Source organism: Capricornis sumatraensis, chromosome 9 (assembly GCF_032405125.1).
Source record: "Capricornis sumatraensis isolate serow.1 chromosome 9, serow.2, whole genome shotgun sequence".
Lineage (NCBI taxonomy): Eukaryota > Metazoa > Chordata > Mammalia > Artiodactyla > Bovidae > Capricornis > Capricornis sumatraensis.
Window position 1 is genome coordinate 22,037,278 of NC_091077.1, and position 143,288 is coordinate 22,180,565.

A 143,288-nucleotide genomic window follows, 5' to 3' on the forward strand; every position below is an offset into this window, starting at 1 on the left:
AGTCCATGGGATCACTAAGAGTCGGACATGACTGAGCGACTTCACTTTCACTTTTCACTTTCATGCATTGGAGAAGGAAATGGCAACCCACTCCAGTGTTCTTGCCTGGAGAATCCCAGAGAGAGGGGAGCCTGGTGGGCTGCTGTCTATGGAGTCACACAGAGTTGGACACGACTGAAGTGATTTAGCAGCAGCAGTAGGCACTTCCATAGAAACCAAAACACACTGTCAAGACTCCATACTCTAAACACAATTTACCATGGGTTTCTTTGGTGCTTTTTGTCACAGAGTGGTCTGATAACTGGAACAGAAAAACAAGACAAACTGCTTAACTTGCCAGAGTCACTTTGGTTTGCCTGTGGGTAGTTTAGGCAGTTCCCTGCACGATGGAGGCCTTCATCTGTGACTGATGTTGTGGCTTTTTATGTGTCCTGGCAGTGTTTCCCTCAAGAGCAGGTGGGGAGGTGGGGCAGGCCAAATGATGACCTTAGAAAAACATGCATCCGCCTCCGGAAGATGATGCTTTTGGTGTGCAGTATGAAGTGAAAAGAAAAACAAAAAAACAAAAACAAAAACAGCCTAGGAGCCTCTCCCTTGTTAAAGGGCGATGATGCTTGACTCTCTAACCGCAAAGTAGACCTGAATCTGCTTCTGCATAAGAAATATGTCTAGGAGATTGGGGGCAGGGAAATGAGAAGAAAAGACACTCAGAGATAAAGTCAAATCCTTGTTACTTTTTATAGGTGTTACCCGCGGAAACAGGGAGGTGCCAGGAGGTGAGGGCTAGCCTGGAGTCTTGGTGATTTCCCAAGGTCTAGATTTGGTCCTTGACCTTGTGGGATCAAAACTTTCATTTTTTCAGTGTTCCAGCTTTGATTAAAAATCAGCGAAGTATAAAATCAGAATGCAAACTTAGTGATTTCATTAACTATTTGCTAGACCCTTATGTTAAGTACATTACATATATTGCCTCATCTAATCCTCTCTTCAGTCATGTGGTACCTTGTGATCTTTTTTCATTTGGGGAAAAATGATGAAGGAAATCCCCAAGATCCCACAGTTAGGGTGTATATAAATGGTAGAATCAGGGTTCAAATAAAGGTCATCTGATTCCAAAATCTGGAGCCTAACTGTTCCTGTGAGAAGCAAAACTGTCTAGAGAACTGGACTCTAGAGTTTTCCTAATGAATGCATTATCTTCTCATAAGTGTGCAATTTGGAGCCTAATCATTAGAAAGTGGGTTCGCGAGCTTGACAGAAAATCGGAAGAGTGAATTATCTGCCTTAAATGTTTAATGATAACAGCCTTGGGTAGCCTGGTATGTCTTCTTCCACACCAAAGGTCAAATGACCTGCTGGAAGGACTGGGCACTCATTCCTGCTGTCCTGGCTGGCCCTTCTCCTTGGGATGGTGCCCGATCGACCCTCAAATTTTATTTATGCTTCATGGGCTGCTCCTTCTCAGATGTACACATTCCTTTTTTAGATAAAATAAGGCCTTACTGAATAACAGTATTGGTAGGCCTTTTAGGTCCTGGAGTCTTCCTTTCTTTTTATGGAAGTGTATCTTTGCTCTGATTGACTTGACTTATAATCTAATTGTGTGTTCCAACTCTTTGGGGGTAACTCGCTTTATTTTCTTACCCTCCTTGACCTTCTAAATCTAAAATATTATGCAATAGCAAGTTCTGTAATAAGCACTTTATCCAAGCCTGCAGTGCTCATCAGTGAAGACCCAAAAATCCAAGTCCAAGGTGAGAGCTCAGAAATTTTATCATGGTCAGAGAGTAGGAATGGAAGTGGGGATGGAGATAATGCAGTGTAGCTAGCTGCTGCTGCTAAGTCGCTTCAGTTGTGTCCGACTCTGTGCGACCCTGCAGATGGCAGCCCTCCAGGCTCCACCATCCCTGGGATTCTCCAGGCAAGAACACTGGAGTGGGTTGCCATTTCCTTCTCCAATGCATGAAAGTGAATTCGCTCAGTCATGTCCGACTCTTGGTGACCCCATGGACTGCAGCCTACCAGGCTCCTCCGTCCATGGGATTTTCCAGGCAAGAGTACTGGAGTGGGGTGCCATTGCTTTCTCCATATGTAGCTAGAGAATGATATAAATGGAAATAGATGGTTAGAAAAGAAAACACCTGGTGTGTGATTCAAATAAAGAGTGAAAAAATTTTTTTTAATCTTTTAGATACTTCAGTCATTCAAAAAGTGTTTTGTGGCAACTACAAAATGCAGCCACTCTGCTAATCCTAGGGATTCAATAATGAGTGAAAATAGACAGTCTCTGCCCTCAGGAAACACAGTTTAGTGATATAGTCAGACAATCAAATGGTCAGTCAATTATAGAATACTGTCCTAAATGTTACAAAGGGAATTTGATTCTATGAGTAGGATTTGAACTTCCCTAGGGGGAGGGAGAGAATCAGAGAAGTTTGCTTAGATGAAGGGTTGTTTGAACTGGGAAGAAGAATGAGGATTAGTTAACTGTAAAGGGGGATACGGTTGGAGAAGAGATAATCAGTGAAAGAAAGCATGTGCAAAGGTCCCAAGGCAGGAAAGAACCAACCTGGTGCATATGAACCATTATCTATCTGATACCCCAAAGGGTCAACTGAGCAGTTAGGAGAACCCAAGTCCCAGGAGGCTGGAGAGCAAGGCAGAAGCCATATCGAGTAGAGCCTTGAAGGTCATGCTAAGGACTTAGGTCTTTATCCCATGAGCACTGATGTTGTTTACGCAAGGAGTTATATCATCAGACTTGTGTTTTGGAAAGATTGTCTGCTGTGTGGTGAATGGATTGAAAGATGGTCACCAGTTGGGAGCAAGATGATGGTGGTAGTGGCAGAGGAGATGGAGAGCAATAGACAGATGTGAGACCGGTTTAGGAGATAAAATGGTCTAGGAATATACCAATGGATTGGGTCACAGAGATAAGAGAGAAGGAGACACCAGGCATGATTCTCAGGTTGCTTAATTGAATGAATGATTCTGGCAGCCATGTAAGTATTCAGCTCTCTCTTCAAGAGCCCCTTCTAGGGCTTCCCTGGTGGCTCAGTGGTAAGGAATCTGCTTGCCAGTGCAGGAGACATGGGTTTGATCCCTGATCCAGGAAGATCCCACATTCTGCGGAGCAACTCAGCCTGTGCTCTAGAACCCAGGACCCGCAAATATACTGAGCCCACGTGCCTCAACTACTGAAGCTGGGTGCCCTAGAGCCTGTGCTTCCCAGGAAGAGAAGCCACTGCAGTGAGAGTAGCTCCCACCCTCTGTAACTAAAGAAGAGCCCTCTCAACAACAAAGACCCAGCACATTAAAAAAAAAAAAAAGAAAGCCCCCTTCTACGAAAAACACAGCTGTGAGCCTGCAACCGCTGCACCTTCAGATCCACTGCAGTGTTCACACAAGGCCTCACACTCTGCTTGCTACCAGTCAATGAACCATCACAGGGCAGGTTCCAGAGCCAGGTCATTTCTGCCCAAGGTGGGACTCCAACAACAAATCTGTATTCCGGGACTTCCTGTAAGTGTGGCCAACACTTTCCCAGAACTGCTTTGCAGTCTGAGGCTCTTTCTACCTAGTCCTCCTTCCTTCCCTCTCTTCTTTCATAAGGCGACGTACCTGCATCGCCATCTGAGTCTCTCTGCCTTTTCTTGCTCCTTCTCATCTTAACCCTTCATGAGCACTTTCCCCATTAAGCTCACATGTTTAATTCCATCTTGCCATCTGTTCTAGGACTCAAACTGACCCAACAATGCCCTTCACTGAGCTGGAGAGTCTGGAAAAGGACCCTATTTTGGAGGACTTTGGTTCTGCCCACATTGGGTGAGGTGTCAGATGGGCAGGGGACCTCTCTATCCGCTTTCCCATTCATAAGATATATTCTGTTCTACTGTTAAACTATCAGCTGTGTCCTCTGTGTGAGCTGGTATCTTCTTTATAAAATGTTTGTTCCATGGATAATCTCCGAACCTCAGTTTAGAACTCAGTCCTGTAACTTTGGTCTCTACAGAAATATGACCAACCAACAGCAAAAATATCTTTCAACGTTCTTGAGGAGAAGGCAAGAATCAAAAAATAGAAAGAAGTGAGCAATTATTCTTGAACAATCTAAGGTAAATTATTTTTCTTTAGGTGACCCTGGTTTTCTGGGAAAAAGAAGTCTTTTTAAGAAGTGTTCCCAAAGGGAAAGACATATATTTGGCAGTACAGATGGAAATCTCTGTCATTCTGTGTGAAAAATAAGTTAGCACACCAAAAGTCACTCTTGCTCTGATATCTTTCTCCCTGAGCAAGTTTCCCTTCGAGAGCTTGGTGGCATAGGATGACCTGGCCATTGAGAATGCCTGTTGGAGTGAATCACCTGTGAGAGGGCAGAGCTCTTTAGGTCCAACACCGGCTTATCCTACTGAAGCAGGCGTGAATACAAATCATGACTACTACTGCACTTTCTCAAAGGACAAACAATTCCTTCACTAATCCCAGACCCAAGAAAATCCATACCCGTCTCACTGTGACGTGTGGAGGCTGACAGTAGGTGAGTTTACGTGTTTTGTTACCTAGCTTTTGAGAAGCCCAGATTCCATTAGTCTGCTTGGACTAAAAAGAAAAAGAAGTCTGTGGGAAATATACGTATTTCTTGAAATATATTTTCCTGAGAGGTCTGTCCCTCATTAAGGAATGAATGAGTAAAAGTATTTGTTGAAAAACAACCAAATGTACTTTAGGGTTAGAAGATCTGTCTTTTTCTCCCAAAGGTAGTTATAATTCCCTTCATGAAACCAAACAGAAAATAAAGATTAACTATTTGTAGACTCAAAAATTACATTGGAGGGAGGAGAAATAGCAATATTGTTATCAACACAAATTTAGTTCTGCTATGTACTTTACATGCATGATCCAATTGAATCCTTATAAAAACCTAATGAGACAGGTTAAAATAGACCACCTATTCAATAACTGAGGAAACTGAGTCTCAGAACGGTTAAGTGAGTTGCTCAAACTTACAGGAAGTGGAGAAGCCTCTTTTGGATCTCAGGGACCACATATCTGCTCTGGTGTGTACACTTAGCTGTAGCTGTAGTGCCTCCCAGGAGAGGATGTGCTTTGAAGTAAACCTTGAACATGGGTGGAATTAGGATAATCAGAGATGAAGGAGAACAATGTATATATGAAGGCAGGTGTGACAAAAAGAAATGTAAAACTGAAAGTGCATCATATCAGGAGTTGAAATGCATTAAAATTTGTGAAGGCTTGGGAGTGGGTAGGAGGAATTCAAAAAATACTGAAAAATACACAGAGGAAAATAATCCATCCTCATTTTCATCTTGCACATTTACTTCCGGTTTTGTTTTTTAACTAGAGCTACTTGAAAATGTATACATGCTCATTATAAGAAATATAAACACTATAGCAAATACAACAATAAATGTGTTAAAAGCTCCAGAAGTCCTTCTCTCTAAAAAGTATTACTACTAATATTAGGAACATATTATTAGGTAGTTTTCCACTTATTCATAGAGAAGGACGAATGGACAGTACCGTTTTCATTTGTACTTTTCTTGTTAGGAGAGAGGTACAGAAGCTTCTCATAGGTGTAAAAGTTATCTCTAGGAGCTTCCCAAGTGGCACTAGTGGTAAAGAACCTGCCTGCCAATGCAGAAGACATGAGAGACTTAAATTTGATCCCGGGTCGGAAGATCCCCTATAGAAATGGCAACCCACTCCAGTATTCTTGCCTGGAGAATCTCATGGACAGAAAAGTCTGGCAGGCTACAGTCCACAGTGTTGCAAAGAGTCAGACACAGCTGAAGCAACTTAGCACACACTGGTGCCACAGTGGTCAAGAATCTGCCTGCCAATGCAGCTCTGAGCCCTGATCCGGGAAGACCCCACATGTCACGGAGCAACGAAGCCTGTGAACCACAGCTACTGAGCCTGTGCTCTAGAGCCCAGGAGCTGCAGTTACCGAAGCCTCAGGGCCCTCAGGCCGGTGCTCTGCCACAAGAGAGGCCACCACAATGAGAAGCCTGGGCCCTGCAGCTAGAGCGAAGCCTGACAGCATTGAAGACCCAGTACAGCCGAAAAATAAAAGTAAATGCCATCTGTATGTCAATACAGATTGTTTTTGTTTCTTGAGCAATTTTCTATTGGGGTTGTTATTTCTTATTTTTTATTCTATTATTGTAGTAGATCTTTCTATACTAGGTAAATTAGCTCTTTGTTATATGAGGTGCAGACATCCTGGAGAGTGAAGTCAAGTGAGTCTTAGGAAGCATTTCTATGAACAAAGATAGTGGAGGGGATGGAATTCCAGCTGAGCTATTTCAAATCCTAAAAGATGATGCTGTGAAAGTGCTGCACTCAATATGCCAGCAAATCTGGAAAACTCAGCAGTGACCACAGGACTGGAAAAGGTCAGTTTTCATTCCAATCCCAAAGAAAGGCAATGCTAAAGAAGGTTCAAACTACTGTCTACTTGCGCTCATTTCACATACTAGCAAGGTAATGCTCAAAATCCTTCAAGCTAGGTTTCAGCAGTATGTGAACCAAGAAATTCCAGATTTACAAGCTGGATTAGAAAAGGCAAAGGAACCAGAGATCAAACTGCCAACATCTGTTGGATTGTAGAGTAGCAAGGGAATTCCAGAAAAGCATCTGCTTCATTGATACGCTAAAGCCTTGACTATGTGGATCACAGTAAACTGGGGAAAATTCTTAAAGAGATGAGAATGCCAAACCACTTTACCTGTCTCCTGAGAAACCAGTGTGCAGGACAAGAAGCAGCAAGAAGTTTGAACTGGACATGAAACAACAGACTGGTTCAAAACTGGGAAGGGAATATGTCAAGGCTGTATATTGTCACCCTGCCTATTTAAGTTTATGCAGAGTACATCATTCGAAATGCCAGGCTGGATGAATCACAAGCTAGAATCAGGATTGCTGGGAGAAGTATCAACAACCTCAGATATGCAGATGATACCACGCTCAGATTTTGCAGATGACAAAAAGTAAAGAGGAGCTAAAGAGCCTGTTGGTGAAGGTGAAAGAGGAGAGTGAAAAAGCTGGCTTAAAACTCAGCATTCAAAAAACTATGATCAGAGCATCTCTTCCCATCATTTCATGGCAAAGAGATGGGGAAAAAGTGGAACCAGGAGCAGATTTTATTTTCTTGGGCTCCAAAATCACTGTGGGTGGTGACTGCAGCCATGAAATTAAAAGATGTTTGCTGCTTGGAAGAAAAGCTATGACAAACCTAAACAGTGTATTAAAAAGCAGAGACATCATTTTGCTGACAAAGGTCCATATAGTCAAAGCTATGGTTTTTCCAGTAGTCATGTACAGATGTGAGAGTTGGACCATAAAGAAGGCTGAGTGCTGAAGAATTGATGTTTTCAAATTGTGGTGCTGCAGAAGACTCTTGAGAGCCTCCTGGACTGTAAGGAGATCACACCAGTCAATCCTAAAGGAAATCAACCCTGAATATTCATTGGAAGCACTGATGCTGAAGCTGAAGCTCCAATAGCTCCAACAGCTTTGGACACCTGTTCCAAAGAACTGACTCACTGGAAAAGACCCTGATGCTGGGAAAGATTGAAGGTGGGAGGAGAAGGGGACAACAGAGAATGAGATGGTTGGGTGGCATCACCGACTCAATGGACATGAGTGAGCAAGCTCCAGTAGTTGGTGATGGACAGGGAAGCCTGGTATGCTGCAGTCCATGGGGTCGCAAAGAGCTGGACACGACTGAGCAACTGAACTGAATTAATTCATTGGAAGGGCTGATGCTGAAGCTGAAGCTCCAATACTTTGGCCACCTGATGTGGAGAGCCGACTCACAGGAAAAGTCCCTGATGCTGGGAAAGATTGAGGGCAGGAGGAGAAGGAAATGACAGAGAATGAGATGGTTGGATGGCATCACTACCTCAGTTGACATTAGTTTGAGCAAACTCCAGCAGACAGGGAAGGACAGGGAAGGAAGGACTGGCGTGCTGCAGTCTATGTGGTTGCAAAGAGTCAGATATGACTTAGTGACTGAACAACAACAGAATATGAGTTGCAAATGGATTCCTTTAGCAATGGGCTGGATTTAATTGTTAAATAAATTCCTTCAAAAAGGATTTATGGGTACTTTATTGCTTGAATTTCATATTTGAGAATGTTTATTTCCATTATACTTGAACAATTATTTTAAAATTAATTATTGTGGTAAGATATATATAACATAAAATTTACCATTTTAACCATTTTTGAGTGTACAATTCGGTGGCATTGAGTACATTCAAATTGTTGTGCAGTCAACATCACCATTCATCTCCAGAATGGTGATGGTGTTTTTCTCATCTCAAGCTGAAACTATTTACCATTAAATAGTATTTTCCATTACCTCTTCCTCCTCAGCCCATGGTCGCCATTATTCTGATTTTGTCTCTATTAATTTGACTATTCTAGGTACCTAATATAAATGAATTCATATAGTATTTGTCCTTTGGTATCTGCTTTATTTCACTTAACAGTGTTTTTATGGCTCATCCATGCTATAGCATGTCTCATAATTCCAGTCCTTCTTAAGGCTGAATAGTATTTCATTGTGTATACATACCACAGTTTGCTTATCCACCCATCTGTTAATGGAAACTTGGGTTGTTTCCACTTTTTGTCTATTGTAAATAAGGCTGCTATAAATATAATTGTATAAATATGTTTAACTGTGTGCTTTCAATTTGTTAGGGCTTATACCTAGAAGTGGGCTTCCCTTGTGGCTCAGCTGGTAAAGAATCCACCTGCAATGTGGGAGACCTGGGTTCAATCCCTGGGTTGGAAGGATCCTCTGGAGAAGGGAATGCCTACCTACTCCCGTATTCTGGCCTGGAAAATTCCGTGGACTGTATAGTCCATAGGGTTGCAAAGAGTCAGACGTGACTGAGTGACTTTCACTCTCACTTTCATACCTAGAAGTAGAGTTTCTGGATCATATGGTAATTTTTTTTTTTTTTTGAGGAATGGCCATGCTGTTTTCCATAGTAGCTGTACTATTTTATATTCCCACTAGCAATGCACAAGGGTTCCAGTTTCCCCACATCCTCACCAATGCTTAATATTTTCTGTTTTGTTTTTAATAACAGCCATCCTATTGGGTGTGAAGTGGTATCTTACTGTGGTTTTGATTTGCATTTCCCTAATGCAAATCTTTTCATGTGCTAATACATGTTTCATGCCTAACACATCTTTTCATGTGCTTATTGGCCATTTGTATATCTTGTTTGAAGAAATGTCTCTTCAAATCCTTTGCCCATTAAAAATTTTTTTTAATTGTTGAGTTGTCGGAGTTCCTTATATATTTTGAATATTAACCCCTTATTAGATATATGATTTGCAAACATTTTTTTTCCCATTCTGTAGGTTGCCTTTTTATCTCTTGGTAATCTCCTATACCAAGGACAAAATATTGGGCAATACACAAAATTTACCCTCCCCAACTTGATTGAAATATAATCAACATACAACAAAAGTTTTTCATTTTGATGAAGTCCAACTTCTCTATTCTTTTGTTGCCCATACCATCAAATGTCAAGCTTCCCTGCTGACTCAGTGGTAAAGAATCCACCTGTCAGTGCAGGAGACCTGGGTTCAATCCCTGGGTCGGGAAGATCCCCTGGAGAAGGAAATGGTACCAGACTACCACTCTGGTACTCTTGCCTGGAAAATCCCATGGGCGGAGAAGCCTGGTAGGCTACAGTCCATGGGGGTAGCAAAGAGTCTGACATGACTGAGCGACTTCACTTCACTAAGTAACCCTACCGGCCAATGCAGGAGAGGCAAGAGACACATGCTTAATCACCGGGTTGGGAAGATCCCCTGGAGTAGGAAATCACAACCCACTCCAGTATCCCTGCCTGGAAAATCCCATGGACAGAGGAGCCTGGTGGACTACACAGTCCATGAGGTCGCCGAGAATTGGACACAACTGAGCACACACCACACCACACACACACACACACACACACACACACACACACACGTACGTACTCACGCACACATCCAGTTTTGGAAGCACCATTGTTGAAAAGACTGTCCTTCCCCCATTCAATGGTCTTGCCATCTTTTAAGACAATCCTTTGACTATGTATGTGAACCTTTGTTTCGGGGCTCTCTGTTCTGTTTCATTGTCTATGTGTCTGTCTTTCTGCCAGTACCACCGTGTTCTCATTACTGTCAGTTCAGCTCAGTTCAGTCCCTCAGTCGTGTCCGACTCTGCAACCCCATGAATCGCAGCACACCAGGCCTCCCTGTCCATCACCAACTCCCGCAGTTCACCCAAACTCAAAAACCTTCTTGATGAAAGTGAAAGAGGAGAGTGAAAAAGTTGGCTTAAAGCTCAACATTTAGAAAACGAAGATCATGGCATCTGGTCCCATCACTTCATGGGAAATAGATGGGGAAACAGTAGAAGCAGTGTCAGACTTTATTTTTTTGGGCTCCAAAATCACTGCAGATGGTGACTGCAGCCATGAAATTAAAAGACGATTACTCCTTGGAGGAAAAGTTATGACCAACCTAGATAGTATATTCAAAAGCAGAGACATTACTTTGCTGACTATGGTCCATCTAGTCAAGGCTATGGTTTTTCCTGTGGTCATGTATGGATGTGAGAGTTGGACTGTGAAGAAGGCTGAGCGCCGAAGAATTGATGTGTTTGAACTGTAATGTTGGAGAAGACTCTTGAGAGTACCTTGGACTGCAAGGAGATCCAACCAGTCCATTCTGAAGGAGATCAACCCTGGGATTTCTTTGGAAGGAATGATGCTAAAGCTGAAGCTCCAGTACTTTGGACACTTCATGAGAAGAGTTGAATCATTGGAAAAGACTCTGATGCTGGGAGAGATTGGGGACAGGAGGAGAAGGGGATGACCCAGGATGAGATGGCTGGATGGCGTCATGGACTCGATGGACGTGAGTCTGAGTGAACTCCGGGAGATGGTGATGGACAGGGAGGCCTGGCGTGCTGCGATTCATGGGGTCGCAAAGAGTCAGACATGACTGAGCGACTGAACTGAACTGAACTGAGACAATATTGATAATTTGTGTGTTTGCAGGAATTTGTCCAGTTCGTCTAGCTTGTCTAATTTGTTTGCAAATGATTATTTGTAGTCCTCTCTTATTGGTAGTGATCACCTCACTCTCATTAACACGGTCTTTTATATTTATTAGCTAGTTCCAGTTTATCTGTATTCTTTATGCTTTCACATGTTTTTGTGTTAGTGTTGTTCATTTCATTTCAACCCAAAGGACTCCCTTTAGCATTTCTCATAGAACAGGTCTCACTTCTCTTTTTTTGACCATGCCTGGCAACATGCAGGATCTTAGTTCCCCAACCAGGGGTCAAACCCACGTCCCCTGCGCTGGAACCACAAGGGAAGTCCCAAGCAGGTCTCACTTTTTTCAGAGAGATTAGCCTGGTTGTCCATCTTCTCCATTTCATCCATTTGTTTTCTATGGTAGTTGCCAAAAATCTTTGAACAGAGAAATAGAGACCTTCACCCAGTTTGCTATTTGTCAGATGTGGGAGTAAGTAGAGACTGTTTCAGGTGTTGATGACTTTTTACTCATAGTATGGCTGAAGAGTTGAGGGGCAATGTTAGAATCTTCTACTTCTTTCCTTCCACCAGTTTCTAAAGTGTATTAAGTTATGCTGCTTTCTTGTTCGGTTCATTCTGGTGAAAAAAAAAAAAACTCATAGGTTTTTACATTTTAATGCTCTTTTTGTTTCATCTAGGGGAAGGCAATTCTAAGATGACATTTCTTTCTTTTTTTTCAGAACTATTTTGTTCATAATCAAAGGCTACATGATTAAGAATAAAATAGTTCTGGAGGCTCAGTAGACGAGCCTGGGAAATACTAATACTGCTGCATGCATTCAGCAAACTCTCCTTGATGTACAAGGTGTATTTCCACACCTTCCCTATGCATCCATGAAAAGAGTTTCTCATATGAGACTCCTGGGGTGAAGAGTCAGTCTGGTTCTTGGTCCTTGGCTGTTGCTTTCTTTCTGGTCCAGCAGAGAGATGATGTCCCAGTGTCTCTGGCAGCCTCTTGCACACCTGTGCTTAAAATGAAAAGAAAGTGAAAGTGAAGTCGCTCAGTTGTGTCTGACTGTTTGTGACCCAGTGGACTGTAGCCCACCAAGCTCCTCCATCCATGGGATTGTCCAGGCAAGAATACTGGAGTGGGTTGCCATTTCCTTCTCCAGGGGATCTTCCCGACCCAGGGATCGAACCCAGGTCTCCTGCATTGCAGGCAGATGCTTTAACCTCTGAGCCACTAGGGAAGTGCTTAAAATGAGGCCCCTTCTTCCCAAGGTGAGACCTTCTGGGGTGGGTCTGCCTGAGACTCCAGGTAGCTATAATTTCTGCTGAGAAACCTCTGATGTATCATCCTGGGCATCCTTTCTCAATCTCATAAGACTTTTATGAGACTCAAATGAAAATACAGATGTATTTTTCCAAAGTGTTTTTATAGCAATGGCATATAACATAAGGTATTGTTAATGCTGAATTGCATCATGCCTCTTTCTGTCACCTTAAAAAGTCCTATAGGTGGGGAACACATGTACACTCATGGCTGATTCATGTCAATGTATGGCAAAACCCACTACAATATTGTAATTAGCCTCCAATTAAAATAAATATTTAAAAAGTCCTTTAGGAAAATAAGTGACAAACACCCAGGGGAAAGATTTCTTGTGCTACTTACCACCTGACAGAGAAGACCCTCTGCCCAACATGTTCACCATCATTATTCTAGATGTTAAGCAGACTAATTCTGTTTGGTAAATGCTAGGCTTCTGGACAGAGGAGGCAATGGCACCCCACTCCAGTACTCTTGCCTGGAAAATCCCATGGATGGAGGAGCCTGGTGGGCTACAGTCCATGGGGTCGCTAAGAGTCGGACACGACTGAGCGACGTCACTTTCACTTTTCACGTTTGTGCATTGGACAAGGAATGGCAACCCACTCACATCTTGCCTTGAGAATCCCAGGGACCGAGGAGCCAGGTGGGGTGCTGTCTGTGGGGTCACACAGAGTCGGACATGACTGAAGCAACTTAGCAGCAGCAACAGCAGCAGCAGGCTTCTGGAATTCAGAAGAGTGTTTAGGGAAGTCTGGAGGCAGGAATGATTTGCCAAGAATAGGAAAATATTATAGGGTACACTCCTGTTATCACTTTGATCTGTGGTAGAAAACTTTTTATTATTTTTAATATCTGAATTATTCCTCCACTTCCTTTGCTCTTTCTTATTTCTATGGGCTTCCCTGTGGCTCAGATGGTAAAGAATCTGCCTACAATGCGGGAGACCTGGGTTCAATCCCTGAGTCCAGAAGATCCCCAGGAGAGGGGAATGGCAACCCACTCCAGTATTCTTGCCAAAGAGTTGAACGTGACTGAGCAACTGAGCACACACACACACACAACTGCAAAGAGGCACTGGTCTTATGCTCCACTTGCAGGGGAACCCAAGCTACGACGTTGGTGCAAGAATTCTGGCTGAGTCCTTAGTCAATAGAGTGAGGGTCTCTAATACACGGGGATTAAATCTTAGCTTTAGAGACTAATTATAGACTTCGGTTAGAATTAGTCCAAGCTGACACAGAGGACATTTCATGCAAAGATGTCCTCAATAAAAAACAGAAATTGTATGGACCTAACAGAAGCAGAAGATATTAAGAAGAGGTGGCAAGAATACACAGCCAAGTACTGTACAAAAAAGATCTTCACAACCCAGATAATCACGATGGTGTGATCACTCACCTAGAGCCAGACATCCTGGAATGTGAAGTCAAGTGGGCCTTAGGAAGCATCACTACAAACAAAGCTAGTGGAGGTGATGGAATTCCAGTTGAGCTATTTCAAATCCTGAATGATGATGCTGTGAAAGTGCTGCACTCAATATACCAGAAAATTTGGAAAACTCAGCAGTGGCCACAGGACTGGAAAAGGTCAGTTTTCATTTCAATCCCAAAGAAAGGCAATGCCAAAGAATGCTCAAACTACCGCACAATTGCACTCATCTCACACGCTAGTAAAGTAATGCTCAAAATTCTCCAAGCCAGGCTTCAGCAATACGTGAACCGTGAACTTCCAGATGTTCAAGCTGATTTTAGAAAAGGCAGAAGAACCAGAGATCAAACTGCCAACATCCGCTGGATCATGGAAGAAGCAAGAGAGTTCCAGAAAAACATCTATGTCTGCTTTATTGACTATGCCAAAGCCTTTGACTGTGTGGATCACAATAAACTGTGGAAAATTCTGAAAGAGATGGGAATACCAGACCACCTGACCTGCCTCTTGAGAACTCTATATGCAGATCAGGAAGCAACAGTTAGAACTGGACATGGAACAACAGACTGGTTCCAAACAGGAAAAGGAGTACGTCAAGGCTGTATATTGTCACCCTGCTTATTTAACTTATATGCAGAGTACATCATGAGAAACGCTGGGCTGGAAGAAGCACAAGCTGGAATCAAGATTGTGGGAGAAATATCAATAACCTCAGATATGCAGATGACACCACCCTTATGGCAGAAAGTGAAGAGGAGCTAAAAAGCCTCCTGATTAGAGTGAAAGAGGAGAGTGAAAAAGTTGGCCTAAATCTCAACATTTAGAAAACTAAGATCATGGCATCTGGTCCCATCACTTCATGGGAAATAGATGGGGAAACAGTAGAAACAGTGTCAGACTTTACTTTTTGGGCTCTAAAATCACTGCAGATAGTGACTGCAGCCATGAAATTAAAAGACACTTACTCCTTGGAAGGAAAGTTATGACCAACCTCACTTCAGTTCAGTTCAGTCATTTAGTTGTGTCCAACTCTTTGCTACCCCATGAACTGCAGCACACCAGGCCTCCTTGTCCATCACCAACTCCCGGAGATCACTCAAACTCATGTCCATCGAGTCGGTGATGCCATTCAGCCACATCATCCTCTGTTGTCCCCTTCTCCTGCTGCCCCCAATCCCTCCCAGCATCAGAGTCTTTTCCGATGAGTCAACTCTTCGCATGAGGTGGCCAAAGTACTGGAGTTTCAGCTTTAGCATCATTCCTTCCAATGAACACCCAGAACTGATCTCCTTTAGAATGGACTGGTTGGATCTCCTTCCAATCCAAGGGACTCTCAAGAGTCTTCTCCAACACCACAGTTCAAAAGCATCAATTTTTGGCGCTCAGCTTTCTTCACAGTCCAACTCTCACATCCATACATGACCACTGGAAAAACCATAGCCTTGACTAGATGGACCTTTGTTGGCAAAGTAATGTCTCTGGTTTTTAATAGCCTGTCTATGTTGGTTATAACTTTCCTTCCAAGGAATAAGTGTCTTTTAATTTCATGGCTGCAATCACCATCTGCAGTAATTTTAGAGCCCCCCAAAATAAAGTCTGACACTGTTTCTACTGTTTCCCCATCTATTTCCCATGAAGTGATGGGACCAGATGCCATGATCTTCGTTTTCTAAATGTTGAGCTTTAAGCCAACTTTTTCACTCTCGTCTTTCACTCTAATCAAGAGGCTCTTTAGTTCCTCTTCACTTTCTGCCATAAGGGTGGTGTCATCTGCATATCTGAGGTTATTGATATTTCTCCCACAATCTTGATTCCAGCTTGTGCTTCTTCTAGCCCAGCGTTTCTCATGATGTACTCTGCATGTAAGTTAAATAAGCAGGGTGACAATATACAGCCTTGACGTACTCCTTTTCCTGTTTGGAACCAGTCTGTTGTTCCATGTCCAGTTCTAACTGTTGCTTCCTGATCTGCATATAGAGTTCTCAAGAGGCAGGTCAGGTGGTCTGGTATTCCCATCTCTTTCAGAATTTTCCACAGTTTATTGTGATCCACACAGTCAAAGGCTTTGGCATAGTCAATAAAGCAGACATAGATGTTTTTCTGGAACTCTCTTGCTTCTTCCATGATCCAGCGGATGTTGGCAGTTTGATCTCTGGTTCTTCTGCCTTTTCTAAAATCAGCTTGAACATCTGGAAGTTCACGGTTCACGTATTGCTGAAGCCTGGCTTGGAGAATTTTGAGCATTACTTTACTAGCGTGTGAGATGAGTGCAATTGTGCGGTAGTTTGAGCATTCTTTGGCATTGCCTTTCTTTGGGATTGAAATGAAAACTGACCTTTTCCAGTCCTGTGGCCACTGCTGAGTTTTCCAAATTTTCTGGTATATTGAGTGCAGCACTTTCACAGCATCATCATTCAGGATTTGAAATAGCTCAACTGGAATTCCATCACCTCCACTAGCTTTGTTTGTAGTGATGCTTCCTAAGGCCCACTTGACTTCACATTCCAGGATGTCTGGCTCTAGGTGAGTGATCACACCATCGTGATTATCTGGGTTGTGAAGATCTTTTTTGTACAGTACTTGGCTGTGTATTCTTGCCACCTCTTCTTAATATCTTCTGCTTCTGTTAGGTCCATACCATTTCTGTCCTTTATCAAGCCATCTTTGCATGAAATATTCCCTTGCTATTTCTAATTTTCTCGAAGAGATCTCTAGTCTTTCCCATTCTGTTGTTTTCCTCTATTTCTTTGCAATGATTGCTGAGGAAGGCTTTCTTATCTCTCCTTGCTACTCTTCGGAACTCTGCATTCAGATGGGTATATCTTTCCTTTTCTCCTTGCTTTTCGCTTCTCTTCTTTTCACAGCTATCTGTAAGGCCTCCCCAGACAGCCATTTTACTTTTTTGCATTTCTTTTCCATGGGGATGGTCTTGATCCCTGTCTCCTGTACAATGTCACGAACCTCCGTCCATAGTTCATCAGGCACTCTGTCTATCAGATCTATTCCTTTAAATCTATTTCTCACTTCCACTGTGTAATCATAAGGGATTTTATTTAGGTCATACCTGAATGGTCTAGTGGTTTTCCCTACTTTCTTCAATTTAAGTCTGAATTTGGCAATAAGGAGTTCATGATCTGAGCCACAGTCAGCTCCCAGTCTTGTTTTTGTTGACTGTATAGAGTTTCTTCATCTTTGGCTGCAAAGAATATAATCAATCTGATTTCGGTGTTGACCATCTGGTGATGTCCATGTGTAGAGTCTTCTCTTGTGGTGTTGGAAGAGGGTGTTTGCTATGACCATTGTGTTCTCTTGGCAAAACTCTATTAGCCTTTGCCCTGCTTCATTCTGTATTCCAAGGCCAATTTGCCTGTTACCCCAGGTATCTCTTGGCTTCCTACTTTTGCATTCCAGTCCCCTATAATGAAAAGGACATCTTTTTTGGGTGTTAGTTCTAAAAGGTCTTGTAGGTCTTCACAGAACCATTCAACTTCAGCTTCTTCAGTGTTACTGGTTGGGGCATAGACTTGGATTACTGCGATATTTAATGGTTTGCCTTGGAAACGAACAGACATCATTCTGTCGTTTTTGAGATTCCATCCAAGTACTGCATTTAGGAGTCTTTTATTGACCATGATGGCTACTCCATTTCTTCTAAGGGATTCCTGCCCGCAGTAGTAGATATAATGGTCATCTGAGTTAAATTCACCCATTCCAGTCCATTTTAGTTTGCTGATTCCTAGAATGTTGACCTTCACTCTTGCCATCTCCTGTTTGACTACTTCCAATTTGCCTTGATTCACGGACCTAACATTCCAGGTTCCTATGCAGTATTGCTCTTTATAGCATTGGACCTTTGCTTCTATCAGTCACATCCACAACTGGGTATTGTTTTTGCTTTGGCTCCATCCCTTCTTTTTTTCTGGAGTTATTTCTCCACTGATCTCCAGTAGCATATTGGGCACCTACCGACCTAGGGAGTTCCTCTTTCAGTATCCTATCATTTTGCCTTTTCATACTGCTCATGAGGTTTTCAAGGCAAGAATACTGAAGTGGTTTGCCATTCCCTTCTCCAGTGGACCACATTCCGTCAGACCTCTCCACCATGACCAACCTAGATAGCATATTAAAAAGCAGAGACATTACTTTGCCAACAAAGGTCTGTCTAGTCAAGGCTATGGTTTTTCCAGTGGTCATGTATGGATGTGAGAGTTGGACTGTGAAGAAAGTTGAGCACTGAAGAATTGATGATTTTGAACTGTGGTGTTGGAGAAGACTCTTGAGAGTCCCTTGGACTGCAAGGAGATCCAACCAGTCCATTCTGAAGGAGATCAGTCCTGGGTGTTCATTGGAAGGAATGATGCTAAAGCTGAAACTCCAATACTTTGGCCACTTCACGCCAAGAGTTGACTCATCGGAAAAGACTCTGATGCTGGGAGGGATTGGGGGCAGGAGGAGAAGGGGATGACAGAGGATGAGATGGCTGGATGGCATCACTGACTCGAAGGACATGAGTTTGAGTAAACTCCAGGAGTTGGTGATGTCCTGCGATTCATGGGGTCGCAAAGAGTCGGACACGACTGAGCGACTTACCTGACTGAACCAACTGACACAGAGAAAAGTCATGTGAAGGTGTGGTATGACTTACCAGACTGTGAAAATAAAATTTGTGGGCAGTTATTATTTTAAAAAATCATTTATTAAAACATCTTCATTTCCCAAGGCACTTCAGTAGCTTTCACAAAAATACTTTTTTTTTTTTAAACCCGGTGAAGCATATGCTCTCGGAGTACCATGGTAACATATTCAGAAAAGAGAAGACAATTTTACATTGAACACAGAGTATCTATCTCCCAGTGTTAAACCACTGAAGCGAGCAACTCTGAAAGACTGTGAGCACAACTTAACTTTCTTCTTTGTAATTTTTTCCCCATGATTAAGTATCACAAAAGGAACACATACAATGACATCATTTTTGGCACTCAGAAAAGTGCTAGTATAGCTAAGGCTGGCGAGGCCTTGCAGAGGTGGCAACTGCAAACCGTTGCCAGGGTGATTCTGAGATGAAACGAACAAACCACGAAACAAAAGACAAAACCAGGAGGCTGAGGAACCAGCCTTTCCTAAGTCTATTCTGAAGGGCAAATAACTTAAGGAGAAAAAAGACATAACAACAACCAACCAACAAGTAAAACACAAACAATCAAAATCCACATTATAGTTTTGGGAGAAGAGACAAGTTTGCTTGTCTCTTTCACTGATTTACTTCCTTCAAACCATGTTAGAAACCATAGTAGCTAGGAGACCTGATTCACACAGCAGTGGAAAACACGTATAGTAGCTTCGGTGATGCATCTCTGTGGGCCCAGACAAGCCCAGTGCTTCGATCAGATGTAAACAAGTCTACCCAGTAGTCTGTCTGAGTGGCCTAAGTGCTCATGCGTCAAAGCACTTGTCTATGTTCTGTATCTGCTCAGTTTCCTCCATGTTAAATTCTTCTAGCTTTCCCCAGACCTGTGTTCTCCTGCCCTGGGGAAGCAACAATATCCTTTGTAACTGAGAAAGTATGAGAAACCAAACTTCCTGTGAAATTACTTCTCTTCCTCTAAAGGGCACCATTAGAGGGGAACGGGGAAAAGATGTTTCACAGGGTGGGGGTTGGGGAGGGGAGGGCTAGACCCTCAGGTCTATCAGAGGCCTTTTTAGGCAGTCTGAAATTAAAATGTAAATTTAACAAATGCTTCTCCTATTTTTTCCCGATCCTACTGGTTCCAGTTAGTGGTTAACTTCTTGGGAAGTGCCAAGTCCATCATTGTAATGGTTAGGATTTATCCAAAGTTGTCCATCAGTAGCCAGAGTCCCTGGAGAAAGGTAGTGTCTAGGACCATAAGCAGCTGAGTTTGGGTGTCCATCCATGAGCAAGGCAGACACAGCATCCATAGAATCAACAGCAAAGACCTTTGCCACTGAAGGACCAGTGTCTGCACAAGCCACTTCTGACAAGAAAGTCTTTCCTCTTCACTTTCTCACTGGAGGTTGTGTTAGAAGGATGTGCTTTTAAGGACTGTGGGACTTTCTTCACCATCCTTTAACATCCTTGTGTGGCTTGGAGTCTGCCTGTATTTTATTCTATAAAGACAAGTCAAACAAAAGTTAGTAACAAATCTTAGAAAGATTATCTACCAGTCTCAAACCAACCCCACCCCCGCCACTGCCATAGCTGAGGTTATTTCACTAAAGGGGGGAAAAAAAAAGCATATAGCAGATTCTGAAAGATTTCTCCTTGTCTCTGTACTGTCCCAGAGTTGCTGTTGCTGTGGAGAGGTGCATGAGGACCTGGCGGTCTGGGTCCAGCCAGAAAGAACAGGCGGTAAGCACCTGGACACGTCCGATCCTCTTACGGCTCAACTAGTCCACGGCATTTCTGAGTCCGTGGGGAACTCTCTGCCAGGCCCAGATCTAGCGCATTAACTTTGTGAAGAAGGAGGCCGCCTTACCCTTTGACCCTTAGCATCTGGTCAATGGTATCCGGGAGTGGAGTGCCAAAGGTCTCTGGGAGGAACAAGGTGAGGATGGCTGTCAGGATGGTCAGACTCCCCATGAGAATGTAGGGCAGGAAGCGGTCGTAGGCACCTGTGGCAAAGCAGACAGAGTCCCAAGCTGAGGATGCAATTGGACGTGGTCTCTCCCCCTCCTCTCATGTCTCTGGGACTCTAATGGGTATCACCTGGCTTCTCAGCCTTGGCATCTCCCAGTCTGAGCTGCCATATTGGAATGTGGCACCTAGGCAGATCACAGAACCCAGAGTTGGCACAAACCAGCAGTACCTTGGTGCAGGGGAAGGGTGTAGACTGGAAAGATGGGGCTGGGCCATTTCTATTTGTATTTGCTTTCCTTTTTTTTTTTTGACTACACCCTGTGGCATGCAGGATCTCAGTTCCCCGACCAGGGATCGAATCCATGCCCTCTGCAGTGGAACTGCAGAGTCTTAACCACTGGGCTGCCAGGGAAGTCCCTCCATTCCTATTTCCTAATGCTGGGTTTCCAAGGAACTCGAGGTACTTATCCAGGGACAGGAATAACTCCTCCACCTCTCCAGATGTGTCACAACCCACTTGATTTGTCTTCAGGCCAGGTCAGGAGGTGTTTCTGCTTGTCAGATCTCTGCAGCATGTTCACAAAGTGCTCCCAAGGTGGGGCCACCCCTTCCCAGAGATGTGCCAGCTAGGAATGTGCAGGGGCACTGCAGCTGCTGTGAGGAAATAATTCTGAGAAAGATAAAACTGGGGCCTTGTCACATAAAATGCCATAACGCAGATCTTTGCACAGTGTAAAACTGCTGCGTTGAGTGCTTTAAGTTACAGAGGTTCTCTGTTCATCAGATCTCTTCAGTGGACATCTTTCCCTTCCTATTCCTTTTAAATTCCAAAAAGGGATTTCCCCAATTAAGTACACTGGCTCCCTAGACACGCTGCAATTTCTTAGGACTGGGGAATTATGTTCTCAGGCGGAAGGCCTAGGAAGGCTAAAACAGGCACAAGCCCTCCACTCTTGTCAATTTCTAGCTTGTTTATAAGTTGTTTTCCACATGACTGCTTCCACCACAGTGCGCCTCAATAGGAACCTTCTCCAGGCACAGATCCAGTCTTGGCTGTGTGTACACTTGTTTTCCTGTTGAGCAGTCCCCAGGCCACATTACAGCCAATCAGTGCTTCCACCCCACCCCTCCCATGTGTGCTCTGCCCCGAGGGACTTACCAAGGTAAACGAAGTAGGGAGACAGGATGCTGCCCAGGCGGGATGCTGTGGAGCTGACTCCCACGCCCATGTTCCTGACCACTGTGGGGTACAGCTCGGCCGTGTACACGTAGACCATGGAAAAGGCAGCTGTGACTCCAAACTTACCCACCATCACCAGGACTGTAGCCAAGTAATACAGCTCTGGGGAGGCAAAGGGAGGCTGGTAGGAGGAGGCAACAACCCAAGGTACACTGCTGCTGAGAGTGGGTGGTTTTTTTTTTTTTTTTTGCCTGAAACAGACATATTTTCTCTCTTTCTTTCTGGGAAGGGTTGGGCAGGGAAGTTTCTATAACTTCCTATTGTGGGATAAGGGGCTTATGTCCCTCCAAGTTGCTTACTGAGAGGAGGCTGGGACTGGCAGCTGTGTGAGGACATTCTCCTCAGCCTAGAGATCACCAGAGTGAGCCCCTCAATAATCCAAAGGAAACTTGCTCCCCAGTCACAAAGCCACTGAAGACATGGAACCCCCTGCTGCCAGCACTGTGGAATCATCTAAGGGTCTGTGTATAAATGGGGAGTTCAATCATAACTCACTTCATGTTTTCACTCTACAAACACCTCACAGACCAGCAGACATTAACGAATGGCGCTCTGATCTCCCCTGCTGGCTGTGCCAATGCAGAGATGCTGCGAGTACCCTGTGGGTCGCCCTGAGCTCTGGTGTGAGCCTCCACATACACCCCTGGGCTCCCGGCCACACTATGCAGAGTGTTGCCAGCCTCAGGGACCCAGAGGTCCCCCGATCCATAACAACTCGGGCTACCACCACGGACATGAGGGTCCATAAACAGTTTTGTGAGCTTTCAAAGACTTCATGCCCTTCTGTAGGATACAAAGACGGTTTTACAAATAAACCCCTGCGGCTGGCCTGTGAGAACCGTGCTGCGGACTGATCCTCCCATTTCCCTCCCCTCACCTCTTACCAAACAGTCCAGGCTCATTACCTCCTCAAGGTCTTGGCCTTTGCTTTTTTTTGGCCTGAAATGTTCTGCTTCTAGACTTTTTCCTGGGTTTCTCCATCATTTCATCTGTTGCCACTCAACTGTCCCCTCTTCAGGGACACTGTCTATGACCACTCTATCTAAACTAGCTCTCCAATGTCCTTCATTGTCTTTATAAAAGGTAACACTGTCTGTACTATACTAAGCATTTTATTTACTGGTTCATTGTCTGTCTTCCCAACTGGAACGTGAGCTCCAGGAAGACCTGGGGCCCTGCCCAGCTAGTTTACTTCTGCTCCTTAGCCCCAAGCACAGTGCCTCCCCCACAGTAAACACTGCGCAGCTGCTTATTGAATGAATAAATGACAAAGACGGGGCCAGGTTGAAAAGACACAGGGATGGCTCTCTTCCCTCCCCCTCACTCTGCAAAAACCAACATGCACACATTAACCTGGGTAGAAGAGTACCATCAACTGCCAGCCCCACTTGGCTGCTGTCCCTCCTGCCCCCAAAGCCAGGCCATGATGACTGTCTGGTCCTGGGAGATACTTTCTCCTGATTTGTTGAACAAGAACACAGATAAGCAGGCAAGCTCTAACGGCATCACTTCATGCTCTTTACTAACTGGGTGAGACAGTGTGGTAGAAACTGAGTGACTCAGTGGATATCTCAGACTGCAGACACGTATGGGACTTACCTGCGGGCACGAGCTGCACAAAGAGAAGAACGCTGCCACCTAGGAAGAGGGCAGTGGCCATGGAGTATCGTCGGGGCAGGTGCCGCAGCAGCAGCCAGGCCAACACATACGCTGGGACTTCAACCACGGCCGAAAGGAAGCAGTTCAAATAGACGTCCCCATGCAAGTTAGGGGTGTCAAGGGAGAGCCCGAAGTAGCCCACTGATATGGTCAGCCTGAAACAGAGTGCCGAGGAAAGCTGGAGAAGCAGCATCCAGGTGCCTCCCTACCTGGGCGACTTTTAAAATATCATTACTGCAGGAAATTCAAACCTATCCTCACCAGGAGGGCAGCAGATTTAACCTTGAGTCCTGTTTGTTAGAAACAAAGATAACTTCCCCCAGACCAGGGTACCTTTTGGATCAGAGTACCTTCAAAGCATTCCAAAGTGTCCCAGCAAAGACATATAATTCAGATAGATTTCCTGTGTTGGAAAAAAAACCAAGACCTAACAACCTGTCAACAGGCCTTTTGACTTTACAAATCCTAAGTTGTGTGTACTCAGCAGTGTCTGACAGAGGAGCTCCTCTGTCCATGGGATTCTCCAGGCAAGAATATTAGAATGGGTTGCTATGCCCTCCTCCAGGGGAACTTCCTGATCCAGGGATTGAACCAGCCTTCTGCATCTTCTTCTTCTCCTGCGTCTTCTCCTGCCTGGACTGGCAGGCAGATTCTTTGCCACCGAGCCCCCCAGGAATCCTAAGCTGAAGCACTCAGAAAAGCTTACCTCTCTACTCTCCGAACCTCCCAGATCCAGCAAATGCAGAAGGAGCTCAGGAATGAGTAAAGAGGCAGCTATTAAGTGGGGTGTGGTAAGATTGGTGACCTAACATGAAGGAACAGTCACTGGTCAAATATTTAGAGAAAGATCCCTGGCAGACCTCTGGAGCGATGAGCCAAGAGACTGGTCAGAAGCAGTTGATCCCAACCCCACCAGACTTGTGAGGAGGAAAGGGAGCTCCCAGGGGGCCATCTGAGTGCCTGTCTCCAGCAGACATTCCCTCTGTTGACGGTCAGCACTTTTTGGCACACCAGACCAACATGAATCAGATTTTTTCTAACTCATCAGCAGGTTGAAGCCACAGCTGCCATAACCAGGGAAGAGGGCTCAAACAGGAGTCCCTGGGAAATCCAGAGCAGGTGGAAAGCCTGGGTGAACCTCAGGACGGGTGACTCACTGCAGGCTGGCAAGTCTGTGGTGCAGGCTGAATGCTGGTTTTGTTTGAGGCCAACTCAGGGGCGGTGTGCTGCCGAGGGATCCCGGGCCATTCCTTGGAAATGGGTGACGCACAGTACCCCCCAGGGAGCAACCCAGCTGGTTGCCAAGGTTTGTTGACTCCAGCAATAAGGACTCTGAGATGTAGCCTGCCTTCCTCCCCCACTGCAGGCTCAGGGGTCTGTAATCCCAAGGGTCTGGCCACTGAGCAAACACTCTCTAGGCACTCAGATGTGTTCCTTCTTTCTGATAAGTCACAAATCCCTGCCTGACACACTTGGGGAGATGCCATGTGAGAAGGAACTTGAAGAGGACATGCGGGCCATGGCTCTGCCTCCAGGACAGTCTCCAAACATTCCAGAGGGAAGACTTCCTGCTTCCACATTTCCAGAATGTACATAGCAGCCTCTGTAACCGAAAGGACGTGGAGTCTTCACTTAGAACTTCTTAAAGCCCTCAGCAGTCCTCCTCCGTCACCGTCTGAGGCGCTGTCGACAGGAACAACTAAACTGGGGACCCAACATGAGCAGCTCTTCACCTTATGACCCGGAGGGATCCCCAAAGATCCCGTATTTTCCTCAAGAGCCCCCACAACAGTTTTTGTACTCCTCTTCTGAAATTCCATTAAGAACCAGGACATGCCCACTTCTTTAATTGCAAGGCACATCTGTGCCACTTTCTGATGACACAGGCTTTCAATTCTGGTCTGAGACATGTCTACAAATGTGAAGCCTGAGAGCTACTGCCAGAAGCTGCGTCTGGAGGCCCCGGGTAGGTCTCACTTACGCACCACAGAATTATGGACATGACGGTGATCATCCGGATGTTCCGGGTTCGAACCAGATCCAGGATGCTGTGGGACTGCTGCTTCTTGGAGCTTAGGTCTTGTAGCTGTGGGCAACAGGACAAGGGTATGGGAGGGAGAGAGGGTTGGAGACTTAGAGACCCCAGAACAGACTCGAAACCCTGGCATCTTAGCTTTCTGTGTCTCTGACTTGGGGAGTGGTTCGTGTTTCTTGCTTGAAAAGAAGAGTAGGTACAGAGGCTGTTCTTGGGCTGCAGAAGGCTTCACCAGGCCTTGTCGATAACAAATTAGTGAACAAGAAAGAGGAGTAAAAGTAAGTGACCAGCCTGTAACGCAATGCAGCCAAGGAGGAGGCCTACGCTGATTGCTCTCTCTTAGCACCATCCCGAACCCCGTCAATGGCCACATTCCAGGGAGGCCTCTGAGCATTCCTTCCCAAGCCTGGCTCCCAGCCTTCTGGGTCAGAGAGAGAAACTGGCTGTGTAGTTTATTGATATGATATTTTTTTTAAAGAATTAATGTTTTTTGGTCCTCCTACCATGTAGTTACTGGTCTACTTCCAAGGAAAAAAAAAATTTCAGATAGAAAAACAGGAAAATTGACCTTGGCTTCACCCAGTGTAACTTCCTATGAAACTTGGCACAGCCAAGGACATTAATAAACCACACGTCTAAACACACTGATGTTGCTTTCTTAAGCAAACCCAGCTTTGGAGTCTGTTTTTCCTGAGTTAGCAGTTCAACAAAAGGTCAACTTTTGACCTAACTGATCCCCTGAAATAGCCTCATTCCTATAAAAATGCCAGTGGATTCATGGGTTCACCAGACTGACCTCTGCAAAGCTACCAAGGCTACCTAACTCAGAAGCCTTCCCTGCCATCTACCCCTTACTGAACTCTGACCAAGTCCTTTCTAGGACATCCGAGTAGGAGCTGGTGCTGGGCCACTTCTTAACTGTGAGGCTGGCAGGGCTGTCAGTGGCCAGCGGCTTCTTTGCCTCCTCTAGTAACTGGTCTCTCTTTCCCAAGCCTAAACTCTGCATTGGAAGTCAGACTGGCTCGAACGCGCCTTTGCACCCAGCAATATGCTCCTGTCTCTCTTTCCCAAGCCTAAACTCTGCATTGGAAGTCAGACTGGCTCGAATGTGCCTTTGTACCCAGCAATATGCTCCTGCTGGCTCTTTTCACAGCCAGGCCCTTGTCTTTGTCAGAGCAGAGACATACTCCAGAACCCCATCAGCCAGCAATGACATCTAAGCTCTTCTGGGAGCCATGGGACTGAGGAAAACTGCTCGTTACAGACAGGGTGGAAACACAGGGAACAGGAAAGAGAAGCAAGACCCAGGAATCAGGCAGAGCCAGGAAATTACTCACTGGACGGGAGAACAGGGTTTGCAGGAAGGTGTGAGGTTGGGGGAGGGCAGATGTCGAAAAGGACCTGGCTCTAAGACGATGCTCAACCACTCCCCACTGGTAGGCGGAAGGAGACAGGACAGTTTTAACTCCAAATCTATTTTTGTTTCATATTTTAGGCAGTGCATTTTTTTTTTTTAATTAGAAACTGCCCAAGGTATAGGAAACAATGATTTCCCAGAATGCCAACTTCATGGAAGACCTATTACACATAAAGAGTTTTTATTATGAAAAGTAATGGTTTAACTGTATGATCACCTAAAAGAGAAGATGTCTACAAAGTATAAAAATCTAAAATCCACAGGAAAGGTAAAGGAATTGAGGCAGCTGGCACCTTCTCAATTTCTGAATTTTAACAGGACCTGCCTTGGGGGCAGCTGGGGCTTGGGCATAGAGAGGGCTGGGCTGCTGTGTAAAGGGAGGGCTTTGGGGCTGTGTGATGCTGCCCTAAAATTGTGGTCACCGGGACCCTCCCACCAGCCCCTGCATGGTGCTCACCTCACTGGAGTCAAAGATGGTTGAAGGTGGAATGATCCCATTGGTTTTGGCAGCCCTACGGATGATCACCTCTGCCTCCTGAAATCGTCCCTGAGAGATGAGCCATCGAGGGGACTCAGGGATGAACCTGGAAGTACAAGAAGCAATCTCACTGAGCCTTCTGTCCCTCAGACCAGGTGGAGCACATGTGGAGGTGGGAAATGGGGTTTCAGAACCAGAGCGAGGTTTGAGGAATGTTTGATACTTCCAAGCCAGAAGCTAAGAGATGCACTGTGCTACAGCCAGTAAGTGTGAGTCTCTGATTACACTGGAGTACACAGAATTTACAGGGGCCGACACACCCTGATGGGTGGGATTCCTCCCTGGCTGGCCACCTCCCATGTCTGAGGAGTGGTGGTGCCACCTGCTGGACACTAAGTAGATAGGCGTAACGTGGGTTCCTGCAGCCCGGCTTCTGTCATGGGCTGAGCTGGGGCGGGGGGGCCACACCTCACCTTGCTGTACTCCCCTGCTTGTTCCTGGCATCCCCAGAAGCTTTTCCACTGGCCTCTGACAGCCTCGTTTATTGTCATCCCTCCCTCCTTGATTTTTCCACTTGACTCTCTATAGGGCACTTGGGTGGATCTTATTTTCTACCTCACCAGGTGGCCCCTGCCCTTGGGTCATAACCAGGACTCATCTGTGTCTTCTGTGCCCTGTATCTTCTCCCACTATCCTCTGCAATGTTCTCACATCCACGTGGGCCAGGGACCTCACCATCCCTACCTGCAACGTGGGATTCCCGCCTCAGCTGCATTCTCTCTCTTCGTATGGAATAGCCTTCTCTCTGCTTGTCCAGCTCTATCTTGGAGGCTAAGATGGAGCCTGGCTTCCTCCATCCTGCTACCTGGAGGACTCTCACTTACAACGTGCTACCTCTTCTCTCAGTCCTGTGGCCTGAGGCTGTAGCAGCACGCAACCAGAGCCAGGGCCTAAGCTGTCTTGTCCTGCGGTCTGACAGCTTCCTGGAGGTCATGCTAGACTATCGTCTCGCAGCTACTGCTTTTTCCTCTGTCTACACTCCGATCAACCCAGCACAGGGCTGAGAACAAGTCTGTTGATTTCCTGAAGTTGTTTTGTTTTTGGCTTTTCTGTGGATGGAAAAACATTCTGAAAGAACTTAGGATGTGTGGGTTGCTGCTGCCCCCTAGTGAAAGCCAGACAGAAGACACCCTGCTGGTGTCTTCTACAGCCTCATGCCACAGGACCGAAAGAAGAGGAAGCACATTGTAAGTGAGAGTCCTCCAGGTGCCAGGCACAGGGCACACTCACCACCACAGCGCTGCACACAGCACCCCCGGCACCGTCAGCGCCAGCAGCAGCATCCGCCAGTCTCTGATGAAGTAAGCAAACAGTGGCAGCAGCATGTAGCCAAATGCATAAAATATGCACACGCCTAACGTAGAGAATATAATACGAACTGACTTGCCAAGAATTTCTGTTCCTGTTCAAAACAAGGGAGGAGTCGAGTTAGTATTTTAATTCTGGTCATTTCCTTATTCATCTTCTCTTGTGTAATTTTCAACATACAGATAAGGGATCAGGCAGAATTATCTCAAAAGTTTCCAAGCCTTTGGGAGGGACAGGGTTCTGACCACCTGCCGCCATCACTTCCTGAAACCCTATGCTAAAGATGCCATGTGGGGCCTCAAATTTAAATCTTCACTGAGGAAGGGTTCATTAAAGGAGAAGTTGCTATTATAGCCACAAGTGCTGACTATTGCACTTTTAAGAAAAAATTTTCTATTAAATGTGAAGAGAAACAAATAATCCTTTCAACGATCAACCCAAGGAACCTAATGACCCAAAAGCTAGAGTTAGGGTCCTGTGAAACTGGCAGCTTCTCAGTGAGAGCAGGCCAAACCCTTGCACTGTGGATTATGAATTAAAACCGTGAAGGTCTCGTGACTAAAGCCCACCCCCATCAAGTCATTCTTTTTTAAAAAAGATTTTTAAACAAATGTGGACCATTTTTAAAGTCTTCATTGAATTTTTTACAACATTGCTTCTGTTTTGGGTTTTGTTTTGTTTTGCCCATAGGCATGTGGCATCTTAGCTTCACAACCAGGAATTGAACTCTCACCCCCTGCATTGGAAGGCAAACTCTTAACCACTGGACCACCAAGGATGTCCCTCAATTCATTTTTGCCAGTCAATTTCACTAGCCACTGTGTGTTTCGGAAGAGGCAGTTTTCTTCCTTGGTGAGCCTGCCAATCATAGCCCTTGGTCCTCATGTCATGCCTTCCTCTTTCCTTAGCTACCCCAGCCCTGGGAAATGGCAGGCCCTATTTTTAACAGAAGATGTTTAGGTGAATTCTAGCAAAATGGCCATCAAGTACTAATGAGACCAAGGTGCCACACGTTGGGGGCCAGAGAAGAACTGGAAATCGGCAGTTAGGCTATCGTGCTGCTGGGGACACAAGGCTGGGTGGGCACTTGGAGGACTCCCTTTCCATGCCTCCTAATTGGGTCCACCAACGATCCCTGGTTGGCATTGGCAGAGACCACCTCCCCGAAGGGACATCACAGCTGTCCCCAGAAAGTGGGTGGTGGGATGATGGTGAAACACAGAATCAAGTACTCAACTCCAAACTGATGGCCATACCCAGGACAAATGCTGCCACATAGTTGGAGATCTGGCCCATGCCTACAAGGAAAAACAGCACGGTAAACATCTCAAAGTTCTTCGAGAAGATCTGCAGGAAGCTGAAGCCTGTCTGCATGCCCATCGTCACAAACAGCACGTTCTTCCGACCAAACCTGGGAAGGAAAGGAGAGTGGCAGAGAACCAGCTGGGAGAAGGCAGCAGAAACGGGCCCCCCAAGGGGGGCTTTCCCCGGGGTCATTCAGGGAGGGGTTGCGGACAGTGCTGCCAGGGCACTTGGTGTGGGGGCCGTCCTGGTCTCTCGGTCCCTAGGCTGTTACCAGTGCACAGCCTGGGCACCAGCGTTGACCAAAAGGCAGTGCCAGAGTTAACACAAGGATCACAAGGGACTGAAACACATTCATTATATTTAAGTTCATACATTCATAATTAATATTTTGAAAGAGTTGGTTTACTTTGGAGGATAATGGAGAAACAATTCATTATAGATGAAAACTGTTTAAATAAAGGGGAAGACATTTGTCCTGACTTTTCTATATAAACTATATGAATAGTACCTAGTAACAGATGAGGGAAAGTATCATTTCATAAAAGTATTCCAACTATTAAATGAAACCAAAGTGATAAAATTAGAACATCATCCTTTTACAACTCCCAGTGAATGAACAGATATGGGCATCATGTTTCAGTGACTGCTAACATCATAAAAAGAGACACTTGAATGTTGTATGACTCCTACAGTCTTGCCAAAGGGGCTGGATCTGAATCTGACGAAGTCTCTGGATCTAGCTGCAATTTGCAAGAAATGCAGAGAGAAAAGGAATACGTTCAATTGCACTGTATACCCTCAGCAAAATTCAGACTGGAAAATTCAAGTAGAATAGCCCAGGCAAAGAAAAGGATGGAGAACCCCTAGGTTAAAGCAGACTAACAGACATGTAAAAATTTTTAAGTGAGCAAGACTAAACTTGTGTTTAAGGACGCACATTTGGATCATAAAACTACCAAAAACCCACAGGGAAGTGATCATTATAAGTCAAGCTAGTGTTTACTGATAGGTGAGGGAGGCTATTGTCCTTGGGATGGGACAGATGAGTGGGGCTTCCTGGTGGCCAGCAAAGTTCTATTTCTTGACTTGGTATTTATATGGTTATTTCCCTGAAATAATTCATTAAACCTCATTTGTTCTGTGTGGTTTTCTATATCTATGTTCAATTTAAAATGTTTTAAAATGTTGTGTTTTTTGGATTTGTTTCATTTCAAAGGCAGTGCTACAGCAAGTAGGAACAAGTCAACCTAGTTCATTCAACCTAGAAGATTCAGCTTGAGTCTGGCCAGGGCTAGCAGACACCCATTTTCATTCAATGAATATTTATTTGAACATCTATTATATACTAGTCACTATAAATGTATTTGAATAAGAAAAAAAGACACTGATTCTGCCCTCAGGGAGAGTATAGTGTGTAGCTGGTGAGACAGACAGTGGTCATATTTTAATCACTCTGCTCAGTGTACAATCACACACTGAAACAAGAGTGCTGAAGGATCAAGCATCCTGACCCACAAGGGACCCAACGAAGGAACCTATCCTGACTGCAGGTAGAGGCTGGGGACTTGGGCATTCAGGGGAGGTCTCCCTGAAGATGGGGCACCAAGATCAGACCCAAACGTAAAGCAGTTGTTGACAAGAGGGAGTAGGGGAGAGTGACCAAGCTTTTGATGATATATATTCACAGTACAGTGGGGGAGGTCAACATTAATCCTATGATAACATCTTTTATTTTATTTCTGATAGGCAATGTGAAGCCAAGGCACAAGGAACCAGTGTAATAATGTAAACCAGACACCCTGAGGAGGTCACCTGTGTGGTCAAGGAAGGCTGTGGCATGGGGGTGGGGGTCCGGGAATGTTTTACTGTGACTATGAGAAGAGCATGTGTAACTGTGGTTGGAGGGGCAAGATGAACACACGCGAGGGACAGCTGGTCAGGAGGAGACTGCAGAGGGTGCCAGGGGGCCAGACTGTACACAGCCTTCAGCCACGGTAAAGAGTTTGGTGCTTCTCCTCATTACAACAGGGTTTTGTTGTTTTTGATGATACTGGCATCTAGTAAATAGAGGCCAGAGATGTTCTGAACATCTGAAAATACCCACGATAGTCTCCCACAACAAAGCAGTCTCTGGGACAAAATGTCAACAGTGCCGAGCTTGAGCAACCCTAGCCTAAAACGAGACTCCCCTGCCTTGTTCTGTAACAATCGTGCCCTGCGTGTCAACCAAGGGGTGGGGCCTCCCTACCCTGCTCTCCCCTCCCAAGGGCTCCCTGGAGAGTAGTGAAGAGGACAACTCCGGGAGCCCTTCCATTGCAACAATCCTTGGCAATCTGGGTTTGGGGCTCAAAACAGTCACTTTTTAAAAGAAACATTTTTCTATTTTTATTCTTTGATATTATATTTATGTGTACACAGCACATTTGTAAAATACAGAAAAACACAGAGAAGAAAATAAAAATCAGTTATATTCTCTCACAGCCACTAGCATTTTTTTTCTTTATTTTTCTAAATTGAAGTATAGCCAGTTTACAATGTTGGGCTAATTTCTGCTGTACAGCAAAGTGACTCAATTATACACATATAGACATTCTTTTTTCCTCTTCTTTTCCATTACGGTTTATCCCAGGAGATTGGATATCGTTTCTTGTGCTATACAGTATTCAACAGGATATTGCTGTTTATGCATTCGAAACAGAATAGTTTGCATCTACCAACCCCAACCTCCCAGTCCATCTCTCCCCACCTCCCTCCCCCTTGGCAACCGCAGCTTTGTTCTCTGTCTGTGAGTCTGTTACTGTTTTGCAGATAGGTTCATTTGTGTCATATTTTAGATTCCACATATAAGTGATATTGTATGGTATTTGTCTTTCCTTTTCTGACTTATCATTTAACGTGATAATATCTAGTTTCATCCATGATGCTGCAAATGGCATTGTTTCGTTCTTTTTTATGGCTGAGTAGAATTCCATTGTACACATGCGCCACACTGCCTTTATTCATTCACCTGCCGATGAACATTTAGGCTGTTTCCATGTCTCTGCTATCGTGAACAGGGCTACTATGAACACGGGGGTGTACGTACCTTTTTGAATTACGGTTTTATCCAGGAGTGGGCTTGTTGGTCATGTGGTAGTTCTATTTTTAGCTTTCTGAGAAACCTCCACACTGTTCTCCATAGTGGCTGCATCAACTTACATTCCTACCAACAACGTGGGAGGGTTCCCTTTTCTCCACACCCCCTCCAGCATTTCTTTTTTTTTTTTTGCTTTCCCAGCATTTGTTATTTGTAGACTTTTTAATGATGGCCTTCTGACTGGTATGAGGTGATACTTGTCACTGTAGTTTTGATTTGCAAGAGAGGCTCACTTTTAAAATCTGTCAACAAAAGGTTAAACACACACATGTCCACAAAAATAAAAAATATCAGCTACTTCTTCCCTAGGGTTGTGCCTCCCTTATAATTCTGCACCTAAAGGTAACTCAGTGACATCAGATAAAAGGCTTTGGCAACCCAGGATTATTTTATTGCTCTTGACTTTTAGGCTTATTCATATTCCTGAAAGGAGTCCTATAAAAAGTTACTGTTGATATCACAGACAACACTGTTGGCATGAATGCACTGCTCTAAGGCAATCTGTTAGGCTTAGGTTTTTGACCTGGCTCACTTAGGAGAAAACTGTCCACCCCGCAGAGCCTTGGGGCCGCCCAAGGGGCTGCAGACAAGCTTGAGGGGTGGTACAAGGAGCTAAAGGCAGATGCCACACCCAGAACAGCCACATTTTTGGCTATTTCATTTACTGGACTTAAAGGATCCTACTTAAAAGAAGAAGTCTGGTAGCAAAACAACTTTTTTAAAGGTTTGAGAAGCACTGTACTAGCCCTTCTGAAGAATAAGGTAGTCTTCACCACAGTCACTAACTTTGTTTCTATTGTTTCCTTGGGAGCAGATCTTTTGAAAGTTAAACACTTGCCTCAGATCATCACGGTGTTACACGGTCATCAGGCTCCGAAGCTGACCCACAATGATCTACCTATTCTACGACACAGCTGACCAGAGAAATGCACTGGGTTTCAACTCTGAAACTGGGGTACTTCCTTCTAGCTTTTCACATCAAGGTAATTACTCTGAGTCTCAGCTGCCACCCCACCCTGTGAGGAGGAACTCCCACTTCCGCTCCAGGGAGGCCTCTAAGCTCAGTCCACGGATGCCCTCCTCTCACTCTACACTGTTCCCATCCACTTTCCGGGCTTTGATGAGGGTTCTGTGAACTGACAATTCCCAAATGTCTTTCTCTAGCCCAAACCTCTCACGGAGCACCCTATCCATACATCCAGCTCCATACTCAATTACTCCTATGAGACCCGAAGTCTCATAGTCACCCTGAATTAAGTATGTTCAAATGGAACTCAATATCTTCTCCTACAAACTTCATCCTCTTCCACAGGGCTTTGTCTTCGGGAAGGGCATCACCATCCACACAGTTGTGCAGGCCAGGAGTCTCCCTCCCCTCACTTCTTGTGCGCACAGAGCTAAGTCCTGCTGGGTTTACCTGCTTCCACTCCTCTCTGTGTTTACCGCCTTCAGCCTAGTCCAAGTCACCTTCATTTCCTGTATAAATTATTGTGATAACCTCTCACTTGGTCTTTCTGCCATCCCTCTTCCTTCCTTTCAATCCTTTCTCCACCAAGTTATCAAACAACTTTTTTAAAAAAATGCAAATCTGATGACATCACACTCTCAAAAGCTCCCCCCTGCTATGTGCTAAGCTCAGCCTATTCTTCTGCTTGGGACCCAGCCTGCCTCACTGCTGTGTCTCTATTCCACTCTCCACACCACCCCAGAGCACTGTCTCCAAGCTTCTACAGTGTACCATGCCTTTTCTTGAGTCTAGGCTTAAGCACTCTCAGCTTTCCTGCACAGAACACTCTTTCCTCTCTCCATCCCTTTAGCTGGCTAATGCCTACTCATTTTTCAACCCTTAGCACATGGTTCATCATCTCAGGCCTCCTCTGTCATACCCTCTCTGAGTACCTTGTACTTCTCTGTATCACCTACCATCACAAAGGGTAATAAGTACTTCCCTCAATTCGTTGTTTAATACATTCTGCCTTGCTAGAAGGCAAGTTCTAGAAGAGTGGGCACCTGGAATAGTAGTTCACAGGAAACAGAGGATCTGGACTCTCTGGGCCCTAATCCTAGCTCTGCCACTTGCCAGCTATGTGACTCTGGGCAAGTCATTTAATTCCTCTGGGCTTCATTTCTCCCATCTGTAAAATGAGAATAATACTACTTCCTGTATCATAGGGTTACAAAGATTAAATTATTTGTTGTTTCTTTGTACAGTACTTGTAAGAGTGAATGGCACATGTTAGAAGCTCCGCATGTATGTATGTATTTATCTGTGACTGTGCTGTGCAGCTTATCAGATCTTAGTTCCCTGCCCCGACTAGGAACTGAACCTGTGACCTTGGCAATGAAAGTGCAGAGCCCTAACCATTGGGGAATTCTCAGATGCTCTGTGTTTATTAAGTAAATGTAAGTAACTAACCGATGTTTGCTGTAGGTTACGAGTTCTCTTGGGTCCGGTAGCTGAGTCATAGAGTAAGTGTATATTCACCTTCAGTAAATACTGCTATGCTCTAAGTGTATTTATAAAGGATAAACAGGGGAAAAAAAAGCTTCATTTAAATATGTATTTAAGTATGTAAATGTTGAGATATCTTAGTTCCCCGCCCCCAGTAGGAACTGAACCTGTGAGCTTGGGAATGAAAGCACGGAGTCCTAACCACTGGATTACCAAGGAATTCTCAGATCCTCTATGTTTATTAAATAAATGTAAGTGACTAACTGATACTTGCTGCTAGGTTAAGAGTCTGGGGAAGCAAAGGCCTTTCCCCTAAAGGAGCAAGTTTCTCAGGCTCATCTAGTCAGTGGTCACAGCCTAAGCATTAACTCTTTAATGCTTACAGGTGACTGTGGGAATTTGTCCTTTTCAAAAATCACTAGATTACACACTGGAAAAGACGAATCTAGTGAAAAATGCACATATTTCTTTTGAGGAAAGACTTCTCAGGTAAAGATATTAATCCATAGATGCAATATGCCCAAACATCCCTCTGCATGAAAGCTACAGGGTAAAATGGCTGTGTTCTCAAAGCAGGATGACATCCTCAGCTTGAACCTCTCTATGAGAGACTCCCCCTGCTGGGAGGATGCTGGGACTCCTCTCCACTAGGTGATCCACTGTGGCCAAGGACCTTGCTGAAGGCTATTCTCCTTGCCACAGGCTTTTCTCACAGACCCTGAAGTCCTGAGATAGAAAGACACAATATCATGAACGCCTCTTTGAATATTGTGGCAACTCTAGAACTTTCTCCAGAAAAATGCTCGCATACAATCTCTAAAATTTTGTAGGTAATCTCCAGAGGAGAGGAACTCCCTAAGGCCCAGACCTTGAGTCAAGAGCCCTGGAATTATACAAATCACCTGCGTATGGGTTGAAAGAGCACACTTCCTGATTGCTGTGAAGTACCATAACCACAAGCCTGTTAGTTAACTGCAATCAGCCCTGTGGACATTAGAGTTCTGCCCATCACACTGCCATTGGCTAGTGAGACCTCCTCTTACCTTGAGGAAAGAGTGATGGTTTTTGGGAACACAGATCCAACTGTCTAAGGAATGCCCTAAGTCAAGGCTATGGTTTTTTCAGTAGTCATGTATGGATGTGAGAGTTGGACTATAAAGAAAGCTGAGTGCTGAAGAATTGATGCTTTTGAACTGTGGTATTGGAGAAGACTCTTGAGAGTCCCTTGGACTGCAAGGAGATCCAACCAGTCCATCCTAGAGGAGATCAGTCTTGGGTGTTCATGGGAAGGACTGATGTTGAAGCTGAAACTCCAGTACTTTGGCCACCTGATGTGAAGAGCTGACTCATTGGAAAAGACCCTGATGCTGGGAAAGATTGAGGGCAAGAGGAGGAGGGGACAACAGAGGATGAGATGGTTGGATGGCATCACCGACTCGATGGACATGGGTTTGAGTGGACTCTGGGAGTTGGTGATGGACAGGGAGGCCTGGCGTGCTATGGTTCATGGGGTCGCAAAGAGTCGGACATGACTGAGCAACTGAACTGAACTGAACTGAACTGAAGATCTACAATACAGCTCATGTGCTTGTGTGTGGTGTCTCCCTCTCCTAATGAGTGAAGACACCAAAGAGTTACGCTTACCTAGGGAAGGCCAGCCAGGCGCCACAGAAGTGAATCAAGGCATATTTCCTGGTCAACTGGATCATGGATACACTCAGCTGAGGTTGTTTTGCTCAGCAAGCATCAGTGAGAGGAGGCTGCTGACTCTCCTTACTGGAAATGGAGTCTATAGTATTGACGTGCCTTCCCTCTTTTCAAACACCCAGCCCAGGCTGAGAGGACACTACCTGGCTCTGTGCTGGGGGCCCCAGCAGCTGCAGGAAACAGATACCCACCTTACCTGTCTGAGAGCTGCCCCGAAATGAAGGAGCCCATCAGCACACCCACGAAAAACAAGGAGATTGTGAGTGGGGCCTTCCAGTCGTCCTTACACACCAGGTTCCACTGAAAGAGGAGAGAGGGATGTATTACTTCTTTTTAAAAGTGCTGTAAATGTTCAGCTTCTTGGAAAATGAAATCAGAACATCCCATATCCCTGCATGCTTTGTTTACATGACCGCAGGGGTGTGTGAGCTCACTAAGGCAGGTGATAGCCCATCGGGCAGCAAGGCATGGCACAGGTTTCCCCTCAATGGAGAGACTGGCCATCTTGTTTTTCACAGCTTTTAGCCTCATTGTTTTGTTATCAGTTTCAGGAGGGGAGACAGGCAGGGAGCAGGTACTCTGCCCACATGCCAACCAAGGAGGAAGGGCGAGGCTTCACATGGTCACTTCTAAGGAGCTGGGCTGAAGCTAGGACTGTGGGTGGAGCAGGCAACCTCTCAGTGGGGTCCAGGCCATTGGCAGGGATGGCATATGAGTGGTTCTGGAGCAGGGCTCTGCAGCTCCAAGGGTCAAGGCATCCAGCAAGGAGATGCAGCCAGAAGGCCTAGTATGCACCTTCTGGATCTTTTCCTTCAGCTCTGCTCAGGTCCTGACTCTGGGCCAATTACCCCTGGCTCCTGCTGACATTTAGAGCTGGTATCCCTGATGCTGTGCCAACATACGGCCCAATTACAGCCAAGATACCTGAGCTGGGAGCCAAGAAGCTGGGTTGTAGCTCCTACTCTGTTAACTAGTTACCCAACCCCATTGTGCCTTAATCTCCCCATTTATGAAACAGTGATTGGGGGACAGAACAGGTTGCAGTGCTTGGTTCCCAGAACCTGGTGTAGAGTTTCACCCACAGTTGGCATGGGAAGAGATGTGCGGGCATGGGGAAGCACTGAACACTCACAGATGAGATTGGTCCAACCTAACAAGGGCCAAGAGAAGGATGAGAAACCAAAATAGGAAGCTTGCTGGTTCCCAGAAAAATGTTTCCCAAAACAGAGAGATGGTGCTCTGTAATAACCAAGAAGGCCACCTTCCATGGAATTCAGCCCCTTGCTTGCCCGGTGACAGGCTGCAGGCCTGCCCTCCATGGATCCTGTTGGCTCCTGGGGAGTGCGCGGCTTCCAAGAAGAAAGCATCTCTTCCAGGTCAAGGTCAGAGGGAAAAACAAGTCTGCTTCTCAGCCCTGCTGGGCAGTGCATGCAGAAAGCCTCCAGGCACCTCAGAATGGGTAGAAGGGCAGCCCTCAGGATGGATCAAGAACCCCTGCAGAAGATGATAAGGCTCACTCAGCCGCAAGCTGGCTCTCCGCTCTGGAGCAAGCCTGTGGCTTGGTTGGACTGAGAATGGATGGTGATCCCCACTCCAGTGAAGAGTTGGGGGTCACCAACTCGAGTCTAGAGGAAGCCCAGACTAGCAGGAGACAGCAAGGAGCACTAAGGCCCGAACGTTCAGGCAATGGCAGCCTTCTCATCTCTGCAGTCTCAGTGGTGCCAGCACCCAGATACCATCTTCCTTCTAGGAAGGTGTGTGCTCCTGGGGCAGCTGCCATCCAGACACGGCTGCTGAAGTCAGGATAGGACTGGCAGGGAGTTAGAGCTGAGGGACTCGGTGAGGGGGTGCCAGCCTCTGGGTGCTAGACAGAGCTTCAGGGCTAGATTATGATTATGGGCACAACTGAATGTGATGGGATCTATTCCCAGCTAGCAGGCACTACTTTTGTAGTGACAGAGATTTTTAAAAAGACTAAATAGAGTCATTAGCTGCTTCTCAATAGGTCTCTCATGAGAGCTGGGGTCTGATACAGCTGAGCCAGACTAGAAGTCCAGAGGGGCTTTTTCAATGAGTTCTGGAGTGGAACCTCTAACCCCCCACCTCATGTCGGGCCTCCCAGTATAGGCTTCTAGGGACTTCTCGACTCGCAAGGCCAGATGCTACCTGAAACCAGGTCAAACGATGCTCTGCAGGAGATAAGGTGACTGTAGTGCTCATCATGTGGATCCCCAGAGCATCTCTCTGGCTCCAGCAGCCTCACCCCCACCGTTCAGTGTCCTTACTCTGGGCAAGCATGTAACTACCTGAAGTAACTGGGCTCTTCATCTACTACCAACATGTCTTAACAATTCCCATGGCCTGGCTCTGGGCCCTCCAAAAGCAAGCATGGGCTAACAATTCCTTCCTACTGGCCACAAGGGCCCTGTATATAGGGTCAGGAAAGGTACTAGGTTTCAAAAAATGGACAGAAGGGCAAGCATGGACTAGGTTCCACCCAGCCAACCCAACCCACCCACCTGGCAACCACCAGATGGATTGCAGCGGGCTTTAAGACTTGGCCTGACCCCCCTAAGGAGGGGTGGGATGAGAACCCCATAGAGTCCAGGTTATGACCCAAGGTTTGCTGTCTTTACAGCAAAAAGAATCTAGTATCTCTATACTGAGTTCCTGGCTTGGCAGCCGTGACTAAGGCAGCTACAGATCAGCTCACTGAAGACGCCACCTGGAATGAAGGAGGAACTATATTGGCTGATGATAATAGGTATTAACCTTAGAACTAAATGTGTAGGTTTAAGATTTATGTCATGAGCCTAGCATTATTACCCCTCAGCTGGGTGAGCTATTAAAGCAGGAGCAAACTGAGGGAAAAAAAAAAAAATCTGAGAGTAACCCTGGCAAGGGGCCTAGGCTTGCTACCCTTCCTGGTTAGAAATGTGCCTTTCTAGTGGTGATGGCTTCTTGGAGATAGCTTATATATATAAAGCTTTTAAAATTACATACTTTAGTTAGGCACAGTTTGTTTTATGTAATTTATACCTCAATAAAGCTGTTTAAATTTTTAAAAAGAAACAGAACTGTGTCTCTTGAATGCAGCATGTAATTGGTGCTACTTCTCAATTATGGGAAGCACAGAGATGATGTAGTTCCCTGGGACTAAATGTTCTTACCTGTGAAATGACTGGAAGAATAAAGTGATAGAGCCTGTGCCCACAGGGCAGAAGCTCTTTCCTAAGATGTACCTAGCCTGACCGCACCAGTGCTCAAACACACTGGTAAGCACTACCTGTTACTGAAGGCCATGCAGTCCTACACACATTTCATCCTGCCTCCTGTTGCAGTTCACGGTGAATCCTTGACCCAGGGCTGTCAGGGCAAGGACAAGAATTTGAGATCACATCCTCTGAAAGCCTGGCAGAGCCCTGCAGCAGAGAGACTCAGTACCTGTTTGATACCTAGGTGAATGAGTGACTCTATGGATAAAGGACTGTTAACCTTCCAAACCATACTGTCCCTTGGGCTTCGTCCTTGGGCTTGGCTGCCCAAAGCCCAGATGAACCCTGAACTTCATTCTTAAGAACAGATTATTTTCCTTTCTCCCTCATCCCTTCTCTCTGTCAACTCTCAGAACTTTGACCCAGGGTGTTGGTTCTCAGCTAGCTCTCAGTCTGACCGTTCACGGTCAGATGGGTCTGCTGTGACTGTATGTACACAGGGGCCCTTAGGGATTTGCCATGAGCTGCAGGGGCAGGGAAGAGGGCCCGCACTTCCCTAGAGTGAGGCGAGGCAGAAAGGCAGAGCAGTGAGGCACTGGCTCCAGGTCTCCTTGGTCTCCGCACCCTATAGTCAGTCAGCCCGGGGCCTGCCTCCCCAGTTGATGTAGCTTTTTCTTTAGGTGGATGTGGAGATAACAGTGGGTGTTCTCCTATTTTCTAAGACTATGCACTTAAGAGATAAGGCTGATGGAAAAGCTGGTCGAGAAAAAGAGGCTTTCCAGGACAACAGGGAGTGAGTAAGAGTGTTGCCAAAGGCCGGGGCAGGGGGCTTCTGGGAAGCAGAGACTGGCAAGGGGAAAGGGGACCCAGAGAACTGCTGGATTTTTGGCTGAAGAGACTCTAACTCATGAGTGCCAGGGTAGCTAGACATTTCCAAAGGAAAACTCTACAGCCACAGGCTGTGCTATGGCAACACCAAAAAGCAGGTGACCCAGGCAGCCTGAAAAATCACCCATGTTCCCAGAGAAGGAGGCAGTGCTGGGCCAAGGAACACTCAGGGATTGGAACGCCACTGCACAGTGGAGTGGCTGATGCCCCAGCACCCCTGGGGTGACGGAAGGGCTACAGAAGGGTTCAGCCTAGAAGCTCACGAACCACCTATTCCAGAAACATGGGAGAACAACCTCTTTAACCTTATAAACCGTGTCCCCTTCTTTCTGCCAATCCCAACACCTTGTTGCAGATCCACACGGGCACAAGCCCCTGTCTCTGGAGTGGGGGGTTACATTTACTTTGAAATATTCCACTTAATGCTTTTTGACCACCCTGAGTTTCTCTTCTATGAGTTAAACCTGTCCTTTTCTTCTTCAGTTCTCCCACGGTGGAGAAGATTTTAAAATTATTCACTAATTCATTCAACAAAAATGTTCATCCAGCATGTTAATCTGCATCCAGCATCAATGTCAGGATTTGCAAGATATAGGGCACCACAAAGTTTAGTACTATGTGTGCACTCAACTCCAACAAAGAAAAAAAAAATCAAACAGGAAACCGGGGGTTTTCATCTTCTGCTGAAAAACATGAATAGGAATTCCATACCAGTGTACTTACAAATACCTCTAGGCATGATTTGGGGGAGAGGGCAGGCTTGAAGACATTTAACAGGCACAGGACTAGCTGCAGTGGTCAGCCGGGCAGGTCCGATTGAAGGAAAATGGGCCTTAGAAAAATGGAGCCATCAGAATGTTAATGTAACAGCTTCCAACAGTGACTGTTCACCAGAAGAGAATGAGCAGCCTTGAATCTAAAAGTCTGGCATACCAGCATCCTGAGACAAAGAGCTAAGTAATGTATTAATCTTGCCTCCCTGCAAAGACTGACAACCTGGAAGTAGGTGAAAGGGCACAGAGCTCTTATGAAACTGTTCAGACAGCTAAAGAAAACAGCCTAAATATACAAAAGGAAAGGCTGATATTGGTAGCAACATAGCTCAAGGACCCTTCTGGAACAGTTTGCCTTTGGGAGCTCATCAATGCCATCACTGCTCTCAGCCAAAGGTAGGGTGGGAACAGCAAAGAAAGAGCAAATGATTAGAGTAAGTCAGAAACATTAGGGGTTAGGGCAAAGTCTTAAGAAATACCACTAGCTGCTCCTGACTTCACTGCCTTCTCCTTCCGCAGGCAGCCAGATGCAGAATTTGCAGGGACTTCTAAGTCATGGAGTATGGCTTCCCCTCCGTGGTCTTTGCCTGCAATCTGAGGGACAGCCTCTACTTTCACAATGCTCACTGGCTTCCAGGAGGGTGCCAGACTCGCTCGGGAGGCTAGGATTGAGGGTTTGTGATGACTGGAAGTTTTAATACTCGGTGCACGCTTCGGCCACAGATCAGTCAACTACCTCCAACCAGTGCCTGTTCTCTCAAGCAGCAGTGCCTGAGGACACCGGAATGGTGTCACTTGCTGAGATCCCAGTGGGGCTCTTCTCACACTCCTACTACACACATGTGGAGTAAGGAGGCACAGATGCTGGGGACATCAAATGTCCAAATATACAAAACACAACACACACACAAGTTTGTTGCGGCAGCACTCAGACTACCTTGAAGGGTGACAACCCCCAGGGGCAACATACACACACAGTCTCCAGAACCCATGTAAGCCTCCATGAGGCTCCAGTAGGGTTTGATGCCATACCAGGAGCTATGGACCATTCCCTTCAGCCTCTTCCCTGTGAATCCTGACCTTATGTCAGGTTGTGTCTTGCTGTTCCAGACTTTGTCTCTGTTGAACTATACACCCCAGACTCATCGACAAGCCTCCTTCCCCAAGAAGCCTTCCCTACTCCTCAAACCCCTGTTCCTGACACTCAGTGAACCTGGGCACCCAAGAGTCTTTCAATAAGTGCTCTTTTCAATGTCCTGCTTGCTCAGTTCTGCTGAGACTACACAGAGTCAGAGTGCCAGAGCTGGAGTAAGATGCAAAGCAGAACCACATGCATCCATAAATATCACATCATACATCCAGCCTTAATGACTACAAGGTCACTGGGGATAGAAAAGGACACCCAAAAGGAAAATCCAAGGGACTGGGGAATGAGAAAGGGTTTCCCCCTGTTTCCGATGAGCTAAGGCTGCATGCTTTAACTAAATCTGGGTAAAGTGATTTCCTTAGAATACCCTAAAACATTCCAAGTCAAGAAATCACTCCAAATGGATCTTCAGATGCACAGAATCCTAAAAGACTAATGATAACTGACCATGAGTAAAAAGTAAACAAATTTTTATGGGGAATGACTGACTACTCAGTATCTTAAGAGTATTTACAAGGAATTGCCAGGGCCTTCTTGGCTTCCTCTCCAAGGTAGCTAACAAGGATGGGTGGCCAGACTGACGACCGTGCTGCGATGGCCACCATCTCTCTGGAAGTCACCAGGAAAAGTGCTCCTGAGCCACCTGGCTGGAGGATGTCCGTCACCAGCATGTAGTGAGTCCGCGGAGAGGGAGTGACAGCATCCAGCACGCACCTTGGCGGGTGGAGTGCGCGACTTTAAAGACACTGAAGGTCCTGCCTACGTCTAGGTCTCAGGCCCTGGGCGCGGAGCTGGTACCCACCTCGGTGACGATGGTGGACAGGTAGATGTCCTGGCTGAACTCCCAGCCATCCAGGCAGCCCTCCTGCTCCAGCTGCTCCAGGTCCACATCGCGCCCGGGCTCCAGCCCGAGCGCCGAGAAGTTGACGATCGTAGCGAGTCGGTAGCGGCGGCAGCTCTGAGGCACCTCGCGCCCGTCCTGCAGCCGCACGGGGACACTGTGGTTGCGCCATGCGCTGCTCAGGTTCGCGGTGTCCGGCACCCGGCAGTGGTGTTCCGGGGTCGCCGTAAAGAACACGGACGACAGGCCATTGAAGCCGTTGGGGATGATGCTGGCGCTGAGCAGGAAGAAGATGAGGCGCTGAAAGGGCCCCCACTCGCCCAGGAAGGCGGTCACTTCGTCGTAGTCCCGCATGCTGCCTTCAGCTGCCGGCGCGCGGCGCGCGGCCCGCAGCCGGGGGTCGGAGGACGCGGCGGCGCGCGGGGGCGGAGCGTGGCGAGCCTGCGCGCGTGCGCGGCGGATCCCCACGACGCGACCGAGTAAGGTTCGGAGCTTGGGGCCGGTCCGCTGACTGAACAGGTTCGCAAGCTCCTGCCGCCGTCGCGGCCGAAGCCGCTGGCCTTACATAGTGCGCGAGGCCGGGGCGGGCTCTGGGCCTGAGCCGCCAAGCCCGCCCAGCCCGCCGGTGGTGCGGCGTGGACGGGGGTGGAGCTGGACCGCGCGTGACGGCGGTGGGCGGGCCCGGGCCGCCGGCGCACCTGGGGCTCCGGCTGGTCGCTGCCCCCGGGCGCTCTCGGTCTCCGCTCGCCTCCGTGGGCCAAGCCCTGAGGTTTCAGCGGAAGGAGGCCTCGCTGGGCCGAGGAAGGCCGCGAGACTTGTGACCTCGCCGGCGTCTGAGGCCAAGCTCGCTGGCCCGGCGCGGAGCCCGGGGAGCGCCCGAGTGGGCGAGCCGGCAGCTAGGCTCAGGTGTTAAAAAGACTGCCGCGTCCCTTCCCCCACCCCTGCCTTTACAGAGGCCTAAAGGGCTAGGTGACCAGCCCAGGGTCTCGTAGTTAGTGTACTGCCCTTGACACCGCCCATTTTTGTAAAAGAGACCGTGATTATTTTGAAACCGGAACCGTTAACTACCCCAATGGAGAGACTGGGAGCAACGACTTAATTCTAATCCGCAGGCCCTTTTCACATTGTGGTCTGTAACAGGCCCTTTTTGTTGTCCTTTAACTTGTTCAAGCAGATGTCAAATTTTAACTTCAGGGTTATTGACGATCTCAGTCTAGGATTAAATGTTCCTCAGATCAGTTATTTCTGCACAGAGTTAAGAGTTGAAGGGTAATTTTAAAAAGCAACTACGTGATTCTAAAGCTGCACTGTCCGATAGGTTAAGTAGCTACATTTGTAATTTAGTTTTCTAGTAGTCATATTAATTAAGTTACCAGATCTAGCAGGTAAAAGTGTAGGACACCCAGTTAAAATTTGAATTTCTTATATACAAGAAATTTTTTTTGACCAAACCATGAAGCCTGTGGAATCTCAGTTCCAGATCAGGGGACTGAACCTCTGGCTACGGCAGTGAAAGCTGGAAATCCTAAGCTTTGGACCACTAGAGAACTCGCAAACAATGTATATAATTTTATACTAATAAAATGTGCACAAGGACATATGAAATTCAAATATATTGTGTAGAGCAAACCTACATAATAAAGTCAAAAGAAACAGGTGAAATTAACTTTAATAACATTTATTTAACCCAATATACCCATAACATATTTCATAATGTAATCAATATAGAAATTTTGTAATAGTTTACATTTTTACATAAGATCTTATATTTTTATAATTTTCATACTAAATCATAAGAATCTAGTGTGTAATTTTATAGCACATTTCAGTTTGGATTAGCCACACTTTTAAGAGCTCAGTAGCCACATGTAGCTTGTGGGCTATTTTATTGGACAGCGCTGTTCTAAGGCCTTTAAGAATTAGGGTTGTTAAATTTAACATTGGGGCGTTTTCCTTTTTGTAATAATAGTGGCTTAGTGATAGAGAACTAAACTTTCACTTTAAAATATAACCTGTTGGCTAAACCAATTGTGATGGATTCTACGTTGAAAATAAAAATAGAGGAGAAGCTATCCTTGACAGGATGTTTTATACAAAGAAATAAACATTTCCATAAAATGTTTATTATGGGGCAAGGATTTTTTTAAAAAATTAGGCTCAAATTCTTAATACAGGTTTTAGTCTTACTGAACAGGTCTTGCTTGTTTACACCGACTGTAACCTACTACTGTTAGGCCTCCTGAAGATGCCTGGCTAGGATTAAATGTACTTAATCCTTTCTAGCATCTTATCTCAAGTAACAGTCCTTTGCTGGAGCTAACAGAAAGGAAAACGATGCTTCCATAAACTTTTAAAATAAACTTTCAGAATTGTTTTAATATTGCAAAATAAATGAAAGCTGTGAGAAAAATGCTGACCTATGTCCAGACCAAAGGAGGTGAAAAAGTCTTATTTTAAGAAATAATCAGTTGGGCGTCAGAAAACAGACCTGAAAGGGTTTAGAAACAATTCAGTAGGCTACCAAAGGGGTTGCAGATCTTGAAAAACCATTTCTCTTGTATGGCTTGTCCAAATGCACAAAGCCAAGAGCAACTCAGGGCCTTCCAGTTCTTGGTGGGGCAGGGATTACTCTCTGAATGTTATTATTATTTGAATTGCATCTTTTCAAAAGACATTGAACTCAGAATCTGAATCAGTTACCTGAGTCCTTTTAACCCTCAAGATTCTGAATTAGGATGTTCTTACTTTAGAAAATAAAAGAAAATAAAACTGATGTTTATGGTAGATAGCAGATTCAGGATTAGAACCCTATATTAAATGGATTAAAATGTTAGCAGATGTGGTAGTTGGTCTCCAGGATAGTACACAATGATCATTGTGTCCTGTGTTATTACAAAGCAAAAATCAAAACAGAGTCAGTATTGCTAAGAGAGCTTTATAAATTGAATCAGAGGCCATTAAAGAAGTTGGATTTATGAATGTCCTAATCTGAGTGGAATCTGACCTTTTGACCTGATGAAGTCACCCAAAACACCTACCAGAAACTCAAGCTGATTTGGGGGACCCCTCAGTTCAGTTCAGTCACTCAGTTGTGTCCGACTCTTTGTGACCCCATGGACTGTGGCATGCCAGGCTTCCCTGTCCATCACCAACTCCTGCAGGTTGCTCAAACTCATGTCCATTGGGTCAGTGATGCCATTCCAACCATCTCATCCTCTGTCATCCCCTTCCTCCTCCTACCTTCGATTTTTCCTAGCATCAGGGTCCTTTCCTTTCCAATGAGTCAGTTCTTCACATCAGGTGGCCAAAGTATTAGAGCTTCAACTTCAGCATCAGTCCTTCCAATGAACATTTAGGACTGATCTCCTTTAGGATGGACTGGTTGGATCTCCTTGCAGTCCAAGGGACTCTCAAGAGTCTTCTCCAACACCACAGTTCAAAAGCATCAATTCTTTGGCACTCAGCTTTCTTTATGGTCCAACTCTCACATCCACATGTGACTACTGGAAAAAACATAGCTTTGACTATTCAGACCTTTGTTGGCAAAGTAATGTCTCTAGCTTTTTAATATGCTGTCTAGGTTGGTCATAACTTTTCTTCCAAGGAGCAAGCGTCTTTTAGTTTCACGGCTGCAGTCACCATCTGCAGTGATTTTGGAGCCCCCCCAAAATAAAGACTCTCACTGTTTCCATTGTTTCCCCATCTATCTGGCAAGAAGTGATGAGACTAGATGCCATGATCTTAGTTTTCTGAATGTTGAGTTTTAAGCCAACTTTTTCACTCTCTTGTTTCACTGTCATCAAGAGGCTCTGTAGTTCTGCTTTTGTTTCTGCCATAAGGATGTATCACCTGCATATCTGAGGTTATTGATATTTCTCCCAGCAATCTTGATTCCAGCTTGTGCTTCATCCAGCCTGGCATTTCCCATAATGTACTGGGCATATAAGTTAAATAAGCAGGGTGACAATATACAGCCTTGATGTACTCCTTTCCCAATGTGGAACCTGTCTGTTGTTCCATGTCCCGTTTTAAGTGTTGCTTTGTAACCTGCATACAGATTTCTCAGGAGGCAGGTCAGGTGGTCTGGTATTTCCATCTCTTTCAGAATTTTCCACAGTTTGTTGTGATCCACACAGTCAAAGGCTTTGGTGTAATCAATAAAGCAGAAGTAGGTGTTTTTCTGAAATTCTCTTGCTTTTTTGATGATCCAACGGATGTTGGAAATTTGCTCTCTGGTTCCTCTGCCTTTTCTAAATCCAGCTTGAACATCTGGAAGTTCACCATTCACGTACCGTTGAAGCCTGGCTTGGAGGACTTTGAGCATTACTTTGCTAGTGTGTGAGATGAGTGCAATTGTGCAAGAGTTTGAACATTCTTTGGTATTGCCTTTTTTGGGATTGAAATGAAAACAGACCTTTTCCAGTCCTGTAACCACTGCCGAGTTTTCCAAATTTGCAGGCATATTGAGTGCAGCACTTTCACAGCATCATCTTGTAGGATTTGAAATAGTTCAACTGGAATTCCATCACCTCCACTAGCTTTGTTTGTAGTGATGCTTCCTAAGGCCCACCTGACTTTGCATTCCAAGATGTCTGGCTCTAGGTGAGTGATCACACCATCATGGTTATCTGGTCATGAAGATCTTTTTTGTATACTTCTGTGTATTCTTGCCACCTCTTCTTAATATCTTCTGCTTCTGTTCGGTCCATACCATTTCTGTTCTTTATTGTGCCCATCTTTGCATGAAATGTTCCCTTGGTATCTCTAACTATCTTGAAGAGATCTCTAGTCTTTCCCATTCTATCGTTTCCCTCTATTTCTTTGCATTTATCACCGAGGAAGGTTTTCTTATCTCTCCGTGCTATTCTTTGGAACTCTGCATTCAAATGGGTATATCTTTCCTTTTTTCCTTTGCCTTTAACTTTTCTTCTTTTCTCAACTATTTGTAAGGCCTCCCCAGACAACCATTTTACTATTTTGCATTTTTTTTTCCTTGGGGATGGTCTTGATCACTGCCTCCTATACAATGTCATGAACCTCTGTCCATAGTTCTTCAGGCTCTCTGTCTATCAGATCTAATCCTTTGAATCTCTTTGTCACTTCCAGTGTATAATCATAAGGGATTTGATTTAGGTCATACCTGAATGGTCTAGTGGTTTTCCCTACTTTCTTCAATTTAAGTCTGAATTTGGAAAAAAGGAATTCATGATCTGAGCCACAGTCAGCTCTCAGTCTCTTTTTTGCTGACTGTATAGAGCTTTTCCATCTTCAGCTATAAAGAATATACTCAGTCTGATTTCAGTGTTGACCATCTGGTGATGTCCATGTGTAGAGTCTTCTCTTGTGTTGTTGGAAGAGGGTGTTTGCTATGACCAGTGCGTGCTCTTGGCAAAACTCCGTTAGCCTTTGCCCTGCTTGCACTCCAAGGCCAAATTTGCCAGTTACTCCAGGTATCTCTTGGCTTCCTACTTTTGCATTCCAGTCCCCTATAATGAAAAGGACATCTTTTTTGGGTGTTAGTTCTAAAAGGTCTTGTAGGTCTTCATAGAACCATTCAACCTCAGCTTTTTCAGCATTACTGATTGAAGCATAGATTTGGATTACTGTGATATTGAATGGTTTGCCTTGGAAACAGACAGAGATCATTCTGTTGTTTTTGAGATTGCACCCAAGTACTGCATTGGAAAAGACTCTGATGCTGGGAGGGATTGGAGGCAAGAGGAGAAGGGGACGGCAGAGGATGAGATGGCTGGATGGCATCACTGACTCAATGGATGTGAGTCTGAATGAACTCCGGGAGTTGGTGATGGACAGGGAGGCCTGGCATGCTGCGATTCATGGGGTCGCAAAGAGTCGGACATGACTGAGCGACTGAACTGAACTGAACTGAACTGAACTGCATTTCAGACTCTTATTGACTGTGAGGGTTACTCCATTTCTTCTAAGGGATTCTCGCACACAATAGTACATATAATGGTCATCTGAGTTAAATTCACCCATTCCAGTCCATTTTAGTTCGTTGATTCCCAAAATGTCTAAGTTCACTCTTGCCATCTCCTGTTTCACCACTTGCAATGTGTCTGATTCATGGATACATACCTTGATACATGCAATTTACTTAACACTCCAGGTTCCTATGCAATATTGTTCTTTACAGCATCAGACTTTACTTCCATCACCAGACACATCCACAGCTAGGTGTTGTTTTTGCTTTGGCTTCATCTCTTCATTCTTTCTGGAGTTATTTCCTCACTCTTCTCCAGTAGCACACTGGGCACCTACCCACCTGGGGAGTTCATCTTTCAGTGTCATATCTTTTTGCCTTTTCATACTGTTCATGGGGTTCTCAAGGCAAGAATACTGAAGTAGTTTGCCATTCCCTTCTCCAGTGGACCACACTTTGTCAGAACTGTCCACTGTGACCCGTCCATCTTGGGTATCCCTACATGGCATGGCTCATAGTTTCATTGAATTAGACAAAACTGTGGTCCATGTGATCAGTTTGGGACCCTTACTCTGATTTAACTTGTAATAGTCTATCTACTTTTCAGACTCCTACCCTAAAACAGCTCATGCTCCTTAAGGGCAGTAGCTTTCTGACTTGTATCAGAGTCAGTTACAGCTCTTGCCAGGCAACTTTTAACAACTTTCATGCCTTTTTATCTTTATAAGTCCCTGGCTCTTTCTCTTCCATGGAACACTCCTTCAGGGTTACCCTAATCTGTGTCTCCTGAATTGTAATTCTTAAGACCCAGGTAAACTATATTCTTATGTACAGCCTCCTGTAATTTTGTTGTTGTTGTTGTTGACAGTATTCATATTCTTGTGTAGGCTTCTCCCACTTAGTACCACGATTGGTCTTTGTGACCAACAGCATATAGCGCACGTGATATTTCATCACTTCAGTGATTACATTTTAAAGTGACTTCCCTCTTAGATACCCCTCCCACCCTTTTCTCTGTCTTTTTCTTTGGGAGAAGCAAGCTTTCTGCCATGTTGTAAACAGCCCTTTGACTGTCCCAAGTGATGGCAAAGAATGAAGACTCCTACCAACAGCCAATGAGGAACCAAGGCTCTCTGACCTGATATGAGTGAGCTTGTGAGGGGCAACTTCAGCATCGGTTGAATCTTTAGATGACTGCAGCCCTAACCAATAGCTTGACTGCAACCTCATGAGAAACTGAGCCAGCACCACCCAGCTAAGGTAGCTCCCAGATTCCTGAGCCTCATCAACTGAAGAGATAAAATTTCATTGTCTTAAGCTGCTAAATTTTGAGGTACTTGTTATGCAGCAATATATAACTAATACATAGATCATTGAACAATATGTTGACTTAAAATACAGAAGAATAAACATCTGTAACTCCTTGATTTGTTTTACCTTCTAAACAACAGAATAGAATTTTACAGATGAGCTTTATAATTTATTTCCCTGATAAGAGATAGCATACTGTATTGGTTAAAGGCATAACCTCTGAATAAAGATCAGTATTCAACTGCTGACTCTTTCACGTCTTAGCTTAGCAAGTTTTTAAAGCTTTCTAAACCTCAATTTCCCAGATGATAGTGCTTAACTCAGAGCAGTGCTTAACTCAGTGCCTAGGACCCATTAAGTGTGAAATAAATGTTAGCCATAACGGTTTTATTTTGATTACTGACTTTAAAGAAACACCTTTGGATGTGTCTGTAGGTTGTGTGGAATGAAGCAGTCAGTACTTACTTGCCTGAGGAAGAGGAAAGCTCTAAAGAACTCTTTTGAGAAACAGAAGACTAGAGGGTCCAGGCTTAGACGAATATTAGAGCTTCTGCATCAGAATAGAGGAAAATGCAGAAGGTCTGTCTAGCCTCTTCAGGTGATCCCTTAGACTGTGTATGGATTTTATAGAAAGGGGACCATGAGTAAAAATTTAAATAGCTATTTTTTGCCCAAGATCTCTGGTAGACATTGTTTGCCTTGGCCTCAAAACACCAGAGTATGACTCAAGAGTGAAGGAACAGGACTCTATCCACATCATCAGACAACATCCCAAGTGGCATGTCATCACCTATGTATATCAGCACTTTGGGCACAGCAGAGCAGCTGCAGCTGAGCTTGGCATGCAGGACTTCAGTTGTCAGTGGATATGCAGCACTTTTGTGCTGTTATCCAGGTGTCTACTGCAGACACATCTCAGGAAAAAAAAAAAAGAAAGACAAGTCTATGTTCATGAGCCCAGCTGTGGTTGGATATTGGAGCTGCACAAATAGAAGGGCCAGATAAGTCACATTTGTGCTAGACTATTTTGTCCTGGACAGATAGGTAGCTAATCATGAAGAGAATGGGCCTTGAAACATTCTGCAGACTAAAAAATTATATAATCAAATACTTTGAACAGTTTTCAAAGGACTTATCAGATATCCAGACTTTTCCTTTGAATGAGTGTAATTTCCAATACAAAACCCCACAATCTAGCTTCAAGAAACACATGAGAGTTTAAAAATTGCATATAAATACTCACTGCCACTAAAGTGGGGGTAGAAATATAAACTTGTTCCCTTCAGGTACACCTACAGAGAATGAGATGTGAAATAGGTTGCTTGCATTTTAAAGGCTGGTTAGCACATTCTGGAATAGATGGAAGAGACCTTGGTGACAGCTAATATTAGACATACAAATTTACCCCAAAAGATTTTATGAGCATCTGGGACATAGAAGGAAAACTGGATTGTTAATGTTATTTACTTCTTCATTCATTCAGCAAATTAGGTTATATGCCCAACCTTGTTCTGGAATTGAGAAAGACACTGTTCTCAGGGAGCTCAGATGGTGGGATAATTGGAGGATGGTGAAACCAACCGCAAACTTATGAAAATAAGTGTGAATGCCAAATAGTGGTTAAGTGCCAAGTAGAGATAAAAGAGCATAAGGGTGTAAAGAGTGACAGTCAGTGGGTGGCTGCTTTAGACTGAATGGTGAGTGAATATTTTTCTGAGCAGGTGATATCTGAGCAGAGGTGAGAAGGAGTCTATCATGTGAAGAACTGGGAGACAGTGTTCCAAGCAGAGGAACAAGTGCAAAGGCTGTGAGGTGAGGACATGCACTTAGGAGATTTGAGCAACATAGGGAAGGTCAGCATTACTGGAACATAGTGATCAAAGTGAGTAGTGATGGGACATAAGGTCAGAGACATTGGCAAGAGGCCAGACCATCTAGTGCTTTGTAGACAGTGTCAAGGAGTTTGAATTTTATACTTGGTGCAATGAGAAACCATCAGAGTATTTTTAAGCAGAGAAAGGATAAGGCATGGTTTCTATCCTGAAAAGAGCACTCTGGCTGCTACGTGGAGAACTGACCGTAGAGGACAAGAATGAAAACAGGTCGACTGGTTAGGAAACTTTTGGAGCATCACAGGCAAGAGTGGAGGATGGCCTGAAGTGGAGTGGTATCTGTGGAAGAGATAAGTGGGTGAATTCAGAATACAATTTGGAAGCAAAAGGTAACGTGACTTACTAACTATTGCATATGGGCACGAGAGAAGGAATTAACAATGACTCCTGGTTTTGGGCTTAAGTAACCTGGTGCCAGGTTTTGGAATGAGGAAATTGGGTGGGGTGGGGGATTTGGGAAATTAAGAATTTTACTTTAATTAAAAATTTTATTGTGATAAAATACACATAACGTCACGTTTATCATCGTAACTCTAAGAGTACAGTTTAGTGGCATTAAGTATGTTCATGATGTTTTACAACCATCACCAACTCTTTCCATCTTGCAGAATTGAAACTCTGTGTCCATTAAGCAATAACTGTTCATTCCCCACCCTCCTCAGCCCCTAGCAACCACCTTTCTACTTTCTGTCTCTGTGAATTTGACCATTCTTTGAACCTCATTTACGTGGAATCATATGGTATTTGTTCTTTGTGACTGCTCATTTCAGTAAGCATAATGTCCTCAAGGTTCATGTGTGCTAAAGCATGTGTCAGAATTGTCTTCCTTTTTAGGACTGAGTAATTTCCATTGTTTGTATGATATTCTACAGTTTGTTTTTCCATTCATCTGTCAGTGGACACTTGGGTTGCTTCCATCTTTTGGCTGTTGTGTATAGTGTGAATATAGGTGTATAAATATCTCTTCAAGTTCATGCTTTCAATTCCTTGAGTGTATATCCAGAATGAAGTTTCTGGATTATATGGTAACTCTATTTTTAATTTTTGGAGGAACTGCCATACTGTTTTCCATAGGGACTGCACCATTTTACATTTCCATCAACAGTGCAACAAGATCCTCCTTGACTTGTTACTTTCCCCTTTTCTAAAAATAGTAGCTATTCTATTAATAATAAGGTACAAAGTGATATCTCATTGTGATTTGTGATGATTAGTAATGTTGAGCATCGTTTCATATGCTTATTGGTCATTTGTGTGTTTTCTTTGAAGAAATGTCTATCCAAATTCTTTGCCAGTTTTAATTGGGTGATTTTGTTGTTGTTTGTGATGTAGGAGTTCTTTTTATGTTCTATGTATTAACCACTTATAAGATGTATAGCTCCCAAATATTTTCTCCCATTCCATGGGTTGCCTTTTTACTCTGTTGATTAGATTCCTTTATGTTAAGAAGTTTTAAGTTTTGATGGAGTTCAATTTTATCTATATTTTCTTTTCTTGCCTGTGCAAAAGAGTTTCATTTTAAATATAAAAGTAAACTAATATTTAAATATAAAGTTTGGAGACAGTTGAACATACAAGTCTGAAGATCATAGGAGAGGTCTGAATGAGATACAGAGTTATCAATGTATGGATGGTATTTATAACCATGGGTCTATATGAGACCAACCAAAAGAGAAGATACATAGGAACACATAGGTCTCCTAATAGGATACAGTCATACTGAAGTAAGCTTTCCTAGGAAAATATCAGAAGGTTTTGACTGAGTTAAATTCGAGTAATATGAGTTATTGAAGATCTTAATCTTCTGAGCTAGATGCCTGGTTAGAAATTAGAAACTCCTGGAAAAGTATCAACCCTCTTTGCTATTGTATTATTATAATAATAATACTAACAATAGCCTAAGACATCATTTAGTCCTCACAGTGACTGCTTAGGATATTCTTATTGTCCCCACGTTACAGATAAAGAAACCAAAGTGAGTAATTCACCTAGTTATTATAGTTAGTAAGTGGCAGGGCCAAATTGAAACTCTGGTTGGTCTACCTCAAGTCTACACTATTAATTATTAATGTCATTATTATGAAAAATGAAATCTATCCCCCAGCCTTTACCAACTGACTACATTCAGTCTCCTTAGGTTTCATATCACCATAGTCATGTCTTTGTTGGTGGTGAACGGTCCAGGAAAGGTGGAACCAATCCTGACACCTCAGTTAGGCTGACCTGCAGGCTCTTCTTTTGAACACTCTGGATCTTAAAACTGTGCCAGGTTCTCATACACCAAAAAGAAAAGAAAAAAACATGGACACAGCGCCCTAGAAACAACAGAAGTTGTCACATTGTTACTCCCTTTCATCTTCTACCTAGATATGATGGTCCTTTGCTTCAAACGTGCTTCCCTGATAGCTCAGTTGGTAAAGAATCTGCCTGCAATGCGGGAGACCTGGGTTTGATCCCTGGGTTGGGAGGATCCCCTGGAGAAGGGAAAGGCTACCAACTCCAGGATTCTGGCCTGGAGAATCCCATGGACTGTATAGTCTGTGGGATCACAGAGAGTCGGACACGACTGAGCACCTTTCACTCTCACTCACTCACTTTGCCTCAGTCCCAGCTCCTCCATTGTCTTGCCATTCTCTCCTGTGCTGCAAAACCCCCAGTCCAGCCCTTTGTGCATTTCATTCTGACCCTGGGACAGTAGAGATCACACAACTATGTGAACTGGTGTCTCTACAAATTTACCGTTTCAATCACAGGTGGACTTTTACCCCGTCTGTTATTCTCCCAACTCACATGTTCCTCCAGCCCATCAGTGATCCCCCTTCCCTTCTTCATCTTGATTCAGGAGCAGATTGAGAGTGAAGAGTAAAATGGTTTTGATTTATCTTGGGCTTAGAGTTTGTAAGATGGGTAAACAGAATGACTCGGGTAGCAGTGTGAGTGTAATGAAGGGATCATGAGGTATCAACTGGAAGGGAAAGGAATGGATGTCAAGGTCAGAGCTAAACAGTTGTGAAGAAAATAAAAGGTCCTGGAATGAGGTGGAGTTGTTGTGACTGATGATGGGGCCCAGGGTGTGTCCTTGTCAGGGAGGGATTATAGAACTGTAAAGGTCAAGTTAGTATGAGGATGTGGTGTAGGATTACTCATTACCTGAGCACAAAAGTCATCAATACCTCAGGTTGGATTCCAGACAACTCACAGAATGTGGATAAACAACTGGCACGTCGTTGGTAACAGGAAACAGAAGGGCAGAGCATAAACCTTGAAGGAAACATTTTATATATGTGAAGGTGAGGAAGTTATGGTGGAGAACAAGGAATGTCCTAAGATCTTACCTGGCTCTGAAGTTCACAGGAGGTCAAAAAGAAAGAGCCTCCGTTTGAAAGACAGGAGCACGAGGAAGTGGAGTGCTCGGGGAAGCTGGAGCTCTATCAAGGCGAGGATGTGGAGAGAGCAACCAGGGATGTTCTTGATGGAGGAAAGCTGCCTATCCACAGTGGAGCAGGGTTTCAGAGGACACAGTAGCAGGGAAGGGGGCAGTGGGAATGGGAGCCGGTGGGCTATGCCGGGACAGGGAGCAGCCAGAGGGGAGCCAGAATGAGAGTATTCAACGAAAGGGGTTAAATTTGCAGCGCTGCTTTCAAGGTTCCAAAAATCAGGTTTCAGACATTTTTGTTCTAACTCAGAGACACTGAGTGATAGTTCAGATCTTCATGATTTTTTATGACCCATTCATCAGTCTGTTAAATATGACCTCATGATAAGGTAATTTACGTCAGCAGAGCAAGTTTGACTTGATCTAAATCAGGGCAGAGGTGACTGCTGCTTAAGCAGAGTGAGAGGAGAGATAAAAATGCCAGGTTGGGATGGGAGAAAATGACTTTGACCTGGGTTTCAACTCCACAGAGCTCAGGTCCAGGTTGGGGCACTGGCCTAGTTACTGAGGCCAAAAGGAAGGAGCTTGTGATCTGGCTAGACTGTGTCCATGGAGAGCTCCAGTTTTATATTCTTTATGTTTTTCATCTTTGCTCCCCAGGACTTTGTACTTGTTAATCAGATAGAAATTAAAAAAGAAAAACTTTTATTAAGTTAATAAAATGAAAGTAAAAAATAAAAAGTTTAATTTTTAACTTCTATATGATTATAAAAATATGTTATTTGTAAACAATTCTAAAGTATGAAAGACTGCAGAAAAGAAACTAAAATAGAAGTCATCTATAATCCCCCATCTAAACATACCTACTGTTAATACCTTGAGATATTTCCTTCAGGTTATTTTTTTCATGTTTTTTAAACATAGTTTATTCATCCATGAATTCATTAATTGGTCAGTACTACTGTATACATTTAAAAATACTTGCCCTATATCACAAGTATTGTATCATGTTATTAAAAATAATTCTTAAGCAATATTTTTGAAGGCTGAATAACGTACTTTCATAAAAACACACCGTTATTGATTTAACTATTTACATACTGAGTTTTTAAAATTGTAATTTAAAAAATTTAAATTTACCATCTTAACTATTTTTATGAGTACAGCTCTGTAGTACTAAATATATTTACATTGTTGTGCACAGATCTCTAGAACTTTTTCATCTTGCAAAACCAAAAGGTACCAAGAACTAATTCCTCTTCATCTCTTTTTCTCTCTTTCCCCCTGACTTGGTAACTGTCTTTCTAATTTCTATGATTTTGACTGTTTTAGATACTTCCTATGAGTGGAATCATACGGAATTTGTCCTTTTGTGACTGGCTTATTTCACTTAGCATAGTATCTTGAGGTTCATCTGTTTTTAAGGCTTTATAGCATTCCATTGTATGTATAAGCCACATTATCTTTATCCACTCATTTGTAGATGGACATTTGGGCTGCTTCCAGCTCTTTGCTATTGTGAATAATGCTGTGATGAACATGGGTGTGCAAAACAGCTCTTTGAGATCCTGCTTTGAATCATTTTAGATATATACCCAGAATTGGGATTGATAGATGATACGATAATTCTATTTTTAATTTTTTGAGAAAACTCTATAATCTGTGTGTTATGGAAAATTTGTTTTCCATAATGGCTGTACCATCATACATTCTCACCAGTGGTGCACAAGAATTCCAATTTCTCCACATCTTTACCCATACGTGTCTTCTGTTCTGTTGATAATGGCTATACTAATGAGTATGAGGTAGTATCTCATTATAGTTTCAATTTCCATTTGCATTTCTTTAATGATGAAAACAATTGGAAAGACTAGAGATCTCTTCAAGAAAATTGGAGATACCAACATTTCATGCAAAGATGGGCTCAATAAAGGACAGAAATGGTATGGACCTAACAGAAGCAGAAGATATTGAGAAGAGGTGGCAAGAATACACAGAAGAACTGTACAAGAAAGATCTTCATGACCCAGATAATCACGATGGTGTGATCGCTCACCTAGAGCCAGACTTCCTGGAATGTGAAGTCAAGTGGGCCTTAGGAAGCATCACTACAAACAAAGCTAGTGGAGGTGATGGAATTCCACTTGAGCTATTTCAAATCCTAAAAGATGATGCTGTGAAAGTGCTGCACTCAATATGCCAGCAAATTTGGAAAACTCAGCAGTGGCCACAGGACTGGAAAAGGTCAGTTTCCATTCCAATCCCAAAGTAAGGCAATGCCAAAGAATGCTCAAACTACCGCACAATTGTACTCATCTCACACGCTAGTAAAGTAATGCTCAAAATTCTCCAAGCCAGGCTTCAGCAATACATGACCGTGAATTTCCTGACGTCAAGCTGGTTTTAGAAAAGGCAGAGGAACCAGAGATCAAATTGGCAACATCTGCTGGATCATTGAAAAAGCAAGAGAGTTCCAGAAAAACATCTATTTCTGCTTTATTGACTATGCCAAAGCCTTTGACTGTGTGGATCACAATAAACTGTGGAAAATTATGAAAGAGGTGGGAATACCAGACCACCTGACCTGCCTCTTGAGAAATCTGTATGCAGGCCAGGAAGCAACAGTTAGAACTGGACATGGAACAACAGACTGGTTCCAAATAGGAAAAGGAGTACGTCAAGGCTGTATGTTGTCACCCTGCTTATTTAACTTATATGCAGAGTACATCATGAAAAACGCTGGGCTGGATGAAGCACAGCTGGAATCAAGATTGTGGGAGAAATATCAATAACCTCAGATATGCAGATGACACCACTCTTATGGCAGAAAGTGAAGAGGAACTAAAAAGCCTCTTGATGAAAGTGAAAGCAGAGAGTGAAAAAGTTGACTTGAAACTCAACATTCAGAAAACTAAGATCATGTCATCCGGTCCCATCACTTCATGGCAAATAGATGGGGAAGTAGTGGAAAGAGTGTCAGACTTTATATTTTTGGGCTCCAAAATCACTGCAGACAGTGACTGCAGCCATTAAATTAAAAGATGCTTACTCCTTCGAAGCAAAGTTATGACCAACCTAGACAGCATATTAAAAAGCAGAGACATTACTTTGCCAACAAAGGTCCGTCTCGTCAAGGCTGTGGTTTATCCAGTAGTCATATATTGATGTGAGAGTTGGACTATTAAAGAAAGCTGAGTGCTGAAGAATTGATGCTTTTGAACTGTGGTGCTGGAGAAGACTCTTGAGAGTCCCTTGGACTGCAAGGAGATCTAACCAATCCATCCTAAAGTAAATCAGTCCCAAATATTCCTTGGAAGGACTGATGTTGAAGCTGAAACTCCAATACTTTGGCCACCTGATGCAAAGAACTGACTCATTTGAAAAGACCCTGATGCTGGGAAAGATTGATGGCAGGAGCTGAAGGGAATGACAGTGGATGAGATGGTTGGATGGCATCACCAACTCGATGGACATGAGTTTGAGTAAAGTCCAGGAATTGGTGATGGACAGGGAGGCATGGCGTGCTGCTGTCCATGGGGTCGCAAAGAGTCAGACACAACTGAGCAACTGAACTGAACTGAACTGAATGATGAGTGATGTTGAGCATCATTTCTTACAAATGCCTGCCATTTTCATATCTTCTTTGGGGAACTGTCTGTTCAGTTCCTTTGCTCATTTTAAAACAGGTTATTTGCTTTTTTGTTGTTGAGTTGTATGAGTTCTTTTCGTATTCTAGGTATTAACCCTTTAGCAGATATATGATTTGCAAATATTTGCCCTCATTTCCTGGGTTGTCTTTTTGTTCTGGTGTTTCCTTTGACACTCAGAAGTTTTAAATTATGATGCAGTCCCATTTGTCTGTTTTCGCTTTTGTTGCCAGTGCTTCAATGTCATAGCCAAGAAATCATTGCCAAATTCAAAGTCCTGAAGCTTTTCTTCTCAGAGTTTATAGTTTGAGGTCTTACAGTTAAGTCTGTTTTGAGCTCATTTTTATATATGGTGTAAGATATGGGTCCAATTTCATTGTTTTGCACATGAATGTACAGTTCTTAAAAAAATTCGTTGTCGGGATTGTCCTTTTACCATTGTGAGGCCTTGGCATGCTTGTGAACATCGTTTGGCTATACGTGCAAGTTTGTTTCTGGCACCCCTACTTTGTTCCATTGGTTCATATATCTTGCTTTATGCCAGTATCAAACTATCTTGATTGCTGTTGCTCTTTAGTATTACTTTTGAAACTGGGAAGTGAGAGGCCTCCCAATTCTTTTCTTCTGTTTCAAAATTGTTTTGGCTCTTCAGAGTTCCTTAAGATTCCACATGAATTTTAGGATGATTCTTTTTCCTAGTTCTGCAAAAATGCCGTTGGGGTTATGATAACGATGACGTTGAATCTGTAGATGAGTTTGGTTAGTAGGGACATTCCACTGATTTCTGAGACTTCCAATCCATAAGCACCGCATGTCTTTCCATCTGTTTCTAACTTCTTTTAGCAGTGTTTCATATTTTCAGGCCTTTTACCTCCTTCGCTAGGCCATGTTTTGCTATTTAATCACTAAATCGTGTCTGACACTTTTGCAACCCCATGAACTGTAGCCTGCCAGGCTCCTCTATCCATGGGATTTCCCAGGCAAGAATACTGGCATGAGTTGCCATTTCCTTCTTCAGGGGATCTTCCCAACTCAGGGATTGAACCTTTATCTCCCACATTGGCAGGCCGATTCTTTACCACTGAGCCACCAGGGAAGTCCTTTGTTAGGCCATACTTAATTTTTTAAGATTGCAAATAATGCTTTGATAAACATCTATGTTCATAAATATTTCATGTATCTCTGATTATTTCTTGGCTGATGAGTTACTATATTAAAAAAAAAACCACAGGCATTTTAAGACTCGATACACTTTGCCATTTTCTTTCTAGAAAAAATAAACCAGTTTACATTTCCACGAGAAGAGTATGAATGTGTATCTCATCATACTCAATATTGACACAGTCATTTTGTATTCTTTATTAAAGTGTTACATGGAAAATGGAATCACATTGTCACTTCACCTGTGAAGCAGGAACACTTTTTTTTCTTTTGTAAGGCATATGAAATCTTAGTTCCCCAATCAAGGATTGAACCTGACCCCTGGGCGGCGAAAGCTCAGAGTCCTAACCACAAGACCACTGGACCAGTGGGGAGTTCCCAAGGACACTTTTTTTTTGGCATATTTATTGGCCAGCCAATGTTTTCTTCTTTGAAAATTAATAATTTCTTTTACCCATTTAACTATAATAATGATAACAGTAACACATGCATTCATTTTTTTTCAACAAACATTTATCGAGCACTACTTTGTGCTAAGCACTATTTTAACTGCTGAGGAGACAAATGTATTCCTCATGGGATGTAAGTTCCATGAGAAAATAGAAGAATGCAAAGTGAAGAAGTAAATAGTTAGGATGTCAGGGAGTGATATGGAGAAACATGAAGCAGGAACAGGTAAGGTTAGATGAAGAGAGAACAGGCTACGGTTTTAAATAGGGTCTTCAAGCAAGGATTGATGAGGCAGGTGACATTTGAGCAAAGACATAAAGGAAATAGGGACCCAGCCACGTAGATACGGGAAGAGCATTCCCGAGAAGAGGGAACATGCAGAAGCACATGCTATAAACGACGAGGTCCTACTGTAGAGCATAGGGAACTATGGTCAATACCCTGTGATAAACCATGATGGAAAAGAACATGAAAAAGAGTGTGTGTATACATATATATATATATATACACAGCTGAGTCACTTTTCTGTATAGCAGAAATTAAACATAACATTGTAAATTAACTATATTTCAATAAAATGAAGAAGCATGTTCAAAGGAGAACAAGGCCTGAGTAACCTGAATGAAGACAGCAAAGGAGAGAGTAATAGGAGACGAAGTCAGGGAACTAAAGGGTGGGGACACGTGGAGCAGGGTCCTAAAATTTGGGTGACCATATACAATGTATTATCCAAGTTGGGACATTTTTAGAGTGAAAGGTGGGAGGTATTAGTAGGTACTGGGAAGTGTGTGAAAGTGTTAGTCGCTCAGTCGTGTCCGACTCTTTGCAACCCCATGGGCTGTCGCCCACCAGGCTCCTCTGTCCATGGGATCTTCCAGGTAAGAATACTGTAGTGGGTTGCCATTTCCTTCTCCAGGGGATCTTCCTGACCCAGGCATCAAGCCTGGGTCTCCGGCACTGCAGGCAGATTCTTTACTTTCTGAGCCACCAGAGAGGTCCATTAATAGGTATTACACTGGGTCTATAGATAGAAGCTGCAAGTGTCCTGGGAAAACTGGGTCGTGAGATCATCCTACTTATAGACTACTGTAAAGACTTTAGCTTTTAAGAACTCTGACTGAGATGGAAATCTACAGAAAGATTTTGAGCAGTAACAAGTTATGATCTCATTTAGATAACTCATATTGCCCTGCTAAGAACAGACTGAAGGAAAGCAGGAGCAGGATTAAGGAGGGGGGACCAGTTAGGAAGCTAACAGAAGCTAAATTCTAGGTCTTAAAACTCAGCATTCAAAAAACTAAGACCACCGCATCCAGTCCCATCACTTCATGGCAAATAGATGGGGAAACAATGAAAACAGTGAGAATCTTTATTTTCTTGGGGCTCCAGAATCATGGCAGATGGTGACTGCAGACATGAAATTAAAAGATGCTTGCTTTTTGGAAGAAAAGCTATGACGAACATAGACAGCATATTAATAAGTAGAGACATTACTTTGCCAACAAAGGTCTGAATCATTAAAGCTATGGTTTTTCCAGTAATCATGTATGGATGTGAGAGTTGGACCATAAAGAAAGCTGAGTGCCGAAGAATTGATGCTTTTGAACTGTGGTGTTGGAGAAGACTCCTGAGAGTCCCTTGGACTGCAAGGAGATCAAACTAATCAATCCTAAAGGTAATCAGTCCTGAATATTCATTGGAATGACTTGATGCTGAAGCTGAAGCTCCAATACTTTGGCCACCTGATGCGAAGAACTGACTCATTGGAAGGGACCCTGATGCTGGGAAAGATTGAAGGCAGGAGGAGAAGGGGATGACAGAGGATGAGATGTTTGGATGGCATCACTGACTGGATGGACATGAGACTCCTGAGCAAGCTCCGGGAGTTGGTAAAAGACAGAGAAGTCTGGCATGCTGCAGTCCATGGGGTTCCAGACAGTCAGACATGACTGAGCGACTAAACTGAACTGAACTGTGTAGGGAGTTCTGACCATCATAATAATTAGGCAAGAAGAAGAAATAAAAAGTAACCAAATTGAGAAGAACAAAATGAAGCTACAGTAATGAAAACACTGTGGTGCTGGCAGAAAGACAGATATACAGACCAATGAAACAGAATAGGAAAAGCAGATTTGGGACGGAAGTGGGAGAGAGTAAGAGTACAAAGTAAACTGGGGTGTGTTAAGTGTAAGATTCCCATTAGACATCTGTGAGGACAGTGAATTGGTGTGTGAACCTGAAGTTAAGCTCTCTCTGTGTTTGGTGGTCATTAATATAGAAGTGACATTTAAAACTGTAAGACTGATTTTTTAGAAAAGGAAGAAGACCAAAGACTAAGTTCTGGGCACTCTGATGGTTAGCAGTAGAGGAGACGAGAAAGGACCAGTGAAGGAAATTGTGAAGGGACAGTCAAAAAAGCAAGAGGAAAACCAAGCAAATGTGATATCCGGAAAACATTTCAAGGAAAGAGAAATCAGTTTGTCTGATCGCTTGAGAGGGGCGATAAGATGAAGACTATGAATTGACCATTCAGTTCAGAAACATATAGGCCACTGGGGACCTTGAAGGTTGCTCTGGTGAAGAGGTGGGGGCTAAAACTTAATTGTAATGGGCTCAAGAGAAAACTGGAAAGAAAAACCTGGAGGTAGCAAATATAGAGCTATCTGTATCTATTGAGAAGTTATGCTGTAAAGGGATAGGGAGAGATGGGGCAGTAGTTAAAGGCAGAAGTGGGGTCAAGGGAGAGCTTTTTCAGTATTGTAGAAATAATATGTTTGCATGAAAGTGAAAGTGAAGTCACTCAGTCGTGTCCGACTCTTTGTGACCCCATGGACTGGAGCCTACAGGGCTTCTCCGTCCACAGGATTCTCCAGGCAAGAATACTGGAGTGGGTTACCATTTCCTTCTCCAGGAGATCTTCCTGACCCAGGGATCGAGCCCGGGTCTGCCACACTGGAGGCAGATGCTTTAACCTCTGAGCCACCAGGGAAGCCCCAATATGTTTGCATGCTGAATGATAAAGATCCAGTAGAGAGAGAAAAGATTGATAGATCAATCATAGAGCAGACAGGATAATTAATTGCTGGAGCAATGTCCTTGAGTAGGTAAGGAGGGGATGTGGGCACCAAGTACAGAAACACACACATACAGAGGGAGAGAGAGAGAATTCTCTGCTAGGAGCAGAGACCATTAATCTCAAATAATAGGAGAAAAGACAGAGTGTATGGATACAAATGCAGTTAGATTGGTAGATTAAGACGATACGTGCTTAAGTGAAATAGGAAGAAAAGGCACAGCTGAGGGTGAGCACGGGGGAGGAGACATTAGAGTCCTGAAGACAAAGGTCACTAAGGATAAAGAATGGACCAGGGCAGTGGAGCATGACTGTCAGTCAGCATTGAAGTTCCTCTTGATGACTAATGATTAATTTTAAATGAAACCAGTCAGCATGTTTGCATATTTCCCCGCCCCCCCCCCCCCCCCCAGCGCTATCTAGCTGTGCAGGTGCTGGTGGAAGGAGGAGGGGGGCTGGATTTAACCAGCGCTGCAGTTTGCCCAGGAGAGTAAGGTGGATTAAGAAAGGCGCAGGGAAGTTGATTATAATGATTAACTATTGGGTACAGTGAGATGTGAGATAGAGGAAAACATCTAAGTTGGCTAGGTAGGGGGCTAAATACATGCATTATCTCATGTACTCCTCAGAGTCACCCCATGGAACTGCTTGGCCTCCTTCAGAGATGAAGAGGCTGAGATTTAGGAGGATTCAAGAATATCAGAGATATCAAGCATATCTCAGAGATACTGCGGGTCCAGTTCCAGACCACCATCATATCACAATAAAGTGAGCCACAAGAATCTTTTGGTTTTCCAGTGCACATAAAAATTATGTTTACACCACACCACAGTCTGTTAAGTGTGTAATAGCATGGTGTCTTAAAAAAAAAGTTCAAACCTTAATTTAAAAATACTTTATTGCTAAAAAATGCTAACCATCACATGAAAATGGAAGGTTGCACAAAACTTTGTTAAAATAAAAAATGCAGTATCAGTGAAGCACAATAAAGCAAAGCACAATAAAATGAGGTGTGCCTGTATAACTTGCTCAAGGCTACCCAAGCAATAAACGACAGACCCTGCACTAGGCCCAAGGACACTGGTCTCCAAAGATGCACTTAACCTTCCTACTATGTGCTTCAACTGGCGTATTAGCTGGTACTTTTAAATTGATGAATAAACAGAAAGGAAACTAACTTTGTCCACTATATTTTTGTTAACAATTTTTAAATTTGTGTTAATTTTAAGATTTTTGGTGTACAGAAAATTTTTAAAGTTTATAGCAAAATCTGTTTACCTTCTCTTTAATTCCCTGTCCATCCTGAGATTAAACAATCACCATATTTTCTTTCAGCTTATTTATTACCTTTGAATCTTTAATCCATTAAGAATTTTGTGTGTGTGTGTGTGTGTAATAAAGTTTTATTAAAGTATAAAAGAGATAGAGAAAGCTTCTGACATAGGCATCAGAAGGGGGTAGAAAGAGTACCCACTTGTTAGTGTTAGCAATAAAGTTATATACACTCCAGTAAATCCAAAGAATGTCTGAAGGTTGTAAAGACCTCACCAGACCTACTCCCATAATTTACATTTTAAGATAACAGAATTAGCCAGAAGGTTGAATCCAGAGACCGTCCTCAGGCATAACACATTGTTGTTATATAATCCTAAGGAATGTAGAGAAGGAAAAAAGTTTGTCCTTTCTCCCTCCTTGAGAATTCCAGACCCCTCTCTCCTTGGAGACCCCTAGACTTCTTATCAACCTGCCTAGGAAATGACTCTCATTCCCCCCTTTTCTTTTAGGAGAATTATGTTGCCTAAGGAAAAGGGGCGTCGTTCTGGTTCCATAACTGCTTCCGAGCTGAGAAGGGGCATTGTCCCTAAATTGGGGAGGCAACAAATTCTCCTAATCCTCATATTGAGGATATCTGATCCAGGGGCCCCAAATAGTAGTTGGAGGAAGGTGTCGTAGTAGCAGGAGTTTGAGCAACCATTTGTAACTTAAAAGCTTTCATGCGGCTAGAAACAAATCCAGTTATACAATACAGATGTAAGGCAACATAGTCATTAAAACAAGTTAAAATCAAAATTAAAAGTCACATTAAGTCCATAGTTAAAGTTCAACAGACTGCACCAGTCCATTTTAGGTTTGGTAGATGTCATCAGATGAAGAAGAGGCATCACATGTGATTGTTGTCGAAGGTATTCACAGACTTGGAGAAAGTCCTTTTTTTGAAGTGGAGATGTCCACCACGGGAAGCCTTCCACTGATGAAGAGAATCTTTATAACCTCCTTAGCCTGTTCACTACGACAGAGAAAAGCCTCAATCCATCCAGTAAAAGTATCTACCCAAACTTGTAAGCAAGAATATCCATTAGCTTTCAGCATATGAGTAAAATCAATTTCCCAGTCTTCTCCAGGATACTTCCCACTTCGTTGTAATCCAGATTTTGCTTCCAAATCAGCAGTCACCATGGCATAACCTGCTTTGCGCTTTCCATCCCGAACAAAAGAACTGCCATCGTGTCCATGCAGTATCGCATAGGAAGACCAGGTGTGTCTTCTTTAAGCCCTTGGGATCGAATCTATCCCAGTTTTTCAAGATACAGTTCAAAGGAGTGAGGCTGAAATTGTTAGCTCCCATCTTGTCCTGAAGGATCCCGGACCAGCCCCCAAGATGAAAGGTTGTTGTTGAATCATGACGCCGGGATTCTTGGCCCCCAGAGGAGAAGAATTCAATCCGGGGCCAGAGACGAGGCTTGATCACTCAGAGCTTTTGTGTAATAAAGTTTTATTAAAGTATAAAGGAGATAGAGAAAGCTTCTGACATAGGCATCAGAAGGGGGTAGAAAGAGTACCCCTAATCCATTAAGAATTAATTTGGTATGTGTTTTATGATAAGATGCTGTTTTTTCCCCAGCTTGTCTGTTGTCCCAGAACTAGTTTTGAATAGTTTATCTTTTTCTTGATAATTGGTAATGTACTTTATCATATGTTATAATTTTATAAACATTTGGGTCTGTTTCTGGCCTTCCTATTTATCTTTGTATTTTGAAATCTGAAGAATGTTTTACCTTACAACTCTTCTTTCCCCAAAATTTCTTAGTCTTGCCTATTATTCTTTCAGATGCCCTTTAAAATTATTTTTTGAGTTCCTAAAATATGTCACTGAAATATTAATTTTAGTGAGTTGATTTGGTAAGAACGGTAGGTCCACAGCATTCATTTTACACACAGCATGTCTCTACTCAACTCTTAATAAAATGGAATAATTTTTTCACTTAGACTTTATATGTTTGTTTAGAGATTATTTGTAAGTATTTTTTGTTTTTATGACTATTAAGAATGGAATCTGTTCTTTTCTAGTATATTTTCTAGCTGATTATTTCTAGTACATAAATAGTTACTGATTTTGGAACACTTCTTATATGCCTCCACTTAAGCTGAAACTCCTAAACATTAGAATTTTTAGTTAATTCTCTTGGATTTTAAAAATAAAATAGAATATGATTTTAGAATCCTTGTAATATTGATAATTTTGCCTATTTTATAATAGTTTTATTTTTACCTATATTTTATACTATGACTATAGTTACTAAAACCCAAAAATGTTGAAAAGGTGCTAAAACACATATCCATAAAATTACTGTTAATGGGATGCCTCCAATATTTCATTCTAACATACAGTGTAATACTGGCTGTCAGTCTGAGACTGATATTCATAAGCCAGTTCAGGTCATTGCCTTGTAGGCCTAATTTTAAAAGTTGTTTTTTAAAATCAGGAATACATCTATTTTGGCATGTATTGATCTATTTGGGCTTTGAACTACCAAAGAGAAAATGCATTTGTGTACTCATTGCTTTTTTTTTTTTTTTTCAAGGCACATTTAATTTAATATCAAAAGTGCAATACAAAAGGCCCAAATACAATGAAGGAACACATTCCCCCATTAACACCAACGACAATGCTCTTTCAACATGTGCCTGTTGAATGGAATGGGGATTTAATCAATTTCACTACTGAAAAAAATAACGCAGTGAGTCTCATCACAGCCAATATCCTTATACAGTCTAGTTGTGAAATGAATGTTTATAACGCTTCAAACAGTTTAAAACCTGAAGTTTGACACCACACCTTCATGTTTGTACAGTCCTCGGTAAGATTATCTACAGTATTAGCAACCATTCAAAGAACAAATCATTGAGTAAAACCACACTGATTTAAGGCTCAATCAAGTAATATAGAGCCCCAAACGAAATGGTTAAATAGATGAACTACTTGTACTGACATCTATTATTTGATTCACTCATGACTATTAAGTTGGTTCTTAGCAAATAAACCCTTTAAAGGCAAAATTCACCTCATTTGAGTGTGACCCAGAAGTTCAACAACAATCACGAAGTCCACGGTCTTATTGGCAAAACTGATATACAGTGTCTCTAAGTCACTATGCTCAAGGTTAAGAGCGATGCATATTCCATCTTTACATTTACTGGAATTTTACATGTTCAATTCATGGTTTTAAATCTCTAGGTTTTCATTCCTCCAAACTGTCTGAAGACACAGTGTGCCACAGACTTAAGACTTCTGTTTCTCCCTCTATTTTCTTCAAACAGAAACATTTCTCAAGTGTCTACATGTTCTAGAAGGGGAATTTTTCGGAGGTGGCCACTTCTTCGGAATAGTCCGACGCCATCAGGCCTCTGAAGCAAGGGGAAGGGGAAGAGAAAAAAGCTGAAACACAAGGTTCATCTGGTAAGTTTTACATTAACCTTTACAAGCTGGATAGTATAAGAATGTGGCTTTTGGGCTCAAAAAGTCTGAGTCTTGGTGTGGAAACGAGTACGTGGCTGTCCCACCACAGCTTTCTCGCAGTGGGACTGTCAGGGAAGTCTTGACTGGGGAGTATGATTTGTTTACCTATCAGGCGTAAACTTCCAGGCACTCAGTTCATTTTGGGCTTGTTCCAGTTTGTCTTTAGTCTGTTCCAGTTCACTTTTCATTTTTAGGAATAACAAGTTGATCGCTGGGTCCACCATTGTTGATCTCAGTTGTGCAACGCTAGGCTGCTGGACTTGCTTGAGGTACTGGATCTGAGTAGTACACTCTTGCATTTCTTGCTCCTTGGTTGCTAGTCGCATTACAAGAATGTTTTCCCTGCGTGCAGATTCTTGCTGCTGCTGCTTTAGTTTTTCTTCAGATTCCCTTAAGCCAGTTACATCATTAGAGTTGAGATCTGTGTACTTGCCCTCCAAAGCTTGCACATATGCTTCATACTGTTTCCACCTTAGAATTAATTCATCTCGTGCCATAACTTTGAAGTCTGTTTCACTCAGTCGAACCTTTTTGGGAAGAGGTTCTTCGTTGGTCATCTTGAATCCTCTCCAAACGGAGGCCGCGCCGGCGCCCGCCCAGTCACATAGGCCGACCCCGCGCTGTCCTCTCGCCGCCCAGGGCGCCCGACCGCGCCGCCGCCGCCGGCCCCCGCGCTCCTCCTCCGCGCCGCAACCCCGGCGCTCCCCTTTATTTGCGGGTCTCGCTGCCACAAAATGGCCTCATTGCTTTTTTATAAATAGATTTTTAAAAGTCATGTTTTTACAGTTATAAAATATAATTATAAAGCACCCATATAATCTGCATATAATCATTGCAGTAAAAGGCAATGATCATATCCTTCATTTTTACATTAAAAAAAAAGCTTTAAGAGCATTTTATACTTCAGCATTTAAAAATTTAAATGTCTATGTTTCAAACAACATTTTCACCAAGCTAGCATTACAAAGTATTTTAATTGAAAGGAGTATCATCAAATGCCTGTTACATGCAAGAAAGCACCACAGTAAGAATAAAAAGATAAGCAAGGTGAGGTCCCTGGCCTCCCAGAGGCTTATAGACGTGGGGAAGGGGAAGGGTGTGGGCAACTAGACAAGAACCCAACAGAGGCAAGGTATAAAAACAAGTACCAGAAGAGCACAGAGGAGTGAACAGCCATTGCTGGTGGGAAGTTGAAGGAGCATTTCCTGGAAGGCAGCAGGACCTGCTCTTTGCATGACAGGCAGCTAGTATCCAGCAGGGTAGGTAGAAAGGTGATTCAGTGCTGGGTAGATGAAGCTGTGTACCTGAGTCCCCAGTGAGAAAGTGTAAACTATCTCAAGAATCTAGTGGGTTTTAAGGTAACCCTCAAAAGTGGGATCAGTGTGTCAGTAGGGATATAAATATGTGTTAGAAATACGGTAATATAAAGAAAAACTTCTGAGATAATCTGAAAAGCTCAAGATAAGGGTCTTGAAGCAATAAGGATTATTTACCAAGATGTTTCATCAAAGGTTCCTTTGAAACATATTTAGATAGTGAACATTTATATTTGGGGATAATTTTAGGAGATGATGCCAACGAGCAGCATATTAAAACCAGTGGCTGCCTGTACTGTAAGCAAGGACTGGAAAACTGGAAAACTGGTGTTAAAGGGTCACCAGCTTGTCTCTTGCTGCTCCGAAAGGAGCTGCTCCTGGTGAGAGCATGGGGCCCAGGTCTTCGGGAGGAACTGTTCGCTATGTTATCATCTCAGCATGCCTCAAATGTGGTGAGACACAGAGCTGACATTTATCTTCTGAGCTTATGTCAATACATTATCCCATTTGTGGCTTTTACCTTGCTCATTCCTGGAACTGAGATTCCGCTATTGCTGACCAGATGCACCCGTGGTTAAAGAAACTACAACTGCGTATTGTATTTAGGGAGGTATGTATTAAAGGAAAGAACTGGTTTAAAAGGGTCTCCAGATTGTTAGCTTGGATAGTCTTCTGTGGTGCTGATTTCTCTTGGCTATGGGGCACACAAACCACCTCTACCAATCTAACTAGTTTGTGGTTTTCCTGATTTTCTTTTTACAAAAAAAAAAAGAAAAAAAAGGCCCTTTAAGCCAGTCTTAGGGAACAGAAAGCTTAGTCAAGTGCTCACAAAGAGCACAACAAATGTGAATCATTCGATAGCCTGTGAGCCATAGCTGCTGACATGGTAGCCAGGAGCTGCCTTGTTTCCTTCTTAAATGCTGACAGGCCAGAGAGCCAGGCTGTCTGATCTCTTGATGCATTTCACTTGTAAATGCTATTAGTATCTGCCATCAATTCTTCTCAAAGGAGTGTATAAAATTTGCTGGGTAGGAATACTGCATATAATTGGTCATTTTGAATGAGCTGGTTTACTTATACACATACACACACACACATACACACAAGCCTGATTCAATGAATTTTTTAAAATTTGGATAGTCTTTGTATTTGGAAATGAGTTTAATCTTTATATATGAGTTTTCCAGTCCTTGACCAACACGTTTTCTAAAAATCCAACAAACCCAATTCATCGAATTAATTAGGAAAAGTCTCTAGAAATGGTTTGTTTTAAAAAATAAGGAGTTATCTGTAAGTCTGGTCCAGAGTTTGTCATATAGCAAGCATTTCTTAATAGCAAGGTCCATTTTAGTGTTTTTCCTCCTAGTCAGTCCTTTTCATCAGGAACAGCTTTAGTTTCTTCACAGGCTTATGGATGTTTTTCAATTCACCAAATAGGATGGGAATTTTATTAGAATGAAGTTATTATAACTTTGGGATGTTCTTCTTTCTCCACTGAACCTTTTGTTTTTTTCCCGTATCTGAACCTGAAAATAAGATAAATGCTAAAGAAAATTAAACGAAAAAACATGCCAGATTGACACAGAAAAACATTTCTCTAGTCAGTGAACAAGTAATTACTTTAAAAAGAACCTCATGAGGATAGCTAGCACTAGTATTCACGATTGTATAGTTTTCACTGAGGAAAGAAGAGAGTGGTAAGCATGAAGTTCTTGGTAAGTTAAAGTTGATATTGAAGTAGTTTTATCATTAGGAGAAACAACCTATCAAAACTGGGCATCTTTTGCTATGTACATCCAGTCTGGATCACAATCCATTCACATATGGATTTATTTTTATCATGGCTATGCACTAAAAACACATTATCTTATATAATATCACAAAAGCCATATGAACTATTCCCACATAACAGCTGGGAATACTGAGGTCTAGTGAAAACTAAAGCAAATTGCCCACGTTTGCAGTAGATTTGGGTTTTGAAGCCAGGCAGTTTCACTCTAGGATCTAAACTTCTCTTGGACTTCCCTGGTGGCCCAGTGGTTGAGAATCCGCCTGCCAATTCAGGGGGCATGGATTCAACCCCTGGCTGGGGAAGCTCCCACGTGCTGCGGGGCCAGTACGTTCTAGAGCCACAACTGCTGAGCCAGCACTCTGGAGCCTGCGAGCCCCAGTTACTGAAGCCCGTGGGCCTAGAGCCGTGCTCTGCAACGAGAGAAGCCACTACAATGAGAAACCGGCACGCCGCAGTGAAGAGCAGCCATTGCCTGCCACATCTAGAGAAACCCTGCAGCAACGAAGACCCAGTGCAGACAAAGATAAATAAACCTTAAACTTCCACTACCATACCACTGATCTTTTAAATGTTTGCCCGTCTGTGTTGTCATAGAAAGATATTTGATTTTTGTCCCTGGTTTCTGAATAGAGCTCCTAAATCCCTTGCAATTTTCTGAGTGACAAAGGTAACAGGAGTGTCTTGCCTCTTATTCTGATAAGGTGACTCTTGGTGAGTCCCTAGATAGCTTCACAATGGAGGCTGGTTTCCAGAAAGATCGAGCCTTGACTAGAAGCCTGGAACTTTCCGCCCACACCCCAGCCCCCAGAGAAGGGAGAAGGGCTGAGGTTAAATCAATATTGATCATGCCTATGTGGTGAAAAACCTCCATAAAATCTCCTAAACGTTTACTGGGGTCTGGAGAGCTTCTGAATTGGCAAACACATCCACGTGCCGGGATGGTGATGCTCCCCAACTCCACAGGACAGAGACTCCTGTGCGCTGGACACTTCTGGACCTCACGTTTCCCTCCGGCTGTTCATTTGTGTTGTTTATAACAAATGAGTAAGTAAAATGTTTTCCTGAGTTCTGTGCATCATTCTAGCAAATTCCTGAACGTGAGGAGGGGGGTTGTGGAAACGCCAGACTTTGTAGTCAAGTTGGACATGCTGGAGCTCAGGGCAGGCTGCCCCCAAACATGCCACAATGACATATTGATTATTTTGCATTTTGATTTTGTTTTTGCTTTTGGTCACGCAGCAGGTGGGATCTTAGTTTCCCAACCAGGGACTGAACCTGCGCCCTCAGCAATGAAGGCACTGAATCCTAACCACTGGACTGCTAGGGAAGTCCCCATTATGATTATTTTGAATTCAAGTTGCTTGTGAAGGAGCTGATGCAGAAGGAAGCTCTGGCCTCCTCTGTGCCCCTGAAAGCAGGCAATAAATCCCTCTTGGAAAATGCCCACTCCCCACATATGAGACACACTTATTACCAGAGATAGAGAATTCAGGGCAGGACCAAAAAATCTGTATAAATAAGCCTTGCTGCCTCTTTACTAGTTTACTACCCAGGCCCACACTTCATTTAAATTCCTTACTAATTAAGTACCCAAGTTCATGTCTTCGATAAACTCCGGAAGATGGTGAGGGACAGGGAAGCCTGGCTTGCTGCCATCCATGGGGTCGCAGAGTCTGACACTACTTGCCAACTGAACGATAACAATTAAGTACTCAAACCTAAATTTCTTTGTCCTATCAATTCCTCTCAGTTTTATTGTTTCTTTGTCTAAAAAGTGTAAAAGCTGCCTGCTTTGGCCATGTCTGCAGTCCTCTTTCTGAGAAATCTCTGTATGCATGTATTAAAATGTGTTTTTCTCTCCTGACTTGACTTGTGTCAATTTTATTATTAGTTCAGCCACAAGAACTTAAAGGGGTAAGGGAGTAAATTTCCCCCTCCCCAAGAGCCAGAAATGTGGATAACCTTGGGGACCCATTACTTGTGACTGGCAGCTGAAGAGTAAGCTGTCTTAGGGGACTGAGCCTTTAACCTGTAGGGTCTGATGCTAGTTCTGGGTAATTAGTGTCATAACTGGATGATATTATAGGACACTTCTTTGGTGTCAGAATTGGTTGATACCAGGAAGAAAACTCTCACACAATCTCATAGGCCAAAAAATGATATTGCATTAAAAATTCTTTTTGATAATGTGGACAGGTATTTCCTTTTCATAAATATATTTGCCCCTGAAATGTTCTTTTCTATAAACTGCTTGTTCATGACTTTTACCGGTTTGCTTTCTGAGTTGTGGGTCTTTTTCCCACTGATCGCTAAGAGCTGCTTGTATCTTAAGTTTATTAACTCTGTCTATCTCATATCTTGAGTTTATTAACTCTGTCTAGTGTGTTGCAAATATTTCCCCCCTGGTTTGCCGACCTTTGTTCTAATTTATGGTTTCACTTTTGCCCTACTGACAATATCTAAACTTGCTTAATCCAATATGTCCATCTTTTCCTTTACGGCATTTTGTTTTTCATATCACGCTCAGAAAGGCCTTCTTTAATGTTATAAAATATTTATGTTTTCTTCTGGTACATTTATGACTTTATATTTTTAGGTCTCAATTTTTAATCTTTCTGGAATTTATCATGATATATTTTGAAGTAGCATTTCAGCTTTTTTATGTAGCCAAAATGGCTAGTTGAATATTCTACCACTTTTTACTGAATAATCTAACTTTTCCCCACTGATTTTGAAGTGCTCCTTGTTATCTCACACTGAATTCTCTTATTTTATTCAGTTTAATTTTGAACCCTATCTCATTCCAGTGATTTATTTTTCTATATTGTTATCATACTGTTTGAATTGCCATTGCTTAATAATATGCTTTATTATCTGATAGTGCTACTCTCCACTTATTATTCTTCCATTTCAGAACCTTCCTATTTATCCTATCATGTTCATTCTTTTTTTATACATGTAATTTTTTAAAGTTTCACTTACCCTTTCACTTTCTGCATCTGCTCTAGGGTCTCTGGTAGAGTCCTTCCAAAACTTTCAGGGAAAAAAAGAGTGATGATTCCGATCAGGACAGTCAGGCTACCCATGAGGATGTAGGGCAGAACTCTGTTGTAAGCACCTGTAAGACATAGGACGTAAGGACATCAGTTAGATATAGGGACTCTCCAGATGCTCTTGAGAATCACTTTGTAATGGTGGCACACAGTTTTAAATCTGAATACTTACAGAAGAAGTGTACAAAATACACAGTTTCTGTTTGGAAGATGTCATTGCCTCTGAATTTCCATAATTATTCACCCTTGATCTTGCATTATCAAAAAGTCTTTCATGTCAACTGGTATTCTCTAAGCTGCTACTTAATCAGGTGTGATAGATGTTCTTTTGATAGAAATCTTTGCCTACCAAAGTTCTCTTAAGGTAAAAGTCACTGGAGATGGGGGATGGGAGGACACCACAGGGAAAGAGGTGGACCAGGATGTTGCAGGGACAGGTCCTGGCTGTGATGACTGATATGACCTTTGCACTTGCCCAGACCAGTAGGCTGCTGTAGAAAGCTAGGTCCACAGAGCTGTGAGACTCTCAAAGAAAATCTAAGTAATATATTCAATCCAATTTAAATCAATAAATGTCAGGCACTGTGGTTTCTTTCTGAAGCATTTATATGTCTTGGTTTTACATGTAACTGGAAGAACCACTCCACCTCTTCTTTATCTGGTGTTACTCGGACAGGAGAATAATAGATCTTCATCTTGCTTCCCTTCGACATACAGAGATTACAGAGGAATAACACAACCAAGAATTTTATTTGACAAAAAATGTATAAATCTTGAAGCTTCTCCAAGGCCTCTGTTGTCAGCAACAGGAGCTGCTACTGTGGAATGGAAAGCTCTTTCTCAGACTCCTGCATTTCTAATGTAAATGGTCCACCATTAGACCACATGAGCATGGTTTGAAAGTATAGGGAAGATGAAAAGACACCATTCTACATAATAATGGACTTTCTCAGGTGTTCAGGGCAGCTGTGTGGAAAATGTCTGTCTTTCTCTGTAAGGTTTGAGAGTGTACGTTATCTGAAAATTCACATACGTCTTTGGGGATGTATGTGTGTGTGTTTGAACCAGTGGGTAACCAATGAATAACTAGGAAGAATAAGGAACTGTGTCTCCACCTCTCACCAGTGAAGTTCTTATGAGGTTTAGGCTTCGAGTGCTAGATCCTACATACATGGAACATCTCATGAAAGCCCTTCTGATGAGTAAATATGATCACATAAAAGCTAAAGTTCCTACACTGCAAAAAAAGTCATGAAGTCAAAATGGAAATGATAAACTAGGAAAAAATATTTACAATATATATACAGAGGGCTAATTTTTTCAATTACAAAGAGCTCCCCCCCTCAAAATATAAAGTTGAATAAACCATTAGAAAGATGGGAAAAGACATGGACAGTCAGATATCTTAAAAATAAATAGAATGTCAATAAATACACAAAAAAAGTTCAACCTCATTCATAGTTGAGAAAGAAATGAAAGTAACAATGATATCCATTTTTCACACAACAGATTATCACTGAGTAAAAAATTGGATGATTCGCATTGTTGGTGAGGATGTGGAGAAACAGACACTCTCATATATTGATAGTGGGATTGTAAACTGGTATAGTATTCAGAAATCAATTTGGAAATATCTATGAAATTTTTAAATTGTTCCAGCAATCCATTGATCCATATATACAAAGGCTGTGGGGGTGTAGGGGAATGTTCACTGTAATGTTATTTGCAATAACAAAAACTTGGAAATGGTCTAAATATTCATCCATGAACCTAATTAAATAAATTATGTGTACACATATATTAGAAGTCTATGTACTAACTAAATAGAAGAGAAAAGAACTACATACATACCAATTAGACCACATGAGCATGGTATGAAAGTATAGGGAAGATGAAAACTATATATATACCAACCAGGAAAGATATTCTGATACAGTGTTAAGTTTAAAAAAGGTCATGAAACAATATTTATGATATAATTTTGTGTATTTAAAAATGTGTGTGTGTGTGTTGTACAAAACGAAATGTCTGGAGGGCTACTCACCAAATGTTAGTGTTAGGTCCTCTGAGGGCTGTGATTTGAGGAACTGAGAGAGTACAGGTGACCTTGTACTTTTTCCAGTACTTTCTGTGCTGTTTGCATTTTTCACAACAGAAAGTCTATTACTTATAGATATATTTTTAAAAAAGGATAGACTGATAAGATGCATCTCACCTAGGTAAACAAAGTAGGGAGCAATGATGCTGCCCACCCTGGAGGCCATGGAGCCGACCCCCACTGCCATGTTCCTGACCAGGGTTGGGTAGAGCTCTGCAGTGAACACATACAGCATGGCAAAGGCAGAAGTGATCCCAAATTTTCCCAACATGGCCAGACCAATGGACAAGAAGTTGTAACCTGGAAAAGAGACCCAGTGTAAACAGAGGTACTTTTAGAAACAATACTTTCTTAACAGTTGCTTGTTTTGTCCTTATTGCTTATATAGGAATGTCTTATAATGTGTTTCATATATAAATATTTTCTAATATAAAGATATTTCCCAAATTACACTTCTTCTTCAAAGTCTTACTAATTGCACATAGAAAAAGATGGAGAGGGAAGGGTGTTTTGAGTTTCACTACTGTCATTCCAGATCATTTATGCATTCTGTGACCTTATCTACACTTTAATTACAACAGTTTCATAGTCAATTGTTAGCTTGTTAATGCAGTTAAGTTTAATCTTTGAACAGAAGAACCAATCCTTTTATCCTACTTATTATTATTGAGATATATACTTCTATATATAATACTAAATATCAATAATCTGTTGACTTAATGTAACAATATGAGAAACTTGGACATAAGAGGAAAAGAGAAGCATGTATCTTTTCATGTGCTTTCTAACTACTTAAAGAATACAGACCATAAAAATCACTGAATTTATACTGGAACTGGCATGTACTACCAACTCTTAACACTTGTATATATACATCAATCAGAGAGAAGGTTTGAAAGTACCAAGAAATTAGCACTCAGGTTTATGACTCAAAGAAAGGTTTGAGGGATTAGGTGAAAGTTTCTATGAAGGGGATGCACTGGGAGCATTACTCTTCTTCTGGTGGTGATTTCTGACTCTCTGAGGCTAACCCTTCTGTTTGAAGGGACTACTTTTGAACAAAGGAAATCACAGAGTTAGCTCTCTCTTGTGTAACCGACTTATGAATGGTTTATTATGTAAAAGCTACATCAATAGGGAATAGTGACTAATAATTAGGGCTTCTCTAGTAACTCTGATGGTAAAGCATATGCCTGCAATGCAGGAGACCCAGGTTTGATTCCTGGGTCAGGAAGACCCCCCGGAGAAGGGAATGGCTACCCACTCTAGTATTCTTGTCCATTCTTGCCATGGACAGAGGAGCCTGGTGGGCTACAGACTATGGGGTCGCAAAGAATCGGACACAACTGAACGGCTAAACACAGACGCACACATGACTAATAACTAGCCTGGTGAGGTGCGGATCTTTTCCGGTAAGTTGCTAATACTGGATAGCTTCTTACCTGCAGGTACCAACTGAATTAAGAGAAGCACACTTCCTCCAAAGAACAGTACTCCAGCTATGATATAACGTCTGGGTAGGGTTCGAAGTAGCAGCCAGGCTGCAATGTAAGCTGGAACTTCAATCAAGGCAGAGAAGAAACAGTTCAGGTAGGGATCTCCATGTAAATTAGGAGTGTTGAGAGACAGAGCAAAGTAACCCACTGAGGTTAACATCCTGGAAATCAAAAGACAAAAACGACAAAAGGATGGCTTGAGTCACTTTATAATTTCATGATGGATAGGAAGTTGTCCATATCTTGGTATCTTACAAGTAGTGACTAGCTACATAGGGCTATTTAAAAGTAAAAATTAAAATTAAATAAAATTTAAAATTTCATCCCTCACTTTGGCATTAGCCACACTTCAATTCCTTAGTAGCCACGTGGAGCTAGTGGCTACTATAATGGACAACAGAGATATAAAATGTTTTTATCACTGCAGAAAGTTATGTTGGACAGCACTAAGTCTAAATATACAAATATTCAAGTTACCTATCCTAATCTAGCTAATTTCAGGTTTCAGTAGAATAGCTTGTACAATACATTCTTATCTCCTTAGAGATATTATTTGAAGAAAGACTGTCACATCAGTGAACATAAAACCCATATTTCATTCTCCCCACCTCCCCGAAAAAGAAAAAGGTATATAGGTAATACTGTGGGATCCACTTACAGTAAATGCCAATTGACTTAGTAAAACTCACTTTAGGGAAAAAAATGAGTCTCATAATGCTTCAAGGTATCACAGAATGCATATTGCATATCCCGCCATTATAGTTAACTTCCACATAAAAGCTTTTCTGTGGAAAAAACACTAAGTTATATATAACACTAGGCAGACCCCTCTGTGGAGAAATTTGCTTATTATCAACACGACTGAAAAGCAGAGAACATCTGAAAAATATTTTCAGTAACACTGTTGGATCTTTTTACATATACTCTACTACGTTGGATAGCACAAGGGCTAATCCAAAACAAAACAAAAAACGAAACTTTATTCCTCTAGGATCTTAGTGATTTTCACATTTGATAATAAGAGCAGCATGAATAAAACTAATGACTACTTCACTGTTGGCCCAGTAGTGCCCCTTCTCAAGATACAATTGCATCAGTGATACCTGCTGACATGTGAGAACTAAGTAGGTCCATTGTGAGGAAAGCCACGTGTCCAGGACACACTTGCTTAATTTAGGGGCATAAACTCTGTTATTGATGACTTCTAACTGTAATACTGAAAAAAGTGTCAAAGGGAACATTTGAGGTGGCTCTAAAATTAGACTAGCTGCAGTGTGAGCCTGGTAGTTCTGATTACCATTGTTTTTTGTGCTGCCATCTTGGAGTAGCCATGTTCTTTCCTTTCTGTCTTCTTCCTAATTTCTTGGGAGATATATTATTAAACCTTGCCTACAAAGTCAGTGCATTATTTATGTGTCTTAAAAATCACTCAGTAAATTGCTATTAGCAAGTATAAAAAGCTTGTCAAAACTCCAAGTCAGGCCGTGGGGACTCAGCATATTCTAAGCTCACTAATTAATTGCCTGTACAACTTCTAGAAGCAGGAGCTGAGTCAGCATCTCAGCTTCGGGCATCCGGGATACCATTAGTTTTAATCCCAGTAACTTTAGCAGGGGCAGGGGATCCTTTCCATGTGGGTCAAAGTTCCCTTTAAATATTGTTCCCTTTGACATTTTTTTCAGTATCCAGTTCCATAAATTAAGTTGGAAGTGCAAGTCGCTCAGTTGTGTCCAACTCTTTGCCACCCCATGGACTATACAGTCCATGGAATTCTCCAGGGCAGAATACTAGAGTGGGTAGCGTTTCCCTTCTCCAGGGGTTCTTACCAACCCAGGGATCAAACCTAGGTCTCTCGCATTGCAGGCGGATTCTTTATCAGCTGAGCCACAAGGAAAGCTCAAGAATACTGGAGCGGGTAGCTTATCTTCCCGACCCAGGAATTGAACCGGTGTCTCCTGCATTGCAGGCCGAGAGCAATACAGTTTTACCAACTGAGCTATCAGGGAAGTTCTTAAATTAAGTTAAGGGCTTTCCAAATAACTTAGATTCTAAAATTTTAATTTTGCCTCAGGAGGACCCAGGCCTTGACCCTGTCCCTTGAATTAAAGAAAATCAGCTCTCTATTTACATGCTGTATGTCACATTTCCAGATCTCTTATTACTTACCACAGCAGCAAAGACATAATGGTTATTGTAGCAATGTTCCGAGTCCTAAACAGGTCCAAAATGAAAACTTTCTGCTGCTTCAGGGGGAGTTGCTCCTGTTGCTAAAGTAATGTACACAACTATGAGATTAAGAAATGATGAGGAAGTATCTTTGGCTATGACAGTATATTTTTATGCATGTAACTCACTTCACTTTGAACATGCTTAGAAGTCTGGAATTTGCTATATAGTCCATGGAATTCTCCAGGCCAGGATACTGGAGTGGGTAGCCATTCCCTTCTCCAGGGCATCTTCCCAATGCAGGGATCAAACCCAGGTCTCCCACATTGCAGGCAGACACTTTACCCTCTGAGCCACCAGGGAAGCCCTTGCATGCAATAAGGGCATCTAAATAAAGGATGCTTATTCTAATATTTAAAAATGTTTGTGGCCCATTTTAGACAGAAACCTTTAAAATATAAAAATTGGCTTCACTATCTCTTTATGTAAAGCCTGACTGCTAACATAGATTTGCCTTGACTCATGGGCATCACTATGGGTGACCTTAATCACACTGAACCTTAGGGCCTTTTGAGCAGGTAGGGCCATATAGCTCCAAACTACCTTGAGGTTCATATCTGCTTTTTGTACTTTTCCTGTTTTTGTTTCAGTGTCAGAACACCCTTGGGTTAACTAGGGGACCTTGAAAAAGTTACTATTTATTCTCTGCGAGCCTCAGTTTACCTCTCTGTAAAATGGGTCTAATAATTAAGCATTGAGAAGTTTAAGTGAGGTCATATATATAAATCTTAACATAGTACTTGAACCATGGTAAACACCCCATCCATTTTAACTGTTGTTTTAATTACTGCACCACTGAGGAAAACACGTAAGCTGTTAATGGTTGGTGGTATTCTTACTGCTGTTAATGGGCTTCCTTCCTTTACTTTTAATTAACTGACGTTAACTTTTCATGTGTTAGGAATCCAGATAATCAAGCTTATTAGAATTGAAACTATACTATTTACATTAGCCGAGACATGGAAACAACCCAAGTGCCAGTCATCAACAAATGACTGGCTCAAGATAATATGGTATATATACAATGGAATGTTGGTCGTAAGAAAGAATGAAATATTGCCATTTGCAACAGGAGAATATTCACTTAGTGAAGTAAGTCAGAGGGAGAAAGACAAATATTATAAGATATCATTTATATATGCAATAAAAATGCAAATGAATCTATATAAAAAACAGAAATAGATTCACAGACATAGAAAACAAACTTATGGTTATTAAAGGGAAGAGGAAGGAGGGTTGGAGGGATAAATTGGGTATATGGGATTAACAGATACAAACCACTATACGTAAAATAGATAAGCAACAAGTATTTTTTACTATACAGCATAGGGAAATATATTCAATATCTTTTCATAACCTATAATAGAAAATAATCTGAAAGAATAACTGAATCACTTTCTTGTACACCTGAAACTAATACAATATTATAAATCAACTATACTTCAATTTAAAAAAAAGGAATTGAAACTAAAAAAGTTACGAGGCTCTGAGGTGGAGAATCTCTTCAGGATAAAGTTAAACTCTGTGACTCTGTGCGTGTATTCAGTAAGAGGCCAAGGAAAGAATTTCCACAATGAAGGAAGTAAGAATGCCAGATCTGCCCTTGTAGTAGCTGCTTCCCAAATATTAGCATCCTTCTTTTCGAGAACAATCAGGCACCTCCTCGTGCAGCTCACAGTCATGTTACCTTTCTGCTTCTGCTCTATCTGGAGTGAAAACCTCCAGAACATGCCTCCGGCATGTCCAATTATCACAAGGAAGAAAGTCCCTGCATAAACTGCTGGGGACTAGCAGTCCTTCTGAAAGTTTTATGTGCATGGTACCAAGCACAGACAGGACCTGGGGATCAGGCCTATGCTGACAATTGGCACTTCCACAGGGTCCTTGTGAAAATGCAGATTTCCAGGTCCCACCTTGGGTTTGCTTAGTCTGAATCTTTCCTAGGGCTCAAGGGCCTGGGAATGTGTAATTTCTCAAAGCTCTTTGGGTGGTGGTGATAAGCAGCCAGATTTGGAAACCTCAGGACAAGAACATTTCCATATCCAGTGCTTGTCCCTGGCCTGTATGGAGCTGCCAAAATGCCTTTGGACCAGGCACCATGAGAAGGCTGAAGTACTTCAGAAAGGAAGCCAAAGAAGCCCAAGATTGTGTTTGAAGATGGTATGACATGGTTTTTCTTCCTGTCCAAGTTAATGCCACTGCCCTTAACACAAGATGAGAAAGAACCGTTAAAAGCGTGCATTTTGGCACTAGAGTGAGATGTCTATCTGTGTAATCCTGGGCAAATAATTTAACTTTTCAACTAAGAAGAACTGTGCCTCAGTTACCCCTCCTGTGAAATGGGCCTATAATAATATGTACTAGCAATGACTGGCATGAGCATCAGATGAGCTGAACAATGTGCCTGGCATCTGGTGGGCTCTTTATTACCATTCCGAGCAGTTTGCATTTGTTGGCACAGGGCCCTATATATCCTCCTTCAGAGGACCCTACCTAGAAGGTGAATAGGGAGAGATGACTGGGCCTCAGGAAAGCACAAGCTCCCTTTTCCTCCTTGGGTTTGTTCAGTTGAGGATCAATATGCCTCATGGCAGGAAGAAAGCATGTGTTTTGACACTGGACTTTGTTCTCATTTGTCTATATAACTATGTATCTCTGAAATGTTTTATGATTGCTTTCATCCACATAGGCTTTCTCTCTACTACTAGACTCTAAGGTCCTCAAAACAGAGGTCAGACCATGTATCCATTAAACATCTAAAAAAAAAAAAATTCAGCACAGCCCTGAGATCCAGAAGTGTTAGACACTCCCAATGTTATTTTTGCATCCAGTTAAACTGACCAAGGCTGGGAACGGAATTCTTGATCCTAAGAGCAAAGGATTAAGACATATTTTTCCTGGCAGCCCTCTGAAAGCTTGGGCTCATGGACACTGTAATTAAACCTCCAGCCATCACCAAGGTATCTGCTTCTGTAAAAGGTTCCAAAGGCCAACAGGGAGGATAGAGGACTGGCACGCTCGTCACCATCTAAAGTCCTGGGGTGGCCAGGGGCACAGATGTGAGCATGGAGGCAAGCATACGGACTAAGACGTATGTAGTCTTCTTGGGGTGTCCTGAGCAGTCCCTGATCCTTCTAGCCACGAGTGCCCTTGCCCTATCATTTAAGTGTCCTCCCTGGTTTGGACCAGCCTCTTCAGCCCTGAATCACTTTGTTCTCTTTGCTGGCTCACCCTGTTTTCTCCTTGGGGATTTTCTTCCTCACCTCATCACTTATTTCCATCTAATTCTCTTAACACTCTGGGTTATAGTCTATGCTCCTTATGTGTCTAAGTTTTCTTGATTTCTCTGGGAGTTGGCACGACATATGGCCAAGGTCACGGTGAGTCCTTACTGACTGTCAGGAAGTGAGTATGCTTCCACTGAATATCTGCTTTTTCTCGTGGCCTCCTTCCTGCAGGTGTGAATCCACCAGCCTATGCTCTCAGGCCTTAGGGTTCTAGACACGATATAGCAAAACTAAAGACAGGTACAGCTTCCCCAGCAGACTTTGGTAAGATTCAGAATACAGTGGGGAACCCATGGGTGGAATATCTCTCAAACACATTTTTTTCCCCACTTAATATAGATATTAAAAAAATCACCAGTATGTAGCTGCATCAGTGGTATGGAGCAGGAACTAATATTTAATCAACACTTGCTGTATGCTCCCTGGAGAAGGGAATGGAATGGCTACCCACTCCAGTATTCTTGACTAGAGAATTCCATGGACAGAGGAGCCTGGTGGGCTGTAGTCCATGGGGTTACAAAGAGTCGAACATGACTGAGCAACTAACACTGTCACTGCTATTTGCTAAGCAATTTATATATATATTATTATATTTAATTGGTCCACAGCCCTTTGAGATGGGTTTTATCTCAGAACTTTATCATTTTGTCTCTAAGGTCTTGAACAGTGCCTGGTACATAGTAGGCACTCAGAATCTATTGAATCAAATTAAATTCCATAATCAAGAATACACAGCTGATCTCAAGAGAAAACATTTTGCAAATCCTTACCTCCACAGGATCAAAAACTACCACTGGGGCAGTTACGTTGTTTATTTTTGCAGCTTTTTGGATAATATCTTCAGCTTCTTTAAATCTCCTCTGGGATAACAGCCATCGGGGAGATTCAGGAATAAACCTAAAATTCATTTTGGATGTTTTATAATTTTTCACAGTAACAAGTTTTGATGCTATCAACTGTAAGTTGCCCCCAAATAATTTTTATTTTGTAAAATTCTAGTTTGTCTTTTTAAAGAACATCAGGAGGGAGGCTTCATAAGATCTCCATTATTTGTAGGAATAAATAAGAGTACCTTCACATTTGAAAGTTCTGATCAAATCATAAGACCAATCGTTAGTTGTACTTGAAGCCAGGGCCCACCTAGAAAGGGTAACATTAACTATGGGCATGTTTAAACCAGGGCAGCTGGAGAATACCACCCAAAACTTCATAGCCAGCATGGCTCATTAAAGAAACAGTGTCTAGTATCTTTTCAGTGTGTCCATCCCTAGGGGAATTCCTGGTGCTCCAGCTGGTGATGCTCACAAGTTTACTGGGTAAAAGAAGGCATCTGTGTTCCTCGGGCTTTTCCTTAGGCAGTCAAACGAGGAGGCAAGCGCATTGACACACCTCTGTGGGATGTCCCATGGCTTTCAACAGATTCTCAACTCAGTGAGTACCCAAACCAGTTATGGGCAGACAGCCAATGTGGTCTTTTTTTTTTAATTGTCTAGAAACATTTAAAATTTTTTATTTTATATTGGAGTATAGTTGATTAACAATGTTGTGTTAGTTGGAAACTGACTTTTTATTACACAATCTACCCACATTTTTAACTGATGCTCAGACATGGCTGACTTCTATTCTTTCCTAATTTTTCTATTTTTATTTATCTTTTATCTTTTATAATGTTACCCCCTGACTTCTATTCTTTCCTAATCTTTATTTCTCAGAATTGCTTAGCCATTCTTTTGCTGGCTCTTGTTTTCCTTATCTATTTGTCAGTATTAAGTTGCCCTAGAAAATAAATTATATGTAGCAGATATAGTCTTCCTATAATTAACAGCCCCCTGCAAAGCCTCAACAGGAATTATCTCAGAGCAAAACACAACATATCAAATAGCTAACCCCCAGCTTCCATCCCCAGCCTACCACAAGCGCATGAGTTGAAAAATGAACCCACTTTGCATTTTTTGGAATATACACTCGGTTGGTCCCTGTAGCAACTGTGATGATGTTAGGCCACTGACCCTTGGTAATTAGAGCTGTCCTGTCCCAGGGAACTTTCTCTGGTGCTGTGTATCTGTGCTGTTCAAAGCAGCAGCCACTAACCAAATGTGGTTATTGAGTTGGTGTGACTAGCGTGACCGAATAATCCAATTTTATATTTACTTGTGGCCCCTGGTGGTTCATATGGTAAAGAATCTTCCTGCAATGTGGGAGACCCAGGTTTGATCCCCTGGAGAAGGGACTGGCAACCCACTCCAGTATTCTTGCCTGGAGAATTCCATCGACAGAGAAGCCTGGCAGGCTATAGTCCATGGAGTGGCAAAGAGTCAGGCATGACTGAGAGATTAACACTTGCACTTTCTTAATTTTAGCATGTCATTGCACGTGGCTAGTGGCAACTGTATCAATGAAGAACTATACAGCATGGGCACTTCTATTTCTGAGAGGTATCTTTCCCCAACCATGTTGTTCTTAGACATATCCTACCTTTCTTAGCTATCAGCTCTGAGAGCCATCACTGGCCTCAAGTTCCAAATGCTTAGTCAGCTAGATATTGCAAAACTTTCCTCATGTTGTACCTAGGGGCTCCTTCCCCACCTACAACACTCCATTCATACTTGTGGTCACTTACTGCCAAGCCTTTTAAAGGAAACTGAGGACATTAATAAGTCCCCAAACCACCTGCTCCAATTTTCAGCCCACTGTACTTAGGGTTGCTGCTATTTTAACTTTGGAATTGCCATGGTTTTTTTGTGCATAAATAATCAAGCCTAGCTCAACATTTCAAGTTAGTGGAGGGCCAAATAAGGTTTACATTACAGCCTCTCTATAGATTTCATTCAAATTGAACAGGGGAAGAGTGTTGCTGGAGAGTCTGTATCACATACTGAGCTGGCAGCAGAGGTCACAGTAGCCCGAAGCCGTCCCCACATCATCCCAGCCCACCCTGATGGACGGGCGTTGCTTCAGGAAATCCCACCCTCAAGGACGAGATGTTCAAAAGAGAGCTATTTTGTTTTTATTTTTATAGAAAAATGACAAGACTGTTAAACTTTCAGGACAAGCACTCAGCTTACTTGTCCTGGCCCCGGGCTGCGCTCTGTCTGGGGCAGTCCTGTCCTGGGTACAATGTGCCCACAGCCGGGAACACTCATGGAGCAGCCCGTGGGCAACATAGAAACAACTCTCCTCAGGGCAAGAGTAAGGCAGCTCTTTGTGGGATGGACCTTCTGTGCTAGAAACCCAAGAGGCTGACCTGTTCCTTGCTGTGGCATCTGGTTCCGAGGCAAAGATCCAAGCCCCACAAATTAAAATCCGTACTAATCTCTTACAGTCAGTCAGGGCCCTGCTATTTTTGTTCTCTCTCTCTGATAGAATCATATAGTAATACAGTTGACTGTAACGTATTTTGAAAGTACTAGTCTCTTATGCTGAAATGACAACTAGAACCAAAGAACACAGACTACCAAAATCATTCAACTGAAGAGGCAGAAAGTAGCCTCTGAATAATCTTGTCTTGTGACTTGCGAGACTGTCTGGTCACCAGCGCCTTTTACAATAAATTCAGTTAGCAGGGGGTGTTGTGGAGAGAGGGTGTGATGCTGATGTGATGTGATGATGATGGTGATGATGGTGATTCTCATTCAAGAAAATTGCCCTACTCTCAGATGGGGTCAGGAAATCAGAATAGTATATAACACACTGTTTCTCAAATACTAGGGAAATAAGAAAAAAAAAAGTGCTTTCTTTTCCCCATGCACACTCATGCCAAGGAATTTGCATTGGTAAATCATAGCAGCCTTAGAGATCATAAAAAGACAGCAGTTTGGAGTGGTCTAACCTGCGCTATCTGGTCTACCAAGGCCAAGAAGTACTACCTGTCAGCCTCTATGGTTGCCTAACAGTTGCAGCAAGATGAAGGTCCTTCTAGGAAACTTCCTAAGGCACACTTCCTAAGTATGTCCATAGGACAGGGCAACCACGAGGGCTAGTCTAACCTGTGAGCCCCCAAACATGATCAAAAATACTTTCATTGTTTGTAAGCAGAGAGAGGTCAAGCAATTCAGTAAAACCAGTCACTGCTGGGAGATTTGATTTTGATATCATGAAACCAAATCAAGACTAATCAATGAGAGAGAGAGCGAGAGAGAGAGAGAGTACTGAACTCAATAATGGGAAAAATCCCCTTTCCTCTTGTTTAAATATGGAAAAACCAAAGAAATGAGCAGTCTCCCCCAAATAAAATGTATGGCTGGGACCTTATTCCATTATTGTCTTTCTGTTCTTTCACGTAAAGTCTTCCCCATAGACATACTCAGTAAAATTGGGGTCAGCATCTCAACACTTTGTTATTCCCACATTGATGTGTCAAAATTTGGTTGAAGGGTTGTGGGAGGAGTGAAGAGAATATTTTCTCTGACAATTAATTAAACAGACGTGTTTCTCTGGCTCTTCAAGACAAAGCAGATAAACAGTCACATCTTAGGTGCTAATCATTACATGACAGGGAAGCTTGAGGAAGCTACATTAGTTGAAGCCATAAGGAGAAAGAGATTTCCTAGAGAAAAGTGTTGAGCAGGGCTGCTGCTGCTGCTGCTAAGTCACTTCAGTTGTGTCCGACTCTGTGCGACCCCATAGACGGCAGCCCACTAGGCTCCCCCGTCCCTGGAATTCTCCAGGCAAGAACATGGAGTGGGTTGCCATTTCCTTCTCCCCTGAAGAGCAGGGGGGCAGAGCTAAAAATAACAAAACCCAACAGTTCGATTTCCACAAACAACAACCACCACCCAGTAACAGAGAAGAGTTGGGAGAGCCCAAGGGGGACTGGGTTTCCTGAGAATGGTGCTTTGTGGGACGGTGGGGAATCAAACCCCAGCACACATGCCCACCTCCAACAAGGGAAATGGTCTCTGGGCTTTGAGGCCTCAGCCTGCTCCAATGAGATCAGCAGGCCCATGCCAAGGTCAGCACCAGGCTCTGGGCTCCAGGTTGCTGGCCCGCAGTAGGGGACTGTCTGAGACAAAGCCACACTCACCACCACAGCGGGACACACAGCAGCCCCGGCACCGTCAGCGCCAGCAGCAGCATCCGCCAGTCTCTGATGAAGTAAGCAAACAGTGGCAGCAGCATGTAGCCAACTGCAAAAAATGTGCACACTCCTAACGTAGAGAATATAACACGAACTGACTTGCCAAGAATTTCTGCTCCTGTTCAAAACAAGGGAGGAGTATTAGCATTTTAACTCACTTTAATATTGGCTTTTTTACATCGTACCTGCTAGTTAGAGTTAAAAATATAACCACTTAGAAGAGGAAAGAGTTATTTGCCTCCTGGCCCAGAGCAGGAGTGGTCAGCATGGAGGAAGGTGGGGCATGACCCCAAGACTTACCACTTCATAGAAGGATGAGTTTTCATGAGATTTTAAAGGAGCTGTAGATTTTTTTTTAATGCTTCCTCATGTCATATGAATATCATGCTCAGCCCTAAGAGGTTACCTCTTCTGAGAATGCCACATTTCCAAAATAAAAGCCCCAGGGTGAGGAGCAGTGAGGGTGTCTCAGGAGGCGTGGGAGCTCTCCTGAGGGTGTGTGGCTCATGCGGCATTCAGCCTCTCCCACCATTCACCACTGTAAATAAGCAGATGTGGGTCTCTCGGAAACAGTGGAGAGTTCAGTTACTGAGCTGTGTTAGGACACCCTTAGCTACCCTTGAGCCCTAAGAAATGATAAAGAGGATCCAGTTGGCTCTGGAGGTCCACAGAGCAGGGCCTCAGTGCCCAGGGCTGAGTTCCACTGAGGCCACACTGTGCCCAGGGATCAGCCCCAGGCAGACACAGTCCTTATAGCCCAGTGAAAGACAAGAAGTTGCTCTTCTGGCCTGGCAGGCGGCAGCCCTGGAGCTGGCTGCACATGGAGAGAACTCACAGAGCTTTCCCAGAACACCACAAAACCACCAGATGCTTGGCATCTGGCCCTGTTTTGGGAAAGGCTCCTGCTCTGCTCAGCGCCACAGTGGATGGCTCAGCCCCAGCTCTTCAAGAGATGTTGCTTGCTTCTTGGAGTGCGTGGTTTGAGACAAGGAGTCAGAACAGGCTCCTTCTGTTGTCACAAAACTGAGGCCCTTTCCACAGAGTCCACTCTTGGTCCTCTGCCCCAGGGTGGAGAGGTGGCCAATGGCAATAGCTCCATCTTTTGTTTGAGATCTGCCCACCACTACCGAGAAGTAGCCCAGAAAATACAAAACAGATGATTTGAAGGTTATTCAGGCTTGGGTTTTAAGAAGGAGTTTCTTAGTTGTGTTTATATGCCCTGAGCACAGGCTAAGGAATTAAGGACTCATTCCAGAGAAGCAGTAAAATGACCACTTCTGCTGGTTTCCCTTTCTCCCCTCTTCCATGTTCCTCTCCTCACCTCTCTTCTTCCTCACTCAGCATAATCGAAGATGTGTCTCAGTGCTTCTGTCTTGAACAGCCATTTCTAAAACCCAGACTGATAGAAATGGCCAGTGTTGTGTATCTCTCACATCTTGGACTGCGGACAATAGCTCAAACCACCCAGGGCATTTCTTAGCCTTTAAACTCATTTCCGGGAATACGGCCAGACTTCTTTCAGGATCGTGAGCGTTGTTCCCAGATATTTTCTTACCTCATTAATGACCTTCCTGTCACTCCATAAGAAGACTCACCAGGCCATGGTTTCTAAACACTTTGGCTGTGATTATCATGATATGAGAATGAATAGTGCTTTATTCCTAAGCAGAGATTCAGAAGTGAAGCGGCAGAGGATGTGATTGTGGAAAAGAGAGAGTGCACAGGACCAAGTGAGAATCTTGTAGACTCATGAGGCCAAGGGAGCTCCCTCACACTTCCATGATCCTGATAAGAGAAGAGAAAGAAGTTACCCCACTGAATTTCTCGATAATATCCCTCTTTAAGCTTGGGTCTCAGGCCAGGACAGAGTTGCTCTAGCTTTGCAGAGTACCCATGGCGGACAGAAGCTTCATTAATCTACCCTTCTGCCCTTATGTGGAGCAACAGGGAGGGCACAAATCTGAATAGTTTCTTGGGAGCACGACTTCCTGCTCTCTGACTTTTGGAAAATTACCCTGCCTTGAGCATCACCAGCATCATCTTCGTAGTTAGTATTGTTTTGAGTAGGCACTTTGAGCCAGGTTCCAGACTGTTTACATATATTATCTCTTTGACTCTTCACAACAATCATATAACAACTAATATTACTTCTGTTTTACATATCATCAGCTGAGACTTAAAGTGTTGAAGCAAATTGCCTAAATTCACACATACGCAATAAGTGGGACAGACAGGATTTAAGCCTGATCAGTTTAATCTACGGATACAGTCCAAAAAAAACACAATTACATGGGACCAAAGCCTTCGCCCTGTCAAGCTGTCCTTCGACTGAGTTCCAGTGGAGACATGTGTGGGAGATGGATGGGGCCATACCTGCATTTTAGAAGTTAGGATTTGCATTTCACCCACTTGGACTGGTCTTCAAACTAACTAGAGGCCAACCAGTCCTCTCAGAGACACTGGAAGAGGAGTCTTATTTCCTGCAGACTTTTCACTGCCAGTGGGTGTCACAAGCTCCATGGGTTCAGCTGGCAGTGAGAGAGGTGACTGGTGACTTCTGGCTCTGCTCACTAGGGGCTCCCTGTCCTGACCTCCTTTACCCCTTAGGTGTTTGCTCCTAGAACAAAGCCTGCTTGGTCTCAATCTGGTTGGGCCTCTGAGTATCACTTGTGAGTGAGACTCTGACTTCTAAGCCAAAGAAGCATGTCTTGGCCAGGAGTGTTTGCCCACTGCCTGTCACCACCTCCAGAATCTGAGCACTCTCCCTGAGAGTGAGTGACTCAGAGCGGGCCAGGCTTACCGTCATGTTGCCCAGGGCCCTGCTATGGTAGTCAGCTCAGGAACCACTGGATCCCTTCCAGGTGGAGGCAGGATCTGCCCCTCCAAGAATGACTCGCAGAGGTCTGCAGACCCCAGCTCTAGAAACATGACTGTGGTGCAGTTGCCAGGAGACAGGGTAGGACCCAGGGTCCTCTATCAGCCATGTGCAGGGGCAGGGCCCCTTGATGCTTCACTGGCTACTAGGGTGGCTTCGATAAGTCCTAATTCATGGAGTTATTATTATGAGGACTGAGATTAATGGAGGTAAGGAGCCTAGTCAGGTGTCCAGCATGTGGCAGATATTCGGGAATAGTTAACTCTTTTATCCTGGTCAAACAATTGAAATGTACCAGATGTCAGGGGAATGTTGGAAAACACAGTGCCTTTGACCAAGAGATCCAACAGAAGACAGCAAAAACCTCTCTTTGCTCCTGGAAAAGACTCAGAATTCTCATCAAAATAGCAGATATTCCCTCGTCCTCTTTCTTCTCTATAAACTTTCATGATCATTCTAGTTAAAAGGGACCTTTTTTAGACAAAAGACAGTTTATCTGTGCTCCCCCCACACTCCTAGACCCAAGGCCCACATTCTCTGTAACAGCTGCCCTGGCTGCCTCTGCCAACCAGATCTGAGCTCTTGGAGGACAGACAGCAGTGAGTCCTACCCCCTCCCCGTGGCCCCCAATTCTTCCCTCTCAGGGCAGGGCAAACAAGGTTTGCCAGCAAATCTCTGCATCTTATGTGTTTATATCCCATTTCTCTCTTGAAGTAGCTTATAATTTTAATAAAATAAAATAAGGGTAACATTATAGTAAAATACAAATGAAAAGCTATGTCCTAGAGAAAACAGCAAAAATATGCAACAGATCGCTTTGGAATATAGTCTGACAGTTCCTTAAATGGTAAGACCTAAAATTCCCATATGATCTAGCAAGTCCGCTCTTAGGTTCACGCCCAGGAGAACTGAAAACATAGATCCACAAAAGACTTGGACTCAAATGCTGATAGCAACGTTCTTCAAATTGGTCAAAGAATGGTAACAACCCAGATGACTGTTACCTGATGAAGAGATGGCCAAAACGTGGTATCTGCACCCAGTGGAGTACTGAGTCATTCTGCAGCACAGACCAACTTTGGCAACAGTAAGTGAAGAAGTCAGTCACAAAGGCCACCTACTGAAAAATTTTGTTTATCAGAAATGTCCAGAATATAGACAAATCCATACAGACCGAAAGTAGATTAGTGGTTGCCAAGAGCTGGGGAAAGAAAAGAATGGGGGAAGTTAACTGCTAATAAGTTTCTTTTGTGAATGATGAAATGTTCAGGAGTTAAGTACTGTCGATGATTGTATGACTTTGTGAATATACTAATAACCACTGAATTTATACACCTTTAAAAGAGTTAATATTATGCTATGTAAACTAAGTTTTAAAACTTTTAAAAACTATGTGGCTAATAAAGGCTGCATAACAGCCTGAGCTTCCTGGTATAGCCAAAGTTACAAAGGAAGATGCCATCAGTTATGTACTCATTAAAAGGAAGAAAACATGAAGACATCAGAGGAAGCAGCATTTTAAGTAGTTCAGCGTGCTGGAACAAATATTGTTAAGAGTGCTGGGAAAATAGTGAATGAATGAATCACTCAAGACAGGAGACAGTTAACTTAGCAAAATAAATTCAAGCAGCTAGTTATGAGAAATAAAGGATGCCTCTAGTGTTTCACCCGGAGGCTTTGGACAGGTCAAGGGTGTTATTTCTGGGAAACAGTGGGAGATTGTGAGGGGAGAGCTGGAGTGTGGGTAGGGTTGGTGTGGGTAGGTCCTGAGTGGTCACTTGCTGCTGAGCCAGCATTGTTCTGGCAGCCTCTTCACTTTCAGGTGTATCCATGTTGTTTCTCTAAGAAGCACTGTTCCTTTCTTCCCCTTTCTTGTCTCTGTGGCTCTGGCAGGCTTTATAATTGTTAAAAAGCAGAGCAAGGAGAGAATCCATTTTTGTACTGTGTGGAGAGTGGGAGTAATTCAGTTTCCTGAGTTAATGCGAGAACTCCTAAAATGGCAGATTATCACCACAGCGTCTTGCCAACCCTTCCCTGGAGCCAGAGGGCGAAAATGAAGGTGAAGGGCCAGACAGAACTCAGGCCAGATCCAAAGCTTAGGTTGCTTTTAGTTAAATGAAACGCACAATTTGGCTATTTCAGTTCTAGGACACCAGAGAGCGCTGCGGCGCTGCCAGGAGCCAGAGATGGCGCTGTGCCTCCCATCCCCACCCTACTCCAGGCGCTCGCGAGGGCTTCTGGCTGCTCCGAGGGGCAGACTGACTTTCAGTGACACCGAAATGTTCAGGCCTGAGAATCCAGGACAAGGAGTTTCAAGCCAGCAGTTTCCTGTGGAACACAGTGGAGTAACACCGTAGCCAGGGAGGCCCCCAGAGCACCCTGCACAGCCGATGGAGAGCCTGCTACAGCCAGTGCCCGCCCGCTGATCGCTGGCTGTACATCTAGGCTCCGGCTGATCTTACAGCTCTTACTTTTCCCTTGGCCTTCCCACTCGTGTCAGCATAAGGGGCAGGGAGAGAAGTTGGTTGTAGTGACAGGGTCAGCTGGGCAGAGACTTCCCTGCAGGAAGCCTGGAGTGGGCTCTCCCGGCCTCATCCACTCACACGGGGGAGGAGGCTCCGTGGCTTCAGAAGCACCCTGTGCCCCTGGAAAGGCAGGTCTGAGCGCTGCCGTTCAGCAGGCCCTGGGGAATCCCGCGCATGGCGCAGACACCGCCTGACTCCTGATCCCAAGGACAGGGCTTCTCTGGCTTCACTACAACCTCGTGCCCTTCCATTTCAGGTGATTCTTTAGGTTCTCCTAAAGGTGCTCTGCTCACTTCAGGCAGATTCCTCTGTTTAGTCTCTAGTATGTTCTGGCCCAAGCAAAGCTACCCATTGGGCTTTCCAGGTATGGGGTAGTCACCAAAAGGAAGATGGAGTCTGTGGGGTTTAAACCATGAGAACAACAAACTCTGCTGTGTCCAAGAGCCCTGTGTCCTTGGGGTCATCCGGCATTAGGAGGTTGCAACTTCTGTCCTGGAGTCGTCCAGTCTCCAGTTTCCAGCACCACTGGCTGGCAGCTCTCCGTGTCCTCTCAACAAATCCTTCCCCCCGCCCCGCTTCCCCCTGAAGAAAGGAGAGGGGTCCTCTCCTGCTGAAGAGGGTGCTCCTGCTGGGGCCGTGTGACTGCAGCATACCCTCCCCACCTCCTTCGTCAGATGCCAAGGCTAGGCCTTTGGCAAGGAGCGCTTCACAAATGATTAAAGGAGTAGAATTTGAGCAGTTCCAAGTCGGCAATCTGACAGAGTGTACATATTCTCAACGAAGAGAACACAGGATCTTGAAAGCCAACGAGTCATCCAGAATCTTAAAACCTATCAGAATCATCTTACTAGATTCAGACTTCTGAGATAAGAATCATTAGACTTACATTAAAGGGATGCTATTGGTAATCACACTGTGGCAATAGGGACAAACTGGGACAGCCATCAAGGAAATATGATCATACTAGAGGTTATAGAAATGAGTGTCTATTGTTCCAGAGGTGGCCGCATTGCCCCTTCTCTCACCTGAGGAGGTGGCCTCAGAGAGCCTGCTGGGGACTCTCACTCCTGCAGATGACCCTTATCAACATGCCTGGAGCTCACCCTGCTGCCTCCTGGGAAAAGCTGCTGAAGGCCCTGGGGGCCTCCTCCTGACCTTTAGCTTGTGAGTCCCCATCATGCGGCCTGATATTCCAGAAACAAGGCTGCTGCTAGGAGATAGGACGGCTCCCAGCAATGAGGCTTGTCCTGTATGCAGCTGATATGTTCTGGGGGTGGGCTTTGACTTAGGGGTGAAGCCAGATCTGCCCAAAGATGGACAGCCGGCACCGGACTCCTGTCTGGCACGTGCCTCCTCCACCTGTGCACCAACCACCCTTAATCCCCCTGTGGGCCAGGCCCAGCTCAAGGGAGACCATTTAGCCGTGGCCCAGGCAGAAGTCTTGAGCCTTCATAGCTCAGATCAGACACATCTCCGGACTGTCTCTCCCTCAAGAATCCCTCCTCTGTGTCCCTCCCGAGCCCTGTGCTCCTGAAACGTGTCTCAGTTATCACTTGGTCGGCTCTTACTCACAGTCACATTTCAGGGCCAGCAAAGATCTGGCTCCCTATGAGTGCCTGCCTTGCCTGTGACCTGTCAAAGACCACGTGACCACAGCCTCCTCCCCAGCGCATATGTCCGCGAAGCTGGTCGCATTTTGGAAGCACAGGCCATGAATTACAGTGCTTCCTTCTGCGCTGAGTAAGAGCGCTCCCTGTGCCCTCTTCAGCGGCCCCCTCTTTCCAGGCCTCTCAGAGGACTGGAAGGAGGGGCCCTGCAGGTCAGAAGCCATTCCTACCTAGTATGAAGGCTACCACGTAGTTGGAGATCTGGCCCATGCCGACGATGACAAATAACACGGTGAACATCTCCCAGTTGATGGAAAAAATCTGCAGAAAGCTGAAGCCAGTCTGCACAGCCATGGTTGCGAAGAGGATGGTCTTTCTGCCAAATCTGTAGAGTATAGCACAACACGAGAAGTGGCCTGTGCAGATCACAGCAGCACCGTACTCAGGGCTTGGGGAAGCCCCAAGTCAGGCATCCCTGCAGACTGTTTTTCTCGGGGCTGTGACAGGCTTTTCTCCTATCACATCCTCCTAGGTTCTTCCTGGGTGAGGTCTCAGGCATCCTTCTGCCCAGGAGGTAAGTTTCTGAGATTCTGAGCCTCCTGTGGAGGCAGCATATCTTGAAATCACAGAGCAGCTTATGTAAGGACCACGTGGAAATTTGCTCTTTAGAATGAGTTGTAGGTAGAAGCTGCCATCACATTTCTGGAACATGCTGCTGCTGCTGCTGCCGCTAAGTCGCTTCAGTCGTGTCCGACTCTGTGCAACCCCATAGATGGCAGCCCACCGGGCTCCCCCATCCTTGGGATTCTCCAGGCAAGAACACTGGAGTGGGTTGCCATTTCCTTCTCCAATGCGTGAAAGTGAGAAGTGAAAGTGAAGTCGCTCAGTCGTGTCTGACTCTTAGCGACCCCATGGACTGCAGCCCACCAGGCTCCACCATCCATGGGATTTTCCAGGCAAGAGTACTGGAGTGGGGTGCCATTGCCTTCTCCGTCTGGAACATGAGCACAGTACAAACTGAAGATACATCTAATGTCAGCAACGTGAGAATTCTGTCAACCCAGAGCCAAGAGTCCCTCTGTGTCAGTGGTCTCCAAACTAGGCTGTGCTTGGAATCAAGAGAGCTTAAAAAACTACTGTGATGGCCTTCTGAGATTCTTATTGTCTGGATGCAGATAGTTGGATGCAGTATGGGTATCAGGGCTTAAAGATATTATTTCTCAGGTGACTCTACTGTGCATCCCAAATTGGGAACCACTGCCCTGTGGAAAGTAGCTTCCAGCAACATCCATAAATGACACTACAGTTGGCTTAAGTCTTAATTTCATTTTCTGATAGTGTCCAGTAGCTCAAAGGGAACACAGGACATCTCCCATCTCATCCTCCATACTCGGGTCATCTCAGGCTTTTGGGTCGGGAGTCCCATTGGGCTTCACGACTAAGGGAGGGACAGCTATTCCTCTGGAGCGCCTTCCCAACACTGCCATGGAGCACTCCCGCCTTCCTGCTCTGGTCCCTGCAGAACATTCAGGGGTCGGTGTGGTCACGTCTCCCCAAGCTGTGATGTTGTCTCCTCCCGACCGTGCACTCCAGGAGGCCCTGAAGCAGCCTTGATCAGCTCTGCAGCCCCAGTGTCCAGCCAGGGGCCTGACCCACAGCAGAGGCAGGTGCACAGTTAAGGAGGGGTACTCACCATCTGGCTTTGCCTCTGGCTAATGGCTGCTTGTGGATAGATCACATGGCCACAAAAAACTGAGGGTGGGGTGAGGAGGCCGTGAGGCAGCAGTGTATATTTTTGAGGAGCTCAGATGGTAAAGAATCTGCCCACAATGTTGGAGACCCTGGTTCGATCCCTGCGTCAGGAAGATCCCCTGGAGTAGGAAAAGGCAACCCCCTCTAGTATGCTTGCCTGGAGAATTCTGTGGACACAAGAGCCTGGCAGGCTACAGTCACGAGGTCGCAAAGAGTTGGGCACAACTAAGCAACTAACAGTTGGTGATATAAGGGCCCCATTTTCCAGTGGTTCCCCACAAGGGGCTGAGCACAGAGGATACAGGATCCATCATAGTTCCTCCTGTGACTCACTTGGTGGCCTATGGGGTCTCCCTTCCTCTGGTGAAAATACCCTAAATTCAGTCCAGCCCCAGGACAGGTAGTGTATTGACAATCACCTTTCCTTCCTCCCACCATTCTTACCTGTCTGATAGCTGCCCAGACACAAAGGAGCCGAGAAGCACGCCTACAAAGAACAGGGAAGTGGTAAGGGGCGTCTTCCAATCCTCCTCACACACCAGACTCCACTGCCAGGGAAAAACACAAAGTGTGAGCCCAGCCCTCCAGCAGGTCCGGCCCCTGCCCAGCTCCGAAGGCATATTAGTGTGGCAGCCAGGCAGGCTCTCCTCCCCTGTGCCAGGCTCACTACTGTGCAAAGGGCATAGGCTTCACAGTCCTGGGGTTGACTGCTGACTGTCAGTCACTGGGGCAAGTCACTGTCCTTCCTGAGGCTCACCTTCCTCTTCTGAAAGGAGGGGTGGTACCTCTGGCCCTGCTTACATTGTGTACTGAGAAGTGAGCTGTGGCATGGCTTTGACTGGCAACCCCTCAACTGTGAAGGATTATGAAGCAGAGGTGCCATTTCTGCTTCAGAAGTTACTGAAGCCTGACCCTCTGGCATGGAGGGACCGTGTTCGAAAGGCCTGCGGGGCAGGGTGGTGGGCATGGTCACTTGATCCAGGTAGAAAAGCTTCTTCTACCTGTTGAAAAATGCAAGTGGTCCCCAAACACTTGTGATTATATTTTCTGAGCAGAATCCTCCAGAGAACCCTGTGCTCCCTGGGCCATGTAACACTGTAGGCCATGCAACACTGTAGGCCATGCGTAGGGCTTGATCCGGAGCCCCACTGGGCTAGGGGTGGTGTTCCCGCCCCTCTTCAGTGCTTCTTATCTCCCCTCTACACTCCTCCACCCTCCTTTCCATGCAGCCCTCCCAGAAGTGTGGTCCCTCCCACTCCCCAGGGCCCATGGGCTGTTGTAGCTCTAACAAATCCCTGCTTGTGGACCCACAAAATGAGAGTTTCAGCTAGAGTTTGTTACCAGCTCTTGACTTAAGTCAATTCAGCATAATCTCAAGGGGAGGTTGCAAAAATTTCAAAATGTGTTCAGTGAGCTTTTGTGAATCAAAAAAGAAGCAGGTGCCAATAAGTATTTTGGGATAATGGGTCAGGGGATTGCTGTGTGTGGTAAGACGATAAGGTCTATAGGAAAAATCCCCTGGCCCCCACCCAACCCCAGTCCCCTACTCAGCAGTGGTACTGCACCCATGACATTCCTAAGGCAGTTTGGTTCTTAATCCTTTCAACTTCCCTGACATAGATTTAAAAGTGAATTCACATATTTGTATCATGCCCCATTTGCAGCAGAGAGAGGTGGATATAAGGATACATACAAGAAAAATGTGTACAACAAAACGCTAAGGGAATCGTGGCAAATGAAAATCTCAGAGGAGTAGAGGTTACAAAAATAACCAAGACTGACCTCTGGCTGTCCTGCCCAAGGGCCTGTCAGCTTGCCAGGGAAGCCCTGAAATCTGGCTTCGAATATCCCAGCAGCTTGGCTCTCAGGATCACAGTGTGCAGAGTAATAAACTCATTCTGCAGAAGCTCAGTTTGTCTGAGTACCGAGACCGAGGAGAAGCCTCTCCTCTATACTTCCTTCCATAAAGGGGCCACTCTGTTATGCTGACTATAATGTCCTTGAGAACACGCCATCCTGGAGACAACAGCACGATTCAGGGGACTGCCTCACACTGTGCTCACAAAGCTGCTCGCAGGCGGGCTGCCCAAGTACAGCTCTGCAGAAGAAAAACCAACGTGAACCAGAAACTCTACCCCTCAGGCACAACTGAGGATAGGTCTGAAACCACACCCAGAGGAAGGCTTCTTCAACTGGGGTACCTTGAATGGGCTTCAGGGGAAAAGGCACCAACTCTCCAAAACTGTATGGCCAGATTCACGTGCTCCGCCAGGCCACGAGTCAAGGGAGATATGTTCTAAAAATCACAGATTGAAGCCCCAAAGCCTCATGGTGTGGTTCATAACCCATCAGGCAGAAGAGTAAACTTTGTTTCTGAGACTAGTGTTTGCCTGAAGTCAAAGCAAGTAAATGGGCAAGCGAGATAACTACTTGGGCCTTAGAACTTTACCTCGTACCCATGTTCTGCTTTGGACAAGAACACCAAAGTCCAGATAAAATGAGTTTATTACATACCACCCCTACACTTCTTCAAGGAATGTGACATCAAGACTAGGGGCAGAAGACCTCCACCACAGCCGTTACCCTTGAACAGAACTAAGAAAATCCCAGGTTTGGTGGGGTTATTAAGTATCCATTATCAACCATCACCATTCCATCTGCAGCCAAGCAGAAAAGCTCTTCCCAAGATAACGTGCTCTCCTTTGCGGTTTTAAAAACATTTTTCTATCAGGACGTTGCCTTTGGGCAGCATAGATAGGACTTAAGAGACAGAAAGGAAGGAGGACAGCTGTCAGATGGCAGGCCTTGCATGAGCAAAACAGTAAACAGAACTGGCTCCCTAAGTTTCAGGCCCAGTGTAACTGGAAAATATAGGATCCCTTGTTCAAAATGATTAAGAATTTCAAGATGTCAATAGCAGAGCATTAAAAATAAATGTGGGGCCCTAGGTGACTGCAGGGATTGATGCCCATCAAGCTGGCCCTGATGGTGAGTCAAGCCTGGTCTGTTTGGGGAATGCAGCAAGGAAAGGAATTGTGAACTGGGTTCTGAGAAAGGTGAGGCAGGGGCCAGCTCCCCATTGCTCTAGGTCCCCCTTCCCTCCCTGAAGAGGCGCCCCCGCAGCCATCAGCATCGCAGCACAGAAGGTGGCCGTGTGCACACAGCAGCACCTGCCCCAGGCCCGTGGGGGTGCTGTCTGTCTTTGGTAGAGAGCGCTGTCTGTCTCTGCTCACATGTGGTAGAGGAGGGCAGCTGGACCTCATGCTACTTATGGTTGTTTCTAAGGCTGGGTTCCCTCTTGGGGAGTCATTGTACCCAAAGAGTCTCTTTGAAAGTTGCAAGAGGCCTGGTAACAGGATACAAAATTGGTGGATAAAATATTGGCTTCAGCTCACGGGACTGGTGTTCCAATACATCAGCTGCCAGCCTGTAGGGGGACCCTTTTCTCTATGGGGCCATTCTTGAGAAGGCCAGGCCCTGCCTGCCCCAGCCCCTTGGGCTTTTAGGGGTGTATCTTAGGGCCTCAATTGTCAGGTCCCAGGGAACTCCCTGTGGTTGACAATGACATGGCAGGACCAGTGGGAGATGGTCTTTTCCTTGATGAGATAGAAGTATCCTGTGGGTCTCTGCACACGTGTGTACACACATACACACACAAACATACATACACAAGGTCAGCTTAGAGACGAATGGCTGATGGCCTGGTGAGAGGCTGCCTGGCATTGGCCTGGAGCTATGCCCTCAGGTCAAACACTACCATTTCTGAAACATAACCCACACTCCCACATGCACTCTGGACAAAGAGTGGAATGTCCCACACTGTGCATGGTTGAGGCACTGGATATACTCTCATAGGATTACTGTGTCTGTCTCATCCTCCAGGTCTTAGACCAATATTCCCCATTTGACTGGGTCATGTAGCCTTAAAGAACAAAAAACCAGGTCCCAAGGGAATAGATGACATGAGGACACTTGACCTGGAAGAACACGCATCTCATGCCCTCAACAGTAATAGCAGAAAGGACAAGCACAGTGTATGGATTGCTCACTGTGTGCCTTGCATCATTCATGGGATCTCAAAGTTGCCATCTGAAAATAGGTATTCCCTTTATCCCCATTTTACAAATGAGCAAATGAAGGCACACAGCAGTGAAGTGACTAGCCCAAGTTCTGCTGGACTGGTAAAGCGAGGCTAAAGTCACTCAGTCATGTCCGACTCTTTGTGACCCCATGCACTGTATAGTCCATGGAATTCTCTAGGCCAGAATACTGGAGTGGGTAGCCTTTCCCTTCTCCCGGGGATCTTCCCAACCCAGCGATCGAACCCAGGTCTCCAGCATTGCAGGCAGACTCTTTACCAGCTGAGCCACAAGGGAAGGACTGGTAAAAGGAACTGCTTAATCATTTATTCAATAGGCATTGAGCACCTGCTCTGGGCCAGATTCCGAAGGGGCACAAAGCAGACGTGGTCACTGCCTCCATGAAGCTGAAGGTCAAGCTTGCTTTACAGGACAGATCAGGTGTGCACATGTGCACGCATGGGCCCAGCCATCCTGGGTGGGATGTTCTCGGCCATCGTGTCCTTGCTCTCCAGCAGGACAGGAAGAGAGGCACCTCCCTCCCTGTTCAACCTCCTCCAGATGGAGAGAGTTCTAAAACCTGAACACATTCATGTAATCATTTTAGTTAACTGAAGTGTACAAGGCTAGGCACGTGCAGATGCTTAACAAATTGTTGATGAACAAATGTTGAACAGTTAGGAATAATGGAAAACTAGTTTGGAAATGTGTGGTATCACACAGTCCTTTGAAAACCACCCTCAACCTTGAACTCTGCAAGTAGCCAAAGTCTAGTAATTTTAGCCTTTACCAAAGCCATAAAGGGTCATAAAGATAAGAGTATCCCTGTGACTACATAGAACTGAGAACTCTGGAAGGCAGCTGAGCAAAGAGTACAGGCTGTCTTGGGTTCTGCCATTTCTAACTGTGAGACTTTGGGCCACTCATTCACCCCTGTTAGCCTGCTTTCTCATCTTCAAAGAGGTGACAATAGTACTCCCTCCCAAAGCTGTTGTGAGCATTGGACGGGAAATGTAAGTAGAGTGTCTGACAGTGTCTGACACATTACAGACCTCGTTGAAGGGTAGTTCCCTTTCTACTAATCTCATGCCTTTTATAAACAGCATTAATGAATAAGCAAAGCGGGTTGTACTTAAATCTGACTAGGCAGAAGAGATTGTTAGAAATGAGAACTTTCTATTCAATGACTAAAAACCAGAAAAGTTTTCATCACAAGGTGTAAAATCCCTTTATAAATGAACTTCAATCTCAGAGACAGCTGTGAATGAAAAACTAGCAATAGTTCATTTAAGAAAGAATTTCTGTGTTCTCTTATTTTTCATTCTGTGAGGGGAAAGAGGAAGTAGTAGTTAGTTAATAATAGTATATACCTCCATCCACAATTTCTTCTTTATAACTTAGTTGTAAACTTAAAGCTAGAAATATACTGACCATGGAGTGGTGGGGAAAGTTTGCTATTTAATTCTTTTCATTTATGAAAAAGCAAGAGAGTTCCAGAAAAAACATCTATTTCTGCTTTATGGACTATGCCAAAGCCTTTGATTGTGTGGATCACAATAAACTGTGGAAAATTCTGAAAGAGATGGGAATAACAGACCACCTGACTTGCCTCTTGAGAAACCTGTTTGCAGGTCAGGAAGCAAGTTAGAACCGGACATGGAACAACAGACTGGTTCCAAATAGGAAGAGGAGTACGTCAAGGCTGTCTATTGTCACCCTGCTTATTTAACTTATATGCAGAGTACATCATGAGAAATGCTGGGCTGGAGGAAGCACAAGCTGGAATCAAGATTGCTGGGAGAAATATCAATAACCTCAGATATGCAGATGACACCACCCTTATGGCAGAAAGTGAAGAAGAACTAAAGAGCCTCTTGATGAAAGTGAAAGAAGAGAGTGAAAAAGTTGGCTTAAAGCTAACATTCAGAAAACTAAGATCATGGTATCCGGTCCCATCACTTCATGGCAGATAGATGGGGAAGCAGTGGAAACTGTGGCTGACTTTATTTCTCTGGGCTCCAAAATCACTGCAGATGGCAATTGCAGCAATGAAATTAAAAGACGCTTACTCCTTGGAAAGAAAGTTATGACCAACTTTTAATATGACAGCATATTAAAAACCAGAGACATTGCCAACAAAGGTCCGTCTAGTCAAGGCTATGGTTTTCCCAGTGGTTGTGTATGGACATGAGAGTTGGACTATAAAGAAAGCTGAGCGCCGAAGAATTGATGCTTTTGAACTGTGGTGTTGGAGAAGACTCTTGAGAGTCCCTTGGACTGCAAGGAGATCCAACCAGTCCATCCTAAAGGAGATCAGTCCTGGGTGTTCATTGGAAGGACTGATGTTAAGGCTGAAACTCCAATACTTTGGCCACCTGATGCGAAGAGCTGACTCACTGGGAAAGACCCTGTGCTGGGAAAGATTGAGGGCAGGAGGGGAAGGGGACGACCGAGGATGAGATGGCTGGATGGCATCACCGACTCAATGGACATGAGTTTGGGTGGACTCCAGGAGTCGGTGATGGACAGGGAGGCCTGGTGTGCTGTGGTTCATGGGGTCGCAAAGAGCTGGACACAACTGAGCGACTGAACTGAATTGATAAGAGCTTTATTGAGATATAATTTACATACCATAAAATTCATTCTTATGTGTATAATTCAGTGTATATGTGTATAATTCATTCATAATTTACTATATTCACAGAGTTGTGCAATCATCAGTATTATCTAATTTTAGAACAGTTTCATCACCCCTGAAAGAAACCCCATGCCCATTAGCAGTCACTTCCAATTCTCTTTTCCCAGCCTTGGCAATCACTAACATACACTCAGTCTCTTTGGATTTGCCTATTCTGGGTGTTGGGTGAGCCGACACGGATTGTGAAAGAATTCACAGAAATATTAACAAGAAAAGAAAAGAGAGTTTTTATTTCCTTTCCAAGGGAGGAAAGGGCCAGATGCATAGAGTGGTTGCCAGCCCCCAGTGGTGGGGGTTTGAGTCTTTTATTGAGTTAAAAGGGCAAGGTGCAGGAAAGGGGTGGTGGGTTCGTATCTTTTCTGGTCCACAGTTGCATCTGGGCTAGCTGTGCTTCAATAGGCTGTGTTTTTTGTTTTTGTTTTTTTCTGAGAATCTGTAACTTCTTGTCTTCAGTAATTTTCCAGTCCTTGGGTGTCTGAAAGAGACTTGATAGTGGCCCTTGACAGGGGCTACTCTATTTTGAACAATGTTAGATGGGTTTACACTGGACATTTAATATAAATGGAATAATACAATATGCAATCTTTTGTGACTGGCTTCTTTCAGGTAGCATGTTTTCAAGGTTCATCCATGTTCTAAGTATCAGTACTTCGTTCAAGTACTAAGTATCAGTAGTTTATTCCTTTTTATGGTTGAATAATATTCCACTGTTTGGATATACCACCTTTTATTTAGCCATTTAGCAGTTGGTAGACATTTGAGTTGTTTCTACTTTTTGGCTATTATGAATAAAGCTGTTATAAACTTTTGTATACAAGATATTGCAAGGATATATGTTCTCATTTCTCTTGGGTATTTCTAAAGTGGCTGTATCATTGTATAAAAACAGTAATGAACAAATGTTTCAATTTTTCCATATTCCTATCAACGTATTGTATATCTTTTTAATTTTAACCATCCCAAGGAGGTATTAAGCAGTATTTCATTATGGTTTTGACTTGATTGTGGTTGTGATTTTCCTAATGACTTAACAATATTGAATCTGTTTTGTGTTGAATCTGTAGATCAGTTTGGGGAGTTGCCATCTTGACAATATTACCTTCTGCTTCATGAACAGAACATGAGATATCTTTTCATTTATTTAGATTTTCACTTCTTTCAAAGATGCTTTGTAGTTTTCAAAGAATAAGTTGTGCTTTAGAAAAATAATTATTCCTGAAGAACATTCTTTAGTATTTCTTGTAAGGTAGCACTGCTAGTCAAAAATTCTCTTATGTGTGTGTGTGTGTGAGAGAGAGAATATCTATTTCAGTTTTAAAAGATAGTTTTGCTCGTTACATTAATAAGATTTTTGGTTGATGTGCTTTTTCTTTTAGCAGTTTAAATATGTTATCCCCCTGGCTTTGGCCTCCTTTGTTTCTTTTTTAAAATGTATTTGCTTATGGCAGCACTGGGTCTTTCTTGCCTTGCACAGGCTTTCATAGTTGCAGCGAGTGGGGATTACTCTTTAGTTGTGAAGCGCAGGCTTCTTGCAGTGGCTTCTCTAGCTGTGGAGTGCAGGCTCTAGGGTGTGTGGGCTTCAGTAGTTGCGGTGCTTGGGCTTCGTTGCCCCTCAGCATGTGGAATCTTCCTGGACCAAGGATCAAACCCATGGACGCTGCATTGGCAGGCAGATTCTCAACCACCGGACCACCTGGGAAGTCCCCTCCTTTCTTTCTTATGACAAGTCAAATGTAAATCTTATTAGGGCTCCCTTGTATGTGTTCTATTTTTCTTACTGTTTTCAAAAATTTCCCTTGGTGTTTGATTTTAAGTAATCTTACCATGATTTGCCTGTGTGCAAAAATCTTTTTGTTTCTTCTTGGAATTGAGCCGCTGAACTGTGTAGATTAATGTTTTTAATATTTGGTAAGTTTTCAGTCGTTATTTCCTTCACTATCTTTTTTTCCCCTTCTTTCTCTCCTCTCTTCTAGTGTTCCCTTAATGCACATTAGTCTGGTTAACAATGTTCCGCATTGCTTTCAGAACTTGTTCATTTTTCTTCACTCTTTTTTTTCCTGTTTTTTTGGATTACATAATTTCTAGTTCTCTGTCTTCACATTTGCTGATTCTTTCTTCTGTCTATTCAAAGTTACTAGTAAGGCTCTCTAGTGAACTTTTAAATTTCAGCTACTGTTTATTTCAATTACAGAACCTTTATTTGATTCTTTTTTATATAACTTTCATTTTAATATCTTAATTGGTATTCTGTATTTGATGAGACACTGTCATTGTACCTTCTTTTACTTTCTTCTTTTTTTTTTTTTTTCTTCTTTTACTTTCTAAGCATGAATTCCTTTAGTTCTTTGACAATACTTATAATGCTGCTTTTAAGTTTTTGTTAAATCTGACATCTAGGCCCTTTCGGGCAATTTCTGTTTCCTACTTTTTTCCTGAGTGTGGGTCATGTTTTCCTGTTTCTTTGTATGTCTTGTAATTTTTGGTTAAAAACTGGACATTTCAGAAAATACATTGTAGAAACTCTGAGCATTGAATTTTCTGCCCCACATCCCTTCTCACCCCGACACACACCAGGGGTACCTGTCTTTGTTTTTGTTTGCTTTTTTGTTTGTTTAATGACTTGGCTGGACTCTTATTAAAGACTATTTCCCCTGCAGTGTGAAGCCTCTGGTGTTGCTCTTCAGAGGACACAGCCTTAGGCATGTGTGCAGTCACCTTGGGAGAACAATGGATTTAGCAGGGCTCTTTTTGACTGTCTCTTTCCCCATTTTTTCTATCAAGCTGTCTCCCTCTGCTGATATCACACCTAGCTGTTGTTGTTCTGTCGCTAAGTCGTGTCCGGCTCTTTGCAACCCCATGAACTGCAGCGTGCCAGGCCTCCCTGTCCTTCACTATCTCCCTGAGTTTGCTTAAACTCATGTCCACTGAGTCAGTGATGCCATCCAACCTAGCTGTCAGGCTCCACCAATTGCTATATCATTCCTTTAGTGTGCGCTGGGGCACAAAACATGCCACAGACTAGTTCAATTAAATTCAAGCCCCTTTGAAGGAGCAGTTTTGAGGCAAGTCTGTGAGGTTTGTTCTGACTCCAGGAGTGTTGCTCTGAGCTGTCTCGTATTCTGGTTCTCTCCGGTAATCTAGCTGCCCTATGGGTTAGCTTGTTGCTCTAATGGAGCTACCAGTCTCCTCATAATTGTTTACCACCACGATTTCTGTTGTTTTAAAGTGCACTCTCAGGCTTCAACTTTTGTACATCCTGTGTGAAATGAAGTTATTTCCTGTGGGGACAGCTTCAGAGCTCTCTATTGTTATGGACTACTTCTTCTCCTGGGGGAAAATATCTGAGCCCCTGCTCAGGCTGGGGTAAGGGAAAGTGCCCTCTGAGTTAGACACTGGTTGGAGGTGGTAGTATCCTTTTTGGCTTGCCTCTCTTGGCATGGAATCTCCACTCTACAACAAACTGGGATAAGGGCATCCAGGGCCCCTGTCTTGTCAGGCTGTGGACACTAGAGTAGAGGCGCCACTACAGGAGTATGGACTGAGTGGAGGATGGGATCCCCCATCTCCTGGCTGCACGCACCAGGAATTAAGCCTCTGCACTTGGAGCTCAGAAGCTAACTCTTAAAAATCTCAGGATCTTTCTTCTTTTATATTAGATGTAAAGAAAAAGCACCCACAGGTGGAGAGGCATTGGTGAAGAGTTCTCTGGTCATCAGAGGTGGAGCCAAAGCCAAAGACCCAGGGAGTTTAAGTGGGATGGTAGGGATGGGAATGGAGGGGCCTGAGGGAAGAAGAAGGGGCACTCAGTCCTGTTTCCAGTCCTGTAAACACAGACCAGGCACCACCAGCCTTGGACTGTCTGTGTCAATTGTTGGGATATGTGAGTCAACAGAGCCTTTCCCCAGAGGCTCTATTCTTTCTACTTCAAATGGAGATCCCTGCTATTTTATTTGTTTATATATTTTTTTGGACTCTAGAGACATGCTTAAAACTATACCAAGGCTTCAGATAACAAGGCAGGCCTGCATTAGCCTGGAAGAACCCACCTGCCAATGCAGGAGACATAAGAGACATGGGTTCGATCCCTGGGTCAGGAAGATCCCCTGGAGGAGGGCATGGCAACCCACTTCAGTATTCTTGCCTGGAGAATCCCATGGACAGAGGAGCCTGGCAGGCTACACTCCATAGGGTCAAAAAGAGTCAGACACAACTGAACTAACTTAGCACACACAAACAGCCTGTCACAAAGAAGAAATTACAGTCCCTTCACAGGCCCAAGGCATTTACAGCTCCTCTGGCCAGCTCTGACAAGGCTTGTTTTGGTCAATATACCACCCTATCTCTTGGACAAAGTGTGAGGGCTCTGCTGCCCACCAGGAGAGATGGACAAAATCTTTATCCAGAAACTTGGCAGGAGGCTTGGGTGAAGCAGCCTCTGGACGAAGGGACGTTCTGAGATCCTGGTGGCCTTTGTTAGAGGAACAGAACTTAGAGGCAACAGACAAACTGTTTGGCATGAGGCAGCTGATAAACAGGGAAGCAAACGCAGGCCACAGCTAGGAAAAGGCCCCCAGTCTCCTGTACTGTTCTCTTTCTGCAGCACTGCCTGGAAATAAAAGTCTGTTGGTGTTGGCTGGAGGCTGAGGTTTCCACTTTATCCCCTTTGGAATCTGCCAGAGGGCAGGTCTGATATTCAGGCTGTCCCGACAACCAAGCTGCCAGTCTCACTCTAGCCAGCAGTATTCCAGGGCAGCCTGTAAGTCTGATGGAAAGAAAACAGCCTAAACCTGCTTCTTGCTCAAACTCTTCAGCTTTGGTGGAGGCTCAAAGGAGGTACATCCCTTTGAGCTGCCATATGGGGTCCCAAGTAGTTGTCAGATGCTAAGCTCATTCTGGTCTCATCGTTCCCTCTCTCACTGCTCCTAGTGCCTCCCGTAAGCACCCTGTTAGCAAAGGATAAGGCTCCTTTGTTCCTATTTTATACCTTTGAGCTGTGGGTGTCCTATTTTGTGCAAGCCCTAATCCCAGGTCCTAAGAAAGATAGCACAAGGCTAGTGCCTCCAGAGGCCCAGGCCCTTTGGACATTCTATCATGGTTAAGGGCATGAAAAGTGAAAGTGAAGTCGCTTAGTCGTGTCTGACTCTTTGCGACCCCATGGACTGTAGCCTACCATGCTCCTCCATCCATGGAATTTTCCAGGCAAGAGTACTGCAGTGGGTTGCCATTTCCTTCTCCAGGGGATCTTCCCAACCCAGGGATTGAACCCGGGTCTCCTGCACGGGTTCCTAGAGGATGCTTCCAGCTGAAGGAGAGGATAGCAATGGACATGGTGGAGCAGCAGCCCTGCCTCAGGTCGCTGGTGGTCTGCCCCAGAAAGCTGCTCTTTACCAAACAAGCCCCGCCTCCTCCCCCGCCCAGGGCCTCTGGAGTGTGCGCCCTGGCTCAGAGATGACTGCCTAGTGTTCTCAGCCATTGGAGTGTGCGCCCTGGCTCAGAGATGACTGCCTAGCGTTCCCAGCCCATGGACCGAAGAGGGTCAAGTCTGCCTAATGATGTTCCATGGGAGAAGAAGGCACGTTTGAGGCAAAGGCCAGCCCATGCCTAGACTCTGGCCAGGAGCCAGACTCACCCCTAACGTTTGTCCAGTGGCCCTGCTCCTGAATCTAGGCCCCCTGGAGATCAGCACATTCTCTGCACTATTTTCGCAACGTTTCTCTAAATGAAAATTATTTCAAAATAAGGTTTTGTTTTTTTCAAGTGATTCTTAGCTCTGAACAGGACAAATAAATTGCATTTCACAAATAGTCCTTGAGGAAGGAAATTACCTTATACACCTATATACCCAGACAGATGCACTCACACAGGTCCCAACTCAGATACCAGGTTCTCACCTCCTGGCATCCCATGGAAAGTACTTGCATGGCAAAACATGCCCTCCTTTGGTCCCTGACTGACTTATCTTCCCTGTGAAGGGTTCAGGGGGTCAGTTCAGGTGGGCTCCTCTGTCCCAGAGGATATGCCCATCAGGAGATCCCATACAGAGGTATAAAGAAGAGACCATCTGAGGATGATCCCTCTGCCAGTGTGGGGCCAGAGGGGTGCAGAGAACTTGCTCAGGGTCCCCAACTTGCTCTTGTCAGGGAGACGAGGGCGTTTCTCCCCTGGCAGTGGATTCAGACCTGTGTCCTATTCTCTGGCCCTAGAATTCCACCCTGGGAAAGGGGCTCTGCCTTCAGCAAGTCTCATCACCCATTGTACTGGCTGAAACCTGGCCTTTAGAACAGCTCCCCAAGTGCCCCTGATGCCCAGCCAGAGATGACGAGGTCCTGCCCTTACCGCTCCTCATCCACCCACCCGTGATGCCCGTTTGCTGGTGCTAAGGGATGTTGCATAGCACATGATCTCACTGAATCCTCTCAACAACTCAGATAAGCTGGGCATTCTTATGATCCTCATTTTTAACAACTGTAATAAAATTCACACAACATAAAATGTACAATTTTTAAGTGTACAGTTCAGTAGTATTAAATATATTCACATTATTGTGCAATCAATCTCCAGAACTCTTTTCAACTTCCAAAACAAAACTCTATATCTATTAAATAACACCCCATTTCCCTCCCCTCCCAGCCCCTGGCAACTACCATTCTACTTTCTGTTCCCACGAGTTTGACTACTCTTCATATAGTATGTAAGTGAAATCAAACAGTCTCTGTCTTTTTTTGTGACTAGCTTATTTCATTTGGCATAATATCTTCAAGGTTCATTCATGTTGTAGCATGTGTCAGAATTTCCTTCCTCTTTGAAGGCTGAATACTATTCCATTGTGTGTATATACCATATTTTATTTATCCATTTTTCTGTTGCTTGATATTTGAGTTGCTTTTACCTTTTGTGAATAATACTGCCATAAACATGAATATGCAAATATTTGAAGGCTAGTGCTTACGGGTGGGGCCAGAACCAGTCTACCTATCTGACTCCAGAACTCTTTATCCCACCACCTCTCTAGGGAGAATCACCTACCCTACTCACTTTCATGCTTCTCTCTTCCTTCCTCCCAATGACTAGTGCTCCTTTGCTTTTTATTTTACTCACATACTACTTTTTATAGTACCCAAAAAGAAAGCAAGTAAGGGAAAAGCTGCTGAAAAAGGCAAATCCGGTTGTGTGTTTGTGAGTGTGTAATGTTGTGCATCCTGAGATGGGGAATGATGTATTTTCCCAGAGGCCCACTTGGGCCAAGTGTAACAGGGACAGCCACGGACTTGTAAACCAGCAGCTACCTACCCACCCCTCACATCCTGAGATGAACAGAACTATTAAAGAAGGGGAAAGAGATAGGTGAACCCAGCTGTCGAGGAGGACTGCAGTTAGTAGGGCCAGCTCTAGCCCAGACGCTTACTGCACTTCCAGGAACTGGGATGAGCTGACCCCTACTTTTAGATGCCTCAGGATCCGACTGTGGGTAGAAGGCAGGTAAGCACTATGAGCCCCAGTTAGGGGATCAAAGCCAGAGAAGCCCCTGAGCTCTGTGCTTATACTGTCTCTGTGAGTCTGTCCCTTCATGAGTGCCTTGGAACCAGGCTTATACCTCCTCTAGTTCCCTCCTCTCCACCAGTATCAGGAGGACTCCTGCTCCTTTGTGGAGAAATTAGAGCCTCAGGACAGGACCCAAGCCTTACCATAGTTGTATAGCAGATCAGGAGAGCCCCGATGCTTCCAGAAGTCTGTGGCCAGGGAACAGACCAGACCTGCCCATGCCCTGCCCAACAATAAGACTCTTTGTGTCTGCACATGGTCTCAGCAGCATCCCCACACCCCTTCTCATGCCTGTGGCAGGAATTGGACTCAGTCTGTATATCTGGGGAGCCTGGGGTTGATAGTCTAGGCTCTTGGGAAACAACCTCCTCTTGTGAAACTGCCAGAGAAAAAGGCAGTTAACAGATGCCTCCCTTCTCAGTTCTTCATGCCCTCCCTACTAGACAAACTGACCAGGAATGATCCTAAGCGAGTCCTGCCCTCGGGCTGCACACCTGTGTTACAGGTATAACCCAGATGACTGCTAGCCAGGTCTGATGAGGAATTGGGGACGCTGAGGGAGGCACGGCTAGGGTGTCTCCAGGGGGACTGATGCAGATTAAGGGTCGCTCACACACCCACCTCGGTGACGATGGTGGACAGGTAGATGTCCTGGCTAAATTCCCAGCCATCCAGGCAACCCTCCTGCTCCAGCTGCTCCAGGTCCACATCGCGCCCCGGCTCCAGCCCCAGCGCCGAGAAGTTGACGATTGTAGCCAGTCGGTAGCGGCGGCAGCTCTGAGGCACCTCGCGGCCGTCCTGCAGCCGCATCGGGATACTGTGGTTTCGCCACGCGCTGCTCAGGTTCGCGGTGTCCGGCACCCAGCAGCGATGTTCCGGGGTCCCTGCCAGAAACACGACTGACATACCGTTGAAGCCGTTGGGGATGATGCTGGCGCTGAGCAGGAAGAAGATGAGGCGCTGGAAAGGCCCCCACTTGCCCAGGAAGGCGGTCACTTCGTCGTAATCCCGCATGCTCCCGCGGCTCTGCAGTGGGCAACGTGGGGTGATGAGAGCGCGTTCCCGGAACAGCGCCGCGCGGTGCAGGGCGTGGGCGTCACAACGTTCTCGCGGACCCGGCAAGCTGAGGGACGGCGGGGCACGCGGTCGGGGCCTTTCCTGGGAAACGGGCTGCCGGCGTGAGAAGGTTGCTGCGAGCTGGACGCAAAGCTGGAAGCCACTTTCTGGAAGCAGAAACTCGGGACCACACCGCCCACCCGGCCGGGGCGGGGCGGGACGGGGCCGGGTGGAGCTCGGGGCGGCTCCGCCCGCCGCCCGCGGCCACCCGGCGGGGGCCAGGAGGTCAGCTGGCCGCGGGCTCAGGACAAAGAGGACTAGTTCCAGCGCCGCCCCTACCTTGCCCCTGCTCGCCCCGGCGCCCCCTAAGTGCTGAGCGCCCAGCCCCGGGCTGCCGGGTTGGGCAGCGTGTAAGGGCAGAGTCGAGCGTTAAGGGCAGAGTCGAGGCCGCAGAGCAAGGGCTCTGAGAGGTCGGACCTCCCTGTCGCCGTCGCCTCAGGCCTCGCCCGGGGCTCGGATCTCTCCGCTGCCGCTTCCAACTCGGGGTCTGAGCTCAGGGAGCCTCGGGCCGGGCGCGGACGGGCGAGTCCGTGGAGCCCGTGCTCCCGGGAAACCCTTGCGGGCGCAGGGGTGACAGGAGCGCGCCCGCGCCCGCCGACCCGGAGCTCCCAACCCCCAGTCCTGGGCTGCCGGATTCGGGCACCTGCTGGCGGCTTCCGGACAGCCCGCAGCCTCACCTTGAATAGGGGGAAACAAGGCCAGCGCCCCGAAGAGATGCTCGAGGTCACACTTGGTCAGAGACAGGCTCGGACTGAGGGGAGGTGGGGAGCAGGGACTACCGGGTGGTCCCAGGATCCTGTTGGGGCCTCTGGAGAAGATTCTACGCGGAGCTTGACCCTTTGTGAGAGCACGGTAATGGAGACCCAGCTGTCACCACTCCTGGGCTCTGATTTTGATTCCCCGGGGCTCTTCCTCGAGGATGGCTGCCAGAAGCTTCTGGTTTGCAGAAGTGACCGCTCCCAGTCGGGGAACAGAGGGAGGCAGGAAGGGAGGAGGAAAAGGTTCAGTTTGTCGCCCAGATTTGGCAGGAGAGCCAGAGCAGGGACCAGTCTGCTAGTGTCCAGGCCTAAGGCCCCTCTGCTGTTGTGTGAACGAGTCCGGGACTGCAATGGGAGTCCTGGGGCTCTTGAGGTGGGAGGGATTGACAGGCTGAAGGGCCCACCTCTTGGAGATTTTATATAAATGCATTTGCGTCCAGGCCCTGATTAAGAGGTGGGAGGCATTTCTGCTCCATTTTTTATAACCTGTAGTCTTGCCTGGCTTTCTATCCACTTGGAACCTGTTTCCTTATGTGTAATAAGACCTTATGTCTGGATGTGCCAGGACAGCACTGTTTCATTAAGTGTTTTCCTTTCCTTTCAAAAGTATCCTTCTTTGAACAGTATTTCTTGCCGTCATTGTCTTACTTAGCTTAGATTTCATCCTCCCTTCAACCCCAATAAAAATCAAAGCCTGAGATAAGAATGTATGTGGAGATCATTTCTTTATAGTAGTGATCCTAGGGAAAGGAATGAAGGACCAGGGAGAGTGAACAGGAAAGGAGGTAAGGCCAACACAAGACTGTGTAATTGAACTGGTCATTGGTAGTCACCAGGATCAGTGACAGTGTCATGCTAAGACTCGAGCCTGAGGACCAAGAAAAAATCAATAATAACTGATCATATCTTTACTTAAAATTTTGGAGCTTTGTTCCTCATAGAGTTTCATATTGGTTTTGATTTTTTAAAATACTGTGTTAAAAGTGTTACTTATCTTGATTATTGAATTTCCTGGCACCCTCTTAAATTTTGCACCGGAGGCAAGTACCTCACTCATTTCACTTGCCTCAGCTTTTTCTCAACCCTAATTTCTATGGATAATTGGAGTTCAGTCCTGCTGGGATCTCCTAAACAGCCATAGAGAATGAAGTAAAGGGCCATAGAAAATGAAGAGGCTTTTTTTTTTTTTTTGGTTTAAACTAGTTCTGGCTCCATTGGTCAACTTCCCTGTACTTCCAGGCTGTACACGTATGTGAGAGTCAACAGGTATCACTTGACAAAACAGTTTGCCCCAACCCACGAGTATATGTAAATCCATACCTTGAACCACTTTGCCTGCCATACATAATGAATGCCCAAGTATCCTACTTATCCCTGGACCATTGAAAAGTTTCCCTTCACCGTTGTCCTTTAGGGCCACTCCTAAGTGGGGCTATGTTGCAGTAAAAATTTGTTTTTTGGTTGATAGCATCTGTGAGACAGGGCTGAGTATTTTCTTCCCTCTGTCAGTTGGTTATAGAGAACCCCCATAAAACCATAGGTTGAGTTGAGAAGTGTTGGTAGAGCTGAGGTGTAGGTGTCATGGAGTTAGAGCCACTGTTCATTAAGTTACATGAGCTGTATGGACCTGCTCAGTCCTGATCCTGACCCTACCATTTCTATTATATGATGGATTGCTGATGTGCCTGCTTAATCTTATGACTTGATAGAATTTGACAATGCCCAGCTCTTACTAGATATTTCTAGTTGCATAGACCCTTGATGTCACATTGCCAGGTACTCAGTTTTTACTATAGCTAAATAGCCGCTTTTCTAAAGGCAAATAGCTCTCTGCTGCAGAAGGCATGACCTTGCTCTGGCATCCTAGAGATCTTATTGAAATTATTTTATTAGGGCTTATCAGAGACTCTGGCCAGCATCGTTATCACCATGAACATCTCTAGCGCTATTGATTCCCATGGGTCACATAGTCCAAGTGGCAGGGAAGGAACCTTGGATACTCTGTAGCACTCTCTCTTGCTCTGGGCTTCACTCAAAAGTGGGAGCCTTCCAAAATACCCATTAAGTGGGTTACAGTAGTATTCCCATCAAGCACTATGCCTTTATTAGTGGTAGAGGGTACAAGGTACAACAACTTGTCTTTACCTTACAGAGGATGGCCTGGCATGCTCCAGGCAACTGGATCCCTAATAACTTCACCAGTTAGCTTCAAAATCATATGGAATGAGAGAAGTGGGCAAGGATATAGATGAAATAAGTCTGGCTATAATAGTAGCCCTAAGGATTCATTTTTCACTAGTTTGTCTACTTTTTATACATTTAACTCATTATGGAACAAAAAAGGTAAAAAAATCAACTTCATTGAAAGCCCTCAATCATACTTTTTATCTCCCATCTTTATGTCATTAATACATCAATACATCAATTCCATAGACCATCATGATGTTCCATGGAATATCAAGACAATCAAAGTCACTAAATACTATATTGTGACAGAGCAGGAGAATTAACATAACCCCAGGGCAAGACAGTGATATGTCCTGCTATTTATTCCACATAAAAGTGAAGAGATTTTTATCCTCACTGAAGGATATGAAGAAGAAAACCTTCTATTGGTGTGGATCTCTACATTTCTTCCCAGGAGGTGGTTTTACTTCTGATGAAATAAATTGGTCAAGAATGTGGGTGTGTTAGAGGCTTCTATTTGGTCCTTCTCGCCATAATTGCTCTTATTTAATAGGTAGTAAATGTTAGGGTCTTGCCAGCTGCTAAGTGTATCTATCCTAGTTACGCACTTAGGGACCAGGGAACTACGAAAGATCCAGTGTGGATCTTTGGATCCATCACATTTGCTTGCAGTAGAACCCCACTTACCACCTGGCTTTCATGAGCCCCAAGTGTAACTAGGGGATCCTAGTATTGCTTGCTGTCCCTTGGTATCAGTGCCGGCTCATACTCTGTATCCAAAAAGGCTGGGTCTTTCCCTCTCCTCAGGCCAGAGTTATTCAGGTAAAAGGCCACAGCTATGGACTGATTGTACCCTCTCAAAATTCATATGTTAAAGCCCTAACCTCCAGAATAGAGGTGTGGTTAGAGATGGGGCCTTTGGGAAATAATTAGGTTTAGATCATGACGGTGGGATTTTCATGATGGGATTAGTGCCCTTATAAAAAAAGGATGTCAGAGAGGTATTTACAAGCCAGGAAGAAGACTCACCAGGAACTGAATTGATTAGCAGTTGATCTTGGCCTTTCCAGTCTTCAGAATTGTGAGGAAATAAATTTCTATTGTTTAAACCCCTCAATCTGTGGTATTTTGTTATAGCAGCCTGAGTAGCCTGAGACAGTCACAGATCCCTTGTGGGGAAAAATTGAGGAAATAATTGTCATATATACATGGCACTATAGAAGAGTTATTTCTTAAAGAGACTTGGCCTCCTTTTCAGTCAATAGCTTCTGAGCTTGTGAACTGGTCTGAATCTGGGAAATTGATAAGGAAATACTATTTACTGTTGTGGCAGTTGTCATCAGCCTTCTGATCACTAGCTCTAGATTTTAGGGGTGAGGTTGTCATACAAGTTAAGTAATACTATTATCTGAATGGTTCTATGAAGACCTACACGGAGAAGGCAATGGCACCCCACTCCAGTACTCTTGCCTGGAAAATCCCATGGATGGAGGAGCCTGGTAGGCTGCAGTCCATGGGGTTGCTAAGAGTCGGACACGACTGAGCGACTTCACTTTCACTTTTCACTTTCATGCATTGGAGAAGGAAATGGCAACCCACTCCAGTGTTCTTGCCTGGAGAATCCCAGGGATGGGGGCGCCTGGTGGGCTGCCGTCTATGGGGTTGCACAGAGTCGGACACGACTGAAGCGACTTAGCAGCAGTAACAGCATGAAGGTCTACAAGACCTTCTAGAACTAACACTCAAAAGAGATGCCCTTTTCATCATAGGGGACTGGAATGCAAAAGTAGGAAGTCAAGAGATACCTGGAGTAACAGGCAAATTCGGCCTTGGACTCCAAAATGAAGCAGTGCAAAGGCAAACAGTTTTCTAAAAGAACATACTGGTCATAGCAAACACCCTCTTCCAACAACACAGGAGAAGACTCTACACATGGACATCACCAGACGGTCAATACTGAAATCAGATTGATTATATTCTTCACAGCCAAAATGGAGATTGTCTATACAGTCAGCAAAAACAAGACCAGGAGCTGACTGTGACTCAGATCATGAACTCCTTATTGCCAAATTCAGACTTGAAGAAAGTAGGGAAAACCACTAGACCATTCAGATATGACCTAAATCAAATCACTTATGATTATACAGTGGAAACGATAAATAGATTCAAGGGATTAGGTCTGATAGACAGAACGCCTGAAGAACTATGGATGGAAGTTCATGACATTGTACAGGAGGCAGGGATCAAGACCATCCCCAAGAAAAAGAAGTGTAAAAAGGCAAAATGGTTGTCTGAGGAGGCCTTACAAGTAGCTGAGAAAAGAAGAGAAAAGGCAAAGGAGAAAAGGAAAGATAAACCCATTTCAATGCAGAGTTCCAAAGAGTAACACAGAGAGATAAGAAAGCCTTCCTTAGTGATCAATGTAAAGAAATAGAGGAAAACAATAGAATGGGAAAGGCTAGAGATCTCTTCAAGAAAATTAGAGATACAAAGGGAATATTTCATGCGAAGATGGGCATAATAAAGGACAGAAATGGTATGAATCTAACAGAAGCAGAAGATATTAAGAAGAGGTGGCAAGAATACACAGAAGAACTATATAAAAAAGATCTTCATGACCCAGATAACCACGATGGTGTGATCACTCACCTAGAGCCAGACATCCTGGCATGTGAAGTCAAATGAGTTTTAGGAAGCATCGCTACAACCAAAGCTATTGGAGGTGATGGAATTCCAGTTGAGCTATTTCAAATCCTAAAAGATGATGCTGTGAAAGTGCTGCATTCAATATGCCAGCAAATTTAGAAAACTCAGCAGTGGCCACAGGACTGGAAAAAGTCACTTTTCATTCCAATCCCAAAGAAAGGCAATGCCAAAGAATGCTCAAACTACCGCACGATTGCACTCATCTCATAGTCTAGTAAAGTAATGCTCAAAATCCTCCAAGCCAGGCTTCAGTAATACATGAACCATGAACTTCCAGATGTTCAAGCTGGATTTAGAAAAGGCAGAGGAACCAGAGATCAAATTGCCAACATCTGTTGAATCATTGAAAAAGCAAGAGAATTCCAGAAAAACATCTACTTCTGCTTTATTGACTACACCAAAGCCTTTGACTGTGTTGATCACAACAAAATGTGAAAAATTTTGAAAGAGATGGGAATACCAGACCACCTAACCTGCCTCCTGAGAAATATATTTGCAGGTCAAGAAGCAACAGTTAGAACCAGACATGGAACAATGGACTGGTTCCAAATTGGAAAAGAAGTACGTCAAGGCTGTATATTGTCACCCTGCTTACTTAACTTATATGAAGAGTACATTATATGAAATGCTGGGCTGGATGAAGCACATGCTGGAATCGAGATTGCTGGGAGAAATATCAATAACCTCAGATATGCTGATGATACCACTCTTATGGCAAAAAGTGAAGAGGAACTAAAAAGCCTCTTGATAAAAGTGAAAGAGGAGAGTAAAAGAGTTGGTTTAAAGCTCAACATTCAGAAAAAGATCATGGCATCTGGTCCCATCACTTCATGGGAAATAAATGGGGAAACAGTGGAAACAGTATCAGACTTTTTTTGGGGGGTGGGGCTCCAAAATCACTGCAGATGGTGATTGTAGCCATGCAATTAAAAGACACTTACTCCTTGGAAGGAAAGTTATGACCAACCTCGATAGCATATTAAAAAGCAAAGACATTACTTTGCCAACAAAGGTCCATCTAGTCAAGGCTATGGTTTTTCCAGTGGTCATGTATGGATGTGAGAGTTGGACTGTGAAGAAAGCTGAGCACTGAAGAATTGATGCTTTCGAACTGTGATGTTGGAGAAGACTCTTGAGAGCCCCTTGGACTGCAAGGAGATCCAACCAGTCCATCCTAAAGGAGATCAGTCCTGGGTGTTCTTTGGAAGGACTGATGCTAAAGCTGAAACTCCAATACTTTGGCCACCTCGTGCAAAGAGGTGACTCATTGGAAAAGACCCTGATGCTGGGAGGGACTAGGGGCAGGAAGAGAAGGGGACGACAGAGGATGAGATGGCTGGATGGCATCACTGACTCAATGGACATGAGTCTGAGTGAACTCCGGGAGTTGGTAATGGACAGGGAGGCCTGGCGTGCTGCAATTCATGGGGTCGCAAAGAGTCAGACATGAGTGAGCGACTGAACTGAACTGAACTAGGTCTCTCCATTTTGTGGCAAATGGCATTATTTCATTCTTTTTCATGGCTGAGTAATATTCCACTGTGTGTGTGTGTGTGTGTGTGTGTGTGTGTGTGTGTGTGTTTGTATGAGAGAGAGAGAGAGAGAGAGAGAGAGAGAGTCTGTGTGTGTATCTCACATCTTTATCCACTCATCTGTTGATGGACATTTAGGTTGCCTACATGTCTTGGCTATTGTAAATAGTTCTGCAATGAACATTAGGGTGCATGTGTCTTCTTAAATTATGGTTTTCTACAGATATATGCCCAGGAGTGGGATTGCAGGACCATATGGTAGCTCTATTTTTAGTTTTTTTAAGAAACCTCCATACTGTTCTCCATAGTGGCTCTACCAATTAACATTCCCACAAACAGTGTAGGAAGGCTCCTTTCTCTCCACACATTCTCTGCTGCTGCTTCTGCTAAGTCGCTTCAGTCGTGTCCAACTCTGTGCGGCCCCATAGACGGCAGCCCAGCAAGCTCCCTCGTCCCTGGGATTCTCCAGGCAAGAACACTGGAGTGGGTTGCCATTTCCTTCTCCAATGCATGAAAGTGAAAAGTGAAAGTGAAGTCGCTCAGTCGTGTCCAACTCTTAGCAACCCCATGGACTGCAGGTCACCAGGCTCCTCCGTCCATGGGATTTTCCAGGCAAGAGTACTGGAGTGGGGTGCCATTGCCTTCTCCCCCACACGTTCTCTAGCATTTATCATTTGTAGGCTTTTTGATGATGGCCATTCTGACTGGTGTGAGGTGATGCCTCATTGCAGTTTTGATTTGAATTTTTCTAATAATTAGTTATGTTGAGCATCTTTTAAAAATTCTTGATTGTTAAATGGCCTTAGATTTAATTCTGAGGCAGTGGAAGTCAGAGGAAAACCATATGTTTTAGGGTGATTCCCTCTGGTGGCCAAGTTGAGAATGCAAAGGAGGAAGCTAGAATAGAAGCAGAGACACCAGGGAAGAGACTATGATTAGCTGTCCAAGAGGGTGATGGTGGTGGTGGCTGAGAAGTTAGATTCTAGAACTGTTAAGCGGGCTTCCCAGGTGGCTCAGTGGTTAAAAAAATTAAAAAATCCGCCCACCAATGCAGGAGATACAGGAGACCCAGGTTCTATCCCTGGGTCAGGAAGACCCCCTGGAGGAGGAAATGGCAACTTCTCCAGTATTCTTGCCTGGAGAATCCCATGGACAGAGGAGCCTGATGGGCTCCTTACCCAGCCCCACTGGGATTGGTCTGGTAGGACAGAGCTCAGAGCTCTATAGAGCTCAGTCCATGGGGTTACAGAGTCAGACACAACTGAATGACTGAGCATGCATTCAGAGCTGTTAAGGAGGTGGCAAGGACAGGTCTTGATGACCAACTAGATATGGAGATTAGGGAGGGGGAAAGACAAAGAGGATCACAAATTTGGAGAATTGGGTGGATGCGTGGATGGTGGTGTCTTTGTCTGAGAAGCACAGGAATAAGAGGTGTTGGAGAGAAGATGATGAGGTGCACTGGGGATGTTTTGAGCTTGAGGTGTCTTTGGGACATCCAGGTAGAGATGGCCAGTTGGTTAGAGGTCTGGGCTGGAGGTATAATGTTTGGAAGTGGTCTTGAGTGCAGAGTTTCTGAGGCCCCGTGCATGGACAAAGACTTCAAGGAACAGAACTCCAAGAATTGATGGGAGAGCTGGATATCTGGTAGGGAAAAGCAGAAATCTGCTGTGGAAGTGGTTCTGAGTGCTGGGAAGTAGACAAACCTAACTGGAATCATAGCCTGCTTAACATCAAGCCTGTAGAAGAGGAACCATCTCTTGGCTGGACCTCTGAGCTCTGTTCCCCCGACCAAATCCGATGGGACTGAGCGAGACTATAGAAAGAGGCGAGGAGCAGTTCAGGAGGGATCACTCTTGAGGATGAACATTTGGAGAAGGGAGAAGCTGGGTCAGAGACAGGCAGGGCAATGGACGGGAACACAGGCTGAGAAGGCATCGCATGAAGTAGGAGGGGAAGGCGTGAGGAGTCAGAGTAGTTCTTTAGCACAGGGATCAGGACCTGACCTCAAGCACAAGTCATGCAGGTATGGGGGTGGTTTCGTGCTGACCAGAGCTTACAAACAAGTGTTGTGGGCACCAGCCTTGTCTACACCCAGTCCCAAAGCTTGTGTGTGTGTGTTAGTCATTGAGTCGTGTCCGACTCTTTGGGATCCCATGGAGTATAGCCCGCCAGGCACCTCTGTCCATGGAGTGGGTTGCCATTTCCTTCTCCACGGTATCTTCCTGACCCAGGAATTGAACCTAGGTCTCCTGCACCCCACTCCAGTACTCTTGCCTGGGAAATCCCATGGACGGGGGAGCCTGGTGGGCTGCAGTCCATGGGGTCACTAAGAGTCGACACGCCTGAGTGACTTCCCTTTCACTTTTCACTTTCATGCATTAGAGAAGAAAATGGCAACCCACTCCAGCGTTCTCGCCTGGAGAATCCCAGGGACGGGGGAGCCTGGTGGGCTGCCGTCTATGGGGTCGCACAGAGTCGGACACGACTGATGCGACTTAGCAGCAGTAGCAGCTCCTGCATTGCAGGTAGATTCTTTACCATTTGAGCCACGAGGGAAGCCCTTGACTCAACTCATCTTCCACCGTTTCATGGTCTGTGGAGGAGCCTGGCTGTGTGTGAGGACTTGGTGAATCTGAACCTGCACTCTGGGCTGCTCTGGGAACCTCGACAAGCAGCGATAGGTCAGCACCCTTCAGAGGTAGCCTGGCAAGGGTTTCCAGACCATTGGTAGGACAGGCAATGTTCTCCAGGGAAGACATGGACTTGCGGTCGCTCTAGGTGTGCTTGCCGTGGAGATCAGCTAACCAGCATGTGACCGTGGCGAGTTTCTCAGCTTTTCATGAAATGAGGATAATAACTGTACTTCCTCTCAGGTTTGTGTGAGGACGAAAGAAGAGTAATATCAGTTCACTAAGGACTTGAAGATGGAGGCCTGGGACATTTTAGCTCCTATTGTATTTCTTATCCAATTTGCATCCCCTGAGATGCAAACTGCATTCCTCTCTGTCTGTAACTGTGCTCTGGCTTTCCGTGAAATGTACCTTTAGGCCAAGAATACCCTGGGGAGCAGCCAAGTGTCCTTTCGCTGCTACCTATGTTGGTAAAGAAGCTGGTGTGTGGTGTGGTGCTTCAGCAGAGACAGACCTGCTCAGGGCTGGTCAGTCAGGTCTCTGAGCCCACATGGCTGAGGCCAACACCAGACACTGCAGGAAGAAGTGAGGCCTCTGGCAGCCTTTCCTGGGATTTCTAGACTCTGCCTTCAGCCACCAATGGTCCACATCAGACAGGAGCAACGATAAAGTTGTTTTCCAAGTATAGTTTCCTACTTGTGGTAGAAAGGGGACAGAAGGACAGTCCCTGCTTATTAGAGGGACCCCTCTAATACCTGTTTCTTTTTAGACTTCCACCTCTTGTTAGAGATACCAAGGACTATTTTGTGGGAAAATTTTGAATATTGTGTGAGAAAAGGATAAGTCAGGAAATTACCCAGAGCTGTGGGTAAGCAAGTCAGGGGCCCCAAATCAAGAAGGTGTTACCTTGGGTAAGAATGAGCTCCAGGATGGAGCTGGAGTGCAGATAAGCTACACAAGGAGACCCATAGGTGGAGGGGCAGGGCACTCGCCGAGTGGTCAGAGAGACTCTCTGAGCTCTTAGCCCAGGCTTCTGGGCACTACAGGGGCGGTCACACACCCCTGACTCAGCTCTTCATGGGCTATGCCCCCAGGGCCAGGCTGCAGTGCCCCCAGGGGGCCTGAGACCCTGGACAGGAAAGGAGAGCTAGCATGAAGCAGCAGCTGAGTTTCTCTTGCTCTCACCCCTTTCCTTGGTTCTCAAGGTGGAAGCTGAGGGCAATAAAGCTTGTCACACAGAACCAAAAGGGAGAACTCAGTTTTCATTGCTAACTCTTTGGAAGGTCAAGGAAGCCTGTTAGAATCTGGCAAAAGATCCTGAGGGGGCTGAATTTACAGATTAGCAAAACAGGGATTACAGCAGCCTGTGGCAGGGCTGTCAGTGAAGTCCAGCAGAGACTACTGGACATGGAACAACAGACTGGTTCAAAATAGGAAAAGGAGCATGTCAAGGCTGTACATTGTCACCCTGCTTATTTGACTTATACGCAGAGTACATCATGAGAAACGCTGGGCTGGAATCAAGATTGCTGGGAGAAATAGCAATAACCTCAGATATGCAGATGACACCACCCTTATGGCAGAAAGTGAAGAGGAACTAAAAAGCCTCTTGATGAAAGTGAAGGAGGAGAGTGAAAAAGTTGGCTTAAAGCTCAACATTCAGAAAACTAAGATCATGGCATCTGGTCCCATCACTTCATGGGAAATAAATGGGGAAACAGTGGAAACAGTGTCAGACTTTATTTTGAGGGGCTCCAAAATCACTGCAGATGGTGATTGCAGCCATGAAATTAAAAGACACTTACTTCTTGGAAGGAAAGTTATGACCAACCTAGACAGCATATTAAAAAGCAGAGATATTACTTTGCCAACAAAGATCCGTCTAGTCAAGGCTATGGTTTTTCCAGTGGTCATGTATGGATGTGAGAGTTGGACTGTGAAGAAAGCTGAGCACTGAAGAATTGATGCTTTTGAACTGTGGTGTTGGAGAAGACTCTTGAGAGTCCCTTGGACTGCAAGGAGATCCAACCAGTCCATTCTGAAGGAGATCAGCCCTGAGGTTTCTTTGGAAGGACTGATGCTGAAGCTGAAATTCCAATACTTTGGCCACCTCATGCGAAGAGTTGACTCATTGGAAAAGACCCTGATGCTGGCAGGGATTGGGGGCAGGAGGAGAAGGGGACGACAGAGGATGAGATGGCTGGATGAGATGGCTCACATGAGTCTGAGTGAACTCCGGGAGTTGGTGATGGACAGGGAGGCCTGGCGTGCTGTGATTCACGGGGTTGCAAAGAGTCAGACATGACTGAGCGACTGAACTGAACTGAACTGAACACCTCCTGGGGCCTTGTGTGCAGGAATTTAGACTTTGTCCTAAGAACAAAGCGGAGCCAGAGAAGCTTTAAAAAACAAGAGTGACATAATCAGATTTGCATTTTAAAAAACTCTTTGACTTGTGTGGAGAAAGGATTGAGGAGTCAGACAGGAGACAAGAAGGCCAGGCAGGAGGCTGATACAGCCCCAGGCAGGGGAAGGTGGGGGACCTGAACTGGAGCTGGAGCTATGGAGGCAGAAGGAAGTGGGCTAGTTAGGGATTAGTTAGGGACGGATGCAGTCAGGTCTACGAAACTGGTCTCCCTGCCTCTACCTTTGCCCCTGACAGTCTATTCTCCATACAGCAGATAGTCATCCTGGTTAAAACATAAAAGCCCAGGTCATGCTACTCCTCTGGCTTCTCTTCTCAGAGTAAAAACCAAAGTCCTTCCTGAGGCTTAAAAGGTCAACATGGGCAGTATTTCCACCCCACCTCTCTCTGAGCTCATCTGCTTCTACTAGCACCTCACTTATGGCACTCCAGACATTGCTTCTCTGTTCTTGGAACACACAAGCCTGTGTCTCCTCCCCTCTGCCCCATTCAGGGCCTCTGTGTCCGCTGTTCCTTCTGCCTGAAATGTAGTTTTCTCAGATGTACTCACAGAAGTTGCCCCACTCCTGATGTGAAGGGATCATTTATACTCTACTCGGAATCCTATTTATTTCCTTTATGGCACTGCTTAATATCTGTGCTTTTAAAATATGTTTATTCAGGAGACTTCTCTGGTGATTCAATGGTTAATACTTGGCACTTCCACTGCAAGAGACTTGGATTTGATTCCCAGTTGGAGAAATGAGATTTCACGTGCCATGCAGTGCAGCCAAAAAAATAAGGAAAAAACATTTAAATATGTTTGTTCAAAATGTTTCCTATTACATAGCACAATGACTGGAACATAGTAGAGTCTTAGTAAATAGTTGAATGAATGAGTTGAGGTGGCCTTACCTCCTTTTCAGGGTTTAGGCAGTATGCCAGCAGAAACCAGGACAGCAAGGTGAGGAGGAAAGAGGTAAGAGGCAGGGGGGCCCAGGGTATGTGTGTGTGAGAGAGAGAGAGCAGGTGCTGGCCCCAGGGCTCCTGCACCTCTCCATCCCTGGGTGGGATCTGGCAGTATGGAGATAGGTCTGGGCCAGGCTCTGACTGAGGAGACAACAGGTTGTGCCAGAAGCACCAGAAAGGAATGGAAGGGGAAGGATGGAGGAAGGGCATGTGGTTGGGAGCTACTATTGACTTTGCCTGGGGTCAGGCTGGCCAATGCTCTACTCTAGGAGGAAACAGTGGAGCTGGGCCGGAAAAAGTGATTAGGCGTTTCCTGAATGAAGAAGAAAGAGTAAAGGCATTTTGAGCTTGAGAAAAGGTCTGAGGGTATGAAAAGGAAGGATTGCTCAGAGAATCGTGAACTGTCTTGTGTGGCTGCTGCTGCTGTTGCTAAGTCGCTTCAGTCGTGTCTGACTCTGTGCGATCCCATAGACGGCGGCCCACCAAGCTCCCCCGTCCCTGGGATTCTCCAGGCAAGAACATTGGAGTGGGTTGCCATTTCCTTCTCTAATGCATGAAAGTGAAAAGTGAAAGTGAAGTCGCTCAGTCATGTCCCACCCTTAAGGAACCCATGGACTGCAGCCTACCAGGCTCCTCTGTCCACGGGATTTTCCAGGCAAGAGTACTGGAGTGGGGTGCCATTGCCTTCTCCCGTCCTGTGTAGCAGAGGAAGTAAAAACAGGCAGCTGGTCAGCAACCTGAAGTCTGAGAGGCTTTAATTGGTAGGCCAGTAATTGATTGGGCCCTAGGGCTGTGCCCTTGGCCAGGGAAGAAGGTCCATGAAGCAAGGGAGTGAGAGAATCCTCCAGGAGTCCTGAAACAGACCCCAGAAATACTTCGGAGGCAGAACCCCAGACACAGTGACGGGTGGGATGGGATGTCTGGGGAGATGTCAAGGATGATGTCCAAGTCTCTGACTTAAAGGCCCCTGAGGTGAAGACCTGAAGAGAGGCAGTTCTGGAGATAATAATGAGAGGTTGGTCTGGGGGCGTTGGTGGGCTGGGCACTCTCTGAACTTCGGATCCTGGCTCTGCGTCTCCGCCTGGAGACTCAGCTGCTCTGTCTCAGGACTGGGACCCTGGGTCACAGAGATCCTGTTCCACAGGGACCCTGCCTGGTAGTTGGGGGAGTGAACAGAGCCCTGGGCCTTGAAACAGGGGAGACTGGCAGCTCTGGGTGCCACTCCCCTTGGCTCTTGTCCCCCTAGCCCCTCAACAGGATGCCTACCTCAGCAAGGGTTGATCTTATGAAAAACAATGTACAGGTTCCTCTGTCCTAGTCTTTTGGAGTAAAAGGGTGACTCACAAGTTAATGATTGGGAAAAGTGAAGTTGTAGACACAAAGAATGGCTGTTGGGCTGGGGAACTGGTAACAATTAGACTATAAATCTGCCACACGGCAGAATCTCCAAACTCCTAGCTCCCTGAAAGCTACAGATACAGGCCTGACATACACTTCTAGGATGTTTTACCAGGAAGCAGACCCCCACCAGATGAAAACCACTGACCCTAAGAACAGAGACCCTACATTGGTTGAAACCAGAAAGTTGATGATACTTGAAACTTCAACTTAATGTCAACCCATCAGAGAACTATCCACAAGCTGATCAAATGCTGCCCCTTGAACACTATTAAACTCCTCACTACTTCCTCCAGGGTGGGTCACACAGACTTGAGGGCATTCATTAGCCTTTGTCTGGCAAAGCAATAAAAGTTACTTTTCCCTACTTTATCCAGAACTCTGTTTCCAAATTTCTATTTGGCACTGGTGAACAGAGTTCTAGCAATAGTTGTTGCAGCCCTATTTGATCGTGAGGGGCTGTTGGTACATAGGCAGCTCAAGGACCCCTCAATTTGGTTGGGTAGGCCACGTGTGGGGTGGTGGTGACTGTGGGATTAAGGTGAGCAAGGGCAGCTGCTGGGAGTGAGGAGCCAGGTCTCTACAAGTTTGAGTCTGGGAGAGGTGTGGGGGGCCTGTGACAGGGCCTCGCGAGACTGCTGACTTACCTGGCTGGGGATGCATGTCAGCCCTTTGCTCAGCCTGGTGCTGTTGGGACCTGGTCTGCAGATGAGATGGGTGGGGAGGGAACAGCAGACTCCTCACTGGCCCCACCCTACTGGGTGTGGCCCAAGGGGTGGTGGGGAGTTCACTTCTCCAGGGAACACTTGCCTACTGCCCTGGACTGCACTCCTTGAGGGAGGGGCAGGGTATGTGGGAGAAGCCTTAGAAGGAATTCTTGAAAACAAATTAAAGCAGGAACATAAAATCTATGAGAAGAAAATGGAAATGAAAATATACAAAAGTACTATACAACACTCTGGAGATGAAAAAAAAAAATAGTCAACCTAAGAAAGAAATGACTGGAGAAGGAAATGGCAACCCACTCCAGTATTCTTGCCTGGATAATCCCAGGGACAGAGGGGCTGGTGGGCTGACGTCTATGGGGTCGCACAGAGTTGGACACGACTGAAGTGACTTAGCAGCAAGAAAGAAATGAAAGATTTTATTTGAGCTAAACTCAGGTTTATCCCCAACAGACAGTCTGAGAGCACTATGAGGACCGTTTGACAAGGAAAGGTGGGGAGGTCAGTATACATGTGATTTTCGTTAAGGGGATACTAGCAATCCAGCTCACATCTCAGGAGAAGGTTGCTGCTAGTCATGAGCAGCAGACATCTTAGTTAATGGTTTTAGTGCTTTTTCTTAGTTTGGGAAGATGCAAGAATCCAAGTTCACAAAAATTTTCTCCTGAAATCTGTCTGAAGGCCTTTTCTGCCACTTTTTCCAAAACACAGAGTGCCTTGCCTCATCCTGATCTTCCCCTTCTATACAGGGTCTGTTTTAAGTCAGTGACTGCAGTGGCTACTGACTTCATTTTTGTAGAATGGCAACATTTTGGATTTTACAATCCCTTTTGGTCTTAATTTCAACCAAGGTTTGGTGGGGGGGGTGGGGTACATTTCACGACCAATTTGTCTCACGGCACTAGGAATGTTCATTCCCAGGTCAGTCGGAGATTTCACTGATGGGCCATTCAGTGTGCTATTTCTGGACTAGGCCCTATTAACAGTAACCCAAAGCCTTTGGACTGCGTATCTCACTAGCCTGCTTTGGTCCAGGAAGTTGTTTCCTCTTGTTGCTTCTTCACATATCTAGTTACACTAGCACTATCATGACTCTGATGGAACTATATATTTGGTCAGTCATTTCAAGTTGCCTAATCATCATTGATTTTATCTGAGGCTCAGTCACACATTTGATAATGCAAGAAACAATAATCAGGTAAAATAAGCAGACTATAAGATATATATCTAGTAACTTAATAAGGTCATAAGTTACGTATTTAAGCTAAGAATGTCTATTAGGTGTGGCACAGTATTTACCCAGGTGGTCTGACCAGTCTATTCTGCACTGGTCGCTATCTTTAAGGGAAATTATATATTAGCATTGCATATAAAGTTCCCCAAATATGTTTGCACATACAAGGCAAGTGGTGGTGGGTCAGCATGAACCCTTACAAGGTTGAGAAAGGAATGTTACTTTCTAAGGAATTACATGGCTGGTACCTGGAGAAACATTGATCTTTATGGTTGAGCAGGCATCTCTGCCAGTGTGGAGGTCTGTTTAACCACCTGGCAGCTGCACAATACACACTTGAGGGAAAGGAGGAGGCCAAAGGGCAGAGAAAGTTTTATGTTTTACATTTTTTTGGTCTTGCCTTAAGATCTGAGTTTTTATTTCATCAACCTGAAAAAAATGCAGAATAAGCAGAGATCACACATTTCTCTGGGAGGAAAGGACTGTAGCCAGTTCTTCTTACCTGAGTCTGTAGATTCAGGGCAACCTCAGTCACGGTTCAAAGAGGTTTGTTGTCTGTTTTTCCAGAACTTGATATTGAGTCTAAATTGCTGGACAAACAGAAATGTACGAGAATAATCTCGGCATGTTTGTAAATGAAGAACAAGGAGGAGAGATTGGCACGTTAACCTCTTTAAAACGTAATAATTAAATCAATATGATACTGTCTCAATAACAAGAAAACAGTTCAGTGGAATAGAGTCCAGTAACAAAGATTCTTGCAAAAATATAAAAAGTTCTTATCTATCATTAAGCAGTTAAACTTCGGAAAAATGAGTGAAGGGTTTAAAGGAATTCTTGGAAGGAGAAGACCATTCTGTTTCCTGTTCACTCAGCACTCACTAGCAAACACCACAAATATTTGTTGAATGAATGCTCATCCCTGGTAATCAGAAGAAAGTGAAGTCGCTCAGTCGTGCCCGACTCTTTGCGACCTCATGGGCAGTAGCCTGCACCAGGCTTCTCTGTCCATGGGATTTTCTAGGCAAGAGTACTGGAGTGGGTTGCCATTTCCTTCTCCAGGGAATCTTCCTGACCCAGGGATCGAACCCAGGTCTCCTGCATTGTAGACAGACGCTTTACCATCTGAGCCACCAGGGGTAATCAGAGAAATGCGAATTAAAGCAACTACATATCTCATTTTATTATCAGATTGGCAAAAATTAAAAAAAAAAACCAACTTCATAGTACCCTGAGTTGGCAGGAGCGTGAGGAAATGAGTACTGTCGCATGCTGATGGTGAGAGTGTGAACTGATAGCAGTCTTTTGTGGTGTGTGATAGTACAGAACTGAAAGCGGCACAAACGTACACTACTCGGGGCTCACTGAATAAGGCTGCTTCCTGTCCTGGGCAACCTAACAAGAGGGTGAACCCACGTGACTCGGAGTCCAGGACGCGTCATCACCGTGTGTGAATAGCCAGGATTCGTCAACTCTGCTCCCACTCATGTTTTTTAAAAGTGCGAGTCTGTACCGGACTGTCCAACGGAGCAGGGAAAGGCTCAGGACCGCCTCACCACACTGTCACCGCCGGGCTTCCGAAGAAGAGTGGAGTTTACCCTCGACTTTGGAGGCGAGTGTTCTTTTCTTTCTAAAATCTTCCTCTCTCACACACACATACACACACACTTATTCACTCAGTCACTCACTCCGCGCGCCCTCTGGCGGGCAGAGGTGGGGAAGGAGAAGGAAAGGAACTAATTCAGCGACGGGGCCGTGGGGGTGGTGGCGCGGGGGGTGGGGGCAGACCCGGAAGAGAGAATGCTGAGATGGCCGGGAGGCAGATACCGCCCCCAGCCAAACCGGTGATCTCCCGTCATATCCCCGCGGTGTAGTCCCTCCTGCGGCTGCTAGGGGCCGCCCGCGCTCCTGGTTGTGCCCTGCTGCTAAGTCACTTCAGTCGTGTCCGACTCTGTAGACAGAGTACCGTGTACTCCCATAGACAGCAGCCCACCAGGCTCCCCCGTCCCTGGGATTCTCCAGGCAAGAACACTGGAGGGGGTTGCCATTTCCTTCTCCAATGCATGAAAGTGAAAAGTGAAAGTGAAGTCGCTCTGTCGTGTCTGACTCTTCGTGACCCCATGGACTGCAGCCTACCAGGCTCCTCCGCCCATGGGATTTCCCAGGCAAGAGTACTGGAGTAGGGTGCCATTGCCTTCTCCGTGGTGGTGCCCACACGGGGCTTTTCTTGCCTGTGCTCGCTTTTAACATTCCTTTGCACACACAGCCCCTCACCCTGAGGAGCTCTTCCCTCCCTCATCCCTTAGTTCCCAGCTGACACCTTCCTTGCCTCCATCCAGATCAAACCCTTTAGAGTGATGTCCCCTTATAAGCACCTCAGACCTCCCCTCCCTATTAACAGACTTGCGCCTGTGATTCATGTCTGCCATCCACCCAGGCTGTGGCTTCCTTAAGGACAGGTACACTAAGGTGCTTAGTGATGTCCGACTCTTTGCTACCCCATGGACTGCAGCCCGCCAGCCTCCTGTGTCCATGGGATTCTCCAGGCAAGAGTACAGGAGTGGGTTGCCATTTCCTTCTCCAGGGAATCTTCCCAACCCAGGAATCGAACCCAGGTCTCCTGCACTGCAGGCAGATTCTCTACCATCTGAGCCAGATAGCACAGTATTTATCTTGCTCACCATTATACCCAGTGCCTGAGAAAATGCTTGGGATCTGAACCAGTGCAGCACTCGGGAGTCAGAGCCTGTGTTGGAGGGAGGCAGGCCAGGGCACCGACACAGCGCAGGTGGAGCGGAGGAAGTTTATTAGAGAGCCAGGGCGCAAACACATATTTACACGGACCGCGCGGAGACGTTAAAAGAAGCAGAGGCGGGGATGCGACGTTCCGGGAGCGGCTCAGACGAGTTCCACCTTGGCATTAGGGTACACCGCCACCACGTCGTAGCCCTCGGGAGGCTTAACGCGCGCCTTGGCGTGGCTCTCGCAGTAGAGCCGCTCGTCCAGAAAGAAGTAACCGCGTTGTTTGAGGTTCAGGCCGCAGTCGCTGCACATGAAGCACTCGGGGTGGTAGAGTTTGTCCCGCGCCTTGACGATGGTGCCCCTAGTGGGTGATCGGAGAGGACGGCGTCAGGGGCTGACAGCTCCGTAAAGCGCGGCCTTACTCAGAGCCTCCGACGGAGGACGCTGGGGGCAGGTGGGGAAGGTAGGGGAGGTACTCACACGATGCCGTGGCCGCAGCGCGTGCATTCGGGCAGCCCCTGCAGGCCACTCAGCGGAGCGCCTAGCTTGCTGGCCGTGGGCTTGAGGTTCCGGGGACCGCCAGGCCCGGGCCGTTCCCCTGAAAGCCAGAGAGCGAAGAAGCCCATTTGGAAGTGCCCATTGCGGAGGTCAGAAAAAGCGGAAAACTTCACTTCTGCGGAGTGCGGGGCTGCGCCCTACTTCCAGAGCCACCCGCACAGAGACTGGGGAGGGGGGTGGAAGGGCGTGAAAGGAGGAGCTGCGATACAAGTGGAGTGGTAATCAGAAAGCCCCGGTGCAGCAAGCGGTGTGAGGAGGCGCAGAGAACACGTGTTGTTGTTCAGTCGCTAAGTCACGAGGGACACGTGGGAGGGGCTAATGGCTGGGAAGCAAGACGTGGGGTCGCAAAAGCGCAGATGGGGCAGGTTCGGAGGGCGGAGTTTACGACTTCAAGGAATGGGAAGGCAGGTGGGGTAAAGAGAAGAGTCCTACCGCCCTCGCCGGCCTCCAGCATGCCCTGCAAATAGCGGAAAGAGCCTGACTGCTTGGGCTCCGCAGCTGCAGGCTCAGCTGGCTCTCGAAGCATCCTGTACACCTCTGAGCCCAGGTCGACTCCGCAGTCGCGACTCCTCGGAAGGCCTCTGGCTGGGTCAGTGCTGGACGAAAGAGAGGCACGAAAGGACAGGGTTGCAGTACTAGCCTTCCCCCTGCCAGTTCAGGGTTCTGGTGAGGTTTCATGAGTCAGAATGCAACCAGCTGAGACCCAAGGTTAAGGGTCAAGATTGGACCTGGTGTGAGATTTGAGGGATCAGGAATTAAGATGGGATCTGGGCAGGGCATCAAAGGTCCTGCCTCTGTACTACCTGTGGGGTGGAGACACGTGCAGGGCACCCATCTGGGCCAGTAAAGTAGCCTCACTGTTGCTGCCATTGTGAGGGACTGGGAGGCGAGGTGACTGCCTGTAAGGAGATCCCAAGCCTGGCCTGCCATCTTCTGGCCCAAGCCCGGTGGCTGAGGGCCGCCTGCTTGTCAGTGGACTGCCATCCTAGGAGAGAGAGAAACCGGAGGCACTGGGAGACCGTCTGTGGCACACCCACCTATGCCCTGCTACGCCAAGCCTTCTTGGGCATTGCTTGGCTACTCTTGCTCAGGCATCTCTGGGCTATGGTGTCTAGTCAGGGAATGGGTCTGTGGAGGAAAGGCTAAGCTTTGGGCCTGGTTCAACCCCTGAAGAAATGAGAAATGCTTATGGAAAGTCAGACACAAAAGCCCTGAATCCTTGAGACTCAACCTTGGCTCAGGAGCCCTGTGGTGGTTCTGACTCCCAGTGCCCATGTGGGTGGTGTTTGGGCAGGACCATCCCAAGAAGCCTTTTAAGCCAGCATGTCTGTTGCAGAGTGTGTGGCTTCCTTGCAAAGGTGGTCCTGGTGCCAGGTATTGTTTACCTGTCAGAACCGCACTGGGTACTAGATGGGCCCATGGCTGGGAATGCAAAACAGGAACTCCTGTTCTACAGCCAGGAAGGGTCATCAATCATCGTGTCCCAGGACCCTTTGGCAGGAGCAGGAGGTTTAACGGTACCATTGTGGTACTTTCCTGGTGGTCCAGTGCCTAAGACTCTGAGGTCCCAGTGCAGGGGGCCCAGATTTGATCCCTGGTCAGGGAACGTTACCCCACATACCACAACTAAGGGTTTGATTGCTGCAACTAAAAATCCAGCAAGCAATGATAACAAAGCTCAAAGATCCCTCATGCTGCAGCTAAGACCCAGTGCAGCCAAATAAATAAATTTTTTTTCTTTAAGAAAAGGTACCATTGTGAGGTCAGCCCCCTCTAGGCCTGTAGTTTCACCCTCACTTCCTGCTTCCCAGGCAAAAAATGGGTGGCCTTCCATAGACAGGGCAGATGAGGGGCAGAGAGCAGGCCAGGGCTCAAAGCTCCCCATCCCACAACCCCACAGCCAGCCTGATGCCCATGACTGAGTCATCTAGGGGAGGGATGCCCTGAATATGCCTCCTCAACCCAAGAGAAGAGGGAAGTTTCTTTGCAGGTGCGGGTCTGAATGGGGACTGGGGACCTTTGTCCCTGCAGTGCTCAGGGCCGTGTTGCCTCTAGTTTGTAGGCACACAGGCCTGTCCTCAGCAGTATGAAAACAGGCATGCACACTCTCACAATACCTTTACAGACATACCCATGCAGGAAGGCAACACACAGGGATCAGCCAGTCCACCTACATACACCTAATCACACAGACTTATGTGTACTTGGAACCAGAGCTGGTCATGCTGGGGATGACCATGTCCCTATCCATTGACAGGGACACAGTTGGTGGCCAGAGCACCCTGACTTTAGGGTAGGGCCCAAGAGCCCAGGCCGTGAAGGTATCCTCGGCCCCATTCTGGGAGGAGACATATAAATTGTCCCTCCACTCTACAATGTGAACAGGGCTGTCAGGTGGGAGGAGAGGCGGCCTACCATCGGGGGAAAGAGCAAGCCTAGGACTTGAGCAGCCTCCAGCTGGGGCACAGTTGAGCCTGCAGGGCTTTGCCCAACCTGCTGCTTTCTACAGGCTCTGAGCTGGGCAGAAGCATGAGGAATGGGTGAACTAGCAGCTGAGTGACTGGGTAGGGTTGGAGTCCCAGATTCTCCCACCCTAAAAGACAAAGGAGAGGGTCTCTCGCTGCCCAGGTGGGCCCCCATCAATGAAGCAACAGCAGCAGAAAACCCTTTATCCCACTGGGTCCAAGAAAAGCCCCTGAGAAACCCGAGCACTCTCCCACGTGTGTCTGCAGGGCAGGCAGGCCGGGGCTGGCCTGGCCTCTAATGGGGACCAGATGGGCCATGGACTGTGGGGGCAGGGCTGGGCCCCATACAAAGGAGGCTTCAACAGGATGCTGGGCTGGAAGGACCTAGAGGAAGAAGGCCCTCCACTTACCCCTGCCCAGCAGGGTGTGGGGGTTTACTGCAGGGTCATCAGAGCCCCTGCCCTTCCCATGGCCACCCATGCAGCAGCCTCAGCGGTTTAGACACACGTGATGACCTCAGCGTTGGTTTGAGTCCCAACTTTCTCACTCACTCATTGAGCCAGTTACATTACCTCTGTGAACCTGAGTTTCCTCATCTGTGAAAGGGGAGCATGATGGTTTCTATATCATAAGTTCCTGGCGGGTATGAAATGAGACCTTTGCATATAAAGTGCTGAGCATAGTACCTGGCACGCATCCATCATTGGGTGAATGGCTGTCGTGAGCATTCCTGAGCCCCGACTCCTGAACTTCCCCTCTCCATGATGTGCCCGTGTGCTGTCGGGGCCCGAGTCCCTGCCAGCTGCTGATTTAGTTGTTGAAGCCTCTGTGTGTCACTCCACAGCATGGGGGTAACCATGGGCTTGCTCATCAGCTCCCACGTGCCTGTGGTCAGAATCTGGGACACTCAACTGGGACAGAGGTGGGCACTAACTCCAGGTGAGCAGGTGGCACCTCACAGAGGCAGAGCTTTGGCTCTCTGCTTGTCTGGAGAGGACAGGCTGAGTCCTGCACTGCCTGCTGCACCTGGCTTGCCTTAAACCATCACCTGGTTCTCAGCTCAAATGCCACCCTCTCTGGGAAACCTTTCCTGATCACCATCCTTCCTTCACTCTGGGCTGTGTTCCCATGTGAGGCCTGAGAGAAGTCTTCTATGACCCTATATGGAAGGAGGGCCTGAAACCCCAGTTGTTGAGTGCCAGGGTACCTTGTGCAGCTCTGAGGGCCAGCTGTGGTTTTCCCCTCCTGTGATGGCTCCAGCTGGGCCCACCCCCATCCCCCCTGCAGGCAGAGGGTGGGAGTAGTCTGGGGACAATGGGCCCTGTGTCTGTGTTACTGAGGACACAACTGGGCAGGGGCTGGGTGGGGGTGTTTCTGTCGCCACCCACGGAGCTCATGACCTTTTAAGTACAGAATGGAGGCAGCAGCTAAGGGGTTGCCCTGCTGCTCGTGGAAAATCCCTCTGCTTCCAGCCTGAGCCACCAGCAGCCTGGCCCTTGAGGAGGTCAGTGAGGGGAAGTGTGGGAGCAGGGGGAACTGCCCTCCAGCCCCCAGCCCCCCTGGCCCAAAGCCTCTCCCAGAAGACTCAGCAGACCTGAGCTTCACACTGCAAAGGACACTTACACGTGAGTGCCGGGCTCACACATGAGCTGAGGGCCTGCACCATGCTGTCCCCATTGGTCAGCCCCATATCAGGCCTGGCTGACTTGTCTATGTCTCTCACCCCGTCCCCATGGGTCCATGGGACTATCAGGAGCAAGCTCCTGAGACGCAGGTGTGGCCACAGATCACTGCAAGAACAGCTGAGGTCCGGGGCAGAGGAAACTGAGAGCCCTCAGCCCTCCCCTCTGCCCCCAGCCACCCCTGGGACTTTTCTCTGAACCTCTGGTGCACAATCTCACCTCTGGGCCTCTGTATGTGCTTCCCTTTGTATGTGGCACACTTCTCTCCAAGCCCCTTTGCTTGCCTTATTCTTCCTAGCCCCTCAGGTCATGGCTTGGATATGCCCTCCTCCAGTCCTCTTTGACCCTTGATTGAGTTTTACACCTCTCTGGACTCCTTCGACGCTTGGTTTCTGCCATCCCAGAACTGCTAGGTGCCTCTCCCCTTCCAGAGGGCACTTTCTGCATATGGTACATATCTGGCCTCGGGGATGCCAGTAAAAGCAAGGTTGGAAACAAACATCAGAGAAAGATGGAGACTGGGATAGATGGTGAGGGCAAGGCCACAGCAGATCCTTCCCTCTGGTACATACAGCAAAGCTGCCACGGAGAGACAGACAGTCCCACATGCTAGGTCCCAAGTTCTGGATCCATCACAGACCAGTCGAGTCTCTACCTTGTTTAAACTCTGTGGCCCCAGAGATGTCAAGTTCACTCTGGATACCTCAGCCTTGCTACCTAGACTACCCCTCCGGCCCATGGCAAAATGAGGCCCTAAAGCAGCCTGGTCCCACCTTACATTCCTTGTGGACAGCCCCATAGCTGTGACTCTTGTCCTACACAGAAAGGTAGCTGAGCAGACAGGCCTGCAGCCTGAAGTCTGCTAGCTGCAACTGCAGAATGGCCAGGAGGAAACTTCAGTCTTGGATAGGCAGGGCAGTGCCTTATATTCTAAGGTTGGGTCTGGCCGGGTAGGTGCCCAAGGTTAGGATGAGACAGAAGAGTACCCCACAGCCTGTGGTTGTCCCCCACTCTGCCCCCAAGCCTGGTGACTTCCTCCTGATCTGGCATCACTGGGCAACAGAGTGAAACCCAGCTGGGTAGGTGGTAGCCCTGAGCCAAAGCCTGGCCCAGTCCCTGCCCATCGCGGGCACTATTGTCCCAGAATCCAGGACTGCCTGGGGTACCAGCAAAGCCCACTGCAGATACCCATCACCTGGGGGGCACCTGAAGGGGCATGGACAGGGCTCAGAGAAGCCTTCTGCTTCAGTCTCTGGCGTGGGCACCTGAGAACTATGGTGAGGACATCCGCAGTTAAACCTGTGGGTGAGGCCCAGCCCCTCTGCACTGGGCTTGCTCTGAGCCAGGCCAGGCCAGGCCAGGTGGTATATGTACAAACCTGGGCCTCGGAGTCGATGTGGATCCTGTGTGCCTGAGCCTTGTTGTCCTCTGGGGTATTGGGCCAGCTCCTGCCTTCAGGCCTGTGGCAGAAATTAGGATGGTCACAAATCTCTGCTTATTAGCCCACTATGCCTGGGATGAGGACCAAGAAGGGTTGGGGTCTGGGCCCAGGGCCACCCTGGACCAGGCTTGTTACTCTGCATTGATAAGGATACCACCCCAGCACTTTCCCCTGCACCAGAATGGTGGCCGTTATGGCAAGGAGACACAGCTCAGGATTCTGGGGTAGGCTGTGTGTCCCTTCTCCACCAGCTGGTCCTTCCCACTCTGGTCTGGTTCCTAGGAAGGAAGCCCTACAGCTTCCCCACTTTTCCACCCTCTCTGTCACTTCTGGAAGCTCCACACAAAGAGGGCCAAGCTCATGGCGGGGCGGGGCAAGCCAGGCCTCACACACTGATCAGCTGGGAGCCCACCGTTCATCCCTCTTCCATCCACAGCTCTGCCCAGGCCTGCGGGTCAGGCACCCGGGGACTGTGGGGGGAAGTGAGATGGAGGCTCTGTGGGGTGCACCTCCCCTCCTGTAGCCGCCGGCAGAGTCATCACCAATGTCTGCCCAGCCCAGATGGGAAACAGGCCATTAGGAAATTCCTGCTTCGCCATAGAAACCAAAAGCCAAACACTCAGGAGGGAGAAAAACATCATAAACCTGCCATCAGTGGGGCAGGCGGGGCCAAGAGGCTACAGGCCTGGGGCCCAGTCCTGCCACCAACTAGTCCTGTGAGAGGGCAGGCCAGAAGGGTGTGTGGACCCTGGACTGGCAGGTGAGTGTGAATGAGGCTGGTTACATTGAAGGGGAATAAAGTCCCAACTCCACCCCACAGGGCCTCCTGAGACTTCTCAGGGGTCTCACCACTGGGCTAGCAGCTCAACCCTGCCCCTCTCCCTCCACTCAGAAGAGAATTTTAACGATCTGACCACCACAGTCCCTCTGCTCTTGCTCACCACTGCCCATTCCTTGGTCCCCTGCAGGCTACCTCTCTCCTCCACAGCTTTTCAGAAGCCTGTGGCACCAAGGCTCTGCTGTCCCACCCCTACTGGCATCTGGCTCCAGCACCCTCAGCCATGCTCCCAAGATACTGCCCTAGCTCACAGCTCTAACTATGGCCTGGACATACTCAGAACTCTGCCGGGATAAACCTAGGACATCTTGTGTGGCTCTTTGGCCTTAAACTTCCTTGAAGTTCTGCCCAGAAGAGAGGTACAAGCCTGAGGTCTGAGGATCAGAGGGTACAAAGTGCCCAGAGCCATGAGGGTAGCCCAAGGCATCAGACTGGCATGAAAGGCTTATTTGTATGTCAAATTCCGTCCCCAGATCTCCATACTTTAGGCTGGGCAGGTAGCTCTGTCTGCCATCTTTAAGTCCCCCAAAGGGTGGGCTGTGCAAATCCATCTTGTGTCACATGTAATAGGTGACAGGGATCTGACCAAAGGCCTTGGGGTTGGAGCTGATGCCAGGAAGGTCCTGGACCTACAGAACGTACCCAGACATTGCGGGTTAGCTTGGACTGCTGGATATCTGACTGAGTTCCAGACAAAGTAAGCATAGTGGGGAAGCTGGGCCTTTACTTCACTTTTCATCCTGTGATGAATTGGAATTAGTCTGTGGAGGATTAGAGCTCTCTGTACATAAGAGAGTAGGTAGGGAGGCTGGCCTGGGCAGAGCTCCACACAGAAGCTCCCTCCAGCCAGCTCGCCAGGCCCAGGTCAGGGCCTCAGGCATAAGTGCTGGCACAATAGGCAGGACAGAGCAGGATTGGGGGCCTTGTAGGTGAGAAAGTCCCCAGGATAAGAGATGCTGGCCCAGAAAGTCAAGGTGGTCCTTGTCTTGATCCCCCAGAATCTGCATGCATGAGAATTAGGGATAGGGGGTGGGGGAAAGTACCCCAGCTTTTCACCCTGACTGAGCAGATCTTGTATGTCATGATCACTCAATCCCAGATCCTCCGTTTTGAAGTTGAGGAAGCTAACGGCTCTGATAGTAAGTCACCAGCTGGAGGACAGCACAGTTCTCAAGTGCAGAACTGGGGCTAGAACCCAGAATCTGTGATAGGAGAGAATGTGCTCTCCCCGGCTCCATGTCCAGCAGCGTCTGGGAGCTGAAACACCCAGAGTGGAACAGGTCAGGGGACCCCTGGCTCCATCCATGCCTGGCTCAGAACAAATGACCAGGGAAGGAAGGAAGGAAGGGGGACCTCCACCCTGCCCCCGTCCTGTCACCCTCCCCTGACATTATTCCCTCTGTGGACCTCCTGAATCAGGCCCCTTGTGAGCCTCCCTTGCCCCTCGCCCCACTACTACCAGGGCTTCCTTTATACAGCCAAGCAGAGTCAAGGCCAGAGGTGAGTCAGGGCCCAAGAACCCAGCCAAGTTGGGTGGCTCGTGGGCAGAGCAGTGCTGATGTTTCCCCCAGCCAGCCTGTACCCTCGTCTCAGAGAGGGTGATGAATGTGATCATGCTTTATGGAGAAGGAAACCCAGGCTCATGGAGGTCATCTCGTGTACCTAAGAGACCTCAGAGTCTGGAAGAGGGCCAGCTCTGCTGAACTGCTGGGTCAGTGCCTCCTCACTGTGGGCCAGGTGGAGTGTACCAGGTCCTGGACTTGCAGCTGGGCCCACTCAGCCCGGAGAAGAGTCAGAGGTCCTGACTTCAGCCCAGAGCAGGGCCAGACTCAAATGGGGCTACTTCAGAAGCCTTCCCACCATGTTTAATGGCTCTGAGCCAATGGATTACCCTCTGCCCCACCGGCTCTAAGGCCTGGTTGGCCACGTTGTGGTTTGGGGAGGATTCGCCTACACACATCCACAGGGGGTCGTGGAAAGTCCCTGTTAACAGGGAACGTGGCAGAGCTGAGCAATTATGTCTGACTTCTCTGGATCCAGGGAAGACAGGGGGAGGGAGATCCCGCTGAGGCAGGATCCAGCCAACTGCCATCAGCCTCAGCAAGGCTTGACGGGTCAGCAGTCAAGCAGAGGGAGTGGCCTCTTTGGTGAGAGTGAGAGAGACCTGAGGTCAGTCAAACCGTGCTTTCCCATTGCTCCACTGTGTGACTTGAAGCACCCTCCAGACTTTGTGAATCTCAGTTGTCTCACATGTAAAGTGGAGCCTATATTAGATTTTACCGTATCAAATTGGTTTGACGGTTAAACAAGGTGTTGGTCGATAAAATTTTTTGAACTGCTCATCACTCATGGGTGGGGAAAGGACAGATATCACACACCACCGACACCCCCGGTGTGAGGCTACCCCAGGTCTTATTTCAGCCCTGATTTTGGGTTGTCTACCCCCTGCCATAAGACCCCAACATAGACTCCAGCAATAGATTAAATGGGGGCTTCTTCCTTTCTTAAGCCACCCACGTCTCCGAACAGTGCCTGCCAAACCCCTGTGAGAGCGCTGCTCCTTAGGCCTGGGGTGCCAGGGAACAGAAGTAGAAAGGCTGTGTGAGGCCCTGCTCTCTCAGGGTGCTGGTGACCCAGAATTCGCCCTCCCCTGACTCGCCCCCTCGTTCTGGCTCAGTCGGCCCTGTGCGTACCTGCTCACGGACAGCGTGAGGTGGTCATGGCAGCCCT

The 143,288-nt window shown here is 45.4% G+C and overlaps 4 protein-coding genes across 5 annotated transcripts in view; all 4 read right to left on the minus strand.

The window, feature by feature from the left end:
- Positions 1–18,567: 18,567 nt before the first annotated feature.
- Positions 18,568–44,449, minus strand: LOC138085227 (organic cation/carnitine transporter 2). Its single transcript, XM_068979464.1, has 10 exons — positions 44,057–44,449; positions 37,428–37,531; positions 29,888–30,042; positions 28,554–28,725; positions 27,243–27,369; positions 25,319–25,419; positions 23,274–23,488; positions 21,594–21,776; positions 20,334–20,469; positions 18,568–19,965 (listed from the first exon to the last, which is right to left on the minus strand). Exons 1-10 carry the CDS (start codon positions 44,447–44,449, stop codon positions 19,878–19,880), a joined length of 1,674 nt encoding a protein of 557 aa, XP_068835565.1. The 3' UTR covers positions 18,568–19,877.
- Positions 44,450–69,096: 24,647 nt separating this feature from the next.
- On the minus strand, positions 69,097–70,325 carry LOC138086404 (pre-mRNA-splicing regulator WTAP-like). Its single transcript, XM_068981192.1, has 2 exons — positions 69,853–70,325; positions 69,097–69,635 (listed from the first exon to the last, which is right to left on the minus strand). Exons 1-2 carry the CDS (start codon positions 70,302–70,304, stop codon positions 69,575–69,577), a joined length of 513 nt encoding a protein of 170 aa, XP_068837293.1. The 5' UTR covers positions 70,305–70,325; the 3' UTR covers positions 69,097–69,574.
- Positions 70,326–72,513: 2,188 nt separating this feature from the next.
- Positions 72,514–114,184, minus strand: SLC22A4 (solute carrier family 22 member 4). Its single transcript, XM_068980193.1, has 10 exons — positions 113,792–114,184; positions 99,296–99,399; positions 97,330–97,484; positions 90,039–90,210; positions 85,786–85,912; positions 81,669–81,769; positions 79,449–79,663; positions 78,124–78,306; positions 75,838–75,973; positions 72,514–72,589 (listed from the first exon to the last, which is right to left on the minus strand). The coding sequence occupies exons 1-10, from the start codon at positions 114,182–114,184 to the stop codon at positions 72,514–72,516; spliced, it is 1,662 nt and encodes a 553-aa protein (XP_068836294.1).
- A 19,546-nt stretch (positions 114,185–133,730) lies between these two features.
- Positions 133,731–143,288, minus strand: part of PDLIM4 (PDZ and LIM domain 4) — a 14,215-nt gene continuing 4,657 nt past the window's right edge. Inside the window, exons 2-7 of one of the 2 annotated variants that reach the window (XM_068981159.1) lie at positions 143,252–143,288; positions 139,658–139,739; positions 134,936–135,117; positions 134,565–134,728; positions 134,055–134,172; positions 133,731–133,935 (exon numbers count right to left, since the gene is read on the minus strand). The exon at positions 143,252–143,288 is cut by the window's right edge and continues 115 nt beyond it. In XM_068981159.1, the coding sequence (XP_068837260.1) occupies positions 133,731–133,935; positions 134,055–134,172; positions 134,565–134,728; positions 134,936–135,117; positions 139,658–139,739; positions 143,252–143,288 (788 nt within the window). The remainder of the gene's footprint in view (positions 133,936–134,054; positions 134,173–134,564; positions 134,729–134,935; positions 135,118–139,657; positions 139,740–143,251) is intronic. The other variant, XM_068981160.1, reaches the window with a different exon arrangement.

What these genes read in the sequence shown, in the direction of transcription:
- LOC138085227 (XM_068979464.1), bottom strand. Translation starts at nt 44,449, where the DNA reads ATGCGGGACTACGACGAAGTGACCGCCTTCCTGGGCGAGTGGGGGCCC. An exon ending in GTCATGTCCATAATTCTGTG is followed by an intron (nt 23,489 to 25,318) that starts GTGCGTAAGTGA and finishes ACTCTGTTTCAG; the next exon opens with GCTGACCATATCAGTGGGCT. An exon ending in CAGATGCTAAGGGTCAAAGG is followed by an intron (nt 19,966 to 20,333) that starts GTAAGGCGGCCT and finishes TTGTCTTTATAG; the next exon opens with AATAAAATACAGGCAGACTC.
- LOC138086404 (XM_068981192.1), bottom strand. Translation starts at nt 70,304, where the DNA reads ATGACCAACGAAGAACCTCTTCCCAAAAAGGTTCGACTGAGTGAAACA. An exon ending in TGGAAGTTTACGCCTGATAG is followed by an intron (nt 69,636 to 69,852) that starts GTAAACAAATCA and finishes CCCTTGCTTCAG; the next exon opens with AGGCCTGATGGCGTCGGACT.
- SLC22A4 (XM_068980193.1), bottom strand. Translation starts at nt 114,184, where the DNA reads ATGCGGGATTACGACGAAGTGACCGCCTTCCTGGGCAAGTGGGGGCCT. An exon ending in CTGTGTGTCCCGCTGTGGTG is followed by an intron (nt 85,913 to 90,038) that starts GTGAGTGTGGCT and finishes AATGAATTTTAG; the next exon opens with GTTTATTCCTGAATCTCCCC. An exon ending in ATTATGTCTTTGCTGCTGTG is followed by an intron (nt 79,664 to 81,668) that starts GTAAGTAATAAG and finishes TTTGATTTCCAG; the next exon opens with GATGTTAACCTCAGTGGGTT.